Source organism: Coffea eugenioides, chromosome 6 (assembly GCF_003713205.1).
Source record: "Coffea eugenioides isolate CCC68of chromosome 6, Ceug_1.0, whole genome shotgun sequence".
Classification (NCBI taxonomy): Eukaryota; Viridiplantae; Streptophyta; class Magnoliopsida; order Gentianales; family Rubiaceae; genus Coffea; species Coffea eugenioides.
In genome coordinates, this window is record NC_040040.1 from 26,134,790 (window position 1) to 26,278,968 (window position 144,179).

At 34.9% G+C, this 144,179-nt stretch overlaps 9 protein-coding genes, 1 long non-coding RNA gene, 2 other non-coding genes and 1 pseudogene across 13 annotated transcripts; 11 read left to right on the plus strand and 2 right to left on the minus strand.

Moving 5' to 3' along the window:
* The first annotated feature begins 12,593 nt into the window (after nt 1–12,593).
* LOC113775982 (3-oxoacyl-[acyl-carrier-protein] reductase FabG-like) lies at nt 12,594–16,069 on the plus strand. Its single transcript, XM_027321048.1, has 3 exons — nt 12,594–12,951; nt 14,146–14,375; nt 15,724–16,069. The coding sequence occupies exons 1-3, from the start codon at nt 12,594–12,596 to the stop codon at nt 16,000–16,002; spliced, it is 867 nt and encodes a 288-aa protein (XP_027176849.1). The 3' UTR covers nt 16,003–16,069.
* A 12,959-nt stretch (nt 16,070–29,028) lies between these two features.
* LOC113775623 (3-oxoacyl-[acyl-carrier-protein] reductase FabG-like) lies at nt 29,029–31,171 on the plus strand. The gene is made up of 3 exons (XM_027320575.1): nt 29,029–29,386; nt 29,961–30,190; nt 30,716–31,171. The coding sequence occupies exons 1-3, from the start codon at nt 29,029–29,031 to the stop codon at nt 30,992–30,994; spliced, it is 867 nt and encodes a 288-aa protein (XP_027176376.1). The 3' UTR covers nt 30,995–31,171.
* A 5,360-nt stretch (nt 31,172–36,531) lies between these two features.
* On the plus strand, nt 36,532–39,209 carry LOC113775622 (3-oxoacyl-[acyl-carrier-protein] reductase FabG-like). Its single transcript, XM_027320574.1, has 3 exons — nt 36,532–36,889; nt 37,431–37,660; nt 38,881–39,209. Exons 1-3 carry the CDS (start codon nt 36,532–36,534, stop codon nt 39,157–39,159), a joined length of 867 nt encoding a protein of 288 aa, XP_027176375.1. The 3' UTR covers nt 39,160–39,209.
* A 3,620-nt stretch (nt 39,210–42,829) lies between these two features.
* LOC113775652 (3-oxoacyl-[acyl-carrier-protein] reductase FabG-like) lies at nt 42,830–46,520 on the plus strand. Its single transcript, XM_027320615.1, has 3 exons — nt 42,830–43,547; nt 45,192–45,421; nt 46,136–46,520. The coding sequence occupies exons 1-3, from the start codon at nt 43,193–43,195 to the stop codon at nt 46,412–46,414; spliced, it is 864 nt and encodes a 287-aa protein (XP_027176416.1). The 5' UTR covers nt 42,830–43,192; the 3' UTR covers nt 46,415–46,520.
* Nucleotides 46,521–59,621: 13,101 nt separating this feature from the next.
* On the minus strand, nt 59,622–60,914 carry LOC113773973. Its single transcript, XM_027318560.1, has one exon. It carries the CDS (start codon nt 60,912–60,914, stop codon nt 59,622–59,624), a length of 1,293 nt encoding a protein of 430 aa, XP_027174361.1.
* An 8,821-nt stretch (nt 60,915–69,735) lies between these two features.
* On the minus strand, nt 69,736–70,141 carry LOC113772956 (annotated as a pseudogene).
* A 7,557-nt stretch (nt 70,142–77,698) lies between these two features.
* Nucleotides 77,699–78,648, plus strand: LOC113773974 (putative nuclease HARBI1). Its single transcript, XM_027318561.1, has 3 exons — nt 77,699–77,713; nt 77,808–78,039; nt 78,200–78,648. Exons 1-3 carry the CDS (start codon nt 77,699–77,701, stop codon nt 78,646–78,648), a joined length of 696 nt encoding a protein of 231 aa, XP_027174362.1.
* Nucleotides 78,649–92,425: 13,777 nt separating this feature from the next.
* On the plus strand, nt 92,426–96,636 carry LOC113774814 (3-oxoacyl-[acyl-carrier-protein] reductase FabG-like). The gene is made up of 3 exons (XM_027319439.1): nt 92,426–92,862; nt 94,350–94,579; nt 96,194–96,636. The coding sequence occupies exons 1-3, from the start codon at nt 92,514–92,516 to the stop codon at nt 96,470–96,472; spliced, it is 858 nt and encodes a 285-aa protein (XP_027175240.1). The 5' UTR covers nt 92,426–92,513; the 3' UTR covers nt 96,473–96,636.
* A 3,779-nt stretch (nt 96,637–100,415) lies between these two features.
* LOC113774992 (hydroxymethylglutaryl-CoA lyase, mitochondrial-like) lies at nt 100,416–107,688 on the plus strand. 2 transcript variants are annotated; one of them, XM_027319674.1, is made up of 9 exons: nt 100,416–100,697; nt 101,077–101,336; nt 102,487–102,643; nt 102,798–102,977; nt 103,441–103,521; nt 103,618–103,781; nt 104,475–104,611; nt 105,869–105,984; nt 106,966–107,688. In XM_027319674.1, the coding sequence occupies exons 2-9, from the start codon at nt 101,092–101,094 to the stop codon at nt 107,212–107,214; spliced, it is 1,329 nt and encodes a 442-aa protein (XP_027175475.1). In that variant the 5' UTR covers nt 100,416–100,697; nt 101,077–101,091; the 3' UTR covers nt 107,215–107,688. The 2 variants fall into 2 exon arrangements, with proteins under 2 accessions (XP_027175475.1, XP_027175476.1); XM_027319675.1 differs by lacking the exon at nt 100,416–100,697 and adding an exon at nt 100,872–100,957.
* LOC113776556 lies at nt 100,469–100,571 on the plus strand. Its single transcript, XR_003469042.1, has one exon. It is a non-coding gene; the product is annotated as a U6 spliceosomal RNA (small nuclear RNA).
* Nucleotides 107,689–108,669: 981 nt separating the features above from the next.
* On the plus strand, nt 108,670–108,772 carry LOC113776567. Its single transcript, XR_003469053.1, has one exon. It is a non-coding gene; the product is annotated as a U6 spliceosomal RNA (small nuclear RNA).
* Nucleotides 108,670–111,061, plus strand: LOC113774993. Its single transcript, XR_003468851.1, has 2 exons — nt 108,670–108,816; nt 110,340–111,061. It is a non-coding gene; the product is annotated as an uncharacterized LOC113774993 (long non-coding RNA).
* Nucleotides 111,062–136,006: 24,945 nt separating this feature from the next.
* Nucleotides 136,007–140,933, plus strand: LOC113775313 (10 kDa chaperonin, mitochondrial-like). The gene is made up of 3 exons (XM_027320135.1): nt 136,007–136,204; nt 136,727–136,866; nt 140,590–140,933. Exons 1-3 carry the CDS (start codon nt 136,100–136,102, stop codon nt 140,636–140,638), a joined length of 294 nt encoding a protein of 97 aa, XP_027175936.1. The 5' UTR covers nt 136,007–136,099; the 3' UTR covers nt 140,639–140,933.
* The last annotated feature ends 3,246 nt before the right edge of the window (nt 140,934–144,179 follow it).

The following is a 144,179-nucleotide window of genomic DNA, read 5'->3' on the forward strand; positions in this document are numbered from 1 at the left end:
CGAACTGTATAGTTTGTTAGTTTTGAAGCAATGTTGTCATGTTGGTGCTGAAGATGTGGAAGGATGCGCTGTCCAATTTCGGTATTGTAAAATACAATATCGAAATATCGGATTCTATCCTCTCTACATTATTATTTGTAAGAATAATAATCTTTTGCTATAGGATTATTAACAAGGTTGCTAGGTATCCAATTGTTGACTGGTCTGGATGTTGAGCTTGTCATTTTCCTGCAAAATGGAATCTGTTAGTTTTAAGGGTTTAGAGAAGGGAATGAGGGCATTAGGATCAAGAAGTTGAGGTATTATGCCCTCGTTTGTTGTTAGGTAAGTAACAAATTTGTAGATAAAAGATATTCCAAGAATAACATTATTGGTTAGTTTCTTGGCTAGAAAAAAGATATCTGGAATAGATAAGGAGGAGAATTGGATTTTAACATTTGTCAGTTTGAAACTGACTTCAAGTTTAGATCCATTGGCTCCTCTCAACCATTCCTTGTTTTGTTCAAAGAATTGAGATGGGACAATGTCTTCAAGAATACAACTTTGATCTGTCCCAATATCAAATAGGGCTTCAATTTCGATTACATAATTATTGGTAATTAGTAATCGAATCTGGACCAAATGATCCTTGTCTTTCATGAGTTTTTTGGATAATTAGTTTAGGAACTCAGTATCCTCCTGGTTGATAGGTTCCTCAATTGGTGTTAAGTTTTGAAGAACAAGGCTATTAAGGTCTTGTTTGGCTTTAATTGTCCTAATTTCTTCTTTAAGAAGATCAATTTCTGTTTGGAGGTGTTGAAGAGTCAAAGATTTAATGGGTTTGGAGGGAAATCTATCAAGAATATCTGTAAGATTATAGGTTTTGAGAATTCTAGGGTCTTTGGCTAAAGGATTTGAAGAATTTGTGGCTTGGTTTAAGGACTCTTTTAATTTGTTTAAATAGAGTTGTCTTTTTTCTGTTTTAGGAGTGTCTTCAATGATATCAAGAAGAAGGTTTTGATTCTTTGTCAAAATATTGATTGTAGGACCTCCTTCTTCTTTATCACTAGTGGTTTGGGAGGAAGAAGAGGTAGAAATATCATCTTCTAGTTGATTGATATAATCTTCTTCTCTTTCAGAGTCATCAATCTCTGATTTGAGGAAAAGATTTGATATTTGGGCTTTAATTTGGTCTTCCAGCCCCAAGGTACTAATCCTTTGATTGAGTTTATAGTATCGGGCTATATGACCGGGTTTATGGCATTTGTGACAGATAATTGGTAATGGAGGCCCGATAATTTGAGGTGGTTGTGTGGGAGGTATTTGTTTATTAGGTTAGTATCTTCTTTTATAATATGAGGGTTTTTCAAGGTGTTTTGTGGATTTGGGTCTTTTATGGCGGTTTTTTGTAATGGTTTGGCAGCCTAAACTGTTCACAGAAGGATCCAAGATCTTTTCTCATTTGGGCTCGATCCTTTGCAAGTTGTCTGAATATTTTGTCTTGTCATCATAGTTTGAGTGTAACTTGTTAAATCTGGTTGGTTAACTGTCCATAAGTTATTGCTTCCCATGGTACAGTCTCATTGTATTGTGTCCTTAATTTTTCTCGAACTAAGTCTCGTAGTGATTTCGGAACACCGTCAAGGAATTTTTCCTTCTAATAGGCCTTGTTGCCGTCTAATCTTGAGTATATTCTGGTTAAAAATGTATCTTCGTACCATCGGAAGTCTGAGAGACTCTTGCACTTTAGATTGTTTAATAATTCTGATGATTTTTCTCTGAATATTCCTGGATCACTAACGAACGTCTTTGCAATAGTGAATATTAAGGTTGCCACCGCATCTGAGATAGTATCTCCATCTCGAAGAATTGGTTCACCATTAGTATCCACTTTGATAGCATTGAGAATGTTATCTTTGTCTTCTGAGGTGAGGTATTCATCCCACTATCCTTTTAGTTGCCCAATAAATCCAGTTATTAGGATATGAGCAGCTAATTGGTCAGTACAGTCATGTGATGTCCGATAGGCTGTTGCCACCATTGTCATTTGTTAAAGGATTGTGAGAATGTTGTATTCGAAAATTCCATCTATGCTCCATTCATATGTGTTGTTAGCATTATATGAATTTTGTAAGATATTGGATTTTTCTTCGAGAAGGATGTCTAGATATGTGGCTCTGGAATAGTATAGTTTCCGTGAATTTTTCCAATTGGTAATTTGGTTTTGCGAAGAAAAGGGTTGATGTATTTTGTTTAGGGTCAGAGGTTCTTGGGGTTCTTCTTTGGTTATTGTGCAAGCTGTTTGACTAAAACTTGCAGAACCTTGGTTATTTGACCCTTGTTTGGATATTGGGATAGAGAAAGATTGTTCTATTTTGGCTATTCGTTTTTCTAATTGGGCTAAGGGTTTGTTTTGAAGTTCTTTATTAAATTTGGTTGGTATTTCATGAGGTTTGAAAATTGGGTTTGATGAAGAGGTGGTTATGGAAGGAGTTTTTGGAATAGGTCGGGTTAAGAGATATTCTCCAAGTGTTTGGAGGTACTTGTTGGTATGGTTGTTTTACTCATAGATTCCCTGGATGTCCTTGCTATTGATTGCTCCTTCATCTTGGGCATTTTTGAACTTAAATGGTTTGGCATTAATCTCCGTTGATTTGTATGAGAAAGTGATTGACTTTGATGGTGGGAGTTCACTTTGAATTTCTCCTTCAGTTGTCTGCCACCTTTTTATTACATTTGCTGTCTGGGAGAAGGGAAAATCAATTCCTTTTTTCTGGGAATACACTTCAAATCAGTCGAAGAATTGAACATGCTGTTTGGTTCTTGTTAGAAACCCATAGAATTCTTCTTGTATTTTTTGTCGAGAATAACCCTTGTAATTCTCAAAGAACCATAATCTTTTTGAGTGATTATGTTTCGCATAAAATTCTGTTTTGAGATTCTATTTGTCAATTTGATAATTCATAAAAATCACCCTTAACTCATCAAGTTGAGGATGATTGTCTGTTATGGAAGAATATGTAGGAGATCTAGGAAGTCCTTCCTGCTCCACATCATTAGAGGATTCAGCTTGGACCTCTGAAGGGGTAGGTCTGCTGGCTACATACCTTGCCTGTGAAATTTTGGAAGAAAGATATAGATTTTGTAGTTTGGTGGAAATAGAAGAAGTCAGTGGCCTGTCTGAAACTGATCTTCTTCCTGTTGAGTATCTAGGCATATCCATACCAGTTGTTGATGAAGATGATGCCCTGAAACTCACAGATTTTTCAAATTTGATTTGGATAGCTCCAGAAGCAAATTGTTGGATGCTCGAAACTGTTGTATTTTGTATTGGGTCTGCTGAAGCTACTTCAGGAAGAACCCAGCTTTCTGGCAGTGAGATCTGGTTCCAAGTGATAGATGTTGGAACTGTAATCTGAGATCTAGCCAGATCTGTTTGGAATAGGATTGTCTTTCCCTTTTGTATTGTTTTTAGGGCTTCTGTCCTGAATGCTGAATTCATAACTTTGTATTGAATTCTATAAATAATAGCTACAGGAAGAGTCCCTGTTTTTGACCCTATAGTTAGCAATTTTTATGTTTAAAGCTAAAGCATCTAAAATATTTTTGTGTTTTAAAAAGGCTGTAAAGTTTGAAAAACAATCAAAATATACTGGTCCTCCACAAAGGCTAGTTTCTGCCATTCCTAGGTGGGAATCATTGAATTTTAAGAATTTGCTATCTCTAAGACAAAGGAGTTTGAATGTGTCTAATCCTTCTCTTGTCAAAGGTTTGGCTGCGATTTGTACTAAATCAAAATGAATATAATTGTATTTTTTTTATGTTTTTCTATTATTCTTTTGGATAATAGTTTGATTTCTTCATGATCGGCATTTAAGTCTATAGTTTGTTCTACTGTTTTAATTGTATAATCTGAAGTGGAAAACATCCACTTTCTTTCTCTTTCATATATATCAGTTTGAGTATATTTAGGAATTTCTCAATTGTTTATGTCTTGATTAATGTCTTGTATATTGATTTCTTCTTTTAGTTTGGTGTTTGAAGAGGAATTGGAAAAAATAGAATTAGTTCTAAAAAAGGAGGCCATGAGTAAGAAAAAGCAAATAATTAAGCTTAAATAAATAAACGAACTTTATATTCTTCTTCCCTTTGGAACAGAATCCTTCGAGATCCATGGAAGATAGCTATTTTTCTAAACAGATTATAAAGGATAGTAAGAAAACTACAAAAAAAGATCTAACCTTTTGAGAAAGATTAACTGTACATGACGACCATATTTCCATCATAATGAAGATAGTAATAAAGCTACAAGAATAGATCTAAATCCTTTGAAAAAGATTAACTATGCATGACGACCACATTTTCAAACAAAATTATAATATTGATAGTAAAAATCCATGAAATCAGATCTGATCCTTTGGCACTTCACCGTCCTGGAGCATACACCCTCAAGAACCTTAACATCCCTACAGTGCCAAATCCCATGGTCTTACCTGGACCGGATGCTAGCAATTACAGGCTCCATGCCCTCGGACAGATCGAAAGTCATAAAATCAATACTATCAAAACTAGAATAAGTTTGAATACATTAGATGGTAATCACGAAGTTAACAAGTCTCATCCGACAGATCTAAACTTGTAGATCTACACTAGCAACATCATAAATAAAGAAAGATGGTAATCACGAAATTAAGCCTTTGAATTAATTTTTTCTTCAAAAAAAGTTATTTATATTTTATTGGGTTAATTATTTAGCTTTCAAAAAATAAACATATAATTGGATGATCCATAGTAAATTGACACAATTTGGTATATTATAATAAAAGGCCAAATTTATCATTATCAATGAGTTAAACAAAAATAATTACTTTATTGGCCCATATTCAATTATACAACTGATTAGATTTATTCTTACTCTTCTTGTATCAATTGCAACTACAGAACGGGTATTTTCAATTATGAAGATAATCAAGACAAAGTTTTGAAACAAGATGGAAGATAATTTCTTGAATGATTATCTAACTATGTACATAAAAAAGGAAGTTGCTGAAAAATTAGCATTGCTTCAATCATAAATGAATTTAATTCTATAAAAAAACATAAACCTCATTTTACTTTTAAGAAAAGTGATTGAAATTTTAAGGTAAGTTAATATAACTTTTATTTTTTTAATTGAAAATAGTTATATTTATATTGCATAGTTATAAATCTATTTATTTTATATTTATATTTTGCACAAGTTACATATTAGAGCATCTTCTCATAATGCGCAACTTGAGTGGTTTGTGATATTTTAAGATATTTGATCACAAGTTATTTCTTTTCTTAATTTTCATTGTGATTATGCTGCATATTTATGAGATAGACATACCTTTATAATTAAAGTTAATACTTGATATTTTTAAATATCATATATTTAAATAGATGGAAATTATTTTGATTTTATTAGGAAAAATTTTGGCCCTTCAATAAAAAATCCTGACTCTATCACTGGGCTTAAATGGACCACGTATGTGATATAACAATTCTTAGTCCCCTCACAAATGAGTACATAGTAGATTTAAAAATAGGGTTCATCTACCCTAAAAAAGGGTTCATCTATTGTATGGATCACCATATTTGTGGTATAAGAACACAGTGTTGTTAGATCCAAATCGGACTAGCTAATCTACAACCATGAAGTAGCCCTCTTCCCTAGTTAATTCGTACCACCAAACCATTTTAATCAAAAACTAGTCAAAACCACAAAAAATTAGTAAAACCAGTGACCCAGTTCAACTATTTAACCTAGTTATCAAACTTTTCTTTCTTATTTTCCTAAAATATAATTTGAGTTACCTAAATTGGAAAACTTTCATTTATTAATAAAAATAAGAAAACGTCACCCACTTAGTATAAACATCAAAATCACTCGCTTTCCTAAATGATCTCTAAATCAAAAAGCTTTCATCTCTATCATCTTGTCAATTTATCATTAGTTATTCCAACTTACATTATAAAGCCATATTTCCAACAAAAAGATCTCAAATTGGGTATAATTTATTGCAAGCCTATTATTTTTGTAATATTTTGTATGGTTGGCTGAATATAACGAAGAACTTAATTTCAATGAATCTAAAATTTATAAAAATATAAAATAATTATGACATCATATTGATGTCAGCAAATTTTTTAAAACGATTCGATCGATCGGACCAAATGATTGTATAGATGGCAGAGTTTATGATCAATTAGCTATCAACAATACAAGGAAATGTAATGGATAGACAATCCTCAAATACTTATGTGAAATTTGCAAAAGGAATGAGCCAAAAGAAATCAAATACTTATGTGAAATATGCAAAGAAGAAGGCGAAGGCGAGAAAGTGGTGATTTTAACGAATAAAGAACCAAAAGGAAAAATAAATGAAGAAGAGAAGAATAGGGAGTGGGAAAAATGAACAAAATTTATTAGTGAGGCCAACTCATCTAGAGGCACTTAGAATTCAAAGTGATAGGCATTAAGTGCAAATGGATTAATCATACATACAAAGAGTCATGTGCGATTTTTTTTGTTTACCTCATGTATGTTTTTATCATAGTTTTATTACATGTGTTTGTGTTGTTCTTGTTTTGTGTTTGTTTTAGAAAGGTTATTTCACATTTACTTATATACTAGTTGATTTGGAACTCACGCCTCGGATTTTTTTGTTGAATTGAGTTTTGAGTGGTTTTCTAATAATTGTAGTTAGATAGATTATAAAGTTGCACATATTTAACATTCATGCACAAACATTATTTATATATGGCAATCACAAAGTATTCTAAGTAGGCCATCAAAAGCAAAATGAGCATGAAATAATTTTTATAAAAATGAATATTAAGTTTGTGAAGAAAGAATTAATTAAATAAATCAAATGTGAATATTTTTAGTGCTGAATACTGAATACTTAATACTCCATATATGCCCTTACCATTAACTTGGTAATATATACTTTGACATATTTTATCAACAAATATGTTGAGTGTGTCTTTGTATCCCACATCGAAATTTTACAAAGAAATTTCTCCTCATGATGGTTATAAATATAGTGAATTTAAGTGAGTTTAAATGTGCTAAGAGCACCAGTCCAAGTGCCATATGCACCAATTCAAGAGAGTTTTTAGAAGCCCACGCCCCAGTCGGAGAGAGGTTTTGGTTAGGGATCAAACCAAAAGAGCAAGTTATAGGCCTTTGGATCGTTAAATAATTTGTGCTATTTAGTCTCTTTCGTATTTTTAGTTTTAGGTGCCTTTTGGACCTTGAAATTATTTCCTAGTTTTTGTAGTCTCTTTCTATTATAGTAAATCTGCTACCTCTTCGCCTGTGAATATAGGTCAGTTTGACCGAATTACGTAAAATCTATGTTTCTCTGTTTGATTTATTTAATATGTTATTTTATTGATTGAGTTGTCAATAATTATATTATTCTCGTTGGTCAATTTTTTGGAACCGGACCTAACAAATTAGTATCAGAACTTCAAGGTTTGGGTCAGATTTTGAATTTTTAATGATAATAACAACCTATCAATATCAATTTTGGGCGCTATAGAGAGTGAAGAAAAAAAAATTCTGCTAAAGTTTACTTGGATTTTGAAGAAGAGTTATTTGGTCCGTTGGAACTCATTTAACCCGTTAGAATCTGTTGAACTTTTTGTGAGTTCTGGCTCATTGAGATCCGTTGAACCTTTTGCATCCTAGTTCATTGATGGTTCTGGGACTTTGGTGGTTCGTTGAGATCTGTTGGGACTTTTATGGAGAAAGTGAAGGTTGTTTGCTCTTTGTTTACCATGTATCAATATTGGATACACACCAAGGTAGGGATTTATTGAATGTATCTTTGTATCCCATATCGATATTTTATATAAAAAAAACTCTGCTCATGGTAGTTATAAATATAGTAGACTTAAGTGTGTTAAATACACCAATCCAAATATTGTATGCACCAACCCAAGAGAGGCCTACGTTCCAGTTTGAGAGAACTTTTAATTAGGCATAAAACCAAAAGAGCAAGTTATAGGACTTTGGGCCGTTAAGGAATTTATGCTATTTAGACTCTTTTACGTTTTCAGTTTTAGGTGCCTTTTGAATTTTGAAATTATTTCCTAGATTTTGTAGTCTCTCTTTTATACTCTCTTTCTGTTATAATAAATTTGCTACCCTTTCGTCCGTGGATATATGTTAGTTCGATTCAACCACCTAAAATCTGTGTATCTCTGTTTGGTTTATTTGATTTGTTATTGTCATTATTCGATTGTCAAGAACCATATTATTCTCATTGGTCGATTTCTTAGGATCGAACCTAACAAAATAAATAACTAATTGCATGACTAAAACTTAGTGCCAGTAAGACTAATCTTATCACCATATAAATAACCAACTCATATCAATTAGACAGTTATTCCATCCACCATATATAAGTAGTACGAGTTCATTTGAGAAAGAACAACAATAACGCCAGTAGCAAACAATTTGCCAAAAAATTAATATTGAGTTTAGGAGAAAACAACTAAGCAAGTAATATCAAATCCAAATCATATAATCACTCAATATTGGATGCTCAATATTTAATACTCACTATATGAACTAATATGTGACTTGGTATTAGCAACTCTGCACAACAGTAAGGGTCAACCCTAAGAACAAAAATTTGAGAAGAAATCGATCAACTACTAGATAATACACTACGCAAATTAATGCAAAAAGTATTAGCAAAAGAAAAATGATTTCATTAAACCAAGCAGGAACTACCATTTGGAAGGAAACAACAGGTAAAAATTGATTCTTATAGGAATATGTTAGGAAATTGACTTAATTTCTTTCAAGCAGGTTTTTTGTTTTGTATGAAGGTAACTAGTTTCTTTTTTTTATTTTAGTTACTTGAAGTAGTAGTCAAGAAATTTCCTATTTGTATGAATTTAGGAATTATGAATTATTGTCTATTCTATATAAGATTAAGAATTAGAAGTTATTTGCTGTTATTATTTGGGTGTTAACTAAGAAATAGAGTTTATAAATAGGTAGAGATTGGCATACTATAAAATAGCATAAAAAGGTGATATGTAACCTTATACATAGAGTAAGAGAGGGTGCTTGGCTGATGAGAGATAGCATATACAAGGGTTGGCATTGGTTTCAAATTATATTATTGTATATGATTTTCCTCTCAAAATAAAGAACATGTTTCTCTCCATGGACATAAACTCAATGGTAGAGTGGAATCATGTTAAATCTTATATGTCATTTTATCTATCATATTTGTGGCTTGTTTGTCATTAAATTATTGTGTACTTAATATCTCAATAGTCATTTGTTCCTCGCTTGGATCTCAATAATTGGTATTAGAGCGGGTTTCATAGTTGAATCTTGCTTGACTATTGAGATCAAATGAGTTGGTGGTTGTTACCAATTAAATAATTTAATGAATGATATTCTTGTTTCAAGAGTTTGACAAGAAGCATTAAAGGTAAAATATGAGAAACTGAAAAGTATAGAGATACTTGACGGTGAATCTAGACAAATGATTCAAGGGTCATGAAAATGGTAGAGCCCAATGTCAATTTTAGACATGAACCGACGGAGATATTCTCACAACTCCAACGGTTGATATTTCATCCCAAATGGTTGTTAGATTCAAATTATGTTTTTTAGGTAGTGTGGTAAGTGTTCCAAAGAAACAAAGGAATCTACTTTCAGAAGACTCTGATGGTTACGAGTATTTCATTACACGTGGAGTTTTAGAAATAATGATACATGGCAAGATAGTCACGAGGATGAGAAGAAATATGATAATTTTATCACTTGATTGTCTCAATAATTAGAAACAGATAGTATATTTGGGCTAATTGGGATTCTTTGTCAATTTATCATACAGTTGATAGTATGTATTAAGTCTGATTATTTTTATAATATTTTTCGTATGTTATTGTCTTATTATACATGTTACATCCCATTTGGATAGCAAATATTTTACAAAAATATTTTTAAATATTCTTTTGACACGTTTTAATTACTTTTTTATCACATATACATCACATCACAAATTCGCATCTAGATTGCCACTTGTCAGGCAAAAAAATTTTGAAGATATTTCTTTTACATATTTTTTAATTATATTTCTTATTTTACATACAACACATCACTATGGTATATTTTAATATAAAAATTCTAAAAAATTGCAAGAACCTGTTTGAATTGCAGCTTTTGAAAACTTTTTCTCCCAAAAACTCTAATGTAAAAGCACTATTTAGATCTGCGGTGATAGGCTGTCTACTTTTGGTAAGTTGATTATCATCACATGCGAATGTCTGTGGAGCAAAAATCCAAGTCCCAACTCCCAACCCCCAACCTTTAGGTCTAGGTCCACCTTCATGATCAAACGGTGTCGTCTTACCTTTTTGAGTATGTTATCAGTAGCTATCAAGACCTTGGTCCATATCAGCCTCTCAAATATAGTGACTAATTGACCAGCGTTCCATAAATTCCACTAAATTTCTCGTACTAGTACTATGTGTAAATTTCTCGTCTTACCTTTCCGTGTTTGGTTTTGGCTCCTCCTGGTTAAGGTTAAGAATCTTTATGATTCCGGTTCTGTTTTCCTTTTAGTTATATAGTTAAAAAATTTATGCTAAAGTGATATGGCAATGGATTTAGAATAACGAAAAAAATAAAATAAATATAGAAAATAAGATTTTTATTTTATTATTATCAACAAGGAAAACGAAAAGCTATACAAATTTTATGAAAGAAAGTCACATTGTTGAATGTTCCTAAACATATTAAATAAAAGAAAAGAAGCATGATTTTTTTTATTGAAATTGAAATGAAATAAGGAAAAATGTCTCAATTATTCGATCATCTTCATTGCTTGCAACAACTATTTTTGATAGAGCTATTTCTCCTATAGTTAGGGATAATTTCAGAAACCTCCCCTGAGGTTTCTAACAGTCTCACTCACTTCTCCTGAACTTTGCAAAATATCAGATACCTCCCTTGTCAGATTATTGGGCCCTATTTGTGATATCATTGATGATGAATTGACAGATATACCCTCATCACTTATGATATATTTTGAAGCTATTTTGACAGAATTAGTTAAATGAGTAATAGAGATATAACTTTTGATATAACTTATGATATACCTTCTATTCCACTTTATACTTTTTATTCGTAGTACAATCACCAATGAAGAGTTGAGCACTAGTGTTACCTTTTTCTGAAGTCATGGAGATCATGTTTTTTTTTTGTAAGACAATTATCTAGTGTAACTCATTACTTATATTTGGGTAAATTTGGTTTTCAAAAATTCAATGACGTAAATTATATATTACATCATCTCATAAAAGTGATGCGACACAATTTGGGTTATTGAATTTTTTGAAAATCAGATCTACCTAAGTTCTGGTATTCAAACGAAGCTTGTTGAATAAATTCGACTAACTACAGTGTGAATTAATTTTTTTTTAAAAAAATCTCAACTAAATTATCTAGCACTAAATGAAATGAAGTATCTTGCTACTTCATTTCATTTTCCATAGAGAAAATCACAAAAAGAGTTATTAAACTATTGAGAATTTGGTTATTTGATCGTTACACTATTTATTTAACTGCAATTGCCATTCACTCAATTAACCAAATAGTGAAATTTTTTTTGTGACTTAACTAGTAAAAATTTATACTTTTAATCACTCAAATAATATTTTTTTATGACTTAAATAATAAAAATGTATACTTTTAATCACTCAAATAATATTTTTTTATGGCTTAAATAATAAAAATTCATACTTTTAATCACTCAAATTATAAAACTATACATTTTTTTTATATCACCAGAAGTATGTTTCAATTAATTGAATGATCATATTAGCTAAATAAATGTCTTATAGCTAAAACAAAAAAATATAAATAGTATTGTAACATTGCTTGAAGAAGCCATTTGCATGTCTCTATTTGGTTCAACTTAGTACTTTTTTTTTTTACTTTTGCTTTAGCTCAAGTTGTGGATAAGCAAAAAGGGTATATGTGGAACACAAATATCATCTCACTCCTTAAAATATTTTTTTAATGCTCATTTTTCTGACATGGGCTGATCTTGTTACTCCAACAATAAGTTCAGGGAAGGTATCTGATATTTTGCAAAATTCAGGGGAGGTGAGTGAGACTGTCAGAAACCTCAGGGGAGGTTTTTGAAATTATCCCTTATAGTTATCCAGCAACAGCTCCAAAGTCACAGGTGATTTTTTTTTTTAAGCGTAAGTGAAAAGTTTTGAATATGGATCTCTCACCTACACTACTTGTGCCATCCAATCCATCGCTTCTACTCTCACAGGTGTGGTTTAAAACTTGTGGTGAGTGCATCTATTGTCATTGATGTCTAACTAAAGATACCAAGTCAAGTAGTGATTGAATTCCTGATCTTTACCCAATCCAGACACTTATTTCTAACGTGACTCAGAAACGAAAAAAACCCAAACATATGATGCATGTGCTGCAAGTATGAGAAACGTGTCGAAGTCTTGCTAGTACCAAGAAACTACGTTCACACATTCTATATAATGGACCCCCAGGAATTTAACAAGACAAGCATCAAGCAACAATGGGAGACCGCGTCCAGTTTGAACCATGGAGTCACTTGGATGGCAAAATTGTTTTTGTCACAGGTGCATCTTCTGGGCTTGGCAAAGAATTTTGCCTAGACCTCGCCAAGGCCGGTTGCAAGGTAGTGGCGGCTGCCCGTAGACTTGAGCGGCTTAAGTCTCTCTGTGACGAAATCAACCAGCTATTTCCCTCTCCAAGCACGTCATCTCCGGTTGAGTTGGATCCTAATTCTACTCGAGCTGTGGCGGTTGAACTTGATGTCACAGCTGATGCCTCCACCATTGAAACGTCGGTACAAAGGGCTTGGAATGCATTTGGACATATTGATGCTTTGGTTAACAATGCTGGTGTAAGAGGTATGCAAGTTATGTTATATACTATTTGAATTATGGCCATGCCATGCACGACAGTCACTAGGTAAAGGTGATGCCATCTCTAATGCAACAGAAAATTCCAAAATCACTAAAAAAGGACACACGACTATTAAGTCAAATTTATCCTAGTTATCATAGTTATTAAACCCGACCCAACCCAATAGTTGAATTGGTTAAACCGGTGGACTTGTAATGGAACCGAGCCGGTTTAGCAATTGGATCAAAATTGCAGATGATTACCGTTTGAATTTAACGGTCGAATCGGTGACTTGCTAAACTCGGCGGTTTTTGATGAATTCAACGGATTTTGGAGTTTTTTTTTTAAATTACCTTTTAACCCAATTTTTTAGTTTGACCGGTCATACCACTATGGGCATTGTCGTCTTCTCGACAATTAGATGAGAAAGATTGAAAAAGGATTTGGAAATTAGAGTTTCTTCTTTCTTTGACACTTAAATTTATCATTTATATTTGTGTATAATATTAATATTATTCATGAACTAAGAAACACACATAGGCATGGCTTGTGTGTATGAACTATGAAATCTGAATAGGTTATGGGTTGTTAACATTTAAAAATTTTTAAACTTATATTATAATTTATATATTTATTTAATTATAATATGTATTTTTTATTATATAGTGTGACCCAAAGGTTCAACCAGCGACCCACCGGTCAAGTCACTGACCTACCAACCCAGTCCTCCTGCTGAATTGATGTATGAGTTGGTTTTAATAACTATGCTAGTTATCAACTCTTTTTTTAAAAAAAAATTTTCTAGCGGGAAATGGGTGAAATTTAATAAACAGAGAGGAAAAAGTGGTTTAGAATCTAAGACCTTTATTCTTTCAAGAGTTCTACTTTTTAAAATTTTTCAGTCTAGAAAGAGGTCCATTCCATTTGCTGTAACTGATGCATTGGAAAGAGATCCATTCAATTTGGAACATCTAATACATGCATCTGCTGTTATTAGTGTAGATTTTTAAATCAATCAAATGACTGCATTTTTAATTATTAGAAAAAAACAAAAAACTAGTTTAACAGAATTGCAGAACACATCTTCTTCTACCTAAGTTGAATAAGAAACAGACAAGTTTTAATTAAGTAGCTGGTTCTCTAAATCCTCATATAGACTGGTAATCTTTCTAATTTTGATGCTTCCTTGTCTATAACAGGTTCCATAAGTTCATCTCTGGATCTTACTGAAAATGAATGGAATTCTACTGTGAGAACAAACCTGACTGGAGCTTGGCTAGTGTCCAAGTATGTTGGTAGGCATATGTGTGAGGCATGCAGAGGTGGCTGTATTGTTAATGTTTCATCAGTTTCTGGGCTGAACCGAGCGCAACTGCGCGGTGCTGTTGCCTATAGTTCTTCAAAAGCCGGCATGGACTCCATGACAAGGGTATGATTAATATGATTTAATTAATTGCATCAATGAGTTAAGCATGAAAAACTGATATTGTTGCCAAAAACTTTTGTCTTATTAAGACGTGCAGATTGAAGAGGTTTTGCTTCATGTATAATTGTAGTTGTTCTATACTATCATCATCTTTGCCATATGTTCCAATAGGTTCTTTAATTTTTTTTTTTTTATGTTTGATAAAGATAAAAAAGATGTGTACATGCTTATTTTTGGGTATATAGGGCATCAATTCACTCTTGTTTTCTAATCATAATCTAGTCGTTCTTTTTTTTTTTTAATAGTTTACGACTTAGGTACTATATGACACTTATATCATTATCAGTACATGTGATTGTATTATTGTCACTGAGTAGAGGTAAGATTTCAAGAACTACAAGTATTTTCAAGTTGATGCTAACTCTTAAATTTGTGTTGAACACGTTACACGTATCATTTTGCATTTGTAGCTAACAACCACTTTTTTGTTCAGCTCCAATATGGCTTTCGGATGTTTGCATCCCCGATACAGTTGGGGTTTGCAGCTTTAAGTCTATCATTTCACTTTGTCATAATTCGAACTCTTTCGACTAAAAGAATGCGCAACTGATCTTCTGTCCTACTTTTTATATCATTCTCTGTCATACTTTTTATTCTATTGTTATTTCTCCTTTATAAACATTATATTTTAATTCTTTTTTATTTCCTTAAATTCAGTAACTATTAACTAGGTAATACACAAAATTAAACAAACTCAAAAAATCAAATGAATAAAAAATGAGGATTTTTTATGAATTTTCTACTGTATTTTTTTAATTTTCTATTATATATTACTCTTTTGAAATTTTTGTATTTATTTTTTACTCAATTAATAGTTATTGGATCTTAAGGAAACAAAAAAGAACTAAAATATGATTTTTTATAAAAGAGAAATATCAATATAATAAAAAGTGGAACAGAGAGTAATGTAGAATATAGGATAGAAGATCCGTTGCCAAAAGAATGTCTTTCTTTATTTAAAAGTTTTTATTTTTCTTTCAGGGCCGGTTTGTTTTAGTTATTATTGGAATTCCCTATCTGTTGATGGAATTCCCCTTGGTATTTTTAATCATGTGAAAATACATAAATACACTTCCAACCGTCCTAAATACTCCTATAATTTGATTGGAACGAAATATAGGGGTATATCTATCTTTCATATGATTAAAAGATTCTAAGGATTTACCACTAATAAATTTGAGGATATATACCAATATCATGTCCATTTTCTATCTCTTCATTCTTCAAGTCGCCATTTTTTTCCCCGCTTCTTATCACTTATATATTTAATGGTGATACAACGAAATTACAGATAATGGCCTTGGAATTGGGAGAGTACAAAATCAGGGTGAACTCAATAAGCCCGGGACTTTTCAGTTCTGAATTGACCGAAGGGCTTGTAAAAAAGCCCTGGATTAATAATGTGGCAGAGACAACAGTTCCATTAAGAACCTTTGGCACATTAGACCCAGCTTTGACATCACTTGTTCGGTTCTTAATTCATGACTCCTCAAGCTATGTATCGGGCAATCATTTCATTGTGGATGCTGGATATTCTCTCCCAGGAGTTCCCATTTTCTCTTCACTTTGAATTTTAATGTATGGACTCTAGTTTGATGCTATTTAAAAGATTTTCCATGAAGAAATAATTATGAAAATCAATAATCACGTCATTCTTGCTGCTAGTTGTTTTTGCTGGTGATCTATGGTACAGGTTACTCTAGCTTCTAACTGTGTAGATCATAATACAAAAAGTACACAAATTGTTTTAAATACATATAGATATACATATGTTACTATATAATAAAATCGTGTATCTCTTTTTTCCTAATATATTCTCACTTATAATTGAGGTTCCTTTTTTTTTCTTTTTTATTTCTCTAGTTTCCTAAAACACCATTGATGCCAGAGTCCTGCTAAATAAAAGATGTCTTTCTCCAAGTAAGTCCTTTGTATTTAATTTTATTTTTTTGTAAGGCCTAAGATAATGTCTAGCTGTCTATTCTAAACTTATTGGTAAAGTTCTAAGTGATTTGCATAACCTACTCCTTAGAAATTTCAAAACCACAGAAAGGACATCAAATTTGCATTATATCAAGAAACAACCTGAAATTTCACACTTTTACAACAAGCAAACAAACAGCAAAATATGAAGACTATATCTAGTTATTTTCAAGTTCATTCCAAAATTTGATTTCCTATCATCATATGTATGATTTCCTATGATTATATGATTATTCTGGTTAAGCATTTGGGCAGGACAAAATATAATACCCTAATAAAAAAAAATACTACTACGCAAAGAAGAATTGGTTTAATTGGTTTTGAGTAAACTTGTTAATTGATTATTATCGGTTTGTTTGAGTTTGAGTTATCAAAAAATTAGAGACATGTGACAGCTGTACAAAGAAGAGACAGAGGGGATAGAGACTAATTTGGGGACAGAAGATTCAAAGCCCTTTCTTGTTTTCTTCTTTGCTTTTGTGCTTGTTAACTTTCTCCTATTTAAGCACAGTTCTAACAAGAATTGTCCGCTGCCAATACACTCACTATTTGCAGCCATCAAGATGTCTCATTTATTCCCATGCCAAATTCTTACGTGACAATTATCCGAAGGAACAAATTCTACCTCCTATTGAGAAAGCATGAAACAAAATTACAACAACCCTTCCCCTTAATTAGAGATTTTATATGTCCTGCGGGTGGTCAATCATAACCATTTAATTGGTTTTAAATCAATTTACTTATGTAATTTCTTATTAATTTAGGGTTTGTTTGTTAGGACTGAAAACATTTTCTGGAAAATGTTTTCCTAATTTTCAAGTGTTTGGTTTAATTATAACATAGGAAAATATTTTCTTTTGGAAAAGATTTTACGCTCGATGGCGTAAAATAACTTCCGCAAAAAAGAAACTGAAGTTATTTTCCCTATCTTAAAGAAATGGAAACAGCGAAGTCAAGCGATCACGTCGCCATGCTTCCTCCTCCTCCTCCTGCGCATGCACCCTCTTCATTGTCCTCTATTTGTCTCTGGCACACACAGATATATGCTAAGGCAAAAAATTTTGACAAACTCAAATCTCTGGAGATTAACTAATCTAGATCCAAAGGACTGTTCAAGTTGTCTATATTTGGGTGAAGGCTGGTGATGATAATTAGTATGTCTATGCGTGATTTTGGTTTCTTCAACAGATGTAAATGTGGGAAAATAGATGATGATGATGATAGAAGAAAAACCGACAAGGATGTTAAAAGAGGAATAAGTTAATCACAGTAACATGGGCTCAATCATTACGACGGGCTTGGGTGTTTTTGTAAATAAGTATCCAAACACTAGAAAACAATAGAGAAAAGAAACTATTTTCCTGTCAAAGATTTTAAGTGGAAGACTTTTTCCTAAGAAAATATTTTACTCCCTACCAAACGGACCCTTAGTCACAAACGACTTCTCTTCGATATATATATATATATACTAGGGAGGGACAGCCCGCGCGACGCGCGGGAATTTGGTGCTTGTGATTCAAGATAATTAATAATTATTGTTTAATATTTTGTAGTATAAGAACTGAAGTATGATGATTTTATCATGTGATTTTAATAGAAAAATCATAAGTTACATAGTGAGTCAATAAAAATAATGTGCAATGAGACATCCTTATCGTTATACTATATAAGAATCCGTTGTGATCAAAGGTTATGTTTGAATTTCAACTGCAAAGATAAGGATAGTTTGAAAATGTAAAAATGTTTGAAGTGCAATTGAAAAGTATCCAAAGGTCTCTTCTAAAACTTATCCAAGATGATAAAACATTTTAAAATATCAATTGGACCCTTCATCTCTCGAATCTATATATGTTCGTGAAAGATCCCTCAAGCAATGCTTCTGATTTCTCCCTCGACTTAAGCTCAACCTGAATTATCAAGTCAAGTTTATCCATCAATCACTTTGCATCCAATCTAATCTAAAATAATTTTTTTGACTAACTATTTATATAATTTGGTGGGCATAATACGACTTAATCACATGTTTCTTACAAAGATAATAATGCCCAAAAATGATAGATAGATAAGAAACTTAAGTGGTCTTTTTCAAAATTTTGTAGAAACTATTCAAATTTGGTGTTTTTTGCTAGGGGCATTTCTTTATAATCTCATAAATAAGTTCAAATTTGCATAATTGTTAAAGATCTGAATTGAAACTATCTTGATTATAAAAAATTGGTGCAAATAATATTTTCTAAATTTGAAATTATAGAAAATGGTAGCTAAAATCAGAAGAAATTCCTCATATGAATTCGAATTGCAAACTATAGGTAGAAGCTGCTTAATGATATTTCCAATGTTTACTTGTATAAGTATCCAATATAACATCTCTACTTAATTGACTCGTTTGAACTATGGATAATAGTTGCTTCAATCAAATCAAGAAACATTATTTATCATTGTACAACATACAATTATGAGTAAATGAATTAATACAATGCAATCAAAATGGTGCTGTAGCTAAAGCATTTAAACTCATCAAGATTCACTACAAATTCTTTTAGATAGCATAAAAAAACAAATTTTTTGTATTTGAAACTATATAAACAGTATAATACAAGAACGAGATCATAACATGGAAAGCAAATAGAGTGCAAATGACATCTTAGTACTATGTATCATGATTAATTTTCTTTTTTAGTTTCAATGAAGTACAAAATTCGAAGTTAATAAATTTTACAATCATAAAATTTCCAATTAAAATAAACACAAGTTGAATTCCAAATCATATTACATGAAAAAATAACTACTTGAACCATAACTGCTGGAATGTAGTCAACAGATCCCTAGAGTCAAGAACAATAGGAGAAAGTTCATGAGAAATAAGGTTATTTGACTTAAATAAAGAGATAATACCTTGGTCGAGAAAGAGAAGATGATAAAATTGCTTTTCTGATTATTTTAGAAAGTGACAACATTATCTCAAATTGTACTTTGACCAGAGACAGAATCTCTGAGATCTACTAAGGAAAACAATACAATTAGTCAGTTTTTGGAATTAGAAGTATCAAAAGGCAAACTATATGGAGTTCTTGAATAAACCAATCATCAGAAAAAAAAAAACTACAATCGAAGAAGACAAATCCAAAGAACTCACCTCAATTTAAAGGAAAAGCTATGCATTCCACCAAATATTTAATAGCCATAATAAAACCAAAGAGGTGAAATCGAAAAAGAAGAAAGGGTATCGGCTAAACATGGTGACATAAATATGATAATGATTGTTTAGATAATAATTAAGTTAATTAATTGTAATTAAAATCCAATTATGTAAACATCCAATTAATTTCTTAACGGATGAGAAAGGTTTCAGGAAATTGGAAGGCTTGGATGTTAGTATAATAAATGATTAAAAGGACTTTTATGTAATTCTATCAAAACACAAGCTTTATTCAGTTGTACTTGATACTTAATTTGCACCAAACATTGTAACATACCAAACCTGCCCCTAACCTTAAATGTCTGAAAGGTTATATAAGTAATTATAGTGAAATTAAAGCTATAATGACTTGTACTCAATGTTCCAATTACTCTTCAAACACTCTCACATTCCCAAAATAGCCTCGTCCCTGCGGTTGAAATCTAACCCTAAACTCGTTCTTATATAGTATAAGGATAATGATATATATATATATATTTTTCTCTTCCACCCCTTTCATATTTTTTTTATCCTCAACTATTAGGTTCAGAATTCAAATCTTGAATCTGATAGCGCAGAGAACTTTGAAAGGTCTTCCTTAACCGGTAGTTTTGATACCGGAAATGGAACAAAGGCAAAATATCTCAGGCGCAAAGGAATCCGAATGAAAAAAAGGTTGCAAACAAAGTGCATGGTTAACTGGGAATCTGATTACTTCAGAAACTCTCACTCCAAGAAGTGACCATCGGCTTTCGGCAGACTTGATCTGGAACACTGATGCGAAGGCATCGTCGCACTTTAGAAGCTTGTCATTTCCGAAAGAAAAGGATATGAATCAGCAATTAATCATATCATCTGTGCTTATTCTAACACGCCCTGTCCAATAAAGTGCAAACATAAAGATTGAGGTTGAATTTCTCTCTAGAGATCGATTTCCTTTTTTGTTTAAACAGAGAATTCAACATAAGATGTTCTGATAATTGTGAGAGGAAGTTGCATGAAGTTCATTCTACGAAAAAGGACTTGACCACTTTCCTTCTTGTCTTTCTCATTCAGAAGATTTTGTAATTTTGTCATTGTGTGAAACTTTTCTGTGAGGAAGACAAAAACCAGATCGCTTAACAAGAACTACCCAAGGCAAAACTGATGGATCCTGTTGGTTTGGGAATCTAGACACTGGGCCTTGTCTCGACCCCTTAAATATATTGGGCTGAAACATGACATGACGTTTGGACTGCTTGAGAATTGGGCAAGGCCCTGGAGTGGCTGTAACCAGACATGCCGTTAGTTTTATGATCACTAGCAGTTGCTCCAAATCCTACCCTGACAATTTAAATGTACGAGTGGGCTTAGTAACACTGAATCGCGGTCCCTGGTTGGCTCCTTTAGTGCGTGGGTTTTCTCGTAATCTGTCAGCGATTTTCAATTGTTTGATTGGTGCCGTTGGAGTATGGCCGAAATTAGAGATGTTAAAATTGGTGATTCAAACAATTTTGGGTGGATCATAAATCATAATTAAGTAATAGGTATAGATGAGTTAACCCACTTATACTTATTTAAATAAATGCGTATAAATGGGTTATATTCATTTAATAAATGGGTATGAGTATATCCAATTACCAATTTATGAGTCACTTAAAATTCTATTTATTTTTTTCCTATTTTTTTACATGTTGTTTGACAAGAAATAACAGTATTAATTGTTATTAGATTAGTAAGAAATTCAAATTTATTTGCTTAACACTCACTAAAAGCTGAGTTTAAATATATAATTATTTTTAAATAGATATAAATGAGTGTGTCGAGTCAACTTACTATCCACCAATTAAATTGGTTTAATTAGATACATTTTAGACTCATTCAAAATTAATGAGCGGTTTCGATGGGTTATTGGTGGGCGAACTTGAACGGATCAACATAATTGGATTGTGATTGACATCTCTAACTGGAATTTGTCATTGGATTCTGTTTTGGCCATTATGTCCTTCAATGCCAATTTTGCCCTTTGGTGAGTAATTAGTCAGGAATGGTTATCTTGGCTTTTTTGTCTTATGACATTGGTTGAATTTCATGTTCAAATTTCTAACGGTGCAGTGCGGTGCGGTGGCTGCTAAGCGGTAGTAGGGTTGTGCAAGGCTTCATCTGCTGCGTTTGATCAATTTTACTTCTTCAACAGATCATCAATTAAAGTGTTATTTTTAAATGGGTATGAAAGGATTCTTTGTGTGTTCAGCAATTTATATCCAACAAAGGGTACTCTTCTGTCCAGAATTATAGCGGTTCCCATCCTCGGCCCCATTTTCCCCGCCCCTTGAAGCCTCCTTATGTGTTTTTGCCATATGTCCCAATTTTTCATCTATTCTTTCCTACTTTTTTGCTTTCTGTTCAAATCTGTTCTCCTTATCAGTTTTACTCGTATACTTTGCTATTGAGGGAAACAAAAAAAGGAAAAGAAGCTTTTTAATGGGGATTGAATCAATAATGTATGCTTTGAGACCAAATTAATAACTTATTCATTTGGAAGACTTTTTAATGCGGATTGAATCAATGGTGTATGCTTTTTAATGGGGATTAAATCAACAAGAAAAAAGATGAAGCAAACCCATTATACGTAGATGCTGCGAATGAGTAGTATGGAAAAATACTTTCATGAAAAATTATTTTGATCTCTTATCATTTTAAATGGGTGAAGTGCATCGACACCAAAAGAAAATTAAAGAGTTATTGTTTTTAGTTCTCAGAATCATGGTCCCATGGAAAAAGCATATCTTTCAATACAGTACCTTGCAATTATTGCTTCAGTAAATGTGAGATTTACTTGATAAATGAGGACACATTGCAAAAACACGTAAAGAGGGCTCCATAGGGTCGGAGAAAATGAGGCCTAGGATTGGAACCGGATAGGAACTAAATCATCACTAGATCAGATGGGTGCACTATGCACCCGCCTGGATTTATTAAAGAAAGCCACATTTAATTGTGGCAAATTGGTTGTGACCACCATATATTGGTTGCCTCTCACCCCACCCCATCAAGCCTTAATGCATTGGTGGTGGCCACCATATATTGGTTAGTTGCTCCGTGTTATATTCTTCTTTTTGTTCTTATATTGGACAATTGTCAGCCTGTTATTTTGTTTCGTTCTGTTTCCTTCCAATTGTTTGCTCCTGCTTGGTATGGTGAGTATTAACTATTGAGCATCCAGTATTGAGTGATAACAAGATTTGGATTTTATATTACTTGCTTAGTTGTTTTCTCATAAACTCAATATTAATTTTTTGGCAAATTGTTTGCTACCGGTGTTATGTTACTTATATATGGTGGATGGAACAACCGTCCAATTGATATGAGTTGGTTATTTATTTGGTTATGTATGTGGTCATATAATTAGTTCTTTATTTGTTGATAAAATTTGTCAAAGTTGATATCACTGAGTTAATGATTAGGACATATATGGAGTATTCGGTATTCAGCACTAGATTAAACTCTGCTATCATAAAAGCAATTGATCTCACTTTTCAAGTTCAATTACAAGAAATATACCTTGAAAACAAAATTTAAGTTGATAAATTAATTTTTTTAATCTATGGCAATGAACTATTGGTAATTATGCCAACAGAAAGCAGTTGAACATGTTTGCTGATTTCTAGCCACAAACAACTATTTTATTTAATTTTTACTGTAGGAATTACAAGAAACACTTAAAAACCTTATGGTTTAAATTTTCTACATTATCATTAGAACCGAACAAAAGGAAGAAGAAAAGGAGAATAAAAGTTAAGTGATGTGGAGTGCTATGATTTAGCCAAAAAACAAACATTTATTATAGCCCGTTTGGGAGGATGGATTTGGTGAGAAAAGAAAGAACTAAGAAAGAAAGTGAAATCTTTTTTATATTTGGGAGTTTTAATAGGAAAGAAAGGAAAGAAAAGGAAGGATCCCACTTTTCTTTTCAATCACCACTCTCTTCTTTTCTTTCCTTTCCCACACTCCCAATCTAGCCGTTAGTAACTATTGAAAGTGGGAGCGGAAGGGGTTCACAGGGACATTTATGCAACATGTCAATGATTAGTAATTATATCTAGTGAAACTGCCTATAAGAACTACCATGCATACGTCCTTGAATCTGCCTATTTGGAGCAAAGTTCTCAATTGCTTATTTTTTATCTTCACTTTAACTTTGCTCCAATTGTGCTCCAATGCTTTGCTGAGAACTATTCCGATTGCCTGAGCTTCATCTTGGACTACTGAACTTAGCTTTCTCTCTACCAGAGCCCACTCTGCTTTAGCTTGGTTATGGCTAGTGACTTCCACTCCAATTCCAAGTTGGTTGGAGTTGTACTCCTGGGCTATAACAATCCTGATCTCTTGGTAGTTTCTGTCCTCAATCTCCTCTGCTGTTCTTGGCTCATCTTTGCTTGTTTCTGTTGTGCTACTCTGTTTCTTAGTCATCAGTACTTTATCATATTCCTCCCAATCTTGACTTGCCTTTTGTATCACTTTGAGCTCATCCGTCCTTTTCTCCTCAAACTCTCTGTTGTTGCTCGCTTTTCAAATTTGCCAGAGGACATTAATTGTGAGTGCAAGATGGTCCTGTCCTTTTTTGCTCTTTGCTTGTGAAATCTCTGCCCACTATCTTCTGAAGCATGAGGTTTGATTCACAGCTCCGTCCCATTGTATTGGGGCTAATTTCCAAATCAGTTGAGCTTTGCTGCATTGGAGAAGAATGTGTTCCACAATTTCTATCCCTTCTTGGAACCTTCTGAATATATTCTCCTTCGCTGGCAGTGTGTTGCTAATGCATCTCCACATGAACAGCTTCAATTTGTGCTTAATGTTGAGATTCCAGAGTGTCATATCTTCCATAAGTTGCTGTTGGATTCATCCACACTGGACCCCTCTGTCTGATGTCTTTGTTGGTGTGTTGCTTCTGCTTCCTTCATCAGATTTCTGTAGCTTGACTTAACTGAATATTGGCCATCGTTATTGTGGATCCAAATCGCCTTGTCTTCCTTGCCACTCACACTGATTTAACTGCAATTGGTGTTTCTCAAACAACAAAAAAGGGGGTTAAATGTACTAAATCCCCTTGAACTTTATTCTCCATTCGCTTTACCTCCTCAACTCAAAAAATCAAGAGATTAATTTTTTAGGTGATTTTCTTATCTCATGTCTGAACTTTAGAAGCAAATATTCTATAAGTTTGATGTGGTAAAGTGAAAGAAAGAAACAGGAGTGTGACGCGAGATATAACACTGAAACAAATGTTTATTGTGTTTGCCATATGACAGGAGAGAGTTCTGGTGATGGGGAAGCCACATAACAAGTAAACCAAGATGCCAAAAACTGGGATAGACTTGATTTTGTAGATTTAGTGGTCTAAATTTTATCACATTTTTTAATACTTGAATTGGTAAGATGGTGTGACAAAATTTTGAACCATTAAATCTACATGGACTAGATTCACCCAAGTGTTTGCCAACCAAGATATGAGTCCAACAAACAATGGTAGAAATAGGTCGATGGACCTGTTTACAGAAAAGGTAGTTAAAAAAAATTAAAAATTGCAGCTAAGGTTACATTCGGAGTCGATATCGCTGCAGTGCCAGCCAATGTATGTGAAAACAAAGAACATAACAAAGTTGCCAAGAGCAAAACATATAGTGAGATCCAAAACGTATCGTTCAACACTATTACATAGATAATTTATTCCTTTTAATTTAGTTAAGAAAAATTGTTGTTAGTAAAATTGGAAATCATATATTTACTCCCAAAGTTTAGCTAATTTGAAATCATGGAATCCAAAGTTAAAAGACATAAAAAAAAAATTTGGAAATGATTCACTAGTGGAGAATTTAGATGCTTTAACATAAATGAGACTGAAGGAAAGATAACTTTAGAGAGATTTTAGGAATAAGTATCAGTTTCAAATATAGTTACTCAGGGGAGGAAATGTAAATGAAAGATCTCGAGTTCGAAACATCTCACTTACAATAAAAAAATTAAAATATATATGTGTGTGTGCGCGCGTGTAAAATATATATGCATGTGTCTATATATATACACACTCAATAAATACAATTGTTATACCTAAAAATATGAAAATGAAAGAACAATGGGACCTTGTCCAAGTCAAGGTCGCATGGACCTCGTCCAATTTAATTTCTTCAATTGGTGAATAAATGAAATTAATTTGTAATTAACTAATTATACTAAAAAATATATATAAAGTTTCTTCGATCTTCTGGTTAGAGAAATTTTTTATTTGCTTAAAAATATAAATTTAAAAAAGAACACAATTTCTAAAAAAGAGAAGAGAGAGAGAGAAAAAAGAACAAAAAATAAAATAGTAAAAGGGTATTTTTATCTGTTAGAGATTAATTGAGACAAAATAAAGATTAGGAGTTAAAGTGAAAATCAAAGTATACCTTAGAGAAACGAATTATACTTACCCCTGTCAACTGAATCAAATCATTGTTGACGTTGTTTACCTTTCTCCATTTCTTTATCAATTTTCTTGTCTGATTGGAAACCTTTTGCTTCACAGGTTTTCTAGTTCTCATTACCCCATTTTTCCTTTTCCTTTTACTTTTTCCCATAACTACAAGCTCTATATATTGACTTCACACATCACCCGTCTGCTCCGTGTCATGTCAAGACAATTTTATGAGGTGCCGTCCTATCTTTTTGGATTTGGGGCAGGGACGGTCAGGTTGAGGGTCAAGATTGGCCCTCAAAATTTTGTGCGGCTGAAATTACACCATATAACTCGATTTTCGCGTCAAATGTGGGACCCACCACTATCTGTTGTGAAAATACATCATGTGAAAAAAAAGTTACACGATGTACAAAGAAAGTTACATGATGTTGATAATGACCAAAATTGACAGGGCCGTGCCCCGAGTCCTATGTTTTTATACCACAAATATTAGAACCCTATATTTAAGTCTACCACGTATGTGGTCCATTTGTGGGCCACTAAGAACTGTTCTATCACATATGTGGTCCATTTAAGCCACAAAGAATTATGACCGCAAAATAAAGAACATAACAAAAATATGATCGATTTCCGCCCGCATTTGGACAATGGTTCACGAGTTTTGGGCAACTCAGAAACGTTTTTCACGCTAGAAAACATTTTCATCATTTTTTTTTCCAAGATATGCGGACATGATCTTGAAATTTTTGTAGGTGGTTTACCCCAATTGGGATAATTGAGATATTTTGAAAGCTTTCAGTAAAATTGTGATGAGTTATTTGCCTAAATAACTCCCTTCACAAAAAATATTCCTAAAATGATTCAATTTCATACTTTGTTTCCATAACAATCTTTTCTGTTCTCCATCCGATCAAATTCAAATGGAAATGAGAAAAAGGGTAAAACCCTTCATTAGCCATTAATATAGTTCAAAAATCCTTTACATAACTATAATATTCTACTCTGAATCTATCTTCTCCTTCCTGACTATAATAATCTACTTTGTCTTTACTTATCATTCTACTGTCCAAAAAAATCTTGAATACTTAACATAAACCTGACGATATTTCCAAAGATGAGAGCAAAATCTAAAATTTGACTATTCATCTCCATTCTAGTTGCAATAATGTTCTGTTTGTGATGCTTTCCTTCTTATTAAGAAAAAAAAAAAAAAGAAAAACTCACTACAAATCCAGAGAAACTGGAATTATCACCAAACACGAAAGCAAAATCTAAAATTTTGATTGTTCATCTCTATTCCAGTTGCGGTAATTTTCTCTTTCTGATGCTCTCTTTCCTATTAAAAAAAGGAAAACTCACTACAAACCTAGCGAAATTGGAATTATTAGTATGTTGTACAAAACACTCCATCACTTGTTCATTAAATTAACTCTTTTTGGAGTTTTAGTTTTGATTTTGTCATATTGCATTGAACGGGAACTCATCGTGCGTGTGGCAATATGGGGGAATAGCATGTAGGGCTGAGGAAAGGAGTCTTATGCTTTTATTTTGGATGGATACCTGTGAGTTTGGAACCTCCTATGTTAATAATGGTGGTAACGAGAATTTGATTGAACTTGAAGAATTTGATTTAGAAAGCATGGAGGAGGTTGCTTCTTATTAGGAGATAAGGTCAGAAGAGTAGATTAGTAATAAAATTTGGAGTTGAATCATTGTAGGAATATTTTTTGGAAAAAATGATTATTTTGGCAAAAAAACTCAAATTGTGATACCATGGCTAATCAATTTCCGGAGAATGGTCTAAAGTTCATATGAAAATAACTAAAGAAAACCATAAGCATCCTCAAATATAATTCAAGATGCCAAAATCAAGGATCATGCCATTGACTATATTCAAACTTCCTAAGAAATCTGGTTGGATCGCATTATTTAGTAGTATATTTAGAAAAATGTATTTTTGAATATTACACATGTGAGATATATACATCATTGAAAATGTAGGAAAATAGTTGGCAAACTGTTGTGTTTAAAGAATATTTCAGAGCAGATGAATGCAATGGCAAATCCAAATCGAGCCTGCATTATTTCATGAAATTGAGTTACAAAGTTGTCCTTGAGAGATGTATAGGAGGATGATAAATCTCAAGACCTCAAATGTATAACTGGTACTGGGATGTTAAACCAATTAGGTTTAAGATTCCCCATTTTAACATAGTTAGAATGTTATATGCCGACGAGGCTTTAAGTATACTCACCACTTGAGCCATGTCACATCAGCAAAGTCCTACTTAACTTCTTCAAACTCACTCATACTACTTTAATTATCTCCACGCCCGCAATCCGCTCCTTGTTTTATCCCAATCTTTCGGTCTTTTTCATTTCTTTTTACAAACTATTAAAACGACAAAACGGCTAAAATCCAACATCACGTTAAAAGACTTTAATTTTAGTCTACTAATAGACTACTTTTCACACTTCTGACTTATGTTGATTTTTATCCTGATACTTTTATATTTATATATTTTTATGTATTTTCAATAATTACTCCAGATTTCCATTTTTATTCCCTTTTACTTTAGATTCTTTCTTTTTGTTTGGTTGCATGTCACCACAAATTATGTATGTGTGTGTAAATGACATATTAATATAAGTAGAAAGTATCGAACTTCTCACTTATGCACGCTCTCCTGTACCACTCAACCTCCCGCCTCGTAGGTGAGGTTTAAAACTTGTGGTGAGTGCATCTATTGTCATTGTCATTGATGCCTAACTAAAGATACCAAGTCAAGCAGTGATGGAATTCCGGACCTATACCCAACCCAGACATTTATTTTGAAGGTGACTCAAAAAACCCAAAAAAAAAAAGACCAAACACATGATGCATGTGCTGAAAGTACGAGAAACTTATTGGAGTCTTGCTAACATACTAAGAGACTCCGTTCACACATTCTATACAAGGGATCCCAGGAATTTAATAAGACAAACATCAAACAAAAATGGGGGACCGCGTCCAATTTGAACCATGGAGTCGCTTGGATGGCAAAATTGTTTTTGTCACAGGTGCATCTTCTGGGCTTGGCAGAGAGTTTTGCCTAGACCTCGCCAAGGCCGGTTGCAGGGTCGTGGCAGCCGCCCGGAGACTCGAGCCTCTCAAGTCTCTCTGTGACGAAATCAACCAACTATTTCCCTCTCCGAGCACGTCATCTCCGGTTGAGTTGGATCCTAATTCTACTCGAGCTGTGGCTGTTGAGCTTGATGTCACAGCTGATGCCTCCAACATTGAAATGTCAGTGAAAAGAGCTTGGAATGCATTTGGACATATTGATGCTTTGGTTAACAATGCTGGTGTAAGAGGTATGCAAGTTATGTTATATACTATTTGAATTATGGTCATGCCATGCATGACAGTCAGTAGGTAAAGGTGATGCCATCTCTGATCCAACAATAATTTCCAAAATCACTAAAAGAGGGCACACGACTATTAAGTCAAATTTCCTCTAGTTATTGGCTCTTTCTTTTTTAAAAAATTTTTCTAGCAGGAAAGAGAGGGGATTTAATAAACGGGGAGGAAAAAGGGGTTTAGAATCTAATATCTCTGTTCTTTCAAGAGTTCTACTTTTATTAAATTTTCAGTCCGGAAAGAGATCCATTCCACTTGCTGCGTCTAATGCATTGGAAAGAGATCCATTCAATTTGCCGCATCTGATGCATCTATCTTCTGTCATTAGTGTAGATTTTTAAATCAATCAAATGACGGCATTTTTATTTATTAGAGAAACAAAAAACTAGTTTCACAGAATTACAGAACGCATCTTCTTCTACCTAAGTTGAATTAGAAACAGACTGGTTTTAATTTAGTAGCTGGTTCTCGAAATCCTCATATAGACTGGTAATCTTGCTAATTTTGATGTTTCCTTGTCTGTAACAGGTTCGACAAGTTCATCTCTGGATCTTACTGAAAATGAATGGAATTCTACCGTGAGAACAAACCTGACTGGAGCTTGGCTAGTGTCCAAGTATGTTGGTAGGCATATGCGTGCGGCAGGCAGAGGTGGCTGTATTGTTAATGTTTCATCAATTGCTGGGCTGAACCGCACGCAAATGCGCGGTTCTGTTGCCTATAGTTCTTCAAAAGCGGGCATGGACTCCATGACAAGGGTATGATTAATATGATTTAATTAATTGTTCCAATGAGTTAAACATGAAAAAATGATTTTGTTGCCAAAAACTTTTGCGTTGCCAGTGAAGATTGGGACTATTTTGTTTATGACCAATGTTCCTTAACTTCCAGAAGGAAGGCTGCGTAACTTGCCAATAGGTAATTCATGAAATTGGATTAACGGTATAATAAATCGAATTTCACAAATTTTTTGACGAGTATTTTTACAACATTCTGTTTTATGTTTGATTTAAATAAAAAAGATGTGTGCAATGCTTATTTTTAGGTATACAAGACATCACGATTGAATGGATAACACATGAGTAAATTTTGTACATATGATATATATCTAATACTGATAATGTAACACTGACAGTTTATATAAAATTAATCTTATACATACTGATATCGTATCCATTTTCTATCTCTTCATTTCTCAACCTCAAGTCACCTTTTTTTTTTTCTTTCTTTATTTTTCTATTCATACCACTCGTATGTTTAATGGTGATACCGAGAAATTACAGATAATGGCCTTGGAATTGGGAGGGTACAAAATCAGGGTGAACTCAATAAGCCCTGGAATTTTCAGGTCTCAAATCACAGAAGAGCTTCTAACAAAGCGTTGGATTAATAATGTGACAGAGAGAACAGTTCCATTGAGAACCTTTGGCACATCAGACCCAGCTTTGACATCACTTGTCCGGTTCTTAATTCATGACTCGTCAAGCTATGTATCGGGCAATCATTTCATTGTGGATGCCGGATATTCTCTCCCAGGAGTTCCCATTTTCTCTTCACTTTGAATTTTTTTGTGTATATCATAATGTGGTTCTTAAAAAACTTTGATCCTAAAGTTCAAGAATTGCAAAGTAATCAAATTAGTGCTCACTGCAAGTTGAATAATTAAAAATAAAAATTTGTAGCTCATGGCTCTCTCTATACATTATAACCTTTTGTTGTCATTTAACGGTCTTTTCTTATTTCTTGGTTATTATTATTGTTTGAGAAGACGTGATTTCTCTTGATGAGCAAATACTTTTTAATTGAAAGCATAATTTGGGTACTACTTACACGTGCCTATAATGATTTAACTTACGGTCTTTGTTTTGGATTTTGTCCTCTTTTCTTTCAGGGACTAAGCTTATTGTGGATACTTTCCACTTTCATCAAATTCATCTCTCAACGAGAAACCTTGGAATGATCGAACTACATTTGCTAAGAAAATTGTTTAAAACTAAGTTCAGAAAAAAAAAAATTCTACAATATACGTTCATGTACCATAAATTCTTGACCAACCTCTTAGATGGGCTTTTTTCTTCTTTTTATTTTTTTGTTTTAGTGTAAATGATTTCGAACTCATGACCACTCACTTATAATTTCTCCTTCTGTACCATCCAATCCATCCTTTCCCCAACCTCTTATATGAAGTTAAATAGTTTTAAGTGTTGTAAACTAAATTATATCCATAATTGTTACTTTTGATTGACCTGGTCTTTACATACTTTTTAGATATAAAGGGATTTTTTTCCCAAATTATGAATGAGTAAATTTTATTCACCAAAAAACCTTTTATATATGGCGTAACATGTACCACACGACTTTAATATACTTACTTCTTGCAGACGACCACTCAAGGTTGGACATCATAAAAATTTTTGACCAACCGTTAAACAACCTGAAATAGCTTCAACCGCTATAGCTGGATGATACCAAAGATTGTCACAATTGTTTGGGCTGGCCTTCACTTTTCTCAACCGTCATTGGGCCTTAAAGAGATTTTTTTATTCCAAAAAGTTCCAAGATTTTCTATTGACCTTATTGTCTTTGTAACCTATATCCAAAATCACATCAAATTTTCTAATAACTCAGGCATTTTGAAGCGTCAGATTTTCCCAGTGTCCAATTGTTTTTACTGATGTATATGCACTTGCTATATTAAATGCCCATTAGTTTCGTCAACCTTCTCGTTAAAAGTTGTCATTACATTCGTCAACCTTTCAATTAAAAGTTGTTATTGCTTGATTTTTAATTTTTTTTTTCCTGAAGTTGGTTAATCATTAGCCCTAAAATTTACATATTCATGCTGTCATTTTCAAATTGATATTGAAGTTTGGAAAGGAATTATCTACAACTACTAGAAAGCCTATATTTTAAATTGAAGCCTCAAATGACAAAAAAAAAAATAAAAAAGAGATGATAAACAATTCGTCAAGCTTCTGCTTGAAAATTGTCATTACATGAATTTTATTTTATTTTTCCTCAAGTTGGTTAGTCATTAATTATCGACTTTACTTACTTGTGCTCTCATAGTCAGGTTATTATTGAGCTTTGGAAAGGAATCACCTACAACCACTAGAAAATCTATTTTCTAGATTGAAGCCTTGATAAAGGGGAAGAAAAAACAATCCATAAGGATTACAACCCAAAATTACAGATTGGTACATTTTACTTTACACACCAATGAAATTTTATACATGGTGTGATATGGACCACATTACTTTACTGCATATTTTCTAAGTGGAAAAAATTATCGATGCATAGGAATTGTAAATCTTTTAGCATTGCTATACTAGGAACATATTTTGTGGTATGTTAAATGTTGTCACACCATCAACTTTTACAGATATTTGAACTACCTAAAATTTTCCACCTTTGAGTTTGAATTGGATATGCTTGGGATACATACTGTGCAGCAACCTTAGGTCTTGTTTAATAACCCAATTTAACACTTAAATTTAATGGATTCATATCTTAACATATTCAGACCGTTTGATAATACAAAAATTGAACATCTGAATTAATTAAGTGGCACTAAATTTCTTAGGCAAAACTTGCTCCCAAATTTAAGTGATAAACTATTCACTTATCACTGAATGTGATATGCAATCAAATGTATTAGATTTAATATTTAATAATTCAATAACTTAATGTATTCAAACTTTTGATTTTAGATTTCGAACTTTAATTTTATCAAATGTACTCTTAGTCAATGTTTTGATTAACAAATTGTCCCTTCTTTAAGCTTGATTTCTTTCTAAATTCATTATCTATTATGGCGATATTAGTATATTGAGCTAATTTAACTTTCAAAGCAAACCATCTTGAAGGGCTAGAAAGTCTAATAGAAGAGCAATGAGATAGCGTTAATGCAATCTTTCAATAGAGTAGTCACTTATTGATTGCTGATGATGCAAAACAACTACTCTTGCAATGGAAGGGTTTGTTTGTGACTAGCAATCAAGATTTGAACATTTGACCAAATGAAGAGAAACACCAGTCTTGTATGGGGTTTCCAAACTAATGTGGTACCACGGATCCATTTGTATTATTTGCAAAATATTAAGAAGGAAGGGAGGATAAAGGCGAAAGGAAAAAGAAAAAGCAAGAAAAATAAAAGGAAAAGAAGAAAAAGGAAAAAGAATTTTTTTTTCCTCCAAACCTTCAAATGCATAAAAGTTTTTTTACAATTTTTACAGTAAATTATAGCAAAATTTTATACAAACACCCAAAAAAATTCACCATCCAAACCACCCATAGTCTCGTACAAGTGAAGTAGGGACTTTGAGATGCCAGCGTGTCCCAATGTTGCTTTGCCAAATTAGAGATTACCATAAGCAAAAACGATTAATGTGAAATTATAGGGCAGGCTCGACCAAACTTCACCCCTCTTAGCTTACCCCATGGACTTGCTCCTGGTAAAAAACATGAAATAGCTTCCGTACGAATAATAAATAATTATGGAGAAAGAGGAATAATAGAACCAAATTTAGCTCCATTCAGTAGGAATGAATATGAGACAGAGGTGATGGACATTAGCACGCATGCGAGAAAAGCACAATGAAAACCCAAAGCTAGAAGTGATCTATCAAAAAATTATACATATATATATATATATAGTGTCATACATCACTTATTATCACTTTTTAATACACCATTGTAAATCACTACAATGACATAGTTCTTAAGGCCCTTGGAACCACACAAGTTCCATTTTTTACAAGTTTGCCCTTGGATGTAATTGACTAAAAAAAATTATAACAAATATCTAGATTTGTTATAACTGAATTTCACCCAAAAATGGAGTAAAGTGGAACTCGTGCGGCCCTGGATCCTTTCTTAGGTATTCGCATAATCCTAAATATTTTTCTTGTGTACTAACCTGTTTAAATTGTTGTTGCTATGTGTGCACGCGCTTTTTTTCCCTAATCTTTCTTGAACAAATAAAAAGTACAACAATTTCTCAGTCTATTCGGGAGAGATACTTAATTATCTAAATGCTGTCGTTTGAATTGTTATTTTTTGGAGTTTTTGTATAAAAATATATCGTAATGATTTGATGTACGTGAGATAAAAATTAATTAAAAAATATATTTATGTAAAATATAAAATTATTTTTAAAAAAATGATTTTCCAAACAAAGATGTTAGACCAAAAAAAAAATTCTTTGTTTACTTATAAGTTTTCCAATAAGAACAAGTCTTGGGTTGTTCAATTTGAAAACGCACATGCCAACAACCCTTCTCTGTCTCTTATTATTCTTGAAATGTTGACTTCAAAGGGACCCGCCTAACCTTTTTGAAATCCTAATAAACAATTCCTTCTAAGCGTAGTTATTATCAAGGCCTTGGTCCAAGTCAGCTATTCAAAGCTTTAAGGCCGTTAATTCGGACCTTATTATTGCATGAGGCGGGTACCCGACCCAGAAGGCAAATGGTTGTCCTGGATCCATCTTATCCATCCAGGGATTTTGTGATCCAATCTTGAACATTTTTGTCATTTACCATCTTGAGAGCCCCGAGCACTCAAGTAGATCCGATATCTTCAACCGGTCACAATGTATTTGTTGAATTAATCTCTTTTACACTATCAAGATATTTGTCATATCATCCAAATTTAAATTTAAATACCAAATCTTATATATATGATATGTATCTAAACTCGCAAATATAAATACTGACAGTGCATAAAAGATTTATCCATATATATTTGCTAATTCTCTAACAATTAGGTTCTTAAGATCTCGCTTAACTGATAGAAATATTAATCAGATTGATCATTATATCATTATTTCCATTCTCAAATCTTCTTCTTTTTCTCTATCTTTTGTAAAGTTCAGAGTTTGGACTCTGTGTCACCTAATTTTGCACATCTCCCTGCTTGTGGCACACATCAACTCACATAGGCAGCAAGTATTGCAGGTTATAACCAGCGAGCATTACGGGTTACACACCACTTCTTACGCATCTCACCAAATAGATGATTTAGGAGTTAGACAATAGACATAAAAAGAAAAAAAAAGTCACTTCATGAAAAATTTACGTCATTTTGTGCACTGCAAAACATTGCCAGATAGACTAGTATATTTGGGCTAATTGGGATTCTCTGTCAATTTATCATACTGTTGATAGTATGCATTAAGTCTGATTATTTTTATAATATTTTTCATATGCTATTGTCATATTATATCTATTTGTTACATGTTACATACCATTTGGATAGCAAATATATTACAAAATTTTTTAAAATATTCTTTTGACGCATTTTTAATTACTCTTTTTAAAAACATATATATCACATCACTAATTCTCGTCTAGATTGTCACATTTTAGGCAAAAATATTTTGAAGATATTCCTTTTATATATTTTTTTAATTGGATTAATCTTTTTTATACTGACAATATATACACCATCACCATTGATTGTATGACAACTTATCTGAATTTAAATTTAAAATTCAAAATTTGCTCATATATCATGCATTCAACAGTGATAGTGTATACACTGTCAGTATATGTAAGAATTATTTTTTTAATTATATTTCTTATTTCAAATACAACACATCACTATGGTATATTTTTCTATAAAAATTCTAAAAAATTGCAAGACCCTGTTTGAATTGCAGCTTTTGAAAATTTTTTCTCCCAAAAACTCCAACGTAAAAGCACTATTTAGATCTGCGGTGATTGGTTGTCAACTTTTAGTAAGTTGATTATCATCACATGCGAAAAAAAAAATTATCATCACATGCGAAAGTCTCACCAGCCAATCCATCCCTTTCGCTCTCGCGGGTGAGGTTTAAAACTTGTGGTGAGTGCATCTATTGTCATTGATGTCCAACTAAAGAAACCAACAAGTCAAGTAGTGATTGAATTCCTTATCTTTACCCCAACCCAGACACTTATTTTTCAGGTCACTCAGAAAACGAAAAAAATCCCAAACATATGATGCATGTGCTGCAAGTACGAGAAACGCGTCGAAGTCTTGCTAGTACAAAGAAACTACGTTCACACATTCTATAAAAGGGACCCCAGGAATTTAACAAGACACGCATCAAACCACAATGGGAGACCGCGTACAGTTTGAACCATGGAGTCACTTGGATGGCAAAATTGTTTTTGTCACAGGTGCATCTTCTGGGCTTGGCAGAGAATTTTGCCTAGACCTCGCCAAGGCCGGTTGCAAGGTCGTGGCAGCCGCCCGTAGACTCGAGCGGCTCAAGTCTCTCTGTGACGAAATCAACCAACTATTTCCCTCTCCAAGCACGTCATCTCCGGTTGAGTTGGATCCTAATTCTACTCGAGCTGTGGCGGTTGAGCTTGATGTCACAGCTGATGCCTCCACCATTGAAACGTCCGTACAAAGGGCATGGAATGCATTTGGACATATTGATGCTTTGGTTAACAATGCTGGTGTAAGAGGTATGCAAGTTATGTTATATACTATTTGAATTATGGTTATGCCATGCACCACAGTCACTAGGTAAAGGTGATGCCATCTCTGATGCAACAGAAATTTCCAAAATCACTAAAAAATGACACACGACTATTAAGTCAAATTTATCCTGGTTATCGATTCATTTTTTTAAAAAAAAGTTCTAGCAGGAAAGGGGTGGAATTTAATAAACAGGGAGGGAAAAGTGGTTTAGAATCTAAGACCTCTGTTCTTTCAAGAGTTTTACTTTTTTAAAATTTTCAGTCTGGAAAGAGATCCATTTCACTTGCTGTATCTGATGCATTGGAAAGAGATCCATTCAATTTGCAACATCTGATGCATGTATCTGCTGTTATTAGTGTAGATTTTTAAATCAATCAAAAAACTAGTTTAACAGAATTACAGAACGCATCTTCATCTACCTAAGTTGAATAAGAAACAGACAGGTTTTAATTTAGTAGCTGGTTCTCGAAATCCTCATATAGACCGGTAATCTTGCTAATTTTGATGCTTCCTTGTCTGTAACAGGTTCAATAAGTTCATCACTGGATCTTACTGAAAATGAATGGAATTCTACCGTGAGAACAAACCTGACTGGAGCTTGGCTAGTGTCCAAGTATGTTGGTAGGCATATGCGTGAGGCATGCACAGGTGGCTGTATTGTTAATGTTTCATCAATTTCTGGGCTGAACCGAGCGCAAATGCGCGGTTCTGTTGCCTATAGTTCTTCAAAGGCCGGCATGGACTCCATGACAAGGGTATGATTAATATGATTTAATTAATTCCATCAATGAGTTATGCATGAAAAACTGATTTTGTTGCCAAAAACTTTTGTCTTAACAAGACGTGCAGATTGAAGAGGTTTTGCCTCATGTATCATCATCTTTGCCATACATTCTAGGGATAATTTCAGAAACCTCCCTTGAGGTTTCTAACAATTTCACTCGACTCCCCCAAGTTTAAAAAATTACACTTACCTCCCTCGACATAGTAAAATACCTATAATGCCCTCCACTTGGTAGACAAATTTAACATTAAGGCAATAAATTTACAAAATCCAAAAAATTCTATTTTTCTATCCCTTGTCTATTTTTTAATTAATATAATCTCTTGTTGTTATCTTTCAATTTTACGGGTATTAGCAAACTAAAATTTACAAAAGCAACAGAGAGAGCAGATTATGTGTCAAATTAGAATGAAATGAAAAGACTCGCAATGATAGAGAAATAAATAATGAAATTGATGATTGAAATAGGAAGAAGAACTAAAGATATAAAATTTGTCATATTTTGTTTGTTGCCAAGAAAAACTTTTATAAAATGTCAATAATTACATAAGGATTTCTTTCATTGTATTAGATATTTTTTATTACGATTTTATTATGGAGTAAGTAGAATTTATTCTCTAATTTTGAAATATTAATATTTTTAAGGCTATAAGGGAATTGTAATGACGGCTCTAGATCAGATTAGATTGTATTAAAAAATGTATTTGAGCATTGGTATTTAATTTTAGGTACAACTAGTTATCAATGGGCTTTGTGTGTGTGTGTGTTTTTTCTTCTTTTTTTTTTGCATGGCAAGTATTGATATTTTATATGCAATTTAGGATTTTTTGCACGGCTACTTGATTTTAGAACTTATGTTTGGATGGTTTTTAAAGATTGGACTTGTTGATTTATGCAAAGTGTAGAAGAAAATAATTGAATATACTATATTTATTTTTAGTTTTGTACAAAAGGATAATTTAGGATTTTTGTAAGAAAATCTATCTTTTTGGACCTATATTGTTACTAAACATTAAAAGTAGGGGAGGTATAAGTGATTTTTAAAACCCGAAGGGAGTTCTCTGTAATTGTTAAAATCTATATTCTATTATGTTCTTTATTTTTATTTTTTTAATGTTTGATTAAGATTTCAAAAAAAAAATATGTGTACAATGCTTGTTTTTCCTAATCATAATGGCCTTGGAATTACAGATAATGGCCTTGGAATTGGGAGAGAACAAAATCAGGGTGAACTCAATAAGCCCTGGACTTTTCAAGTCTGAATTCACCGAAGAGCTTGTAAAAAAGCGCTGGATTAATAATGTGGCAGAGAGAACAGTTCCATTAAGAACCTTTGGCACAACAGACCCAGCTTTGACATCACTTGTCCGGTTCTTAATTCATGACTCCTCAAGCTACGTATCGGGCAACCATTTCATTGTGGATGCTGGATATACTTTACCGGGAGTTCCCATTTTCTCTTCACTTTGAATTTTAATGTATGGACTCTAGTTTAATGCCAGTTAAAAGATTTCTATGAAGAAATAATTATGAAAATCGAAGGATTACTCGGATGACATCTTTTATTAAGTAGGACTCTGGGATCAACTGTATCTTAGGAAGCTCATGAATAAGTGAGAGTGTATTAGGATGCCAAAAAAAAAAAAAAGATACACAGCATATCCATATGTATTTTAAACAATTTGTGTGCTTTTTGTATCATGATCTACACAGCTTAGAGTCGAATATCGTCGATCACCGGTGAAAAACAACAAGCAACAAGAATGACCTGTCTAATCTAAGATAACTCCTAGCTGTCTAATCTAAACTAATTGGTGAAGTTCTAAGTGATTTGAATAACAAACAGGACATCAAATCCGTATTATATCAAGACGATATCCTTCAAGTTTATAGAGATACCAAGCAAATATATATATATATATATATACACCTGCAGATTTTTCCAACTTTTACAACAAGCAAACAAGCAACAAAATATGAAGACTAAATCCAGTTATTTTCAGGTTCATTCCAAAAGTTGATTTCCTATCATCATATGTATGATTATGTTCAAGTCTGTGCCAAATTTAGTTCTAGAAAGAAGGATGTGAAGCCAATTTTTTTTTTGTGTATATCATAATGTGATTCTTAAAAATACTTTGCTCCTAAAGTTCAAGAATTGCAAAGTGATCAAATTAGTATTCACTGCAAGTTGAATAATAAAAAATAAAAATTTGTAGCTCATGGCTCTCTCTATACCTTATAACCTTTTGTTGTCATTTAATGGTGTTTTCTTATTTCTTGGTTATTATTGTTTGAGAAGACATGATTTCTCTTGATGAGTAAATAATATTTACTTGAAACCATACTTTGGATACTACTTACATGTTTTGAATTTTGTCCTCTTTTAGTGCCAAAAAAAAAAAAAATTTGTCCTCTTTTCTTTCTGGGACTAAGCTTAGAAACCTTGGAATGATCCGATCCAACTACATTTGCTAATAAAATTATTTAAAACTAAAGTTGAGAAAAACTAAAATTCTACAGCATACCTTCATGTACCATAAATTCTTGACCAATTCTTAAATAAGCTTTTCATTTTTTTAAGTGTAAGTGATTTCGAGCCCAAATCTCTCACTTGCACTCCCTCTCTCAGTATCACCCAACCCATCCCCTCGCTGACCTCTTAGCTGAGCTTAAGTAGCTTCAAGTGCTATAGCTAGATTATATCCATAATTGTTACTTTTGTTTGATTTGTCCTTTACTTACTTTTTAGATATAAAGTGATTTTTCCCCCCAAATTATGAATGGGTAAATTTTATTCACTAGAAAATCTTTTATACATGGTGTAACATGGACCATAGAGCTACATACAAATTCAGCCGCTCGCAAGCAGCTCGAGTCCAAGCTAGACTCGAGTTCGGTTAACATCGAGTTCAAGCTAATCAAGTCGAACTTGAGTTCAAAAATTTCAATTCGTTAACTCGCGAGTCAACTCGATTATATATATATATATATTATTTTAATGATAAAATTACATATATATTCTTACTATTTTATTATTTGTTAAGAAAGATTATTATTTTATTTAATTTTTAAAAAAATAAAATAATTATTATTTTTTAATTTTTCTAAACTCAAGCTCAATTCAAATCTCAAGCTTTATATTTTGAATTTGTCGAGTTCGAGATTCATAAAACTAGAGGGTCGACTCAATTAAGTCAAAAACTCGATTCGGTTGCACCTCTAATGGACCACATGATTTTAATATACTTATTTTTTTTTTTTTTTTTTTTTTGTCAAACAGCATAATTGCATTTCATTTCATAACTTGATACTACAAGAGTTAGATACATCAGAATTACTTCCTTGGTATTCATTTTGTGCTCTTTCATAGAGCCACATGGGAAAATACACTTCCCATTCCACAGGTTTTGTAAGCTTAATTGCAAACTTCGCTAAGCTATGTGCACAAACGTTCCCCGTTCTATGCACAAAGGAGAAAGTACATTGTTCAAACAAACACCTCATATTTGCAATATCCTCAAGGATGATAGCTGCTCTGGACTGCTGCTTTTCTTCCTTGTTGATCATGTCCACCACCTCTTTACAGTCCGATTGGAATTCCACTGTCCTCCAGTTTGCCTCCCAGGCCATTTGCATTCCCATTCCCATCATGACATGATTTTAATATACTTATTTCATGCATATACCCACTCAAGGTTGGACAACATAAAATATTTGACCAACCCTCAAATGATCTGAAATAGCCTCAAAAGCTATAACTGGATCATACCAAAGATTGTTATTATTGTTTGAGCGGGCTTTCCCTATTCTCAACTGTCATTGGGCCTTAAAGAAATTTTTCCTTCCAAAAACTTCCAAGATAATCTATTGACCTTATTGTCTTGAAAGCATACACCCAAAATCACATCAAATTTTGTGTGGATAAACGCCAGCTGAAGAACGCCCCCTCCATTTCTTCGAGCTGCAGCCGGGGAAGCCATTTTAGAATTTATCGATCGAATTCTCCCCTTCTTTTTTTCCTTCAAATTTTTGATGGGTTTAGTTTTTCCTTTTTAGGCCCTTTTTTACACACACACACTTTATTCGATCAGAGGCTTTACTCATATATAATTCAATAGACATTAGACCTTCTTTACCAGATGTTTTACATTAAAGCAAATGGTTTCACCGTACACCATGTATAAAACATATTATTTTCTACAGCATCATACGTCACTTGTTATCATTTTTTTAATACACCACCGTAAATCACTACAATGACATGGTTCTTTAAGGCCCTTGAGACCTCACAAGTTCCATTTTCTACAAGTTTGCCCTTGGATGTAATTGACTGATAAATAGTACAAAAAAAAATTTAGGCTTAATATAACTGCTTTTAAAAATTGGGTAACAAAATTTATAATTATCAATTCACCCCAAAATGGAGTAAAATGGAACTTGTGAGACCATGGATCCCTTCTTAAGTAATCGCATAATCTGTAAGTGAGCCAGTACATAAGCTCTACCTAAATATTTGCCTTGTGTACAAACCTGTTTAAATTGTGTTGCTATGTGCGTGCGAGCGTTGTGTTCCTTTTTACTTTATTTTTCCCCTAATCTCTCTTCAACAAATCTCTTTGGTCTATTCGGGCGAGATAGTTAACTATGTTTAATCTATTATCTATGTGTTGCTGTTTGAATTGCTATTTTCTGAAATTTTTGTACAAAAATATACTGTCACAATTTGATGTATGTGAGCTAAAAGATGATTCAAAAATGTGTTTATGAAAAACATAAAAATTTTTTGGAAAAAATGATTTTTCAAACAAGGGTGTTAGAAAAAAAAATTCTTTGTTTTCTTATAGTTTTCTAATAAATTTAAGTAGGGATAATTTCAGAAACCTCCCTGAGATTTTTGAAAATTTCACTGAGCTCCCCTGAAATTTGAAAAATTATACATACCTACCTTGTCATTTAAAACGACCATTTAAGTATAGTAACCTTCTATTTTATTTATTTTTCCTTACATTTCCGTACAGTCTTCATGAATGACCCTAGCAGTACAGTATGGATATCGATTCCTGAATCTGAACCATTCCACATAATCATCGAGTACATTACATTACTGTACAGTCCGATTGATTTCACATTCCACTTATAAATTCTTTCTTCTTACCCGGTTCGCCCAGCCCAATTTCGTGCCGTGTGGTGTGTAATCAACCTTTTCTTCTTTCTCCCCATCAGAGGCCAAACTCATTTTCTCCACTGAAGAAGAAACGAAGTTGATTATCATCACATCACATGCGCAAAATCTGCGGAGCAAAATCCAGGTGCCAACACCTAACCACCCTTAGGTTCCACCTTCAAGATCAAATGGCGGCGTCTTACCTTTTTGGGACGAGCCCGCTGAATTCTTACCTTTTTGGGAATGTTCAGTAGCTATCAAGAACTTGGTGCGAACCCACTGAATTCTCTACTTAAGACTATTTAATCCCCCCACTCCGGCTCCTCTTTCGGCCATATGGAAATGACGAGCCAAGTCGCGAGCCGGCTGAAGCCATGGCAGGAACTGAGGGGCAAAGTGGTGATGGTAACCGGCGCGTCGTCCGGGCTTGGGAAAGAATTCTGTCTCGACTTGGCTAATGCCGGCTGCAAAATCATTGCCGCCGCTCGTAGAATCGACCGGCTTGAAACCCTCTGTGATGAGATCAACCGAATGAGTTTTAATTCGGACGAGTCTAAAACGAGTGAACTCAGGGCCGTGCCGATCAAGCTTGACGTCAGTGCCAATGGACCGGCCATTGAAGCCGATGTTCAGAAAGCTTGGGACGCGTTTGGACGCATCGATGCTCTTGTGAATAATGCCGGTGTTAGAGGTGATATTTCGTATTTCTTTTTTTTTTCCTATTTTTCCCGACAATTTGATTTTTCTTTTCTGTTTTTCATGTAGAATTGGCTTTCCAATGTTATCTCTTTTTTTTTTCTTGCTCATTTGAATTTGGATTAGTTGCTTAAAAAACGCTTAAATTTTGGTGTTAGCGCTTCGATCATATTTGTTTTTTTTTTTTTTAACAGAACGATAACATATCATTAACCCATACAAAGTACATACTTAGAGCAACTGCTCAACTGAATCTGCATGGACTAAGTCCAGCAGCCAAACTGGGAAGTCGCACTTCCATTTAGCTATATCAATCAAACTAGCAGGAAATTTTGCTACGTGATGGCTTCGATCATATTTGTTAATGGAACTTTTGTTCACTTTTTAAATCATGTGTGAAACTTAATTGGAATATAGAAAGGAAAATTTTGGTACCGGGGTATTCAAGAAAAAGTTGAATTTATTGGTTAGCTGGGCTTGGCAGCTGTTAGTTCTCAAAGTTTTAATTCCCAAAGTTCGAACTGAGATTTTGATTTTGCATGATGGTTAAAGATTTTTTTTTTTTTTTTTAAATTGTGCAAGTTTCAGCTATTGAGAATTAGAAGGAAAAGTTGTGGCCTTTTTCAGAAGGGGAGATTAGATTGATTTTGGTGGATACTTTTGGAACTCAATTGAAGTTAAATTGGAACAAATTCACATTGAGTATTGGATTTTTGTAGGCCTAAATTGAAGTAGAAGATGCAATCAACTCGTGTGTTAGCTTACACCAAAATTTTTTTACGGAATTTCTGAAAACAAAATTGTTAGATAAAGTTATCATTTATGCCCAAGTGGAAATATGGTCCGCTAAAAGGGTATCGTTCTTTTATCCTGAAAGGTACCCTTTCGCATGTAATCGATCGGCAATTTGGAGGTTCATTTCAAAGATGTTGACCTCCCACTAACTTTTGTTACATGTTCTTTTCATGTATAATTTTTTAAATGGTACGCTTTGACCTTGTATTTCGCTCTTGATGTTGTACAAAAATCTCTGCTTAGATAAAGTTCAACCTATTTAAGTTTGATTATGCTAGCAGTTGCAATTCATCGAGACACATGTGTGACCACAAGTTGGAAGCGAATTATGTTAAGAAATTCTGGCTACTTCAAGTCTTTTCTTGCTGTACCTGCATTGGATAGAGTACCAGTGATTTAAAGGAGAATCCAAGTTGTAGTTTTCATTTTCATTTGACTAGAATAGATAACACAGGGATCCTCGATTTCTTTTACTGCAATGCCCTGCTAAGAATTAAGATAGTCAAGTTATGCTTTGCTAGTTTTGATCCATCTAGCTTCATAGGGTTATTGAGCACTTCATTATATCAGTTGGAGTTCTATTATAAGAATGTATTCTATGCTTGTGAATGCTGGATGTCTAGAAACCATTCCAAGTGAGGAGTTTGTTGAGCACTGTGAATGAAAAGCTATAAATTTAGGCTTCCGCAAATTCTTGAAGCGTCACTTTTCCAGTTTCTTACATGCATTATCGTTTTTGCATTGAATTTACATTCTTTGTACAATAATTAGCCCTGAATATCACGGCTGAACATGCTGAGATCCACAACCTGCGTACTTCTTATTCCTGTTATGTGGATTGCAGGCCGTGTGCATACTCCATTGGATTTATCAGAGGAAGAATGGAATAATATCATTAAGACAAATTTGACTGGAACATGGTTGGTGTCAAAGTATGTCTGCATACACATGCGTGATGCTAAGCGAGGGGGATGTGTCATCAATATATCCTCCATTGTTGGTCTTGATCGTGGACAGTTGCCTGGAGCTTTAGCATATGCCTCAGCAAAGGTTGCCATTAACACAATGACAAAGGTTTCATCCTTGACCGTTCCTCAGTTTAAATTCTGATGGATAAAATACCAGTATTTGACTTGCCATGAGCTTGAATTTAGCTAGAAGTAGTTGATTGCTCTTGGATTGCCATCAAGAATCTCATAGATTCTATCAGATCTGTACAGCATGCTTTCTGTTTGTGTGCATATGAGGGATATTATAAAAAATATTAATGGGACTGCGTCAGCTTCATATACAAATGAAGCTCAGCTGGCTATTATCTTGGGCTGTATCTGGCGTGGGGCCTGTGATTAAATTAGTAAACATGATTGATTATGCTCTTAAATAGCCATATGCAAAAAGATCAAGTAAGTTCTCAGTCGTATGCCAAAGTGCTTCTGTTAACCAACGAAGCTTAAGTTTCTTGCTGTCTGGAGTTCAAATAAGTGTTAAATGTAAGGGTAGTAAAAGAGATATCTCGTGTTAAATTCTAATAAAAAGATCTGTGTACTAGAGTTACTTGATTTACCTGGAAAGGGCTGTTACATATTCTGTTTTAGATCCTCAAATTCTAGTTGAATTCTTTTCTTATTCCTGCAGTTAGTGAGTGATTTATGATGTGTTTGGTGTTGAAATGTTCACTCCCTTTAGATTTACTACTTCAGATTTCTGACTTTCACTCCCTTTATGAACCAAAGATTTTTCGTTTTTTATTTAGCCTTTTCTTCTGCTGCTTGTTCAAATCATAAATAGGTTATGGCATTGGAGCTGGGGAAGCACAAAATAAGAGTGAACTCAATCGCACCTGGAATTTTCAAATCTGAGATTACTGAGGGGCTCATGCAAAAAGACTGGTTGAAGAACGTTACTCTTAAAACTGTCCCTTTAGGAACATTTGGCACCATAGATCCAGCATTGACATCAGTTATTCGATATTTAATCCTTGACTCTTCTGAGTATATATCAGGCAATGTTTTTATTGTAGATGCTGGAGCAACCTTACCTGGTTTTCCAATTTTCTCCTCTCTGTGAATGTCTGTCTATACACTTGAAATCAATTATCTGTAGCACAGAACTCTATGTTGTTGAAGCAAGTGTTAAAAAAAAATAAAAAAGTTCTACTGGTTTTAGTTTTCCAGTTTTGCTTTTAAAGATTCTGAGTGCAGGGAAGCTGTGAATATCCTTTCATTAGAGGATTATTCTTTCTCCTTCGTCATTGGTTCTTGTTTCATGAGGCTGGCGTAGGCGTCCGGCATTCTAAACTGCCATCTTTGCCCCAAGCAGACCAGAAGATGCAGTCGACTAGTATGCATTTGATATAAAAAGTTACCGAATCTTCGAACCAAAATGTACCTAATGTTTCCTAGACATGCCTTCCAATGTAGTAGTAAACAAGATTTTATCAGTCCAGAGTCCAATTTCCTCTTAAGGTGGCTGCTACAGCTGGGATTTCAAAAAGCATGGAAGCCATTCAGTTAAAACTGGGTATCACCTTGCCTGGAGTTTTTGGTACTTGAGAGGAAGCTCAGGCTTCCTCACTGGATCAATCTCGTGAACACGAACAGCGGGTCTGGAAAGTAATGTGGCACCTGAAAAGTTCCTGTAGGGTTGCAACTATTTTATATGGAGACTACTTCAAAATGCTTGTCCAACCAGGGTTCGCCGTCGCGGATCTCGGTCGCGTCGCGGTCTCGGTTGTTCCACATCCGTCGCGGCATATCGGATGAATATCGGGTGATACATGCATTATAGCATATAAAAATTTTCAAAAAATCTGAAAAAATTACTAAAAATAGAAAATACCATAAAAAGCACAATTATCAACTTAAATTTACTAAATACCTACATTATCATATATAGTTACTAATTATTAAATAAAATAATGCTGTCATTACCATAAAGGCCTATAACATTAGCAATAAATGATTTTAGAATAAAGTGTACGTTCTGATTCTATTTTATATGAGATAAAAAAGTATACATAAAAATAAAATCATCATATGTTACATAATACAATACATAAAAATAAAATCATCATATGTTACATAATACAATACAAATCTCAGTACACAAAGGTAATTTTTTTATTATCTAAATATATTAAATTTTTTCTAATCAAGTTTAATTATGCCAGGTAATTTATACTTTGACAATTTGCCCAATTCAATTTTTTGTTTAACTAACTGCAACAAACTCTTTTTTTTAACTTTTTCTAATTAATTTACCTAAAATCATTTTAACCAACATAATTGAGATACATGAAAATAAATAAATTACATTTATGATCATTAAAATGTATCCAAATAATCACTACATATTTTCTAACTAAAATTTAGATAAGAGACTACTAATACAAATTAATCATATACTTAATAATATGTAAAAAATGTCAAAATGCATTACTTAAATTTACAAATACCTAAATATCATATCTGAATGTTAAATTAAAAAAATTAAAATTGATAAGTTATTTTGAAAGAAGATGCGGACCTTTTGATTGACGCTTGGGTTTAAGATGAGGAGCCTAATCTCTTAATTACTTGGACCAAAGCTGGACTTTACGTGCTTCTAATTTTTCCTTCAATTTTTTCCCCATGGCTGGCTTAGGTACAAAAGCCCATCTTCTGTTTAGTGCAGACGCACATCACTGGAGTCTTCCTTCAGTTTAGCCATTTCTTCCTTTGACTTTTCCCTTCATTTTTTTCCCCAATTTCCGTTTCTCACTTTTTCACCTCACGGCCAGATAATGTGGAAATTGAAGAGCAGCCGTCACCTTTACTCTTTCTTTTGCTTTTCCTTTCTATAATTGAAGAGCCGGCTCATTGAACTCTTATTTTGTTCTCCAATGGAAATTTCTGCCGGCCGTCAACAGATGTGAGCCGCAGCCAGGCGTCAACAGATGTGAGAAATTGAAGAACCGGCCGTCACTTTCTCTTTCTTTTGCTTTCCCTTTCTATAATTGAAGAGCCGGCTCATTGAACAATATTTTGTTCTCCAATGGAAATTTCAGCCGGCCGTCAACAGATGTGAGCTGCAGCCACACGTCAACAGATGTGAGCCGGACGATGACAGATATGAACCGCAGCCGGATGATGAAGAAATTGAAGAACCAATCGACTTGTTTCTCCAGCCGGCCGTCACTTTTATTCTGGAGTGAAGCTGATGGATTACGGAGGAATTGCTGGTATGGTTCTCTTTATCCCCACTTTTCCCTAAAGCTTGTCTTTGTGGCTGAAAAATGAAAAAATAAAGCAGGGGAAAAGACTGCAACAACCGTGTGGAGTTTGTGGACCACCTTTGGTAATTGTAGTTTTGTTTGGTTTTGTAAAAGCTCTGCAACAGCCATAGCTAGCTGATGCCTTTTGTGTCCTTTCGTGTCGGTTCCTTTTTTGTTTAGTTTTGGGTTCCCAGTTGCTATTTAACTTATTTACCGGTACATATCCGAGTTGAATCCGAGAATTTGGCCGTTATCTTGCTACACGGTGCTAATTCGGAGGATATCGGCTGATTCAGAGCGATTCAAATCGGATATGGTGTAATCGGTGTTTCGGGTATCGGTGTCGGAACGGCAGGTGCCGTTCCGGTTATGACTCGGCCGAGTCATAACGGACTCGGCCGAGTTGGCGAACCATGTGTCCAACGAACAGGGCATTATTTATTAGAGGATGCTCAGTTACAGCTCTATGTGTGAGATGTGCCAAGGCAGAGGAAACTATATAGAGTACGAATTTGTCAAGAAGGTGTGGCTTGTTTCGACTTGGATCAAAGACTGCCAAAAACATTTATGAAATGGTTCAGCAGTGGATTCAGTCAGTCCATCAACTAATCAAATTATGCAATCAATCTCTATGCTCCCGCAGATTTTGCTAACACGGAATGCGTTACTGTGGGAAAATAAAGATTCAGAGCATATTGCAGTAAACGAAGCAGCTCAGTTAATGCAATTCCTGCTCATTCTCGGAGGAGAACGAATAAAATTATGCAAGAGGATCATTCTCCAGTTGAAATTAAGATCCAAAACAAGTCAAGTAGAAACATAACTCTTCTGAATGAAATATGACTACGACTCTAGATCGAAGGGCAATGTGACGCCAATGTGTTATTGGATGGATCCATTGATAAAGCAACCAGGAAAGGGTGACCGAGATGTATATTACAGCAACCTGGAGGAATAGGTTGTTGCACGGTTGCTAAAAGAGTCTATGTGGAATCGTCTATGCAGAAGGTGGCAACAGCATGCTTGGAAGCCAATGAATTGTGCCAGGAGATTATGCTACTCTTTCCATAGTTGCTTAAAACAGAGTGTATTGGCCTTTTGAAGTATCTGCAGAACCTCAGGAAGACAGGAATTCTCCCCTGCAAGTTAAGACCAGTACTTGGTCATATTTTAGTATCGTCTCATGTTTTCACTCAGGTTATTATTGTTAATGTAGATAGGAGCCACATAGCTAGAGCTTATGATTTAGCCATTATAGCTACATGCAAGGATGATCAATGTAATGATGAAAGTCAGTTGTAATTTGGATTTTATGTTTTCAGAATCGGACCGGGTATCGACTTGGTCGAGCTCAATGGTCAGAGATTGACAGGTGCCGAACCTGTGCAATAATAATTACTAAAAAGTCCTAATTACCACCTCAATTAAATAATTATAGACCAAATCCAAGTACTGGAGCAGGGACCCTAAGTGCGCAATAGGTTGCTTGATTCACCCTGTTCCCGAAGAGTTTGCTTGATCCGATATATCGGATTTGTCTATAAAAATATTAATTTTGCGTACAATGGCAAGTAGGGTCGATTCCACAGGGAGCGGGTAGGAAATTATTTCTTTCCAAATTAGTAGAACAAAATTGGGGGATTTTCAATGGGAGATAAATAAATAAAATAAAAGTAAAATACAAATAAAGCGAACTAAATTCAAAACTGACTCATAAAGCACAATTCACTAAAAATAACAATTAATAAGATTCCACCCAAAGGATCAACTGCTCAGGCACGGTCCAATTAAATGATCATCGATGCAAAGATATTTCATCCATTCATCACTAGATTGGTTATAGTTACCAATAAGCTTTGACAACCAGTTCTTCCTTACCTTTTCGACAGTCAAGGTACGACCATTGACTGCTTCCCTAATCAGATAACAACCCTAGGTACGACCGTAGGAATTTAATTACCCCAATTGCATTAAAGCTAGAAGAGCCCAACCCTAACCAATAAACACGCTAAGAGGGTTTATTTAAACTAGATCTTGCGTTTCCCCATCATAAAACCAATTATGGTGGTTGCCACGAGGTGTTAACTAAATGAACAATTACGGATTCTATTTAATTAACGTGGCAGTAGGCTATTAAATTAAATCAAATACCCGGCCGTTGATATTCAATTAATAAAATACCCATGAACAATTAATTCAGGAAATGCACGAATAGCAATAAATTGGGAGAAATAATGAAGATTCGATTAGATCTCACAGATTTTATGGGCCGCGCCTTCGCGTTAACCTTTGGGTAGAGGAGAAAATTAGCCGCTCCTCATCGTGTCAATCCCGCGTGGTTTAATTGAGTTCATTCAATTAATTGTCGGAGAATTGGAAGGGTGAAACAGTGAAGGAACAGTTTTTCGTATATTGCGTCCACACTGGAGCCGCGCGCACAAGAGGAATCTCTTCCCTAATTGCGGCTAGATAGGAAATAAGAACAAAGGCGTCTGACAGAAAGAGAGACAAGACGAAAGCTAATGTCCTCCTAATTTCTAATGTAATTGCTGTCGAAGAAGAAAAACAAAAGAAAGCCCAAAAGACGGCGTCTCCCCAAAAAGTAGAAAAAGAAACTAAAGTTAAGGTCCTGATGATTCTGAATCTCCTTTTCTTTTTCTATATATAGCGCCGCCCAAGAGAAGCCAAGAAGAAACAGAACGTCAGGCCCCTTTTCTTTTCTTTTTTTTAATTGAAGCCCTTTTTCAGAGCCAAGTCACGTCTGACCCAATTCATTGCAAAAGCTAGCCTTTGGAGTTTTAATCCCGTGCTCCTCGCGGTTCACGTGGACCGGGGTCCGGCTTTCGGTAATGTCTACCTTTCAAGGCGTGGCCACGCTCTGAGATGAAGGGTCTTCTGTAAATTCGCCTCAAGAGATCATTTTTAATGCCGATCACCTATAATTCATACAAATGTGAAATATGAGTTAAACCTCAGTACTTAGCACAGTAAATAGCCAAAATTAGGATAAAATAACAGTGCAAATTATGCCAAGTAACCGCTCTATCAAATCCCCCCACACCTAGACAATGCTTGCCCTCAAGCATTTCGGAGCTCAGAAGCACCACAAAGAGAGCAGAGGTCATGGAATAGTCTATACTAACACAAGTATCTAAGGTCCCTGACAATATCACCAAAAGTAGAACACACCGGACATGTTGTACTTCAAAGAATATATATATGAATACTAGGAACGCTCAAATCAACATCACGGAATGCCATTACCATAGGCTTGCACATTTATCACATCTCCACCACTTAAAAGTGAACTAAACACATAAATCAAAGGAACTTTAATAGGGTTGTAATGGGGCTCAGGTGAAAGGCGGGTTAAGAAGGTATAGATAGGGGGTAAAGTGTCAACAGAATGTCCGAAACTCACCAATAACCACAGTGCCTTACCGGAGGAGTTTCACAAACAAGGTAGTTCTCATTTGCTGTACACACTGTGCAAGTGCCCCCAATTTTTTTCTCAATTTTTTTTTTTTAAGGGAGAAAGTCCCGCAAGGCGTGGGCACACCCTGTAAGCCAAAGTCCTCTGGTCAGTGGCCTTTTTTCAATTTCTCCCCCTTTATACGAGGATAACATCATATAGCTCCTAATCTAACAGCACTTGCAACCCTAAATTTGTTTGCTTTGCGCAAATGATGGATTTCAGACATCCCTTGACAACACAGGGATAAACAAGAAAGTTTAAAGAGGTCTCGGGTTAACCAACATGGATAACAACCAAAAGCGAAGGATAAAGCTCAAATTGGTTCACTATTGGAAACAAGATGAATGCATGATTTTCTTTCGAAAGCTCAAGGAGGTCAAATCCTAAATGCCCTTATCATTTCAAATGCATCTAGTTCAACAGAATGTAGTCTTGACATGTACAAAATAGCAAATTCTAGAATGTTCATACCATGTGCGATACCCACTCAATCAAACAAAATAGAGCAAACAAGGAAAATATGCTCAAGCAAGGCTCAAAAGCTCCCCAAAAGTTACAAGAATGGGTCAATTCCAGCATATTCAACATTCAACGACATTGCCAAGGGAAACAAAATGCATAGCTAGCATACTTGACCACATGACCACTCACTTTGATTGTGTCATTCATCACAGCAACATGCTCCAACACTAACAAGCATAGAAATAACCAAAAAGCCGACTAACTACAATATTTTTCATTTCTTTTTCATTCATCCCATGTTTTTTTTTTTTGAGTAACAAAGCAAAAAGAACTAATGAAAAAGAGAAAGAACTAATGAAAAAAAACTAATGGAAGCCACTCCCCCTACACTTAAGACCTACATTGTCCTCAATGTAGAAGAGACAAAATAAAGTATTAGGAGAAAAGAAGAGAAACTTCCCTGGCTCCGGAGAGGGAAAATGAGATACTAAGGCGGAGGGGGGTGAGGCTGGGTGAATCCAATGTGAGCGAAGAAGGCCGCCTGATTCTCTGCTTGAATGCGGGTGAAGACCTGTAGCGCCATAAGGCGGCCATCCAATCTCGACACTTGGGTGTTGAACTCATCAACAGAATCTTGGAGGTCCTGGTAGCGGGGGTCCCCAGCAGGAGGAGTATGAGAGGAGGATGGACCCGCCTGATTCGGATGAGGTGGAGAGTCAGTGGGGGGTGCAGTGGTAGGCACCCGAGGCTGCGGCCCGCCCTCACCAGGGGGCGTAAACTGATAGACATCGCCCACTTTGAAAATAACCCCTATCCGCTCCAAACTGCGCAAATCCAGTGGCTCAATCTCTCGAGCTAGGGCGAAATTGTGCTCCTTGTCGAGGTCTAGCAAGCCCAATCGAATGGCCAAGTGGGTAATGAGTGAGCTCAGAATGATCGGTTTATTGTGATTTTGAATGACTGATTGCATTTGAGTGGCTATCCAACATCCAAAATTAACCTTGACGTTGTTGCGCATGCACCAAAGGAAATATAATTCTGCTTTGGTAAGGGTGCCTGAGGAATCCTTCCGCCCCGAGAAATTGTGAGCCAAGAACCTGTGGATGACCTTCAAGACCGGATCCTTCAGTTGAGAGGCCTTGGACTGACTCGGATTATAAACTTGCCGATCTGTAGACCACTCCCTCCAGATGTCGATGTACTCAGTTTTAAACGGTCTGGTGTAATCACCAGCACTATTAATATATGCTCCGGATGCAATGGTATCTTCACTGACAAACCCCAAAGTCAGATTAAACTCATTGATGGCAAAACTATAATGTGTGCCTTTTAATCGAAACTGAATAATCTCCGGCTCATCCAGCGTGATATATTCATTCCTGATGAACTCGAAAGAGGAGTAGAATTCACAACAAAACTCCTCAAATGTGGAGTAGTTAATGATCAGATACTTTTCCCAATCTATTGCCGAGAACAACTGCTCAACCTCCCGTGCAATTCACAGATGGTCTGGGGTAGGGGCATGGAAGCACTTACAAGGGGCAAAAGGACGATGCACCAAGCTGTTAAATCGGTCCTGTTGGGCCCTTGTAAGATTAGTGACCGGTTCCTCCCACTCCCCAGGAGACATGGTGCCCTTATTCAGGCCCAAACGGGACCGAATGGTGGGTTGAACCGGGGCTCGTCTCTTACGAGGTTGGGAGCCAGACGGCCCAGCAGTGGTTGCCTTTTTAGGAGGCATTTAGGGACCACAGGGATAATAAATCAGCTCAGAGACAGCCAATCAACCACCAAGAAACAGATAGGGGACCACAGTCAACAAAAATTACTGAATATTCCGCAGCCCAACAATAAAGGGGGACACAATTACCCCACCAAACAACAACCAGACAACAAACACCAACCAATGCCAACAATAAAGAGGACCAATCCAACTCCCCTCAAATCAAGATATCAGTTAATAAAAGGCAACAATCAGCGAGCTACCGACCACGTGTAACAAATAATAAAGTCACCAGAGCTCACAGATGTCTCAAGTATATAATCAATCCCAGGCAGATATGCGAACTCACACTTGCAGGCAACAATTAAATGATCCCTCCAATTAACCGAATAATTTTTTTGTTAACCTAGCAGGAAGCGAAAATTTAGCAATTAAAATTCCCCATCAAAGTCACCAATTCAACAAGAGAGGCAAAAAAAAAAAAAAGGGGTACCACTTTTACTCTTTGTCCACGCTGGAGAGGAAAATGGCGGAGAGGGAGGACTGGTGTCTCGCAGCTGCGAAAAGGGCCGCGTGCTGCAGGCGAGCGCGCGCGGATGCTGGTCGTGGAGTCGCGCACCGTAAGGCTGCTCAGGGGGAAAAAGGCCGCGTGCTGCTGGCCGAGTGGGGGCGCGCGCTGGAGGTTTCTCGTTGGGGAGAAGCTCGCGCGCGCGGGCGGCCGGGCGCTGGAGTTGCGCAGAGCGTGCTGGGTCGCGAGCCTGGAGAGGCTGGCGCTCTGGGGTAGTCGCGCAGCATGCGCGAGCTGCTGGGTTGCGTTGCGCGCGGCTGGAGTGACGGATCTGGCGGTGGCGGACTGAGGATCTGAGGCGCGCGGTGCTGAAGGGAGCAGGGGCGCGCGAAGGCGGCGGTGGCGGGCTGCGCAGGCGGCAGCGGCGGCTTGACCAAAACAGGGAGGAGAAGTTGTTGCAGCGTAGTCGAAAGAAATTAGGAGGAAAAAGTAGGGTCTTGGTCAAAATATTATATATATTTTTTTTGACTTTCGCTATTGGAAGGGTCGGAAGGCGTGGGTATGCCTTGGAGGACATGGGCTTCTGACCACGGCATTTAAATGATGTCCATACGAATTTCCGTCAAGGCGTGGGCACGCCTTGGGACTACTAGTCTCCGCTTTGCTCAGGGCACCTGGCGCACCCCTTCCAGGACGTGGGCACGCCTTGGAATCTCTATTCTTCTGTCCAACACCACAAAAACAATCAAAACATGAAATAAAACTGAAAAATCGCAGAGTAAGGAAAAATGATCACAACTAATATTGTAATCCTTGGGTTGCCTCCCAAGCAGCGCCTTTCTTTAACGTCTTTGGCTAGACATGGCCTTCAATTGTTTAAACCTCTCCACTTGGATCATCAAGGAATAAAACCTCCATTTGCTCACTATTAAACCCTTCATAATAGGGTTTCAAACGATGACCATTTACCACGAACTTCTTTTCCGTCTTCAAACTTTGGATTTCCACTGCACCATGATGGGAAATATTAGTAACAACAAATGGACCAATCCAACGGGAACGCAACTTACCAGGAAAAAGCTTAAGTTTCGAGTGATAAAGTAGGACTTTTTGCCCTATGACAAATGACTTTCTCGAAACCTGTTGGTCATGAAAAATTTTGCTCTTCTCCTTATATATTGCAGCGTTCTCATAGGCTTCATTCCTTAGCTCCTCCAACTCTTGTAATTGGAGCTTTCTATTTCCTCCGACCCCCATAAGGTCCATATTACACTGCTTAAGCTCCCAGAATGCTCTGTGTTCAAATTCCACCGGGAGGTGGCAAGGCTTCCCAAAAACTAACCTGTATGGGGACATCCCAATCGGCGTCTTATATTCAGTGCGGTAGGCCCAGAGAGCATCTTCCAATTTCAGACTCCAGTCTTTCCTATCAGGCCGCACCACCTTCTCTAGAATTGACTTGACCTCCCTATTTGACACTTCGGCCTGACCATTCGTCTGTGGATGATATGGAATGGACACTTTATGGAGCACACCATACTTACGAAACAATGCGGTGATTGTCTTATTGCAGAAATAGGTGCCCCTGTCACTCACTATAGCTCTCGGCATCCCAAAACGAACAAAGATGTTAGATTTTATAAAATCTGCAACCACTCTTGAATCATTAGTCCGGGTGGCCTTCGCCTCCACCCATTTGGAAACATAGTCAACAGTAAGTATAATGTACAAGAAACCAAAAGACGAGGGGAAGGGACCCATGAAATCTATACCTCAAACATAAAAAATCTCAACAAATAATATGGGGGTTTGACTCATTTGATCTCTACGAGAGATATTTCCCACCCTTTGACACTTATCACAAGATTTGCAGAACAAATATGCATCCTTAAACAGAGTAGGCCAATAAAAACTACTTTCTAACACCTTACGAGCCGTCCGCTTTGGACCAAAATGCCCTCCACATGCAAACGAATGACAGAAAGTCAAAATAGAATGAAACTCACCTGCACTTACACACCTTCTTATCACCTGGTCCGAGCATTGCCTCCACAGGTAGGGGTCATCCCAAATATAGTGCTTGGCGTCATTTCTTAACTTATCTCTTTTAACCTTTGGCTAACCTGCAGGTAATTGGTTTGTCATCAAAAAATTGACAATATCAGCATATCATGGCGTCGACGAATTAATGGCTAGAAGTTGCTCCTCAGGGAATGATTCTCTCAACGGTAGATCTTCTTGATTTGTGAGCAACCGGCTCAAATGCTCAGCCACCAAATTTTCGGTTTCGCTCTTGTCCTTGATCTCTAGATCGAATTCCTGCAGGAGCAGGATCCACCTGATCAGTCTCGATTTTGCATCCTTCTTCGCCAGCAAGTACCTCAAGGCTGCATGATCAGAGAAAACAATTACTTTTGCACCTAATAAATATAACCTAAATTTTTCTAGTGCAAAAACAACAGCTAGTAATTCTTTCTCCGTCGTGGAGTAATTAAGTTGGGCTCCACTTAATACTCTCGACGCGTAGTAGATCGCATGTAGCACTTTTCCAATTCTTTGCTCCAAAACGGCCCCCACGGCATAGTCACTTGCGTCACACATGATTTCAAACGGAACGCTCCAATCTGGTGGTTGAATGACAGGTGGCGATGTCAACGACTCCTTCAATTTATCAAAAGCCACCTTACATTTATTCGTGAAATCAAATGGCACATCCTTTTGCAGTAACTTGAACAGGGGTGTTCCTATCTTTGAGAAGTCTTTGATAAACCTCCTGCATAACCCAAAAACGAACGCACTTTCCGTACACATACGGGGTAAGATAGAGCAGAAATAAGGTCTATTTTAGCTTTATCTACCTCTATTCCCTTAGTCGACACAACGTGCCCTAAGACAATGCCATGATCTACCATAAAGTGACATTTTTCCCAATTAAGCACGAAATTCGTCTCTATGCATCTTTTCAGAATTAGAGCCAGATTTTTAAGGCATTCATCAAAACTGTCCCCGTATACACTAAAATCATCCATGAACACCTCAATTATTTTTTTCACATATTCAGAGAAAATACTTACCATACACCGTTGAAAGGTTGCTGGAGCATTGCAGAGACCGAAAGGCATCCGGCGATAAGCGAATGTACCGAACGGGCATGTGAATGTAGTCTTTTCCTGGTCTTCTGGTGCTATCGCGATCTGAAAGTAACCTGAAAAGCCATCCAAGAAACAATAGTAAACACGACCCACCAATCGTTCTACCATCTGATCAATAAAAGGGAGGGGAAATGATCATTTTTAGTCACGGCATTTAGCCTCCGATAGTCGATGCCCTGACGCCAGCCAGTAGCTTTCCTGACCGGGACCATATCACCCTCCTGGTTCTCCTCTACGGTCACTCCCGCCTTCTTCGGGACCACATGGACAGGACTCACCCACGGGCTATCCGAAATAGCGAAAATGATCCCCACCTCCAGGAGTTTGAGTATCTCCTTTTTAATAACTTCCATCATCAGAGGGTTCAATCTTCGCTGTGCTTGCCTCACCGGCTTTGCATCATCCTCGAGTCTTATCCGGTGCATGCACAAGGACGGGTTGATCCCTTTAATATCGGCTATACTCCACGCAATTGCCTCCTTATGCTCCCTAAGGATTCGCACCAGTTTGTCTTCTTGACTTGGAGATAGGTGTGCAGAGATGATCACCGGCAGTGTCTCCCGGTCTCCTAGGAATGCGTACTTTAGATGCTTTGGGAGAGGCTTTAATTCTAACTCCGGTGCCTGCACAACTGAAGGGAGCAACTTTGTCTGAGCCTCTGGCGCAAAAAGAGAGGTAAGTTCATACCTTGGGGATACGGGTGGAAGTGAGTGTAAGGCTTCAACAGCATAGAGCAACTCTTCCCTCAAGTCCACATCAAGAGTTACACCCAACTCCAAATGCTTCATTAGAGCCACTTCCAATGCGTCTTCGCCATCTAATTCGAAGATTTCCTGCACAAAAGGCTCAACAACGCTCAAAGCAAAGACCGAGTTAGATTCTTCTGGATATTTCATCGCCTCAAAAATATTGAAATTCACAGTTTCACCATCAAATTCCATTGACAAAGTACCCTCATTCACATCTATCTTAGTCCTAGCAGTGCTAAGAAACGGTCAACCTAACAAGATAGGTGACGGGTTTAATGATTTTTCATCTCCCATGTCCAAGATATAAAAATCTGCAGGAAAGACTAATTCATTTACCTGAACCAAAACATCCTCAACTAGCCCCTCTGAATAAGCATTTGTGCGATCAGTTAGTTGGATTATGATGGCCGTTTCTTTAAGTGGCCCAAGATTTAGAGAAGTAAAAATGGTCTTTGGCATCACATTGATTGACACCCCTAAATCTAACATTGCTTTTCTAATTGGTGTATTTCCTATTTTGCACGGGATCGTGAACATATCTGGATCTCCACACTTGGGTGGGAGCTTTCTTTGGAGCATGGCTGACACGTTTTCTCCCACCGCTACTCTTTCATGCCCTCTCAATTTCCTTTTATGGGTGCATAGATCCTTGAGAAATTTCGCGTACTTCGACACCTGTTTAATTGCTTCCAACAAGGGGATGTTGATCTCCACCTTTTTAAACACGTCCAGGATCTCTTTTTCCTTCTCTGCCTTCTTCGTCTTTGCCAGCCTGCATGGAAAAGGAGGTAAATTAGATTTAACGGGTATTGATGGTGTAAGAGTTACCTCAGGACCTCCACGAATATGTCCTTCTTCCTCTATCTCCTTCTCTATCTCGTCTTCACTTTTACTCTTCAAGTCCGTGACCCTTGGCCCTTCCACTTCCTTGCCACTCCTTAATGTCATGACGCTTACATTTCTGGGGTTTGCCTCAGGTTGCGATGGCAATTTTCCATAGACGTGGGACTCCAGGGATTAATGGCAGTTGCCATTTGACTCATGCGAGTTTTCATGTCCTTCATGCCTGCCTTGGTATCATGTTGGAATTGAGTAGTGCTCGCGACCAAGGACCTAGTCTGTTGCTGGAGTTGAGCAGTGGTCGTGACCAAGGTCCTAGTCTCCTGCTGGAGTTGAGTGGTGGTCGTGGCCAAATTCTTGACAATTTCCTCCAAGGAACTTCCTGAGTTGGAGGGCGCGGGTTGGGACTTCTGTTGCCAAGGTTGCTGGAATCCTGGTGGACGATTGGAGAATGCATTTTGTGGCCTATTACCATAGCTGAGATTGGGATGATCTCTCCAACCAGGATTGTATGTGTTGGAGTATGGATCGTACTGCCTACGAGGCGCGGGCACGCCTCCAGCCATGTTCACTTGTTCAACCCCATCCTCTTGCAACATAGGGCATGAGTCAGTATGGTGGCCCATATTTGTGCAGATTCCACAGGCCTTTACTTGGGGCACATTTCCCACCACTAATTGTCGAACAACGGATGTTAACTCCGATATCTGCTGCTGAATGGACGACGTCTCCACCTCGTTGACCCTACGGGTTGGGTTAGTCTCACGGAAGCCAAACTGTTGAGAATTCTCCGCCATCGACTCAATGAGCAGCCATGCTTCCCTCGAGGTCTTATTTGCTAATGCTCCCCCGCTTGTAACATCTATGATACTCCTATCCGTTGATTGGCGTCCTTCATAGAAATATTGGATTAACAGTTGTTCACTAATTTGATGCTGCGGGCATCTAGTGCACAACTTGTTAAACCTTTCCCAATAGTCATACAAGGATTCCCCGGGATACTGTTTAATGCTGCAGATTTTCTTCCTCAAACTTGCAGCCCGGGATGCAGGGAAGAATTTTTCCAGAAACTTCTTTTTCAACTGTGCCCATGTGGTAATACTACCTGCTGGTAGGTAGTACAGCCAATCTTTAGCCTCATCCTTTAGAGAGAACGGAAAAGCTCTCAGTCTAATTTGCTTTTCAGTGACCCCAAGAGGTTTCATACTAGAGCAAACCACCTCGAACTCCTTAACGTGCTTGTGGGGTTCTTCGCCAGAGAGACCATGGAAAGAAGGTAAAAGATGAATCAGCCCCGACTTCAGTTCGAAAGCAGTATTCTCAGCCAAAGTGGGGAATGTGATGCATAAGGGCTGGTGAGTCAGTTCCGGAGCAGCCAGCTCCCTCAGTGTTTGGGTGTTGGCCATACTTATTTCGTCTTTCACTGACTCGTTTGCAGCAAGTAAGTGTCCTTTTTTTTGTCTCTTGGTCTCTTGCCTCCGCCTACGCGCTGCCTTCTCAACCTCAGGATCGTATACCAATTCACCTGTGCGAGAAGAACGGGGCATAAACTAGCAAAAATACCAAGAATAATAAAATAAAATAAAAACTGAATTTGAAAAGAAACAAGTAATCCAAATGCCAGCTCCCCGGCAGCGGCGCAAAAAATTGACAGGTGCCGAACCTGTGCAATAATAATTACTAAAAAGTCCTAATTACCACCTCAATTAAATAATTATAAACCAAATCCAAGTACTGGAGTAGGGACTCTAGGTGTGCAATGGGTTACTTGATTCACCCTGTTCCCGAAGAGTTTGCTTGATTCGATATACCGGATTTGTCTATAAAAATATTAATTTTGCATACAATGACAAGTAGGGTCGATTCCACAGGGAGCGGGTAGGAAATTATTTCTTTCCAAATTAGTAGAACAAAATTGGGGGATTTTCAATGGGAGATAAATAAATAAAATAAAAGTAAAATACAAATAAAGCGAACTAAATTTAAAACTGACTCACAAAGCACAATTCACTAAAAATAGCAATTAATAAGATTCCACCCAAAGGATCAACTGCTCAGGCACGGTCCAATTAAATGATCATCGATGCAAAGATATTTCATCCATTCATCACTAGGTTGGTTATAGTTACCAATAAGCTCTGACAGCCAGTTCTTCCTTACCTTTTCGACAGTCAAGGTATGACCATTGACTGCTTCCCTAATCAGATAACAACCCTAGGTACGATCGTAGGAATTTAATTACCCAATTGCATTAAAACTAGAAGAGCCCAACCCTAACCAATAAACACGCTAAGAGGGTTTATTTAAGCTAGATCTTGCGTTTCCCCATCATAAAACCAATTATGGTGGTTGCCACGATGTGTTAACTAAATGAACAATTACGGATTCTATTTAATTAACGTGGCAGTAGGCTATTAAATTAAATCAAATACCCGGCCGTTGATATTCAATTAATAAAATACCCATGAACAATTAATTCAGGAAACGCATGAATAGCAATAAATTGGGAGAAATAATGAAGATTCGATTAGATCTCACAGATTTTATGGACCGCGCCTTCGCGTCAACCTTTGGGTAGAGGAGAAAATTAGCCGCTCCTCATCATGTCAATCCCGCGTGGTTTAATTGAGTTCATTCAATTAATTGTCGGAGAATTGGAAGGGTGAAACAGTGAAGGAACAGTTTTTCGTATATTGCGTCCACACTGGAGTCGCGCGCACAAGAGGAATCTCTTCCCTAATTGCGGCTAGATAGGAAATAAGAACAAAGGTGTCTGACAGAAAGAGAGACAAGGCGAAAGCTAATGTCCTCCTAATTTCTAATGTAATTGCTGCCGAAGAAGAAAAACAAAAGAAAGCCCAAAAGACGGCGTCTCCCCAAAAAGTAGAAAAAGAAACTAAAGTTATGGTCCTGATGATTCTGAATCTCCTTTTCTTTTTCTATATGTAGCGCCGACCAAGAGAAGCCAAGAAGAAACAGAACGTCAGGCCCCTTTTCTTTTCTTTTTTTTAATTAAAGCCCTTTTTCAGAGCCAAGTCACGTCTGACCCAATTCATTGCAAAAGCTAGCCTTTGGAGTTTTAATCCCGTGCTCCTCGCGGTTCACGTGGACCGGGGTCCGACTTTCGGTAATGTCTACCTTTCAAGGCGTGGCCACGCTCTGAGACGAAGGGTCTTCTGTAAATTCGCCTCAAGAGATCATTTTTAATGCCGATCACCTATAATTCATACAAATGTGAAATATGAGTTAAACCTCAGTACTTAGCACAATAAATAGCCAAAATTAGGACAAAATAACAGTGCAAACTATGCCAAGTAACCGCTCTATCAGAGATCAATGGGTTTAACTGAGTTTGATCGGGGTTGAACCGGATTTTAATTCATAAATAAAAATTATTTAAAAATTAAAATATTATATGTATAATATCTAATAATATGTTAATATTAATAAAAGTATATTCATATATATTTGATGTTTCAAATATATTTAACAAAAAAATACAAAGAAATTAGAACAATCAAGTAGTAATTTATATTATTTAATGAGCATTAACAAGTTTAGAATTAAAATTATGGACTTAATTGAAAAATAACACCAAACTTTAAGACAATATTTATAAAGTATGAAATATTTGAGCTATATTAATAATTTTTAACAACATAGGGGACAAAACATAATATTAAAAATATTTTGACCTTTAAAAAAAAAAAAAAAAAAAAGAGACTCGATTCTTATTTTTCAAGTCAAACAGGGTCAAACCCAGTTTTTGACCTGATTTGATCGAGTTTTTTATTTTTCGGCTTTTAGGGTTAACTCAGACCAGACTATTGTCCGGTTCTCGGTTCGACCGATTGAACCAGTCGGTCCGGTCCGAGTTTAAAAACAGAGCTTGGATTTAAATGAAGTATAAAGGTTTTCGTTTGAAAAAGGGTTATTATCACTTTACCCCCTTAACGTTTGGTGCCACTGTCAATTTTCCTCTTAACATTATCTTTTAGTCACTTTACCCCTAAAACTAATGATCAAACTTAACGGAGTTTGTTAATTAAAGTGAAAAGACATGTTTAACCCTTAAAATTATTATCATCTTACCTCCATAAACTATAGTCTCATTATCAATTTACCCCCTAGAGTTATTTTTAGGCAATTTATCCTACAATTAAACCAATTTAGCAAGTTAAAAAACTTTAAAAGAAAATACCCTCCTCTTTGTATAATAAAAATAATAAAAAATTTAGAGTGGCTCTTCTCCTTTTTAGTATCAAGAAAAAAAGTCAAAATATTAATTTCTTTCTTCTTGACAATCTTATTAATATCAAAAAATAATAGAAAGATGGAGAGGGAGAGAGGGAGAGAGCTCAATTCTTTTTTTAAAAATTACAAATAAGAAAGAATTAAATACTTTTATTATTTTAAAATTATTTACTTTTCTGTTTACAGCTAAATTCCAATCATAATTCCGACAATCTTAATGTAATACGATAATGTTAGATTTTTCTTTATTTTCTTTCTTTGCAAAATCTAATTTTTTTTCTTCTTCTTTTCTATCTCTTTTTCTTTTCCTAGTATTAATAAGTGTGAAAAAAGAAATTTGAGAAAACCCTTTTATTTTTATGTTTTTCGATCTCTTAATGTGAAAAAAAGGAAAAATAACCATTCCAACTTTTTTATTTTTAATTATATATAAAAAAGGGTAAATATATTTAAAATTTTCTGACCATACTAGTTAGATTAACGATGAAGTAAAATGCCTAAAAAATAATGTTAGGAACTAAAGTGATTGTATCACTATAATCTAAATGAATAAAGTGATAATAACAATGTAGTAATGCTATAAAATAAAATTATATTTTTGTCCAAAATTTCTTAACATGTTGAATTGAATTACTTATAGAATTACTTATGAGGGTAAAGTAATTAAAAGATAACGTTAGGGGTAAACTGATAGTAGTGATATAGTTTAAGGGGGTAAAGTGATAATAACCCTTTGAAAAAACAATAGAAAGAAAAAGAATTAGAAGTTTTGCAAATGTGCCTTGTGTAATTGGAGAAAAAAGTTTTGCAACTGCCCACCTCGGATAAAAAGTCCAAACAAACAGTTTGAGAAGATAAACCTAATCACTGGAAAGGAAACAAATTTGATTTTCATTCTTTTATGGTACAAGATGCAACCATAGGACTAGAAATGATAGGGCTAGCCGTGGTAATTAAGAATATTCCATATTAATTTAAAAAACTTTCTATAAAAACCTAATGTTTTTTTTTTTTTGAAAAATATGAGCACATCTGGTTCGCATCGAGTTAAGTAGTCAATTTGAAAAGAGTTTGATAATTTGAATTTTGTAATTCGGTAATTCTATTGGGACTGAATGCACACTACATTTGTTAGATAGAAAGCAAGCTGACAAAGAATAAGGTGCGGTTTAGTAAAAGCGGATCGAAATCAAGAATTGAAATAATTCCAATCCTTGTTGTTTGGGTTATATGTATTTGGATTCACAATCTTGGAGAGAATTATTAAAATATGGGAGTTTTCAATCCCCAGCTAATTGGAGGGGTTTTAGTGGATTCTCAAATTTGACTCGAAAATTTTAAAAAAGAAAAGAAAGCATATCATCTTCATCACCGTATCACGTCGGCCCAACCTTCATGGCAACACCTTACCATCAGATTTCCCCTTTTATCTTTTCTCTCTCATCCCAAATTCCACAACAGGCTTTCATCATCATCATTTTCTCTCTTTTTCTATCTTCACACTCTTCTCCAATCCTCCACAGCAGCAATCCCACCTCATCTGATTCTCTCTTCTTTCTTGTCAATCTCTCTCACTTTCCTTTGTTTTCTCTCTTCACTCTCTTCCTCTCTCCTCTAATACTCCATGGCAGCTGTTCCTCTCCATTTGGTTCTCTCTCCTCTCTTTTTTTTTGCCTTTTTTGTGTAAGTTTTTCTCTCATCTCTTGTCAATGGCTTTCCCATGCTTCATAGATTGCAAGGTTGATCGATAATGGTCAAGCATTGGTTCAAGAGAATATAATGAAGCTTGAGTACTTAAAGAATGGGAAGAAGGAAGCAAGAAAAGGGAAAGAAGAAAAAATAAAGAAAAGAAAATGAAAAATAACTTGATTCCAAAACCTTATAAACATATATCATACTCTAGTCATTGTAATGATACTCTTGATCAAAACACAAACTGAATTTTTGGACGTGATTTCAATTGCAATTCCGATTCCTAAGTTTGAACCAAGCGCCCTATAAGTAAAATTTATCCCTCCCTTTCCTTTCTCTCCTGGAAAACCAATCCAAATATAGAAAACCTTACCCCTCCATTTCTTTTCCTTTTTTTTTTTCCTCCTATTCCCTCATAACAAACTATGCCTAAGGCTCCAATTGGAAGTAGTGTTGTTAGAACTGGACCGGGCCGGTCGGTCGGAACGGTCCGACTGTGGACCAATCTTCCTCTCGTTCTGGTTAGTAGCATAAAATCATTTTAGTCAAAATCGTAAAAAATCAGCCAAACCCATGACCTAGTTCGATTGCTTGATTCAGTTCTCAAACTTTTCTTTTTTGTTTTCCCCAAACATGGTTTGAGTTACCTAAGTTATAAAAACTTTTATTTATTTAAAGAAGTAAAAAAATACCACTCACTTAATGTAAACACTAAACTTACTCATATTTCTTAACAATTTCTAAATCAAGAAGTTTTCATCCCTATTATCTTATCAATTTATCATTGGTGATTCCAACATACATTAGAAAGTCAAATTCGAAACAGAACAATCTCGAATTTATATAACTTGTTTTAATTTAGTTTTTCAAGTAGTTTTGAAGAATGCATATAATTTAAACATGAATTTAGAATTTTACATATAATTTTTAGATGTATATTTGATTAAATGCCTAATTTTCTTGAAACACTGTGTATAGCTTGTCAAAATATAACAAAGAACCTAATTTCAATATTTTTTTGAAAACTTATGAAAGTATAAAATAATTATGACATCTACTGACATTAATAAATATTTTAAAACGATCTGACCGATCCGACTAGTTAAACCCTAATTCAGTGACTTAACCGAGTTGCAACTTGGTCCAAATTTAACAATACTGGTTGGAAGTGCTACAACGAGTGCATTCACTAACTTTGATTGTTAATACAGCTTGTGATGAGGCTATTGACGGCTAATTGCTTAGAATATTGCCGAAAAAAATCAGAAGAAAGGTGGTCTTACAATTGATTAGTGCAAAACTATTGCTGCCGGGCCCAGTAGCAAAATCCAAATTTTTTTTTAAAAAAAACAGTAGCTACCGGGCTGTGTCAGCCCGGCAGCAAATGTCACCAGTTGTGTGCCGGGTTGACACTGCAAAATTTTTTTTTAAAAAAAAAGGCTGGGCTTTTTTTAATGTTGTATAGAACTATCATGCAAGATTAAGATTGATGCTTGTTTCTCATTTTCTTCTCTTCTGAACAATGAATTAATGAACCCTTATAATGAGATCAAACCAACGCAACGCATAGCCGCTCAGGAACGAGTAGTGACTTGGTTTATACGTGTCATTCCTTTTTTAGTGTTTGTTTTAACTGATTTTTCACATTAGCCGTCTTTCGCATGCAGGTTCCATTATCTCTTCTTTTTAATGTGTTATACATTATCAAGTCTGTTTCATATCATCTTTTCTCCATCTCTTGGAGATTTACAAAAGAAAAATAAGAAAACGTACACTAAGTAATGGCCAGAAACATCCAATTTCCGATGATTAAAGTTGGATAATGTTTTTGCTAGGTGGAGCTTGCGGGTATGAAAACACATATCAGACAGGTTTTGGTGTGTACACAATAGCTTTAAGTGCTGCACTCTTACGAGGTGGCGAGGCATGTGGTGCTTGTTACCAAGTTATGTGCAACTCCAAGCTCGATCGGAGGTGGTGCCTTCCTGGTGCTTCCGTCACAGTCACCACCACAAACTTCTACCCTCCAAACCACCACGGTGGTTGGTGTGACCGTCCTCCCACCACTTTGACATGTCCATGCCTGCCTTCCTACGGATTGTGCAACAAGGGAACGAAGGCATTGTTCCAGTTCTTCATAGAAGGCTGTTCTAGTTACATTGTACCTTTTATTCCAAAAAGTCGACATCCGCACCTTTTTTTTTCAAACTTTTCTTGTCCCTGAAGGGCTGCCGGGCTGACAGAACACGGCAGGACTGAAACTTTTTCTTTTTTAAAAAAAAATTTCATTTGCTGCCAGGCTGACACAGCCGGTAGCCACTGTTCCTTTTTTAAAAAATCTTGGATTTTGTTACTGGACTTAGTCAGCTCGACAGCAATAGTTTTGCCCTAACCCATTATCAGACCACCATTTGTTCGAATTTTTTTTTCCGACAATATTCTAAGTAATTAGCCTTGAGTTTAAGAAGCCGTATGCTGGTATGCATGCAGATTGGGTCAAATCAAAAAGTTAAAACCACTTTCACAAGGCTTGTTACGTTCAAAATTATGATCCAATTGCCTAATCCCATCATGCACCATGGCAAGCCTATACCTGCAAGGCTGCAACTCTATCCCAATAGGCTGCAACTCTATCCCAATATTCAAAACTCTCCAAAAGTGCTCACAATATAAAATAGGGTTAATTACACTTTGCTCCCCGAGAACTTGGTCACTTTTTCCCCTAAAACTTCAAACATATACATTTTACCTCTCATGGTCAATTTTTTATCCGTCTAAGATGGATTATATTTTTCATGACCAAAATATCCCCAGCTAATTCTTAAACATACATAATATTTGTAACATAATAAACATCTATTTCTTTAATAGTTGTTAAATGTACTTAAACACAATTATACTATGCATTTCGAACTTTCAGCACAATTATACTATGCATTTCGATCTTTCAGCAATAAAATAAATTAGATAATCCACAATAAAGAAGTCTAGACAAATCAATGTGTTGATGTCAATGCTGATAGCAATATTTATTTTAAATGAAACAAAATTAGTTAGTGCATTTGGAATAAAAAATGTTTGCTTATATTATTTTATTGTAGCACTTTTTAATGTGCGTTATATGATATAAAAACATGATTAAAAAATAAAAATATATTTAGAGAATCTTTAATTTTTTTAAAAAAAATGTAGAATTCAAACAAAATACAAAGCAAGGTAAGAGTGCATTCTAAAAATACCAAATAACATCTTATTGATTTGTGAAAATCTTGTAAAAGCTGCAAGGTAAACAAAAATTATCAAAACCAATCCATTTACAATTTAAAAGAAGAAGGATAAGCAATGGCAAACTTATGCAGAAGTTTTGGGAATTTTTAAATTTTTTCTTCACAATATAATTTTGAATTCTTTGATATTATATGATCTTTTATTTTTAAAATTTTTTAAATGCCTTGACTTTGTGTTTTTTTCTAATAAGACGTTTTATATTTCAATTAAAAGTATAGCCTTATTCTAGAACCATTATATAGGGGCAATAATGTTATTTTGTTAAAATTTTGGATGGAAAATTCATCATTAAAATTTAACTAGTCAATGAAGGGAGTAAAATGTATATATTTAAAGTTCAAGGGGGAAAGTGTTACAAAGGGTCAAGTTCAAAGGAAAAACTATAATTAACCCTATAAAATAAGAACTTAGATCTTATTTGATAACTCAATTCAATATTTAAATTTAATGAATTTACATAATAAAAAATAAAACATTTGAATTAATTAAGTGACACTGAATTTTGTATGCAAAACTTTATTCAAAAAATAATTAATAACCTATTTATTTATTATTCAATGTGATACACACTGTGATTAAGTACTTAAAAACTCAGTAATTTAATAAATTTAGATCTCAATTTTCAAGATTCATATTTACTAATGCACCGTTAGCACCCCTTCCCTCCCAAAAATGCATCAACTAACCATACATGGCCCAAACAGCCACCAAACGCTGCTCACTTAACGTCCAGGGCCCAACGTTCTTGTATTTAATAAGCGTGCATATGTTTCCAGTAAGAAAAAATCTGGGGGGGGGGGTTTGAGATCAGCAAGCCCAGTCAACTCGGATGTAACACAAATCAAAGAAACTAAAACCAATACCAATGCATTCAATGGTTCAGATTACCGAGATGAAAAGGCTTTGATTACCAAGATGAAGATGAAGGGGGTTGTGGAATCCTCTCACTATAAGGATTTTATTGCAGATGATGTTCTAAGTCAACTTTAGCTTTCAAGCTGATGATTTGGTATAGCAACGGATGCCAAGACCCACACCCAATGTAATTAAAGGAACCAAGAACTGGAGGAGCTTGATGACCAACTCCGATGTCTTGTCCTGGTTGTAGTGAGGCTGCTTGGCCGGGGTGTACTTGGTTTTGGGAGGGAGGGTTGATGTATCAATCTCACCAACATACATCTCAGCCATCATTGCTCTTGAATTGGAGCAGTGGATCAGATCCTCAAACTCATCCGTTACATCCTTCCCTGTGGAAGACAACAAAACCTCGCCACCTCCAGGATGGCCTCCCAAGAAATTTCTCACATCATATACCTTGCCACCAATGACGACCCAACAGTCCTTGGAGTGGTTGTGCACAGAGACTTGAGACGGTGAAGACCTTAGTTTCGCTACCCATCTGATAATATTTTGTTGCCAGTGAAGACCTTTCTTATTTTTTTGTTTTTTTTTTTTTGGCTCTTGCTGGCCTCTAAGGGGGGCTTCAAGAATCAGAGAGGGGAGAGCGATTTGGGAGCAAAACAAGGAGGAGGAGGTTCAAAGAATGTGGTGTAGAGAAGAGAATTCAGAGAAGTAAGAAGATGAAGAGAGGTTGGCGAATGTGAATAGTTGAAGATTATTTATTTATGGGTTAATTACATTTACCTCCCCTGAGGTTTGACCATATTACCAATCAATCCCTGTAATTTATCCAAATAACGGTCTCACCCTTTAAATGATCAAATATTTAACAAAAACCCCCCTTAATGCCGAAAATGCCCTTTTTGAGGCCATATTACATTAAAAAAACATATTTTTATTTATTAACCTTCAAGTAATCCAAAAAAATAGAAAAATTTTTTGTTTATTATTTTATAAAAATCATATCTTTGCTTCCATAAATAGTTTTGAATCAATAATTATTTTAAATCTTAAAAATGAATATTAAAAATTAGATAAATTGAAAGAAAAATAAAAAAGAAGCAATTATTTTAAATCCTCAAGTATGGTTCAAATTTGTGGTTCAACGCATGTTGCGGAGAGCACAAGGCATGCTTTCCTCAATTTGAACCATACTTCAGGAATTAAAATAATTTCTTCTTTTTTATTTTTCTTTCAATTTATCTAATTTTTAATGTTCATTTTTAAGATTTAAAATAATTATTGATTCAAAACTATTTTTGGAAGCAAAGATATGGTTTTTATAAAATAATAAGCAAAAACTTTTTTCTATTTTTTTGGATTGCATCATAATTAATAAAATAAAAATATGTTCTTTTTTTAATGCAACATGGCCTCAATAAGGGCATTTTCGGCATTAAGGGGGTTTTTGTTAAATGTTTGATCATTCAAAGGGTGAGACCGTTATTTGGACAAATTATAGGGATTGGTTGGTAATATGGTCAAACCTCAGGGGAGGTAAATGTAATTAACCCTTTATTTATTTATTTGGTTGCGGCTGTTGTAGTGGCCAGCTGGCAGTATGTTATTGGTTTTTCCGTTTCAAGATTCACACTTAATTTTTTTTGGTTGACAATTAGCTGACACATAAGTTAAAGTAGATTCGATTTTTAAAAATACAATGATTTAAATTGTGTTATACTATACAATTTGAGTCATTAGACTTTTAAACACGGTCTATTCAAGTTTTGACCATGATTAAGAGAACTGATTCATGTGCTTGAATTTTTTTTTGCTCATTTGTCGTTTTAAATGACCTCCAAGTTTTTTTTTTTGGGGTAATCCGAAACATGTTCCGATTTGAGACCTTTGAACTTGACACGACGCATCAAACAAGAGTGCAATGCCGCAATCTCACGCAACGTTTATTCAAGCGAGTTGCAGGGTGCCCCAAAGAGCAATTTCGATCCCGAAATCTTTTATGTCCCGAAAGATAAGATTGTTGCTACCACTAAACCAATCCCATGGGAGTTAAATGACCTCCAAGTTGTCTGTGCTTACCACTAATGTGGAACGCGGGCCGTTGGATTAGGAGGTGGAGGTGGAGGTGGTTTGATCATCTAAAGGTTGATAGTGGCCTTTTAAATTATAACGGTTAGGACGTGTTGGGACATTTGAAATGGACAGAAGTTTAGTTTTGACGAATTGTCACCGGAGTCCGGTATTGTTTTCAGGGAAGTTTCTAAAGTGTGTAGTTCCATTTCGTGCTCATGGGCGTAAAAATCAACACAAACTGATAGAGTCACTAAAATCTGAAGTCCTGCAAATTGGAGAGCTAGTTAACAAGAGACAAGTCCATTGGTCAAGAAAGCCTCTTAAAATTCTCTTGTGCACTAAACCGGGAGTTACATATTCCGCCTAATGCATTATGAGAAAGCATTGTGCTTCTTTTTTTCAAAAGTGTCAGTGAGTACACCAATGTAGTTGTTTTATCTAAAGATACACACTCCAATCCATCATAAGTTCAGCTAGAATTCTCTTCTCTCGTAGTATAGAAACAGTAGATTATTTGTCCAAATATATTTACTGACATCATCATTATAATTTTCAATACAACTTTTTATCTTCCCAATTACCTTTCTATCTCACATACATCACATCGTAAAAAGTGCTACAATAAAAATATCTCAAATAATTTACAATTCAAACAAACCAAGAGTAAATTGAAACCATTAGATGGACCAAAAAAAAAAAAAAAGAAGGGACGAGGGACAAGTGGTCACACAAAAACGAGGAAACGCATGTGGGGAACCGGATAACTGAGGCAGCCCGTTTAAATATGACGTAAACACAAAAGGTATGGCAGTAGGAAACCTGAGACGAAAGTGATGGAATACCCGACAGAGGACGTCAGGCAGTACCACGGAAAAGGGTAATACATTGTACGAGGAAGCGTCAAGTTAATTATACAGCACAGCTACGAACAATTAATGGAATATTTAGCAGCATACAAACGTGAGAAAACAGTGAACCTTGAGGTCACAAGTTCGAGTCTCCGCTCCGCTGGACCCGGGCCGCAGGGGATTAGTCGGGTCCCGTAAGGATTGATCTGGACACCCCTGTGTGGACAAAAAAAAAAAATACAAACGTGAGAAAAGCAATGGATGCAGTCGGTACAAATATTTGTAGTTGATAATCCAACTGAAGCTAGTTGATATTTCATTAAATATTTTATTTATAGTTGTTGCTCCAATCAACATTATTATTTATGGTAATAACAATTCCGATCAACCATGGGAAGCAAGACCATGGCAATTCCTTCAAAAAAAAAAAAAACCATGGGAAGCAAGACCGGTTCCATCATTGGTTTCCTCAGCCGGAATTTTGATGCAAGTTGCACAAAATTCCTTTTGAATTGTTCTTTCTTGCTTGTAATTTGAAGCATGACAAGACACTTTGGTGGTTAGAAGAAAAGCTCAAGTAACATTAGAAAATAACTTTTATGTCATTTCAAATCTTCTTGATTCCATTAGAGTCACAAATCTTAACCTTTGGGAGCCATTTTCACATTGAAGAAGAAAGAAAGTAAAAGGATAGAAAACTTTTCTATAAGTACGGGATTATGCATTTTCATTAAGGCTAAGTTGGGGAGCTTGGAGAGTAGAAAAATACTAAAAATATAGGCTCTGTTTGGATAGGTAGTTTTTGTAAAAACTGTTTTTGTAGTCAAACTACAAAAAGTGGTCAACAGCTTTTCACCAAAAAACTACAGTGCCTACTGTAGCAAGACTACACCGTTTTAGCTCCTGAAGCGTAAAAACAGTTTTTCGGTCATGTGATGCCACAGTGTAAAGTTTCTTATCCTTTCTCTGTTGAGCTGAGCTAAGAACGAAGAAGCCTTTGGACATCAGCTCCTCCTTTCGAATTTTGAAGAGCGACCAACCGACGATTTCTGCAAGCGGGGCAGCCCATCGATTCCACACCTCCAGCCCGGCAGCTAAAGGAGTTAATTGGAACGAAGCTTGAGCTACACAAACAACTGTGTGCTTCACCTGAGCTTGCTGCGGGCAGATCTGCAATTGGAGTCACACGCTGTAGATTCTTTTCGTTGAGGTGCCCTTACGCGATTATCACTCGCTCGGCCCTGCTACAGTAGTTAATTCGTGAAGATATTGGCGGTACGCTGCTGCATCCCACAAGAAGTTCGGTGAAGCCTCCTCTTTTTCAAGGAACTTGCAGGTGAGTTCGTTGAGTTTTGGGTTTATTCGTACAGAGTAGGGCTACAGTTGAAATTTTTTATTTGGGCAACCATCTAAATTGATGTCTCTTTCTTCGCCTTCAATCTGTTTCCGACGATTGGAAAAAAAATAGTGACTCAACATCAAGTATTTAAACTTGTTCAGCGTCTTTAATTTCATGATGAAATTGGTCAGCCGATGTCATTTTTTCATATTGGTTCTTAATTGTAAATTATTGAAAACATTTCTTCACAACTTCGTCCTGAATGGGGATTGCTCATTGCCGACGATCGTCTTTGTTATGCACATTCAGTGTTATTGGAATAGGCGCTTGACTTGTTTGCCGCATATTTTTTCATATAATTGACCCTCTTCAGAGCTATAAATGTACTCCAACATTATTGCCTAAATTGCACCAATGTATAATTTGTTCCGAACCAAATGGTGGCTGTAGTAGATTTAAAGTGCTGGCTGTAGTATATTTGTGTGTTTTCACAGTCTTGCTGAGTAATTTGCATGAGTTTGGGGACCTAATTTCTTCCATTTTATGTAAGTACTGCGGCTGCAGCTACTTCATTGTCCTTTTATTGTCTCCTCCTTGGAGCTACATGCCCCCTGTGATGCGGCGTGCTTGGAAGGGTAAGTTAGACTTGTCAGTTGGTCTAATTCTGTTGAAGTTTAGTCAATTAAATGACCTCTAGGATTGTATTTTCTATATATACTTCACAGTCTTGCGAAGGAGTAGGGGATTTAGCAATTGTTGTTCGCTGTCAGCTCAGGGAGAAAACGATTTGCAACTTTGCATAACTAATTACTTCAAGGTTAGCCAATTGCATTTAGCCTTCTACTTACAACCTCAAGTGCGACTGCCTTCTCCATTTTTATATGACAACGAGGACACATTTGTCTGTTTTGTGACCCTTTTCGTCCAATTTTCTTGTTTATGTATTCTAAAGAGAAATAAGATGAAACCGTCAAAAGGGAAGTACTCAAAACGTAACAGTTTCACATCTGAACATGAATTTGCGTTTGCCGAACATCTGCTGCATATGCATAGGAATGGAGAGATATCGTCTCAAAACATCGGGAGCCATGTCATCCCCGAGGTTACTAACATGCTTCTTCAGAGGTTCGGAATTCCATTTCCCCACAATAGTATTCGGTCGAAGTACTATGCCCTTCAGAGCCTTACTAAGCTTTACATTTCATTCAAGAAACGGGGCACTGGTATGGGGTGGGACTCAACAAACTACACCTTCATGATGGATGATGAACGGTGGAGCCAACTGGTTCAGGTATAGCTTGCTGGTTTCTTACTTTTAAGCCATTTGAAATTATTAAAAACTGCCCCCTCTTTGGATTTTCTCTTCCCCCTTGGATATAACTATTTCCCTGCTGGATTTACTTGCTGGTTTCTGTATTTTAAGCCAATCTGAACTATTGAAAACTGTCCCCCCCTTGGATTTTCTTTTCCCCCTTTCACTAACTGTCCCCCCGTACTATGCCCTTCACTTGCTGGTTTCTCGTTAGACCAATTGAAATTATGCAAATCTGTCTCCCCTTTGGATTTTATCTTCACCCTCGCAGTTTAATTTTCTTTTCATTGGATTGACTTGCTGGTTTCTTACTTTTAAGCCATTCAGAATCGATAAAAACGGTCTCCCTGTTGGATTTTATCTTCCCCCTTGCATTAACTGTTCCCCCCTTGGATTTAATTGCTGGTTTCCTAACTCTAATGCAATCATATGTTTTTCAGAGTTGCATTCATTGTGCTTTTGCTGTCTTCTACTTTGTTGTAGGTGAACCAGGCATACGCTAGATTCTACAACTGCTCATGCCTACTTTATCACATGCTCGAAGAAGTTTTCATGAATCGAGGGGCGACTGGGGATTTCAGCGGTGGATATGGAGATTCACCGCCCAACTCGGCCGACGAGCAGCAAATGGAGAGAGCTGCTCGACGCTGTTCAGGAAAGGGGGTTGTGGACGTGGATTCCTCCGAGGAAAACGTTCCCTCACAGCCTGTGAGTCGGAAAGGGAAGCAAAAAGTTAAGAACAGCAAAGGGAAGCGCAGATCGGGTGACATGTCTTGCGATTCCTTCTTCTCACCATCGTCCCCCCAATTCCAGCAGTATGTCCGCGTTCTAGACAGCATTGACACACATTTGAGCTGTAAAAAGAGCAAGAGCGGGAGTGCAGAGGTCTCTTCACCTTCGAAGAGTGAAAAGGCTGTTGTAGATAACGATGCGCAGTTAGAAGCTGCAATGGTGCCTCTCTGCGCGCTTGGGCTAGACATTGAAGTTCACCTTAAGATGGCCGATCTCCTCCGGTCCAAAGCGGAGCGTATCATTTGGTTTTCCTGCACCACAGACGATGCCCGGCTTGCGTTTGTGAGACATCGAGGGCTCCTCCCACCCGCATAGATGCTCATACCATCCGAGTTTTAGTCGTGGCAGCCCACTTGGATTGTCTTTGTGTCCCTGAACATGCAATTCCACTGTTTCACTTTTTATTTTCGTTTGATGTAGTTTGGCCTTGGAAACTTTGACAGCGGATTTTTCTATTTGTTTACCCCGAATGAGTCTATTTTTTTTTCTAAATTTTAATAATTCCATTTAGTGACCTTTTAATTGCTGTGTGTGCTCGTTCGAATAGATTGCTGTAACTTTTGGCTGTGTGTGATAATAGGCTTTGTTACAGTGTCATAAGCAGGGATAAGATGACTTAATCGTTTGGTAACGTTTGGAATTGGCATAGTTATACTTGATTTCAAATGTTCATTAAACAGCTGGCCAATTCTTTGCCTTCGGTCGAACCTAGCTAAAGTAGTAGATTGCACCAGTTGTTCTGTATCATATTGTCTAGGTATTCACCATACCTAGAGATTGTATAGGATTTGTGGTACATTTGTAGCCAAGCTTCGCAACTTGTTAACTTGGAAACTTTTGCTAAGCTTCTTGGCCAGGTATAAATTATACCAGACGATTAGAATGTTTTGCGGATTTATTGTTCCATAGGTGTGCAACTTGTTAACTTGGAAACCAGCAAGTATGCTTCTGTTGGAAACTTGTATTTGTGAAACTGCAAACTTCTTATTTTGCTAGGCTTTACATTTATAAAAGTAGGTTCAAATAGCCGGAGCATTGTTATCATAATAGGAACAAGATGTGAACTTCATAAGTTGTTATCATGATTGTTCTATATCAAATATTTGTGCATATAGCCAGAGCATTGTTGGGTTCTATTTTTAATCCTTTTGATTCCTTTCTTTGCAGGGTATCCTGAATTTTTATTGCATACTTGATACTGATAGCAGTGCGATGGATAATCAGGGACATATTCAGGGTGGATACTTGAATGACGAGACGGACGATGTTGATTTCGATAACATCCTTTTGGGAGTTGTGCTCCTAGGCTTCATGTTCTTCGACCCACGCTTTAACCGAGTTCCCAGAAGAAGAAGAGTTAGAGATAGTGTGCTCTCGGGGAGGGACTATGTGCTTGAGCTGATAAACGGACATGAGGACAGAATTATTGAAAACATGCGCTTGGATGTTCCCCAATTCCTGATGTTGTGTGATTTGTTGGTTCAGCGTGGTTATTGGCATGCATATCCTTCACAGCAGGTGGGGGTTCATGAATCCGTTGCTTTAACTCTAATGTGCCTGAGCCATGATGAGCGGCACCGTGTTCTAGCCGAGCGGTTCCAGCTTTCAACGGAAACGATTGATCGACATGTTCGTCGTGTGTTATGAGCATTAGTTCGCCTCGGTCGTGATCTCGTTAGGCTAATTGACTTCGATGGGACTCACCCAAGAATTTTGAACAATGCATCACTCATGCCGTGGTTTCAGGTTTGTATTTTTAGCATATGGATTGCACTTTATGCTTTCAAATTTCAATTTACAATATTCTAAAAAAAATTAGTTTTGTTGTATACTTTTATAGGATTGTGTAGGGACACTAGACGGGACGCACGTCTCCGCTTGGTGCACAGAAGAAATACGAGAGAGGTATAGAAATCGGCATGGCGACTTATCTCAGAATGTCCTTGCTGCCTGCGATCATGACATGCGATTTGTATATGTTCGGGTTGGTTGGGAGGGTAGTGCTCATGATGCCCGAATTCTTCAAGATACCTTGCTAGATCCTGATTCGGGTTTTCCTATGCCACCGCAGGGTATGTGCTTTTCTTCCTATTGTACCAACTGAAATTAAGAAATTGCATAATAATAGTTTTAAATACTTTCAAGGCGGTCCATCATTCAGTATTTGGTGCCCCCGTTTCTCTTTGTTCTCTTCAATACCTTCAAAAACTATCAACATGACATCATTGACAGGGAAATATTATGCGGTAGATGCTGCTTATAGAAATATGCCGGGTTTTATGGCACCGTTTAGGGGAGCACAGGGTACGCATCATGAGCGGGCAGCTAAATGCTTGTTCAACAGGTGGCATGCATCGGTTAGAAATATTATTGAGCACACATTTGGGGTTCTTAAGAAGCGATTTCCAATACTCAAGGGTCCAATGCAGAACTACCTAATAGCAACTCATAATAATATTGTGCTTGCGTGTTGTACTTTGCACAATTTTATGCGCACATACTCCCCAGCGGATGAGTACTTCAACGAAGAAGCAGCCCTCGGAGCCCTAGCTGATGCACATATAGCAGGGGAGCAGCCGCATCCGGGTCAACCCATCGATATGTCGCAGCAGGGCATAGATAATTGGAACGAAGATCGGCGGGCGATGGCGGCTCACATGTATTTGAATGCGCATAACTAGGCTCATTGGACCGATAGGCCCTAAATAAAAGTTTAATAGTCTTATTCTATGAAACGTGTGATTTCCACTTGATTATGAATGTGTAACAAATGTTATTGTGTAATGTTGACCACGGATTAGAACCTTTATCTTATATATGCTAACTTGTGCATATCTCTACCCCCGTATATACACCTAAATGCTTATTAATTCATCAAATATGTGGATGATATTGTACAAAAAAATCAAAAACAAGTTAAGTAGTAGTAGTTGATGTTGGACAGAGGAAATTGGTAGTATATGCCACTTCGACCACAAATTATATTGCAAATTCTAACTCCTTTATAAAAAGGTCACATTTGCTTTGTTACTGAAGCTATTGGGCAGTTATCCAATAAGTAGTATTTTTGAAAAACTGGTCAATCCAAACGCTTGTATTTTTTAAAAACAAAGAGTTTTTCAAAAACTTCCATCCAAACATTTTTTGAAGTTTTTCAAAAAATGCTACAGTTAAGTATTTCAAAAACACCTCCAAAAACATGGAATCCAAACGCACCCATAGGTTTTATGCTACAAGCTCCTAGTAGTTTGTTTAGGATTAGACTTGGTTGTGTAGTTTAGTTCAACTGCCCTTGTATTTGTAGTTAGATTTGGATAAAAAATTGAGAAAAGATAGAGAGTTGGAACTCATATGATAAAGGTAATCTCTTTCCTATTACTTTCTCTTTTGTATTTAATTGTATGTTTGGCTACTATACGAGTGTAGTATTTTCCTTGATTTTCATTACGTTGTTCTAAAGTTTCATGCCTAGGTTGGTTTAATCTCTTCTTTATTGGATGAAATGAACTTGGTTGTTGTGTTTATCTTTTGAGCAAGTATTTTGCATTTTTGTTTTGTAAAAATCATGCTTAATTGCCCATTAATGAAGATTATCTAAAGGTGTTAGATTATCAATGAGAGTTAGGATTTGATACTAGTTTAAAGAAGTGCTAAACTTAAAGAATTCACTCATGAGAATAGATGAGCACTTTTATGATTTATAATCCATGTAATGTCATAGAAACTAATGTGCTTATAACTAATTTTATAACTACGAGAGTAGGAATGGATTAGTTATACGTACAATTGAGTTGCAACGCGAGTAGATTTTACATACGTTAGAAAATTACGCCATGCTTAGCCAAGGTAAAATTTTCAATAATCGGGTCATTTTTCTTGTGTTTGTATCTTTTATTTATTTATATTTTCTAGTGTAGATTTATTTTCTTGTCATTAATATTAGACTAAATAATAAAGGAATTTGAATAGCGTCAGTAGTTAATCATCTTTATTGGTGGGATCGACAATCGAATATCCCCTATACTCGTATATGACATATGTACTTTCAATACTGGAAGTTTGAGTTTAAATTAAAACTCCTCATCAGAAGAAACAAAAGAAGGATGCAAAATCAATCACAAGGGTTGGAAGCAAGGCACTCTTTAGCATTAGATTTTGCCCTCCTCTATTTTGCCTACACATTTATTGTCAACTTCTTTAACAAAAGATTAAAACAAGAGATAATTTTAGAAACCTTGTGGGAGGTTTTTTAATAGTTTCACTTGGCATCCTCGAATTTTGAAAATTTTCACTTGCCTTCTTTACTTCAAGCTTTTTGTATCATTTATAACCCATTTTAAAATATAATATTAAAAATATATTTTGCGAGAATAAATGTAATCTTATTCCAAAATTGCCATTTTATTGTCTTAATTTTTATTACCAAAAAGTGATTATATTAATAAAAATGAAAAATAAAAACCAAAAAGTATGAAGGTTTTTAACTGATGGAACAAAATATAGTGTGTTTTTTAGATATCAAGAATTAATGTTTGAAAATTTATTTAAAGTTTTTGCAAGTTACAAAGATATTATTTCTTTAATATAAGTGTTTTGAAATAAGTTTCATAAATCATTTACATATTTTTTGAATTTTCTAATTTTTTGTCCAAATCAATGGTTTGAAAATTAAAAATATATAATATGTTAAAAATTAGAATTAATCTTATATACACTTTCACCCTTGGATGCATGTCACTTAATCCCAATTTGAATTTGAATATTATTTTTTGTATATGTGGCATGTATTCAAGGATGATAGTATATACACTGTCAATGTATACAAAATAAACTCTCAAAATTATATATAAACAGTTTTGTATTATTTTTTTAAACTAGTGGAGAAAAGTATTATCATGGTTGAAAATTATTGCAAGTCATTTTTAAGAGTATTGTAAATCAATTATTATTTTAAGTAATTTAATATTTCATGTTTGAACCAATGACACAAAAACAATTAAAAAGTTATTCAAAATTGTTATCAACTTTTAAGTTTCCATTAAAGAACTAAGTCGATCAATTTACAAAATTAAGGGATAAATTTGATGTTTTATGCCAATTAAAAAATCAGAAGCGAAGGGCAAATTTAGAACCAAATTGTATTCTCTGTCCCAAAATGAGTTTTTTAATATTATATTTTCAAATAGATTTCGATTGTTATAAAAATTTTAAGGTAGGGGAATCAAGTGACATTTTTAAAATTTGAAAGTGCTAAGTGAAACTGTTAGAAACTTTAGGGGAAGTTTCTGAAATTTTCCCTTAAAACAAAGTAATACTCGCACTCTTTTCTTGATGACATTGTTTCGTCTACTATTATCCTTGTTTTTAGGCTTATCTTTCATTTTGTTTTACTTGTGGTTTACGAGTTTGTGATTTTGTGAATACTCGATTCCTTTTGTGCTTTTTTTTTGGGTGGGTTTTGGCTTGTTTCTATTGATTAATTTGGCAATATGTGGACATCTGCTTTTTATTTTTCTTTCTTTATATTTTTGCTATGTTATAATCTTGCTTATATCAATCAATTACTACTATAAAGCGAGAGTTTGCAGTTGGATTCGGATTGCAATTGATTTTGTCCCCTTTAATGCATGACGAAATGTGGTATTTTAGCTTGTGTCAGAGAGGGTGTTATGGTCATTTGGCCTTTTTGGACGCAATTAAGATTTTTCATTTTTTTTACAAGTCAAAACCAAATGTAGTAAATAGATCCTATTCCCAAAAAATATTTCAAATAATCAAATACAGAGTTGGGTTTGTGTTTGGGATTAATGCTTTGATCATTTTGCCTTCTTTAACTTTTTCTGCTGAATGTACACAAATTAGGATTTGAAGTTTTGTACAAAAATTGCAGTTTTGTGCCTTCAGGTTAGTTCTTGAATTTTGAGTTGCTTTACCTAGGCAATTTGGATCTTATATTTTCTCAATTGGACATCAATAGTTTATTTGGTTAACTAGAAAACTACCAATTTCATACATATTCACTTTGTGTCATGGATGGCTATTGGAAAGAGTAACCAGAATATTGAAAATTGCTAAGCAAGCTGCTCTACTACATAGAGTAGGATGTTAGCTCAACATGACCAATTGCGTACAATGGCCAAGGAATGGGCATTGACATTTTTTTGAGTTGAATTTGACTTTATCATTTGATGAAATATCACAAGTTGTGTGAGGTTCTACGGTGATTGTTGATTTTGTTTTTTGGATTTTGTTCTTACAACTGATTGTCAATATCATGTACAGAAGACCATACGCCTAATTGTTTATTGTAGCCAAGGTGTATGACAAATTGAGAGTTAATTCTGCTTCAAATAATCAAGAGAATGATATTGCTCTCCAATAGAGATGCTACAGAATTTTAAATTCTACCCCATTTAGTCCAATTGAGACATTGAATTCTACAATAGGTTACCATTCATATCTAGCGCTTTGATCAAAGTAAAAGATAGCATAACATTTGTTTTCTCTATCCCTTCATACCTTGAAAAAGCCTTACCCTGAAAAAGCAAGGCAACTTACATTCTTAAACCGATAACCATCTTTCTGCTAACATAACCTCCTCCGTCTCTTGGGACCGGCAAATGATAGTACAGAAATATTCACCTATTGTCCATCGACTACATTTTTCGACCTAATCTTAGGCCCTAACTCACCCTTCCTGGACGAACCTTGCGGAGGAACCCTTCAGTTTTTGGGGCATGTTTCTACCCGGGCTTAAGTGGTTAATATACCTGAGTTTTCTATCATTTGTGGCTTTTAATTGTTATATAATGTCTAGCTTTGGGAAAGCTTAACTTCTTGTGTTTTCCTGTTTCATTTTTTTTTTAATCTTGTCGAATTATTTGTATTTATGCTTCTTTTATGGTTGATCTTTCTAGTTTCTATAGGGGAATGTAGATTCCTGGTACAACAGTTTCTTGGCAAGGAACCGGGTACAACTTTCCACCGATTCATTGACTTTGCTACACCTGCAATTAACAAAAAATTTAAGACTGGGTGGTGATGGTAACCTGCGAACTGAAGATTTTGTGCTCCATCTATCATCCATGTGAAACACGTGATAAAAATACTCATCCATTTCCAAATTCTATATTTTGCCTTTTGTTATTCCGACTTTTATTAGATATAACCAATGAAAACATAACTGGGTAACCTCACGTAGCGCGCGAGGCCCCAATTAAGTAGTTTACCAATACCGTTGATAGTTTATACGAGTCCGATTAATTTTATTATTTTTCTCATATCTTATTGTCTTATTGTGTATATCTGTTACATGTTACGTCCCATTTGGATTGTGCGTATTTTATGAAAAATTTTTAAAAATATTTTTCTAACACATTTTTTTGTTGGGAAAATCGTTTAAAACATCTCTCACATTTTGCAGAATGACTTTTTTCATCACTCACTTTTAAAAGTGTAAGTTTACATCCCTTACAAATTCATATTGGTCAATTTTGATCCCTACCTAAGTTTTCGACTAGTTTTTTTATCGAAATCCACTATATGCCTTGGACGTGACCATTTTTTAGGAGTAAAATTGTTAAATTAAATTTCACATAATCCAATTTTTTCGTTCCTCATATTTTATAAAATGAATTTTTTCGTACTGCACATTTATAAAAATGAATTTTTTTTATCCTTCACATTTTACAAAATGAATTTTTTTCATTTCTCACTGATCATGTGTACGAATAGTTTTCTTTTTTAAACCCATACATATATCTATTTGATTTCACCTAAACAATACGAATAGCATGTAATATATTTGTATTTGATTTCACTTACAATTACAATTAGTTTATTCAAGTAAAATTAAATAGAGATATATTACATGCTATTTGTACTTCAGTTGAAATAAATTAGACATATACATAAGTTTTCAAAAATAAGAAAAGACTATTCATACACAAGATTAATGAAAGATGAAAATTTTCATTTTGCAAAATGTGAAGGACGAAAAAATTTATTTTGTGAAATGTGAAGGACAAAAATATTCGTTTTTGTGAAATGTGAGGGACAATGGGTTAGATTATGTGAAATATGTTTGGCAATTTTACCCCTCAAATTATCTGGATGATCACTAACCTTCTGAAATTATCGAGTTTTGATCATTGAACTATTAAAAGTTTGGTTTTGTCCACTAAACTATTTAAAGTTTAGATTTCGAGTCATTCCGTTAGATTTAATTGTAAACTATACCTCTTTCATTTGTCTCGTGATCGTGTGAACACTTAGATCTGACATAGTTAACGATCAAATCTAATAGAATGGTCCGAAATCTAAACTTTAAATAGTTCAGGGGCCAAAATCAGATTTTTAATAGTTCAATGAGCAAGACTCAACGATTCTAAAATTTTAGTGGCTATCCAGATAATTTGCACTTTTTAAAAAAGATAGATTCTAGAATTCTTTTGCTTTAGTCCGCGGCCGCTTCCAGCCCAATATGGTTGTGGAATTTCAGCAACACTAATACTATATTTGATTACAGGTTACAGGTATTATTCTATCAATTTCACTGTGTCAATATTCGAAATCTTTCCTCTAGAACTTTTTTTTTTCTTTCCATTTTTAATCATGTAAAAAGACATAAATACTCTACCTTAATTGCTATTCCGACCACCTCATTTACACCATATTTATCAATGGTTCATCTTTCACATGATTAAAGTGTCCTTGACAAAGTTAGGTTTGTTAAGAGCACCAATACCGACTCTGTTTGTAATCGCTTCATTTCACTATTTTTAATGCTGATAGTGTCCAATAACAGGTAATGGCATTGGAGTTGGGAGAGCACAAAATCAGAGTGAATTCAGTAAGCCATGGAATCTTCAAATCTGAAATCACTGAAGGGCTACTAAGAAAGCATTGGATTTTTGATGCGGGAAAGAAAATAATTCCATTAGGAAACTTTTGCCCATCAGACCCGGCTTTGACATCGCTTGTTCGGTTCTTGATTCATGACTCCTCAAGCTATGTATCTGGCAATCATTTCATTATGGATGCTGGATATTCTCAAGCAGGAGTTCCCATTTTCTCTTCACTTTGAATTTCAAATGCTTGAAGTTACATGACACTTAAGCAACATTTCTAAAACGAAATTATTGGGAAAAATCAATAATTATGTAATCTTTGAGGCTAGGTAGTTTTACAAGGGTTATATGGTTTTTAATCATTGTGTGTGTATATGCATGCACTGTTATCTGTTGGTGCAAAAAACTAAGAAGATGAACAATGAAAGAAAAGGTTTCAAATCGTGAATTATATTAACTTTTCTTCAAATTATATGTGTCTACTATTAGTTTGCAATATGTAGGACGAGTATCTTTTAAGATAAGATGAAGTTTGTTTGACTATAACGTGCATTTACATCACAAATAGATTAAAATAATGGAGTATAGTTGATAATTTGTCAATGTGAATTATGATTTTTTACAGCAAACCATTCTCCCACTTGAACTTATGTAGTTGGGATTGTTGTTATACATTCAAGAGTAGTATCTTAGAGACAATGATTCAACTACTCTTAAAAGCGTTGTTTCATCTAAACAGGATTTAACATAAGTGGCACAAGAGATCAGAAAGATTCTCTGAATTTAAGGCATCATTTGGTGGTAAAATAACCACTTTGAACATGAAAAGGTGCCAAAATATCTTTTGAACATGGACTCTGTACCGAATCCCAGGTGATTGACTGAACGTGAAAAGCTTTTGAATTGTCGAGAAAAATGGAAAGATAATAAATGTTACCAAACTCAAGGACGGCTTTAATGGAGACTCTATCAGTCCTAAATTGGATTTTTTTTTGGGTGCTTTTGAAGACTAAATTGTTACCTTTTCAGTTTAAAGGACCAAATTGAGATTTGAAACCACTTTGAGGGGGTTAAAATAAGATTAACCCTAAATGTCCACCCCACAGCCCCATCCATTAGGAATCTGGAAAAAAATGCACTTTTTCATCTTCAAAATTTGGTTTGATGACCAATTTTGTTGCTAAAGTTTCAACAAGAATACACTTCATTCTCAAATTTCCTGAATTTGGGCAAATTAAGAACAATTGACAGAATAACATTCAATTTGGACAGAAAGCTGCACGTGAGAAGCATGCTCCGTTAGAACCAACGAAAAAGGAGTAAAACCCATTCATTCTTCATTTTTCTCCTTTCCTCTTCTTGTTGTAGCTCTAAATTTCTAACCACCCTCACCCTCCTAAATCCAAGCATCTGCCGGCGAGAAGGCCCACATAAACAGACGTCATGAGAATCCAACCAAAGAAAATGACATTGCAAAAAAAAAAAAAACTCAATAATTGTCCACCCCGTAAATCAACATGAAAATACAAGTAGCTGGCTGTTTTTTCATACAAAGCCCATTTTAAGTTGGAACTGAAAATCATGCCTATAAACAGCTGATAGTTTTTTCATATAGTGTAGGAAGGTCATAAACAACTAGTAGTTTATGGAAAATAAAAGAAGCCCACAAAAAATTCCATATACAACTAGTATTTTATTTGTTTCTCGAGAAAATAAAAAAAAACTATAAAGAGGTGGTAGTTTTTGGACAAGATAAAAGAAAAACTATAAACAGCTAGTAGAATCTGTACAAGACAAAGGAATAAAAAACTACCTTTTGTTTATGTCTTCTATTTTATCAAAAACCAACCAACTGTTGGGATTGCTATTATAACTTGCAAATAGGGTTTCCTTTATTATATATTTTTATGATAGGTAAAAAATAAAAATCAAATGGGTGGGCTAATTTAATGGGTGTGGATAGGTCCCCAAATTCAAGCCATTTATAACCCATAAATAAGCGGATGTCCGCCGTTTATATTGACTTTCTAGCGCATAGATGACCGGATTTAGGGTTAATTTCACTTTGCCCCCCCAAACTTTGGACGATTATCCACTTAAGTCCCTAAACTTCAAAATGGGACACTTAAGTCCCTAAACTTATAAGTACCTCCCACTTAAGGAAAATTGTTAACAAATCCTGAATGTCGTGGGTGGTCAAAGTGTCCCATTTTATAAGGGTTTAGGGTTTTAAGTGTCCCATTTTATAAGTTCTGGGACTTAAGTGGGAGGTATTTATAAGTTTAGGGACTTAAGTGTCCCATTTTGAAGTTTAGGGACTTAAGTGGATAATCGTCCAAAGTTTGGGGGGACAAAGTGGAATTAACCCCCGGATTTAGGATGGTGAGTGTGGCTACAAATTGTTTTTTAGGGCTACAAGCAGCAGAGGAGCGGAGAGGACATAAATGAACCAAGAACGAATTTTACCTGTTTTTTGTTGGGTGCAAAGTTGGTTCTAACTGGCCATGCTTCTCACATTTTCTTTTCCATCTATTTGAGTAGTATTCTATTAATCGTTCTTAATTGGCTAAAAATCAAGAACGTTGAAGATGAAATGTATTCTTGATGAAATTTTGGGGTTGAAATTAATCATCAACCCAAATTTTAAAGATGAAAAGTGCATTTTTCCCTTAGAAGTCTCGTCATCGTTGCTATGCATTCTGCCCTGTCATCCACAGAAAAGCAGACAGTTGATGTCTTCGTTATGTGTCAATTTGTAATGGTACCCCCCATTCAGTTATCCTTTCAAAAGATTAGGTTCTACTCATTAAGTCTGATACAGGTTTTATACGATGTTTAATGGTGATGATGAATTACAACGGCTATAAAAGTTAGACTAATAACTAACAAAATGAGATTTTGCTTAACAATAAAAAATCACGTACATTAAAATCGACTGGCATTGAGCACAAAGTGATGATTTCGTCACACTACCTACAGCAACTTACTCTTGGCGTGCGGTTTTAGTGTAAGTCAGTTTTTTTAGACGCTTAAAATTTATTGTTTAACATTCATGAATTTTTGTGCAATTGCTGACTCTTGGGTTGCAGTATCATGATCCGATTTGAATGGGACAATACAAGTGGGTTTGAGCCTACAATATCAACATTGAGTTCTTGGTTTGAACCATCAAAAATCAAGCATAATTAAAACTAGTTTTAAGGCACATCCAACATACGTGCAGTTAAAAATAATTATTAATTTTTATGAATATATTAATTTTATTTTTTACAAAATTAAATTTCATATAAATTCTTCATAAAAAAATTGCAATTTTTGTCAGTAATTTTTTCTTTAACACAATTATAGTTAATTTGGTAGTTACAATATTTAAGAGAGTTACGGGAGATTATTTTAGCAAATGCAATTAGGTGGTTAAGATAAAAATTAATTTTTTTAAGGGCAAAATTTGAAGTTCAAAAAATGGCACAGAATGTTCGTCTCAATTGACACCTCTCTTCCTTTCTTATTGTGTAGATTTGAGCCTACAATAGTTCAATATTGAGTTCTTGGTTTGAACCATCAAAATCAAGCATAATTGAAATGTTTGTACGTAGTAAAATTATGAGGAATGGCAGGAAACTTGTGAAATAACAAACCTACGGGAAAATTCCACTTTTCGTCCCCAAACCTTGGGCTAGATATATATTTCATTCCCAAACTTTGTGATGCAACACATTTAGTACATGAATTATCAATTTCTAAATATATTTAGTCCAAAAACAGCAAATTGATCAATTTAGACAAAAAAAAGTCACATGACCTTGTTAATACAGTTCTTTATTGGTAGAAATGACGACAATTTGTCCAAATTAGCTTGTTAATACAATTCTTTATATTTACAATGCTTTTGGTGACTAATTGAGTCACCTTTTTATATGCACGGCACAAGTAAATTGACCAACTAAGGAATTTTCATTACTAGATTTTGCAGAATATACAGTGCACAGTAGGGTTAGTTTTTGATAAAATAGAGGAAAGGTATAAACAATTGATAGTTTTCTGTTTCTTTATCTTGTACAGAAACTATCAGCTGTATATAATTTTTCTTTTATCTTGTCCAAAAACTACCACCTCTTCATAGCTTCTTTTTTATGATCTCTAGAAGCGGAAAAGATACTGGCTGTTTACGGGATTCTTTGTGGGTTTCTTTTATTTTCCATAAATTACTGTTAGTTATTGGCTTTCCTCCATATATAGGTTCAAGATATTTTTGTAATATTTGTTAACATGCTCATGAAAGAGAATTTGTGCTATATTTTTAACATAAATTTATTTTAGGCAAACAATATTTTTCTAATAGTTTTCTAATGAAGCCAATAAAAGCTGCAGGTAGTATCTTTTTTGGAATTTTTTTTTTCCTTAATGGTCGCGTGCTTGTTACATGACCCTTTTTTTTTTGTCTAAATTGATCAACTTGCCATTTCTAGACTAAATGTGTCCTGAAATTGGTAATTCAAGTGTTAAATATTAAAATGTGTTGCACCACAAATTTTGATAACGAAATGTGTCCTTAACCCAAAGTCTGGGATGAAAAGTGGAATTTCCTCCAAATCTGCTGGTCCTGCTATGAGTAGTGGACATTGAGATTAACACTAGCATAGACAATGTAATTGGGACAAAATTTGTTGCTTTTGTATATATTTTTATGCTTTTTTTTTCTTTAATTTTTTAAGGTGGCTATATGTCCTCCATTACAAAATTGTAATGCCATAAAACTAGGCAAGATCAGGAATACAAATATTAATGGCATTCCACCATTCTTTTGTATATGGAGATGAATATGCGTGCACTTTTTATAGTTTCAACAAAATTATCTTACATATTTTAGTGTATCACTTTAAAGCGCTTATACATAAATTGATTTAGAAGTAATTCGCACTTAGAATATTTCCTTTTCAATTATTACACATTCGTTTGGCCTGTTTTTGTTCTCTACCAACTCAGTACGTTCTCCGTGACTAAAGCCTAAACCACATAATTCACTAATGTGCTTCAAAGTAAAGAATTAAGCATTATGGTTGTTGATATAGTGGTTTTTTTTTTTTTTTGTTGCATAATCTATACTCCATGTGTTACTGGTACATTAAATTACTCAAGAATACCAAAAAATATTCCCACCCCATATCTTTTTCCATCCTACCATGGCAAAATGACAGAGTTTAGAGAACACTCTTTTTCCCTTTTTTGTAGGGTAGCAAAAAACCTCGGCTTCAACTCTCATCACCTTACTCAATTCTACACACACACACACTCTCTCTCTCTCTCTCTCTCACACACATTTGAGGCAAAATGCAAGAAATCACCAAGGAGCAAAATCTAAAAGCTATTGAAATTTTGGGTTTTTGTACAAAACTATTTATGTAATTCATGCCCTTTATGGTCTCAAAGATCCAAGGGATTTGTTGTGTTTGATAAGTGTTGGTTTCTGTTTGTTCTTGATGCTTGTGTTTCAATTGAATATTATGCACCGTTCTCTAGGAGACAGATGAAACAAAATTTGATTGGAGTCGAACACTGTTGTTGATTGTGTTAGATAGTGATTTGCAAGTGACATGTTGTCAATTGTGTTGGTTAGTGATTTATACAGGTGCCTTATAATTTCATGAACGGACCTTGCCTTGTAAGAATAACTATGATTGAATCCATTCAAATTTTTTATTACAAAAAAAAAAGATACCATGTTCGAATACTGAAATACTTTCTATCTTTGGTTTCATTTGTAAATTATTTATAAAATATTTAATAAGTATATACTCTGACTTGTAAGAATAACTAGAATCGAACCCATCCAAATTTTTTATTAAGTAAAAAAGATGCCATGTTTGAATACCGAAACATCTTCGATCTTTGGTTTCATTTGTAAATCATTTATGGAATATTTAATAAGAATATTTCGACGTCCAGTGGATTTTGTGTGGACGTTTCTTAGAAGATTCTGATGGATGGAATGAAGTTTTTCGATAAGAACAACGCTCGGGTTGTTCGATTTGAAAACACGCATTCCCACAGATACGATAATTGACTTGTCAACTCTCTGGGTGACTCGATCCAAGTGCCAACAAACAACCCTTTTTCTGGATCTTATTCTTGAAAGTTGACTTCAAAGGGTAGCGTCGGACCTTTTTCAAATATTAAACAATTACTATGCGGTAGTTATAACGACCTTGGTCCAAGTCAGCCCCCCAAGCTTAAAGGCCGTTAATTCGGACCTCGTTATTGCATAAGTTGGAAACCCGACCCGTAAGGCAAATAGTTGTCCTGGATCCAATCTCATCTGTCCAAGGATTTTGTGATCCAATCTTGAACATTTTTGTCAGTTATGGCGTATTGAGACCCGCTGTGAATGTATGAAGATCCATTTCATGTAGATTGGATATCTTTCTTTTCTTTTCTTTTTTTTCTGACGCAAGGGGTATCCGCGCCTCTACGATTTGAGAGGAGAGGCCCCATCCTCTGGAATACATTAATCCTGGGACTCGAACCCTTGTAAAGATAATGGATAACATATCCTGAGGAGGAAACGTGATCAATCGACCTATCCAGGAGAGGCTGTAGATTGGATATTTTCAACCAGTCACAATATATTTGTTTGAAATTGGTGGTAAAGATCCCACTTAACTGGTAGAAATATTAATTAGATGATCGTTTTGTCACTGTTTCGATTCTCGAGCCCTTTTTTATCTTTTTTTTTTCTTTTCTTTGTAAAGTTCAGAATTTGCTTGAATCTAAAAGGAAAAAAGTCACAGTAAATTGGACTCTACCTTACCCAAATTTGCACGTCTCCCTGCTCGTGGCACAAATCAACTCACATAGGTAAAAAGAAGGAAATTTACGTGATTTTGTGCGTTACATAGCATTGCCAGATGGTATATGTGGACTAACAGGAATTCTCTATCAATTTACCATACAGTTGATAGTTTGTACAAGTCTGATTAATTTTATTATGTTTTTTCATAAGTTACTGTCTTATTTGTGTATATTTGTCACACGTTACATTCCATTTGAATTGCAAGTATTTTACTAGAAAATTTAAAATATTCTTGTAACGTATTTTTAATTACTTTTTTATTATACGTACATCACATTACTAAATCCGTTTGAATCGTCACTTTTTAGAAAAAATAAACAAAAATATTCTCTTTACATATTCTTCTATTGTCTTTCCTTATTTTGCATACAACACAAAACATACAATATATCTTTTACAAAAAAACTTTTGAAAAATTGCAAGATCCCGTTTGAATTGCAACTTTTCAAATTTTTTCTCCCGAAAACTCCAATGCAAACAGATATAGATCATCTATATTGGTAAATTGATTATCATCACATGCAAATGTTTGTGGGGGCAAAATCTGTGTCTCAACCCCCACTTATTTTTCGGTGATTTGGGAATAGAGCGTAAATGAGAGGTAACCTTCCTATTTATCCCAAAAAAAAAAAAAAAAAAATTTTGTCCCAACCCCCAACCACCCTTCGGTATAGGTCCACCTTCAAGTTCAAACGGGGACGTCTTGCCTTAAAGGCATTGGTTGGTCCAAGTCAGCCACTCAAATAGAGTAAGTAATAAACCATTGCTCCATAATTTCCATTAAATTTCTCATCCTAGTACTATTTAATCCCTCCTTTCCGGCTCTTCTCCTCGGGCCTGTACAGAAATGACGAGCGAAGTCGCGAGCCGGCTGGAGCCATGGCACGAGCTGAGGGGCAAAGTGGTGATGGTAACCGGCGCGTCGTCCGGACTTGGGAAAGATTTCTGTCTGGACTTGGCTAAAGCCGGTTGCAAAATCATTGCGGCCGCTCGCAGAATCGACCGGCTTGAGACCCTCTGTGATGAGATCAACCGAATGAGTTTCAATTCCGACGAGTCGGGAACGAGTGAACTCAGGGCCGTGCCCATTGAGCTCGACGTTAGTTCTAATGGGCCGGCCATTGAAGCCGTCGTTCAGAAAGCTTGGGACGCGTTTGGACGCATCGATGCTCTCGTGAACAATGCCGGTGTCAGAGGTAATAGTCGTTATCACTTTTTTTTCTCCGAGAATTTGAATTGTTCTTTTCTGTTGTTCTATGAGAATTGAATTTCCAATGCTTGCTTATTTGAATTTGGATTAATTGCTTTTAAAGAGGCTTAAAATTTGGTGTTAGCACTTTTTTTAATCTTTTTCTAGCAGTGGAGGGTTGAGATTTAAAAAGCGGGAGGGGCTGGAAATTAGAAACCATAACCTCTAACCCTCAATAGTGTTAGCACTTCTATTATCTATATGTTTGTTAATGGAACTGTAGTGAAAAGACAAAAATACCCCTGTATGGATTGCTTACCGCTACAGCTTAATTGCAAAATAGAAAGGAGAATTTCGGTATCTTGATTTTTAAGAAAAAGTTGAATTTATATTAAAATCGTGTTTTTGGTTTGTGGGGTTTGGCTGCTTTTACTTGTCAAAGTTGGAAATGAGATTTTGATTTTGCATAATGGTTAAAGATAAAATAAAAAAATTTTAAAAAAATGCAAGTTTCAGCTATTGAGGATTAGAAGGAAAAATTGTGGCCTTTTTAAGTAGGGGAGATTAGAGTGATTTTGGTGGATATTTTTGGACCTCAATTGAAGTTAGATTGGAATGAGTTCATGATAGCCTAAATAGAAGTAGAAGACGCAGTCAACTCATGCATTAGCTTACACCTGTGCTTGCTAATGACGTTAAAATTTTATTTTAGAATTTCTAAAAAAAAATGTTATAAAGTTGCCATGTAAGTCCAAGTGAGATATGGTCTGATAAAACGTATCGTTTTTTTATTCTTAAAGGTACCCTTTAACATGTAATTGGTAATTTGGAGGTTCATTTCAAAGAAGTTGACCTCCTCCTAACTTTGGTAACATGTTCTTTTGGGGCTCATATTTAATCTTGGTAATTCACTCTGGCTGTTGTACAAAAATCTCTACACTGATAAGTTCAACCCATTTAAGTTTGATTATGCTAGCAATTGCAATTCATTGAGACACATGTATGACTACAAGTTGGAAGGGAATTATGTCAAGCATTCTGGCTACTTGTAAGTCTTATTTTGCTGTACCTTCATTGGATAGAGTACCAGTGATTTAGAGGAGAATCCAAGTTGTAATTTTGATTTTCGTTTGACTAGAATAGATAACATGGGGATCCTCAATTTCTTTCAGTGCAATTCCCTGCTAAGCAGTAAGCTAGTCAATTTCTACTTTTCTAGTGTTGATCCATCTAGTTTCATAGGGTTATTGAGCACTTCACTCCATCAGTTGTAGTTTTGCTATGAAAATGTCTTATGTACTTGTGAATTCTAGATGTTTAGAAAGAATTCCTGGTGAGGTACTAGTTGAGCACTCCAAATGAAAAGCTGTGGGTTTAGGCTTCAGCAATTCTCGAAGCATCAGTTCTCCAGTTTCATACATGCATTATGTGTATTTCGACTGAGCATGCTGAGATCCACAACCTGTGTACTTATTCCCATTATGTGTATTGCAGGCCGTCTGCATACTCCATTGGACTTGTCAGAGGAAGAATGGAATAATATCATTAAAACAAATCTGACTGGAACATGGTTGGTGTCAAAGTATGTCTGCATACGCATGCGTGATGCTAAGCAAGGGGGATGCGTCATCAATATATCCTCCATTTCTGGTCTCAATCGTGGACAGTTGCCTGGAGGTCTAGCATATGCTTCAGCAAAGGTTGCCATTAACACAATGACAAAGGTTTCATCCTTGACTGTTCCTAAGTTTAAATTCTGATGGATAAAATACAAGTATTTGACTTGCCATGAACTTGAATTAAGATAGAAATAGTTTATTGCTCTTGGATTGCCAATAAGAATCTCATTGATTCTATCATATCTGTACAACATGCTTCCTATTTGTGTGCATGTAAGGGATAATAATAGAAAATATTGATGGGACTGTTTCAGCTTTATACAGTAGCGGAGCCAGAAAAGATTTTCAGTGGGGGCAAAAGCAACACTAAAATTTTTGACCTACTCTTTTTCTAGTTTTTTAAGCAAAAAAAAATATATTCACTAACAAGTTGAAATGAAAAGCCTTTTTTTAGCTTGCTTCAAATGGAATTTTGTGGTCCACATATCCTTTTAGAATATTAGTTCATGAACCAACTTAGAGGACCATGTAATTCTTTCACTTTCTTCGTAAAAAAACTCTGGGGGCACACTTAAAATTATATCAAAATTTTACAGGTATTATAGGAATTTAAGGGGGATAGTGGGGCCCGTGCCCCCACCTTAAATCTGCCATTGGCTTCATGTACAAGTGAAGCTCAGGTGGTTATTATTTTTGGGTTGTTTCTGGCATAATTAAATTAGGAAACATGATAGAGTATGCTCTTAAATAGCCATATGCAATAAGATCAAGTAAGTTCTCAGTCCTATACTGAACTGCTTCTGTTAACCAATGAAAGTTTAAGTTTCTTGCTGTCTGGAGTTCAAATAAATGTTAAATGGAAGGGTAGTAAAAAAGATGGCTCATGTTAACTAATAAAATGATTTGTGTAGTAGAGTTGCTTGATTTACCTGCATCCTAATCCTTTAAGTGTTGCACTTGTCTGGCTGTGTGTATGGAACCTTCTTGTTTTTTAAAATAAAGATCTTGTACATCGTAATGGTAGACATTGTAACATCTAAAATTGAGCATAAGCTGAAGATCGATGCAACAGAATTGTAGCTTTACATTCAATGAATATGTGCCTTCTTGCTGAATTAGTGCTTTGAGGAAATTCCTGTATACTCCTGATATCATATTGCATTGAGTTGTACAGAGTTTTTTTATGTCAAGTTATTTGATAGTGAAGTTAAAGTGGTTTCTGAGCACTGAGTATGGATCGAAAAAGCCATAAGTTCAACGATGTAAATGGTTTCCCCCAGATTAGAAGAAACTAATAGCATTATCTTAAGCTCTACACTAGGCAGTAAGATTTCCAACTTGGCCTTTTGTACAAGACATTTGTAGATGGCCATTGTATGTGGCACTCGTGCAATTGTTGGTATTAAGTTAGACAGGCAGACAAATTGGAACTCTCAATCTTGCAGCTTAGTTATTGAACACGCTTGGAAAGTGCTATTACATGCTGTTTTGAAGCCTCATGTTCTACTTGAAGTTCTTTTTTCATTCTGCAGTTATTGCATGATTTATAATTTGTTTGGCGTTGAAATGTTCAAGGCTTTTATCATCTTATCTGAGTTTTGCCCTATATCTTTGCTGGATTATCATTTGGATTTCTAACTCTCACTCCCTTCATGAACCAAAAATCTTTTGGATTCTCACTTTGCCCTTTCTTTTGCTGCTTCTTCAAATCATAAATAGGTTATGGCAATGGAGTTGGGGGAGCACAAAATAAGAGTGAACTCAATCTCACCTGGACTTTTCAAATCTGAGATAACTGAGGGGCTCATGCAAAAAGACTGGTTGAAGAACGTTGCTCTTAAAACTGTCCCTTTAAGAACATATGGCACCGCAGATCCAGCATTGACATCAGTTATTCGATATTTAATCCATGACTCTTCTGAGTACGTATCAGGCAATAATTTTATTGTAGATGCTGGAACAACCTTACCTGGTCTTCCAATTTTCTCCTCTCTGTGAATGTCTCTCTATCTACTTGAAATCAGTTACCTGTAGCATGGAACTTTATTTTGTTGAAGAAATTGGTTTTCAAAAAAAAAAAGGGTTTGATTGGTTTTAGTTTCCCAGTTTTTACTTTTAAAAGATTCTGAGGGCAGGAAACTCTGCATATCTTTTCCCTAGAATTATTCGTTCTCCATTTTGTTTGGTTCTTGTTTCATCAGTAAGTCATCAACCACTTCGTTTGTCATCAACATAGGCTTTCAGGTTCTTTTTCTGTATGTGATTTCTTCTCCTACCAAAATGAACATGAGGACTGACAAGGGGAAAGAACATTTGTTTGTTATTCAAGATTTATACAAGAAATTTTTAAGCCTGTAGTGATGTAGATGGCTCTCAAATCTTGTACAAGAACGTCCGACAAATTGTAGTTGGACTTGGGAGTTGAAACGAGGCTGGCTAGGAGTCCAATCTTCTGATATGCTGTCGTTCGTTGCCCCAGGCAGGCTAGAAGATGCAGTCGACTAGTATGCATTTGATCTCAGAAATTTCCAATCCTTCAATTGCAATTGCTACTTCGAACAAAAAGTCCAAATAAACAATTTGTGAAGAGTATAAACTTAATTACTTTAAGGAAACAAAATTACAATTAATTTTTTTTTATGGTACAAGGGGCAATTGGAGGACTAGGGATAATGGGGCTAGCCGTAGTAATGAAGAAATTCCTTAAGAACAACAATTTTTTCAATAAAAACCTTGGATTAATCTTATACACACTTTCAGTGTATACACTATTATGATTAGATATATGTCATACGTGCAAAATTTGAATTTAAAATTCAAAATTTGTTCATGCGTCATCCATCCAATCGTAATAGTGTATACATTGACAATATGTATAAAATTTACTCAAAAACCTAATGTTAAAGTAGAGACGAGCATATTTGGGGCAGACATATCCAGATTGAATTCATATCGAAATTGAAATGAGTTTGGTAATTTGAATCCCGCAATTTGGCAATTTAGTTGATGCAGAGTAAGCACCGTGTTTGTTGAATTTAAAACGGACACCTAATTGGTGGGAAATTTTACCAATATGGCGCACACCAATATCGAATACAAATGCAAATTTCAAGACATAAATTGTAGCATATATTACTGATTACTATCATTTCATTATTTCTACACAATTAATATCATAAATTTTAACTTGTAAGTAGTAACCAATAAAGCATATATACATAGGTATAATCGTATAATAAATACTGATTCGTACCATAATAAATTGAGCCTGCCCGTATCTTATTTAAGGATTAAAAGGACTATCAATGTATGAATTAAGGAGAAAGAAGGACTAATGTGAAAATTTTTAGTAAATCAAAATTTTAATATTAAGAAAAACAAGTGATATTAAGAATCTAGGGTCCTATAAAAATGAACTTGATAGGAGATCTTTTAAGTCTTTTTTCTTTTTTGGGTGAACAACAATACGTGTTGTTTTTGTATTAGTTTCTAATTGAATTTGAAATTGAATTCGATGCTCTTGAATTTAAGAGCGAAATAGATACAATATTTGGGAGCTATATTAAAGGATGAATTGTACTAATGCACAACCTATATTAAAGGATGAATTGTATATTAAAGGATCAATTTTTTTGCACCGAGAGTACAGATTTTGTACTAATGCGCAACCTATATTAAAGGATGAATTGTATATTAAAGGATCAATTTTTTTGCACCGAGAGTACAGATTTTGTACTAATGCACAACCTATATTAAAGGATGAATTGTATATTTTAACTTCTATATTTTAAGGATTAATTATATGTACATTGATAGTTTATATACTTTCATTATTGATGCATAACAACTAATTTCAATTTAAATTTGAAATCTAAATTTTATATATGTATCATGCATTCAATGATGAAAGTAAGTAAATTTCACTCGTATTTGGATAGTAAATTATTTGAGATAATTTTGTGAAAAAATACTGTAGCACTTTTTTTTGATGTGATATATGTAAGATAAAAAAGTGATTGAAAAATGTATTGATGATGCAAGCAAGTCAATGTATGTAAATAAGGTGTAAATAATATGCATTTCAAACATGTACACACTACTAGTGTATATAATATCAACTCATATTTTAATCTCTAAGTCATGAGAAATGTAAAATAACAACATAGTAAGATCATCATATTTCAGAATTGTATATTTTAACCCCTATATTTTAAGCCTTAAGTCATGAGGAATGTAAAATAACAACATGGTCAAACCATCATATCTCAAATGTTCTCAAAACAAGACCAAAAAATAAAAAAATAAAAAAAGAAATCCCCAGAATGCAATTGGTTTAGAAAATACATTGCTATTAATCTTTTAAATGCTTCAAAAAACAAACACGCTTCCAAAATAGATTTTCTTTCGGGTCATGACTGCAATTGCCTAGTGGCTAAGGGTAGGGATAGCAACGGGGGTGGGCACCTGCGAGCACCCGCTCCGCGGGGGGACATTGGGGCGGGAGTAGAGCTGTAAACGAACCGAAACGAACCGAGTATCTCATGTTTGAGCTCTGTTCGTTAAGCGATTCGAACTCCGTTCGTGTTCGTTCGTTAACTTTCGAACTCTAAATCTGTGTTCGTATTCGGCTCGTTAAGTAAAGTTCGTGTTCGTGTTCGTGTTCGGCTCGTTTAACATAAACGAGCCGTTCGCGAACACACTCGAAAAGTTCGAATGCAGATTATTCTAGGCCTTAAATATGCCACACAAATCATTAATCATCCTAAAAAATAATTAAAATGCTAAATGACTAAATTCCATTATTCAATAACTGCATAACCAGCATTAACATAAAAACAACAAATAAAACAAAGTAATTTGTCCTTCAAATATAAAAATTCAGCCATAAGACAAGTACAAATTTTCAGCAGCGGCCAATGGGGAAGGAAAACAAAAGTAAGGTTGGAAAGGGAAGGGGAAAGTTTTAGAATTTCTTATGAGTAACCCTAAAATTTGTCAAATGACAATTATGTCCTTGTTCACGAACGCTTGTTAAAATTCGCGAACATATTCGTGTTCGCTACACAAAAATTCGTTCGTGTTCGTTCGTTTAAGGCTTTCGAACGAGCCTTTAACGAACACGAACGAGTCGAAACGAACCGAGCTAACGAACAGCTCGGTTCGTTTAACAGCTCTAGGTGGGAGGGAATTTTTTCCCCCCGTTTAGAAACGGGGCGGGGGAAGGGGGTATACTCCCCCGCCCCGCCATCCGTTTGAAAGAATAAATAAATAAATATATATACATAATTATATATATAATGATATTATCAATTATACTATTAATTATACATGTCTATTAATAAAAATTATTAATTATTTATACTAAATTTATTAATATATTTATGTTAAATTCCTAACTACACTTAATACAATAACACTTTTTTCTAAAAAAATACAATAATAATTTAGTGATTGTATTTATATCAAAAGTTAAAACTTGATTATTTTAATTATATTGTTTTATCATATTAGATTGTATTCAAATAACCTTTGTTTAATTATTTTTATGAGTTTCAATTGTGAAGTTATAATAAATAATAATTTGGTGATGTGTTGATATTTTAATACTTGATTATTTGCTCAAATTTAATTATAATAAAAAAATTTTAACCTCACGAAAGCCTCACGAGAGAAGCGGGACGGGGACGGGGACGGGACGGGGGGGCGGGGGGGGGGAAGGGGAATTAAAATGCAACGGGGTGGGGATTGGGGGAGGTGTCCCCCACCCCATTGCCACCCCTAGCTAGGGGGACCAAAATTGAAAAGATTCAGTGAGAAGCATGGGCTCTAAGAAGATTACGACTTACTAACTTGTTAAAAGCCCATTAACCGGTTGTCTTAAAAATCTTATTACTCTTTAAGCCTATAGTTAATCCGCCTCGACTTCTAATCCCACATCGCTTTTCCAGAAACTAATCAGGCATTTTATATGAGAACATCTTCTTCACCTTGAGCGTCCCTTCGGGGACATCCGATAAAATTGGAACGATACAGAGAAGATTAGCATGGCCCCTGCGCAAGGATGACACGCACAAATCGAGAAATGGTCCAAATTTTTTTTCCCTGCTTCCTATCCTTCTTCTCCACTTCGACCCTGAAATTACCAAATCATCCCTCTGATTTATCCAATTCTTCGTCTTCGGCAAGAACAGTCCACTGCTAGTCTTTATCAATTCACTTTCAGGTTTGTCTTAAACAGTTTTGTTATTAATTAATCAGGATTTTATCTTTTTTTCTTTATCTTTATGTGGGTTTTATTTTATATAAATAATTGGAGGAGGGTTTTTCTTAGAGGGGATTGTTTATTCATGTAATTCACTATTGATTGAACTCTCTTATTTTTTTTCCACTTTTTCCTCTTTTGGATGAGGTGCCACAAAATTGTTTGTGGGTTTTCAATCAACAAAATAGGAAAGCTGTAAACTTTCTTATTTTGTTGTTTTTGTAAGTACTCTGTAAATTTGTCATAAATTTTCAAAATTTATGCTTGATTTATCGGAATCTTCCGTTGCAAACGGTTGATAGATTTTTATTTTATTTTATTTTATTTTTCTTGGGTGCAGTTAGTTTGATATCAAATGTTAGCTGCAAAAGCCATTGATGGTAAACTTTCAAGGTGGAGGTCCTTTGTGCCCATTAAATATTTTGCTTCATTGCCTGCTTTTGAGAGGCCAATTTCAGCTCATGAAGATTTGACCAGTGGTGCCAATGCCCTTATGGGTTCCTTTTCCGATACTGTCTGCGGCAGAAATGATGCTATGGAAGCTGAAAATTTCAAAAATCAAGGAGTAAATGATTTCACTAGCCTAGTGAAGTATAGAAAGTAAGTGTATGCTCCCTAGTATGCTTTCTTCAAGATTTTGTTATTGTTTTCATGTTTTTTGCTGATCTTATTGCACTTGGGATATGATTAATGGTTATTTTTGAAGTTTTTGACGGTCTTGAGAGATTATTATCGTTAGTGATGATATCAGATGGTATTCTATTGTTTATAATTTTTTAATCTTTTCAACAATTCCAGGGGTGTTTTAATTGCTAGGATCGAATTCTTCAGAGATTGGAGCACACTAAAGAATTGAGAGTTGCCAGGGCAAGATTAGCAGAGATGTATACTTGAGTGACAACTGTATACTTTTGCTCGAAGCTTATCCGAGTGAAATCAAATGTTAAAAGGATATAACTTAAGTTTTAATTGGTTAAGAGGATATTGGACTTGTGTTTTGTTCTTTTGGGGGTAAGCCCCCTAAGTGGCTTCCTTAGAGAAAAGAGTTCACGGATTTATTTCATGAAAGACTGCTATTAGAGTAGACAATAGAGAGGTGCTATTGGGTTGACTAGTCTAAAATTATATAATGAGAGGAGTGCAACTTGGACTGTGTCAAGAACAGTGTATCAATTTTAAAAAGTTATTTGCAATTACTTTTACTACGTCCAAATGTGTCAGATATAGAGATGCTGGTTCAGAATTTTACGTTTCTCATTTTTTGGAAACCTGTGGTTTTGAGTCTAGCATTTGAAGTTTGTTTGGTTTTAGGAAAGATGTATAGCAGATAGTGCAACATGATTGAAATAGGTGATCATTAAAAGTGAACTGTTTGGAGAATCTATTCAAACTTTTCCATGACAATTTGAGCCGTTTATGTGCTAGGATTTGTTCGGTATGCCACAAAATAGCAATTCATGTTTTTATCTATAATTGAACTGCTGGACAACTTAAACTATCACTATTAGCTTTACTAGTTTGTAGCATCATTTTGATTGGCTTGTTTCCCAACCCATACAAGTTAGAGTACAACATATCCTTGTTTTGAGGGTAAGCTTATCAAGTGGTTGTATTTATAATTTTCAACAATTACAGTATCTTGTTGCATCTTAATATTAATGGGCAAAATTATTTTTCCAACTTTAAATTTTAAGGTTTTTTTTTTGGGTGTATTACACAAGTGAAAGTGATAGTGGAAAGTTTTATGCAGTGATGAGGATATAAGAAGACCATCTCCATGGAATGGACAAAAGGCAGTTGCATCATCATATTGTTTCCCCAATCGAGTACATGACATGTTATACATGCCATTACGTAATTTTAGTTCTCAGAGCAGTGCTACGTCCTTTACGGATGTGAAAACCAGGGTCAGCGATTATTTAGAATCTGTTTACTGCATGCCACAGTTTGAATATACTCTGCAAAATCCTTTACATTCCTCAATATTGCAGCAATCTCAGTATTGCTTTTGTGCATTTTGTTGCTGGGGCTATGTCACTTAGTTACACCACAATCTTGCAGTTCTTGGGATCAATTCCTAAATTTGTGAAGATTGTGGAAGTTGGGCCTCGGGATGGACTGCAAAACGAGAAGGCAATCGTGCCTACTGCTGTGAAGGTTGATCTAATAAAAATGCTAGTTTCTTCAGGATTATCTGTCATTGAGGCTACTAGCTTTGTCTCACCAAAATGGGTGCCACAGGTAACTTATAATTTTTGATTGCATATCTCTGTTTAACAGTTGATCTAGTTATATATATTTTTGTTCTCTCATACCTGCCTCTGGTAAGAGCATTATTTCTGTTTAACAACTTTGAACTCTGGTTGACTTTGTCTAGACACCCTAAAAAATTGTTCAATGGAAGTGTTCCACCTGAATGAGGTGACAAACTCTTGCAATGATCAACTGGTCATATTTTTTCAGAAGTGTGGATGCTAACTCTGTTATCAGCTTTTGTTGATAACTGTAGTATTAGCGGTTCTGATTGCAGACGTAGTTGGAATCTTATAATGTATTTTAAGCATGTGAATCCCTATTGTTTGTTTATTCTTCATTGTATGAGTTAGTTTTAGTAGTCTTTGAGAATTCCACTTTGGACTTTGGTTCTTTCATAGAATATTGTAGTTTGTTACCTGATGTTTAGATATACTGAACCAAATTGTAGCTTGCAGATGCGAAGGATGTACTTGAGGCAATTCAAAGTGTTCAAGGCGCAAAGTTTCCTGTTTTGACACCAAATCTCAAAGTGGGTTCTCTTTCTTTTGATTTGTTAAAATTACCAAGTACAATTTTATACTTGATGGAAGTCCTGCTTGCAAATCTTAACTGAACCTTATTCTAGGGGTTTGCAGCAGCTGTTGCTGCTGGAGCCAAGGAAGTGGCTATCTTTGCTGCAGCTTCTGAATCTTTTTCCAGGTCAAACATAAATTGTAGCATCAAAGATAGTCTGTATCGATACCGTGAGGTTGCCCATGCAGCCAGAAATAGCTCTATACCTGTCCGTGGGTATGCCATCTGATCCTCTATCCTCTCCTAATTCAGAAGAATTCAACTGCATAACATATGCTTGAAGTATGTTAGTCTTGTTTCAAAATGGTATTTGGAATTTTATTTCAATAGGAAAGAGAGTAATGTACCTGGAAGCTGGTTGTTATTGAGCGGCATGAGGGTATATACAGTTATACAAAAATGTACTGTACTACGTATTTTTTACTGCAAATTGGTTGCAGCATATTGATGGGCATCTATAATATCTCTGAAAATACCTGAAACTTTCTTCGTGTTGTCCTCCAATGACATCAATTCAACAAGTTTTGGATAAAAAATAATGCTGTACTAAAAATCTGGTGAATGAGTACAGCATTTACAACTAGGCGTAGTTGACATGTTACGTCTAAAAACACTTTTTCTAGTTCTGTTTCTTTCAAAGTCTTATGTTTAGATACCTGCATTATATATGCAACAATATGTGCATATGAAAATTTGCTTGTAAAAATATGCCTGTGGATGTATATTTTGATACATTCTTTGCAAGCTCCTGTTGCAAACTGATCATTACTCAACTCTTTTCAATTGCCAACGTTGTTCCTTGGTTGTCCTTGTTAATTACTCCATTAGTTTTTTTTGACATTTCAATACCTTGAAAAAGCAACATTCTTCTCTGATTTTTTATACTGATTTATTCACTAAATTCCTTAGGTACATATCATGTGTTGTTGGCTGTCCAGTGGAAGGAGCAGTATCTCCCTTGCAAGTCGTTTATGTGGCAAAAGCACTTCTTGACATGGGGTGCACTGAAATCTCCCTTGGCGACACGATTGGTGTTGGGACTCCTGGTAATGCTTACACTCATGTTCGCTCTCTCTCAAACATACACACTCCACATCTATATATGTATGTGTGTGTGCACGCATGTGAATTTCTCTCTCAAATACTTGTGCAACTACCTTTCTGTAGAAGTTACATGAATACATAATCTTTGTCTAGTGATAGAAGAAATGAAGATTATCTTCAATATTTGCCCATTAGGGAGATTTTCTTGTTGGGCATGTTGGATAGTCTCCCTTTTCTCTGTCGTTCTAAGATTTCTTGTCATATGAAACTTGGTCAATCAATTTCACCACCAAAATATATATATATATATATATATATATATATATATATATATATAAGAGAGACTGACAAAAGGACTTTGGCAGTTTTTTGTACCTTGATAATTGGGGAAAAGGCATGTGTGGGTGTAGAAGATAGATTTTTCTTATTTTTGGAAACTAGAATTCTAGGAGTTAGAATGTACTGCCATCAGCTCTTCCATGGTTTGCCTGATAAGCACGTCTCTTGGCTTACAGAGCTTGGCATTGCTAACCATTTAAAAACCGCAAATATTGTTTTTACATGTTCTCATCCTTTTACACTTTTCATCATGGCGCCAGCATTGAAATTGTAGTACCTTTTAGCAGTGTAAATTCGTATTACCTCGGACATTCAGCAGTAGCTATACCTACCCTGAATCTTCTAATGCCTCGACTGAAACTCTAGGTGCATTTTGACACTCTTCCTGTCTTGTTAATATAATGGAAGATAGTCTTTGTAGCAGGAAGGGCATTCTTTAAGAAGAAAGACTTGAGTACTTGTTAATATAATGGAAGAAAGACTTTGTAGAGCAGGGGAGGACACTAGATATTAGTACCATAACATTGGGTGGATGCCTAAGACTGATCTTTATAGTTATAATATAAGAAGGAAACTGAGGGTGGAAGATATGTTCTTTCTTCTTCATTTTTTATTCTTTCTATTTTCTTATTTTTGATGAGTTGGATTTCTGGGTGGAATTAAAATATATAAGCTGTTCTTCAACTGCACTTGCCAATCATATATTTTGTGTGAGAAATTTTCCTGGTTTCAATTGAACATGATTTTATGCACTGGACAAGTCATTGCTCACGCGATTTTCATATCCTGAGGAGAAGAATCCCTTGGTCAAACAAACCTGAGGATATAACTTTTTGTCTGTTCAGTGTTAAATTTTTGTGGTTATGACAACTTGTAGTCTTATTTTGGTATGTTCCATTCCTCGATCTCCTCAATGTCAGGTACCGTTGTTCCGATGCTTGAAGCTGTTCTTGAAGTTGTACCTGTAGAGAAGCTTGCTGTCCATTTTCATGACACCTATGGACAAGCCCTTTCAAACATTCTCGTATCACTGCAAGTATGCTGTTATCTTTTATTTTGATCTCTGCATTGGAAAATCATATTTTTATTCCAGTTTTCTACAAGAGTTACACCGTTTACCTGAAAATGAATATTTTGTTTATTTTGAGTATTTGAATATGTGTCCACTTGTTGGATGGGCATTTTGGACTATAAACTAATTATTTCCAATTAATATTTTACTCTTGAAAAATTGTTCTAACATATTTTCACGATATTCTTAAATTTCAGCAAACCACTAAAGCATTCTCTTTAAGCTGTTATCTATCACTTTATCTCCCTGGTAATACTGATGCCCCAATCATACTGTTCAAGGTGGAGTACTATTTTGCATGTTCATTTATTTTTTATTCTAGGCCATGAACTATGTGAGCGACTGGATCAGCTAAGAGTTTCCAGTTAGTTGATTAATCATACTGGTACAACTAAATTTAGTTTAACACAAGTTATTTCAGTAAGGATCATTATACTTTTTGTTTAATCATTTTGCTACTCCCCTGGTTGATATATTTTTTCCTTTACCATTCTGTTTTAATCACTTGGTTCTGGTGAAATTTTGTCGATGAATAGTCTTACATTGATGATATTCATTGGACAGATGAGATGATTTTTTTTTAAAAAAATTTAACTTGATTCCCTGTAATTTATTATTATTTGCCTGCTGCACAAGTGCTTCCAAATGTCATTGTATCATGATTTAGCTAATGAGCTTTCTCAAACTTGAAGTTAGTCCTGAGAAAGAACCAGTTATCTGTCCTTTTTGTTTCTAGGCAAAAATAATGGTACTGAAATACTGACGCAGCTTGCCACAAGATAGATGACTAAATAAATTATCAGTCCTTCTTGTTGGTTATTTGTGTGAACTTCCAATTTACCTCAAACTTGGCAGTAGTTGTAATATCTCCTTTGCATATTTGCCAGAGAATAAAAATATTTCTGCAAAGCAGCATGTTCTTGTTTAACAGTAGTTTCTTTACAGATGGGGATCCGTACAGTTGATTCTGCTGTATCTGGTCTTGGTGGTTGTCCATATGCTAAAGGTGCTTCTGGAAATGTTGCTACTGAGGATGTCGTCTATATGCTCAATGGACTAGGAGTGAAGACAAATGTTGATCTTGAGAAGGTCATTTTAGCTGGGGATTTTATCTGCAAGCATTTGGGTCGATCTCCTGGTTCTAAGGTTGCTAAAGCACTGAGCAGAATTCCAGAAAATGCCTCAAAGCTGTAAGGTGCTTCTGACACCTCAAAAGTGTAGTTTTAACTTGTGCATCCAAGCTGAAAGAGGATATCTGGAGCAACTTATATCCTGCAGATGCTACAATCCAAATTCAGCAGAATGTTCTTCGTTCTCATCCGACTTGTGCAGTCCTCACTAGCAATGATCTGCATGCCATACATGAAAATCTCAGGGTATATATTCACCATTATTTGTGGAAACTAATTTCGAAGAAACATTTTAAAATCTGTCTACCTTCTGTTTTCTTGGTATACAACGGCGGATTCGCTCTTGCAAATTGATTCTATGTGCAAAAGTCCTGTGATATTGACATTGAAGTTTTTCTTGGCAATTTATGTCACTCATATCAGGTACATCTGCAAGTTCTGGATATGTTCTTTAGAGTTAAAAACTACTATTGATTATCAGTTCTAGTAAGGGAGTCAGCTATGTTCTCCATGCAATAAAATTGAACTCAATTGATTACATTATTAGCACTGCAAGATGATCAATTACTCCCGTATATCCGCATGTTTTCCTTTGGCCTTTGTTTACTCTTTCTGCATTAATGCTTGGTCATATGGACATAAACTAGCCGTCCAGACTCTGCTTTCATTTCATGGTATTTGCCTTTCATAGCTATAAGATTCTGGAGATTGATTGTTTGCTTGTGGATCTTTTGAAAAAGCTTCTGTAAGTTGGGAAACACATTTTTCAGAATCTCAAATTTTTCCACCATATCAAATATATTTCTCTACAACGCTGGTAGCGGGGAGGATGGCCATTGATGATTTGATGGCTCGTACTAAAAATTGTACTTTCGCGCGTAATGATAGAAAAATTAGCAAGCTTCCAAAAAAAAAAAAAACCATTTTGAGCAAATTTACTATTTTGATGCATTGATCACTTTTACCATTGCTGTCAAACTCCACACAAATCTCGCATCAAGCATTTGCCAATTATAAAAAGACAGTAAGAGTTTTTACAAGGATTTTTTTTTCCGTGTGGACAGTACATTATTTAAAATTTTATTAGAATATTACTGTAACATTTATTGTAATTTGATGTATATGAGATCAAAATGTTATTAAAAATTGAAAGAATTATTGAAAAGCATATTTATAATGCACGAAATTTTTTTGAAATAGATCAATCCAAACAGAAAAATGTATAGAATTGATATTTTTTCTCGAGATACATTTTGTCTGGTTGTAGTGTATTCTTCAAGATGTGATTTTACGCTTCTAACATCATGAATAAATTAGGAAATTAAAGAAAAATACTATAGGTTCACCCTACTAAGAAAATATTTTGCAATTCCTATTGTGCCAGGTAAAATAAATAAATAAAAAGAATAAGAGTCAGCAAGTAACATGGGCTATTCTAAAGCCACAACTACTCGTCCCACATCGACTAAACACGAACTAGACAGCACAGTTATATATATTTGCCTTGGCTGTGCTGAGCGTCCCTTCGGGGACATCCGATAAAATTGGAACGATACAGAGAAGATTAGCATGGCCCCTGCGCAAGGATGACACGCACAAATCGAGAAATGGTCCAAATTTTTTTGGCATCTTTACCCAGCCCCACTGATTCCACTTCCCGATTCAGGTTTTTGTGCTTTGAGTTTCTGCATCGATTTTTTTACGTGGGTGTTTGAAATAATTGGTTTTGTCCTGTTATCAGCTTCATCTTCTTAACCTGGGTTTTCCCTTTATTTAATCCAATAGCTTACTGATTTTTCTGATATGGGATTGCTATGAAAGATGCTTTTTTTAAAAGTTGTTTTGTTGGATTAGTTATAGGTTGATAAATAGATTAATTCTGGTTTAATTAATTTGGACATTACAGAGGAAGTAACCATGCTAGCTCCGTAAATCCTCAGAGGTGGTGTTTTTATTTTATTTTTTTGGTATTTTGTTCATGTTTTTGTTGGCTGTTTGTTATTGATGATTTTATTGGAAGTGAACTTTGATCGATGGTTCTTGTTTGTCTTTACTGATCAGGAGAGACTATTGTCTTTACTGATGATTTAGATGATTATTTAGACTGCCTCCAATGGTGTATTTATTTGAATATTTTCTTTCCTGTTTGTTATTTTGAAGATTCAGTGTTTGAAAATATGGTATCGATTTGCGTAGCTAACGGAGCCTTCAAAATAATTGATCCATTCAACTCCTCAAGAGTTGATTTCATGAAATAGCAGGATAAATTGCAGTTCTCTGCATCAGCCGTCCTTTCTGTATACTTGCTATCAAAGTGGATAACATTAATTAACATTCTTGCTTCAGAACTTAAAGATTAGAAAATCATTGTATCTGTTCTGAAGGTTGGCTTATTAAGCAGCTCTTCTACATGATGTTCAGAAATGACAGTCTCTTGTGGCTGTTTGGTCTGATGATTTAGCAATTTATGGCTTTTCTTCCTTGCTGTTACTTTTTGATATGAGAGGAAGTGATATTGTATGTTTTCTGCAGTGGGGAGAGCATAAGAAGACCGTCTTATGTAAATATGAACTTGCTTCTGCTTGTTTGAATTCCTTTCTTGCTTAGTTTTTGTCAAAGCTCTTCGTCACTGGTTTATATTAATTGCCTTCACTGAATTCAAGCAAACAGTTAGATTGTCACAACTTGATTTCTTTTAACTGCTTATCTTATATCTGGTGCATTGATGGAACAACAAGTTTTGGAAACATCAATAAGCTATGACATTTCTCCTTGGAAATGAACAGTTGAAATTAATCGAAAGAAGTCTAGAGATCGGTCGTTGTTCTTGGTCTGAAGCCCTTTTCTGAGTTCAACATTTACAGTTAATGTTCAATGGACATTTAAAATAAGACTACCAACATGGTGGAAAATGGCTCATGTTGTTCTCTGTATCTAGGTTTTAGCTATTTTTAAAGATGCAAGACATGTAGGTGTTCTGTATTAGAATGAAGGTAGACTAAATTTTTTTAATGAATCCCCGTATTTGAGTAATTCATGTAAACTTTCGACTAACCTCAACTTGGCACTAGATGTAGTATATCTTTGCATATTTGCTTTATATTGAAGCTGTTGCAAAGCAGAATGTCCTTGTTTAAGGGCAGCTTTGTTTATTGATTGGATTTTATGGAGTTGATTCTGCTGTATCAGGTCTTGGGGATTTTCGATACGCTAAAGGTGCTTTTTTATCCTCCCTTGCAGGGGAGGGATGCGATTTAAGAAGTGCGGAGGGGAAAGGGGGGTTTGAGCCCACGACCTCTAATCATTAGGGCCTCAACCTCAGCCACTAGAACAGGGCCTCCTCTAATTCTAAAGGTGCTTCTGGAATGTTGCCTCTGATGATGTTGTTTATATTCTCAGTGGACTAGGTTTGAAGACAAATGTCAATCTTGTGGTGGTTATATTAGTTGGGAATTCATCTGCAAGCATTTATGTTGGCCTAAGCAATATACCTGCAAATGCCTTGAAGCTGTAAGGTTTTTCGGATGCCTTGAGTGGAGTGGTAACTCGTGCGTCCAAGCTGAAAGAGAATATCTTGGTTTTGGGAGGTTGGCTTTATTATCAGTTCCATGCAATTTAGTGGCAAAGGATTTATTGGTCCATGAAAATCTCAATGTATATATTTGTCATCATTGCAGTAAAATAGCAATAGTGAAGAAAACCTTTTATTTTTTTCTACCGTCTATGGCAGATATATAATTGGGTGGACTTGCTTTTGCAAACTATTTTCTGCAGAAAAGTTCGTTCAGTAATGCTCATGTAAAAAGCCTTTTCTTTTCAACATTTCTGAATGAGTACATTATTTTTGGAGCACCAATTTGTAAATTAACCAACATTCATGGTCAGAATGATTAATGCTATTAATTGAACTTAATGGAGTACATAATCTGCATTTCTGACTCTTCAGAAACACTGCAGTATGTTCAATAAATTGTTGTTTAAGAATTCCTTAGTTAGAACAGAATGATTTGATCTATGTCAATACTTTTGTTTGCTATGTTGCATTGGGAAGTGTAGATTTGTCTGATTGTGCTGTAGATATTACAGTGCTGTAGACACTCCAGTATGTCTTTAAATACTCTTGGATATAATTTGTCTGTTAGCTTTCTGTTTTTATATCATAACATAACATACAATGAGATGTTAAAATTCAAATGTTTGATCTTGAATCTTGTGAAAGAGCTTGCTCAAGTGGTGTAGCACACTTTTTAAAACTTTAGCATCCTTCACCAGATCAAAGATATGTTTCTATCTAGTTGTTGGAGGATGGCCATTGACGGCTCTTATCCAAGTAGGAGAGTGCTTTAAACCTGTGTAGGCATTGAGTAGCTCATTCGGCTTAAGAATGTACAAATGATATATCAAGCTTCCTTGCCTGTACTTTGATTACGCCAGGTTGTTTTCTTATATCAAGATAGGCTCTGTCCTTTGATTTCTTTGAGTTTTTCTCTAAGCAGTTGTCTTGTCTTCAAGTGGTTTTATGGGTACTAAACTGGAGCTTGCTAAAGTTGCGTTTACTCTTTCTTGATTTTATCATAGATGCCCATACATGTGATTCTTTTCAATAAAAAGGAGAAAAAGGTTGGAAAAACTTTTCTAAACAAAGAAATGGACAAATCTAAGTTAGCATTTCTGGGTTCAAAGGATCCTCTTTTTGGCCTACATATTTGTTTGGTAACCAAACTTCCCCTTGTAATGGGTAAGAGCTAAAAGGTGCAATTATCAAGTGATTCTTGGCATTGAAAATGTACCCACATAAATGACAAGTGGTGTTCAGTTGTCTTCAATGTTATTATCCTTTTGTCCAAGTAGCAAAATGTACATCCATGCTCCAGCAGATGTCCACCTTGAAAGCAAAATCAGATAAAATCCATTCCATTTTTGTAGGATGTAAAAGCCAATTCCAAAGGCCATGCATTCTTTTCCCCCAAAATTTTGTTTCTATAAGTGGAATAAATACTGTTGGCTGGACTACTTTATGTTCTATATCCTCAAAATATCTTTTCCTTTTTTTTTTATCCTCAAAATTTTTCATTCAATAAAATTTTTACTACTCTATTTTCCCTTCTTCAAGTTGGAATATTTACATGAAAAGAATTTATTCAAGTAGATACTGTTCATTGTTACCTCACTTCATCTAGAACTTGACTTGGATAAATATCTATTGTCGTATCGATGAATATTCTTCACTTCTTTATAAGGTGTAAAAGTATCCTCAAAACTGGATGACTTTGCAATCTTTTGGTGATGAGGTTTCGGATTAGTTCGTAGGGCGGCTTAGAGTTATATAACTGCATTTACTTCCCATCTATTTTTATGAACTAAAATTATCATTGTAATAACACAGAAATCCACTATAGAATGGACTAAAACAATATAGGTAATTGATATGCTAAAACAAACATTGAAGATGAAGTATGTATAACGGTTGGAATAACTTCTTTAAATAATCATTGGGTTGGTTCAATAGTCAGGAGAGGGCTCTTAGAATCTTCTCTGCTGTCGAATTCAGAGTTTGAATTCTATACTTAACACAATGGGACGAGAAGGGCATAAGAAGGGGTGAGAGTGTAGGAAAAAAAAAAACTTCTTTTAAGTGCGCCGCCGCCTGATATTTTTCAGAGTAAATTGCCTATTATTTGCTTCTTTGATTAATTCAGTTGACTTTAATACTTGAACATACTTTTGGAAGACTGTCCAATTCTTTCTGTTAAAAAGCTCCATTTACTGTATTAAAATCTTCTAGTGTTGTTAAATCTTGGGATCCAGTGTGTGCTGTATGTGATTAACAACCCTCACTGTTCAATCATTACCTTTAATTAAATTATGCCCAGATAGTGACAATTGATGTTAGCTAACCTTGTTTTGCTTTTCTGATGGATTGTGTTTTACCATTTTTGGTGAAAGCTGGAAGAACAAGATCAATGAAATGTTTGTTTGGTTAAAATTATCAAGTAGCACATTACTTAGATCCTCTGCTGTTTTGCACCAATACGAATATTATATATCCTAGGCTTAAGAGTGTCTGAATCTGATAAAAAATCTTGTCCGGTATAGTATAAAAAAAAAAAAACACTTGAGTTACTCAAGCCAATAAATTAATTCATAAAACTCAATATTATGTTGATTATGAATGAACTTTTTAGGAATAACAAAGAAACAAATAAAAAAATAGAATATAATTACTTGAAAACTAAAAGATGACGATTACCGTAATATTATTTCGATGATACTTCAAGGATTTTTTTTTTTAATATATTTGGTTAGACCAAAAATCCTTAAGTTGATGTGCCATGTCACATTTAAATTTGATTTGGGGGTGGGGGAAAAGAGAATTAATTATTACTACATGGTTATTTACATTCAACTGTAAAATGTGATTGCTTATATTTCTTGAGGATGCATTTCATTTATTTTATTTTAATTTATTTTATTTGTTTGGGCGTGGAGTATCGACTAATAGTTTTTCGACAGCTATCACAGTAGTGTGATGTCAGCATGATTAGAGATGGCTTAAAAGTTCATTCTTTTTAACTAATCATGCTTTTTAACAACTTTTTCCATCAGTAATCAACCGGTAAGATGCTAATAATGACGATCCTTGGTCACCTACTTGTCCCCCATGAGAACAGCCACCAAATGGAACAGTTGAATGCTTTTTGTGCGTGGAAAATTAATACAGGATTTTTTTGTAGTTCGTCTAGCTTTAATTCCTGGATTTATAAATTTATTGGGCTATTATTATTTTTTAATATAAGACCATGGTTTAGTATATTTTCCCTGACTCAATATAGGTGATTGACATCCTAAGATATTGACCAGGAATATCAAAGCAGAACATGTATCTTTTTTTAAATTTTTTTTGGGAATAATTGCATCCAGATTTTTTTTTTTTAAAAAAGAAAGAAGTAAATACAGGTTGCATTAGGAAAAATGACTACAAATCCAGCTTGCATTTTTGTTTTTTACTTTTAGTGTAGACTATCAAATTTGTATGTCTCCCTTCTAAAATATTTTGTTGACACATTTTTTTAATAACCTTTATATTTCACATACATCACGCAACTATAAAATATCCGTTTTCAGCAAAAAGCTTTCAAAAATTCCAATTTAAACGGGCTTGAGATTGAATGGAAAGAGCTTAGACTTGTTCAAAAGGGCCAATGGCCAACATACTGCTCTCTTACATTTCATAATTGTCGTTGCATCCTAAGATTGAATGTCTAATATATTGCTTTACTTTTTCTTCTTCTTCTTCTTTTCTGGTGTTCTTTTTTTATTTTTTTGGGGTCAATTTCATGAGAGGGGATGAAGGAGGAAGAATCCCAAAGGAAATTTGGGAGCAGCGAAAAATGAGTCCCTTTTCAAGGATGTGGTAGAAAGACATTTGATCATCAAGATATAGATCTCCAATTTACTATGGTCACCCCTCTTTAGATATAGGTCTTTTGTTTTTGTTGACATAAACTTTGGGAGCCAAGAATTCCTTTATATTTTGCTATAGAAGCTCCCACATATTTCTAGTTTTCTTTTTTTTATATATATATGTGATTCAGTTCTTCGTCAAAATCCAGTTTTTTTTTTTTTTTGGAGTAGCCATATTTACTCTTTCAAAATGTTACCAAAAGTTGTACATTGCAAAAAAGTCCAAATATTATCAATTATATCTTTTACCATATAAATACCCTAGTTCTGCCTTTTTTTTTTTGTGATTTTTCTTGGTCTCAAAGATCTCAAACACTAACATCATTTTTAAAACTCGCAAAGCCAGATATTAGAAATAGTTCTATTTCCACAATTGCCAAAAAAATAAAAAGACTTAGAGATTCTAGGTTCAAATCCCCCTTCCTTCTCCGTGCTTCTTAAATTCTACCCCTCCCCTATCAGAAAAAAATTTTAAAAAAAATTAAAGTCCAACAATCAACTTAATGAATGTAGAATTGTTGGTGATGATTCTTAAGGGCAAAATTAATCTGTAATCCCTAAATCTCCATGAATAAAAGAAGCAAATCCACTAGTAAAACTCTTCATTTTTTTTTCCTTTTGTTTTCTTCCTTTGAGGCCGTTGTGTACATTGTACCATAACGCCTTTGAAGTTTGAATGGGATTCATCAATAATTTTGTACTGTACTATATAGTATGGAGCTTAGAACCAAACAAAAACCAAAGGCGTCTTTCAATCATTTAATGCGCCCTATTGAGACAGACAATGTCACGTTTGAAGAAAATAGTGCAGTGGCCGGGCATCAGGGAATGGGACTTCAATTGCTTTTTTACTATGTAGGGTATGGTGAAATCTTCAACAAATATTTTTTTTGGTACGGTTTATTAATCAAGTCATGTACACCATTTCAAGCAGGACGTGAATATAATTTCCACTTTTCTTTTTTTGTTTTTAAGAAAACTGATGATGCATAGACCTTAGAAATCTTTACTAGCTAGTACTTATATGATATAAGAAAACACATCTGAGATTGGATATTATTTAGTACATCTCCATCTAATATCACCCTTCAAAGAAATCCAACTAAAAGGTTAAGGATTTTATGTTCCTTATTTTAGAACCAGAAAGAATAATGGAATGCCAAATTGGTTCTCATAAGTACCTCTCTTCCTGATTTTTCTACTGAAAATATGCAACATGCAAATTTATCATATGGGGAAGGCTTGGTGTTGGTGTGAAAATATTTACCAATTGCATGTATTGCAGTTAAAACGTTTAAGAATCAGACCCTAAAGAAAGTATGTGAGATTTTGTGGAAAATTTTAAGGCCGATTTGGATTGAAGATTTTATGAATTTTTTTTTCAAAAAAATAATATAACTATAGCACTTTTCAGAACGTGACGTTTGTCAAAAGATACAATTAGTTTGCATTTATCTGAGAATTTTAACTTCTAAACACTAATCTTGCATGTATAATTTACCAAAAAAAAGGGGGAAAATTAGCAGCAGCTAAAAGGGTGTGCAAAATTTTTGAGGAAAATAACAAAGTAACAAGCATGATGATTCTGAAATTTGCGAACTATCAACTGTTGAACTTTAAAGTACACTATAACCAAACTATGTGAATAACATCTGAAATCTGACAATACTTTTCTCCCCTATCTCCAGCTACAGCCTAAAACATAAATATTTTCAACTTATGTGTCTAGATGTTAACTTTTGAAATCACAACGAATCCTACTAGAGTCCTTTTTTCTGACCGAAGTAGGCAAAAATACCAAAGCTAAAGCAAACTAGCTAGTAGCAATTTGTAGCCGAAAGGGCAGTATAGAATTAGAACCCCACCAGGTGAAGAAGAAAAGCAGGATCTGGCTGGGGGTGGGTCCAAAACCATTGTAAAATGCCACAGAAATTCACGTTCGTTATAAGTGCTTTTGTTTTCATCTTGGCATGCACAAGAAGCAATCTATGATACATCTACATGCATGTACATTTCATCATTTGTCCATATTGTACATTTCATTTATGTAAATGTCCGTGCGCCCGTGTACCTGTTTCTGTATTCTCTACGTGGTCTTGTTTGTGTGTGTATGTGTGCGAGAAAAAAGGCCCATACTCTACTACAACTAAGCAACTATAACCTTTTTCCATTATCTTCTACTTATAAAAAAAAAAAAAAAAACACACCACACACACATTATATGTATATATGTATCTTTGTATGTGTATATGTTTATATACATATATATATGCATATGTATACTTATTATCTTCTCATGGAAGTGTATGTTTTCTCTTAAATTTTTCTATTATACCTCGTTTGGATTGCTATTTTAGTGGCTTTTGTAGAAAAATATAATGTAGCGATTTAAATGTATGTGACATAAAAAGATGATTAGAAAAATATGTTTACAGAAACATAGAAATTTTCTATGAAAAATCACAATCCAAACAATTGGTTGAGAGAGCCCATCTTCTAAACATTCAATTTTGAAAAATGGTGGTCTTTTGTATCAACCACGGGAAATTGGTGATTAGTTATAAGTTTTGTGTCGAATATCACAACTGAGGTTGCATGTAATATTATCGGACAAGTAGTTAGACGTGAATGATCTTCAAGTGTAAATTTCAGAATGATTGGTGAAATAACCTAAAAAATAACATTTTAAAGTTCAAAGTGCTTAAACCTACTATTCATATAATCATGTCTAGGAAAAATCTACAAAAGTGGGAAAACAAACTAAAATTTCCTGTTCAACTCCCTGGGTTTTTTGTACTAGAACGACTCCATTTTCTCTCTATAACTTTTTGCCTGTACTTTTCTCTTTTCCTCCAGAATAGTGGAACATATCCCAAGGAGTCGTGCTATTTTGTCTTCTTTGCTTGATTGTTTTATGTAAGAATGAATTAATTTTTCTCCGCCCTGTGATGCTATTAAATGAAGAACTGCAAGGAATAAGCACCAGAAAAATGAAAGGAAGCAGAGCAACGAGTAATATTAATTACATCAACAACCACATTAATGCATTAATAGCCACAGAATAATCAGCTAAAAGTATTTCCTGAACAAATATTTTGGTTATACAGATTTTCCTTCAAACAATTTAAGTATTTGCTCACCAAAAGAAAAAGAAAAAAGAAAATGTCAAACTAACTTCCATATACAACCTTACTGGTTATTCTTCTTTTTTTTAAGGCAAATGAAAATTTCAAAAAAGAGAGAGGAAAAAAAAAAAGAAATAGTAGGATATTATGCTATGAAAGAACAAAGAAAATGAGAAAAATCAAAAAGGAAAAATGTCAAAGCTTGAATGAGTGAATCAAGCTTTTTTTTTTCTGCTACTTATCTGTTGTGAAGAGGATTTGGACCTGTATACACTTTTCTCTTGTCACCACCAAAAATCTCATCATCGGCACTATCCTTATCTGCATTTCCTCTGAAATTTTTATGGGCTCTTGCAGCTTCTGTTGAAGGCACAGAACCAACTTTGAAGCTGCTAAATTTACCATGGTGATCTTCTGCAGAACTCTTTGTTGCTTCCAACTGAAAAAGAATCAGCAGAAGAAGAGATAGACAGGCCAAATTTCTCCATAATCCCATTTGTTTCTTGATAAAAAAGCAAGTCATGGCATGTGGGATTTCAATAGAAAAGTTGTTCACCCTTCCCTAGATGGTGGAGGCTGTAAATGTTTTTGTGCAGGCCAAACAGGTCACAAAAACTAATGGTGGAGAAACTTTTTGTTTTGGCTTTGCTTAGATGCCTTGAAGTTTGAAGAAGCTGCAAAGTCAATGGTGGGAAAAAGAGGCAATATGCATAGGTTTTGCTGCGCAGGCTAATTTAAATTTGGTAAATTGTGTATTCTTGGGAACTTTTCATTTCTGATTTCAGAGCCAAAAAAACTTGCTGTCTAAAGCTCTACTTTCAGGGACACCTTACTGGGATTTCTTTGTGCTTCTCTTTAGTCCTCCCTATTTTTCCTTTTTCTTTTTGTTTGTGGGGGAAGTTGTTATGGGGGTGGGGTTGGGGGAGGGTGGTGCTGAGGGAAAATGGTCTTCTTGGTTTTCTTGGTTAGAGAGGAGGGAGAACTTTTTGGGTGCAGATGCTGACTGACTTGTTTGAAAGTCCACCAAGTCTCACCTCTGAATCTTTAGTGATCTTGGGTCATGTGAGATCAATCATTTTCTTGGCTTTACCTTTGGGTTTGTTGGAGAAGGCCTAGTGTTTTGTAAGGAAGGTTGTTGCCTAGTTTGTGAGTAGAATGTCTGTCATGCTCTTAAAGTATATGGAATACCATTATATATATTTCAGATAAAGTCAATAAAAAGTGCCACCCCTTTCAGTTTTCAACCAAAAAATAAAAAAACTAAACATTATTTGTCTTAAAAATCAAGCCTCACTGACTTGGCAATAAGGGCTTGTTTGGATCTGTACTTTTTTATCAATATTATTTGTATTTTGACACCATTTTCTAGCTAGTGTACTAATTTACCTTTTTTGACCATTTTGCCTCATTGCATACGAAGGGATATCTGGTTATAGACATCAAACTAAAAGAAGCTTATAGTAAATATGTTTCAGTGATAATTCTCAAAACAAATCAAATAAGCAATTAATTGTTTCAGGCTTTTGGGAACACATACTTTCTACAACAAACAGTGCCATGGACACCCTCAAGTCTTGATATAAGGCTCTGAAATTGTGACAGTAAGACCCCAAGTGTCAAGAGATGCCCTTCTTTCTTAAAATTGTCATAGTGTATCCAGGGTGGTGAAATGCTCTCAAGGCCAATTTATGTATGTTGATAATAAGTAAATTTTTATTTTTAAAGAAGTTATTTGTCCAAATCATTGGCAGGCTAAATTTGCAAAAGTTTTTTTTACCATAAATCATGAGAATGTTAGGGGTAATTTTTTTGTACAATTGAAACATATATCCCCAACAATTCCAACTTAGCAAAGGTAATAAAATTTTCTGAACTTCTTTCTTTTTCCTGTACAGTCAAAATTTGCTTCATCAATTCTGATATGGTTTTAACACATAAATAAAATGCCTAGTAATGAAGAGCAAGTGGTCAAAACACACTGTGGATAGCAATAATCCTAAATTTGTCTTGAGATTTTATCACAGCGGTGCATTGCACCAAGATGTTTCCATTATAAGACTAAAACTGAGCTAAAACATGGGACCTTACTACATAATAATTGGCCAGCTGAAGAGCACTCTAGTGCTAACCCTCCAGTGATGGTTTAGATATGATACAGCACAACTCCATAAAATATATTTCACATGATGTGAAGTCACATAGAAAAAGAGATGTCATATCTAACAGCTGCTTAGAAAAGGAAATTAGAACAGAAAATATTCTTTTCAGGTTAATTTAGCAGTAATTAACATTCTTCCAATCTAGAAGATTGATGTGAAATGCCAAAAAAAAAAAAAAAACATGGACAAATAGTGAGAGTAAGGGAATGTTTTTTTCTTGTAGTTTGGAGTATAACCTATACCCCAACCAAACTTGTCACTTATAGGCTCTGAAATTTGATATTGAGTCCTTTTTTTTTTATTGGAAATTCAGTTGATCTTTTCCTGTCCTCTCACATAGAGACTCCCTTTTAGATTAGTCTGAAAAGAAATGTAATGCCAATATGCTTAATTGCATGCTTATTAGTACGTGTTTTCATGTGATAAGGCATGAAAAACTTTTAAATTTTCCCAAGAAAAGAGTAAATATAGCCCTTCACACAATATCATGATTAACAAAAGCATAAAGCTCACGCACCTCGAATTATAAATCCGACCTATTAATTTATGATTAATTCTAATATCTAATTGAAATTGAACAAATGAAAATGAGAGTAATTATAGAATCTGAAGCTGTCGAGTAATGAGACAACATCATTTGTGAAATGACTAAAACAATTAAGATTACTAGTGGGGCATGGAGATATGGAATGTGAGTATCAGAGAGTTTATGCAGCGGTCACTTTCTTAGAAGAAATGATGTTGTCCCTTGTTACCTTTCTTATTCTAAGAAAAAACCAACAGTAGATGGAAAAGTTATGAAGACCAAAGAAAAATTATGCAACCCCCCAAAAAAAAAGTGGCAGCAAAAAATCTTGCATTTCATTATTAGGTAGAGAATATTTCTAGCAAAATCTTCTTCTAACAACCACCCCTTTCTCCTCCTTTCTCCTTGAAAGGAAAAAAAAAAGTGAAAAGCCCTTTTAATTTTTCGTAGCCTAATCTGCACAAACAACTTTATGTGAATTTTATGGCTCCTTTGGAGATTTAACCGTATCAATATGAAAGTGCTTGTATCACTACGAAAGGATAGGCAGTCACTGAGTTAAACCCAGTTTGCTGATTCCTTTGATCTTACATTCTTTGGTGGAAGAGAATGATGAACTTGGACTGATTTTCATGGTGACCTTATAATATATGATGAATTTTCCTATGGTATAGATCGTTCATAATAGGCCTAATTTACAGTATGGTATTGCAAAAGGGTTAAGCTGCACCTTTAATATTCTCCAAATTTGTACTTTGTACCACATACATTATCCAGCTCAGGTTTCTTCAATTTTATTTCATAGTTTCATGAAGATTGAGCCAAGGGCGTTTTTATCTGGCATTTAGATATAAATTTTCCGTGGGATTGGCAATCCTTTGACAATGACCATACATGACCCTATTGACACAACTTTGCCCTCTGCAGTGAAGAAGAATTTCTGAACCAGCTTGGCGGAGTCATGGGACCAAATTGCAAAAAGGAAAGATTGGGGATGTCTTAATGATGCACTTGAAACGTCAAAGGGGCAATATGATAATAAAACATTGTGGCAAGGAGTAATTCAGAATTAACTATGACTAGTTCTTTTGTTAAAGTAGATAATGAGACAAAATACCGGAGAGATTTGACTTTCTAGTTTTTTAATGTGAATAAAGAAACAAAATGCAGACGAGGTAAAAGCATGTAGTTGTAAATTATGGTGCCAAATTGATCAATGACACTGCCCTAGAATAAAGCATTCACATTGAGCACCTCATGGAACCTAGCTATTTGACCAATATGCAGGCAAACTCCATCAGGATTGCATTTTTTTCAAAAGAGATTTTAAAAATAATACTGTAACAGTTTACGTGATGCACTAGCTAGCGACACGTGAGATAAAAAGATGGCCAAGAAATGTACAATTGGAATAACATCGTAAAATCCAAGAAATTTTCCAACATTCCGAACGACCTCTAATGCCCTCCCTGTAACATCTTCAGCAGCTCTATACTTTTTCTTTGAACTTTCAACTTATAATTTATTGAAGGAAAGATAACACAATAGTGCTTAGCTTCTTTAGTTGACGGGTTAAAGTTTTCCTGTTTAGATGACTCATATATATCCAGGATGCTCCATCCTGACCTTATAGTCCCTCTCGTATTCATCATCCTTCCTTCTGCAAGTGTTGCAGATTTTGCCAATTTCAAACTTTAACTTGGATCGAACCTGGGACTGACTCCTTCTGTTGAATTGGATATTTTGGTCTAGTCGCAGTGACAGTAACAAGCGGCAAGCAGCTAATGTGATGATTTTGGTGGATTTTATTGTGAGATATTTTGCACTACCATAACATTGATTATAATGCTATACAAGAAAAACAGGAAAAGTATAAACACTGTAAATTTGAGGGTTACAGTTATAAAATATGCATGCTCGTGCAATTTATCAGTGATCTTGAAAATCACAACGTTTGTGATGATATTATTATTGTTTGTTATACAAATATATGCCTCCAATGTGCATACCTAATTGTTTTCCATATCTTCAAAATATATATATATATATATATACAAAAGATTACCACTTGAAGCAATCGAATCGCAATAATACCTCATTCGGTAAGTTTCAATATTCTAGCACACATGGTATATCACGTGCAGCAGTATTCTTCAGCATTTGCTCTAATTCAGGAAGCTTCATTCACAATTTTACCAATTCGTGTGCTCTCAATTTTCACATTTAGATCAATTGGATAGACCCACCAAATTCTCAACATTGAGCTTGTGATCTGCAAAGTGTTGTAAAATGGGCAACAGCCATAGATGGACACCAGCAAATGGTCAGGTGCTTCTTTAATCAAAAAGTGTCTTTTTAGCAGACAATTCATCATCACTTCAAAGAATAAGAAAGGCACAAACAAGCATTTCCCATTACATTTCTGCCTCTGACTATAAAATTTTCTTTTCATGTTGCCTTTCATGTTGCCCCTCTCCCTTTCTTGCAGAGATCCCAAGGTGGAGGGGTTGAAATTTCAGGTACAATGCAACAATTTATGCTCATTGCATAACCACATGACCAGTAACTTGTAAAACAATATTCATCCATAGTAATAAATTGTGAGGGCCCTTGTACCTTTTCTCTTTTTTTTTTTGGTAAAAGAATTATGTAAAATGGACCCATAACTTGCTTGATTGTTTTTTAAGCTCAAATCCTAATTTCTTTAAAGTTTTCATTTTTCATTTTTTTTTGTTCTGTGTTTTTGGGGGTGGGGGAGGGGAGGTGTAAGTTTGGGGTCAGGTGTTGTGGACATTTGGTCAAAGCCATGGCATGGACATTATTGGAACATCAACTGCTACATGAAATTTATCATTATTAGGCCTACTACTTTCAAGTTTCAAATGGCCACCCTCATTTATGAGTAATAATAATCATTTCTAAAGAGCTCTTTGACTGCTTTTACCTTAGTCTTACTCAATCATACCATATCAAAGCTCTAATCCATGATTTCTCAACCAAAAGTTTAAAATAAGAAAAAAAATGAATAAGCTTTACTCCATGAGAATGGTTTTTGATTTCCAACAAAGCAAGGAGCTTACATATATTACTGTTCCATACTTTAGCTGCTGGTACTGCAATTATAAAGGGGCTTCTAGCTAGTTTCATTGCTGGAAAACCCTTGAGATATTAGTACTGGATATACAGTTGCTGAAATGAATGAGACTTCATTTGAAAGCCTTCTAAGTGTACTCATTTGCTTGAAATTCAACTCCTCGTTTTTACTTTAATAAAAGGTGTTTTTCCATGTCTTTGCCTTTGATTTTCACTCCTTTTTCTTCTTTCTTTTGTTTTTATTTTATCTTAGCTTCTTTTTTTTCTCGTTTCTAGCTTGCTTGAGAGAAGAATTAACGGTGTCGAGCAATCTTTGCAAAATAGCATTTGCTATTTTTGAAGACGAATATGCTATCTCAAGTTTTAGAGTCAAATTCTTATATATAAGGAGTCCTGCAATATAATTTGTAGCCCCGTCTTAAGAAACAAAAGGAAATGATAAAAAGAGTTATTACATCACATTTTAGCATATTTGATTAATATGGTTATGATGATATTGATGGTAATTGGAGCATGTGTAGAAATTAGGACCTAGGGTGGCACAATTTTGTGAATGTATATATTGCGGGGACAAACTTACACTTTTAATTGAACTTTAGGGAGGTAAATTCAAAATTTTATAAAAGTTAATATAACTGCAAGTATTAAATTTATTTATGAGAAATACTATAATTTCTAGGTTTGTTTTAAACAAGATTTGACTAAATATGGGACGTATAATGAAAAGGAAGGAGGGCAAAAATTTTTTTTTAAAAAAATCTGTCTCAAGTACAAGTGAATTGCAATTTCTGAAGAGCTATTTCTTTTGATGGCTAATGGAAGAGAGCTAGACCATAAATGGCACTAAAGAAAAATTTTGAAAAAAGAAGATAAAAAGGATGTAGATAAGTCTACAGGTTTGAAAGGGCTGGATTGCAGGAATGATGGTTCTACCAGATTCTGATGAAACATACAGATCATAACAGTATAATCAACAGTTTCATGCAAATATGTTTTCCACTTCATTGGTCAATTGTTATGTGACCTTGGTGAGTTTTAGTATTTAAAAGAACACTTGTTTTTGTTCTCTTATTACTTGTTAAAAATAATAATCGAGCTCCTGTATACCATGGCAACTAATTAAGCAAAGGGAGAAACGCAGTTCTAAACTGCTTCTTGATGTTTTGACCAAAATAAATGCGATTTCCAAAGTTTGAGATTTTAGTCAGATTGATGACAACTTATAGAAATTATAATATATCTAAGGGCAAATTATCCATTTGGCCCTTGAATTTTTAGTTTAAGTAAAATTAAGCCCTCTAACTATTTATAGTCAACTTTTAGCCCTCGAACTTATAAAATTGAAAACCCGTGACCCTTTTGGCTAGTTTATTCAGTCTTGCAACCGGAAAGCCAAATCACATGAATGGCAATATGCTTTAAAGAAGGGCATTTTTGTCCGCATATTATGAGCAAAAAAGTGAACAACTCCATCTTCTTCTCTTTCCCTAACCCAAATCACTAACTTATTCAACAGATGAATTGCAGAGTGTAGGGTGAGAGCTGGGTAGAGAAACAAGCAAAAATGCGCAAATATTGCAGCCCTCCGCTTCCTATTTGTCCTTGCGGTAAAGTCACAAAGATAATTACTTTATGGATTGATAGAAACTCAGGGAGAAGGTACGCCGTTTGCTCAGAGAAAGCTGGTGGCTATGGGTAATGAGATTGGATTGACGAGGAGATGTGCCGCAGTTATATTGAGTTGATACCAGGCCTTCTAAGGAGGATCAATGCAACAGAAAAGCAAAAAGAGGAATTTGAAACTGCAGCATCAAGATCCGAGGCAAAAGCTGCTAAGTTGAAGGCAAAATTAAGAGAAACAGAGGAGCAGCTACGATGGCAGAAATGGTTGAATAAGTTTCTTGTAAGAGTACTTGTGGTGAGTTGGTTGGTTGCTGTAATAATAATGCTTATAGAGAAAAAAAAGAGGTGAAGTCTCTGCTGGGATACTACAAATTGGGAATAAATGTAATGGGATGATGCGAATTGAAGGTAATACATGAGGGGTAGTGTGTAACTGTGATGTACATGAAGGGCAGTGGTATAAATGAATGGGATAAATGTAATGCGATCGGTACTGCTAGTTTTGAGGAAAATGGATGGAGCAAGGTTGCCGTATGGTGTATGATGTAGAGGGTTAGGGAGAAGTGTATTGTATTTTTTAGTTTTACTAGTCTTTGTAACATGTTGGATTAGTGTAAAAGTGCGGTAGAACCCAGTCAATGATAACTATAATTTTCGCCAAGTAATGTGATGAGAATTATTTATCCCAATTACCATGTCATGGACTTTGTTGGATGTATTTGATTTTAGTAGTTAACAAAAACTGCGATACCAAACCATATAAATGTAAGATAGCAACTGCATAACATTAGAATATAATTAGCAAAAGAAAATTAAAATGATCTTTGTCTGTAAATACATAGAATAATCACTTTATAGAAAACAGACAAATGCCCAAAAAGCAGTAACCTTTGTCCGTATTGTTAGATACCAAGCATAGGCACATGCTTTGATTCTCCACAAAAGACTAATAAAAAAACCTTCTAATCTAGCAATGTTTCTATTCACATCCGTTTACAGTCGACAAAATCATCACAAAATTAGCAAGTCTTCCCTTTTGTCAGGCCTGGTGACAAAACATGATGCAATCTATCAAGAACTTGTTCCAGATCCAACAAATCTTACCCTTCCTCTTCCCCTTCCCCTGTCTCTTCCTCCACCTTTTCCTTGCCAGTTTCCAACATTGAAAGGTGGATCTTTACCCAAGTAAGCATAGTTGAGATTAATAAAACTTTTGTCTGCATCTGTCAATGGCCTTTTTGATGTACTTCTTTTTTACCTATGAACTGGTGGCCTTGTGGTGGATTGCTGGGACTGAGGTTGATGTGTTGGCTACTGAAGAGTTTTTTGTTGTTTTCTTTGTCCCTGTTTGTTGCTTATCTACACAGTAAAGAAACCATTTCAGATCACAAAAAATTTCAAAAAAAAAAAAAGAAAGTTACCGTGAAATCCAAATTCACACGTTGTCTTTTTGTTGGAGTTTGCTACTGCTGCTGCTGATTACTTGGTTGTTTAGGAGGTGCTGGTTGTTGAGAAGGTTGTTGTACACTAGATGATTTATGAGGATTCTTGCAAGTCTCAACATTATGTCCAATCCCTCCACACATTCTACAATGGATTACAACCCTACTTCGCAACCTTTTGCCATGATCTTTTCCTTCTGTAACATCTCTCTTCCTAGCTTTCTTTGGCTTGTCAGGTTGAGTGACACTTGCTGGTAGGTCCAACTCCAGCATATTCGACTGTGGCCATTGAATGTCTCCATTAATAGGCTGTAACACGTTATCATAAATGGTAAAGAATAGCTCCCTGTGATAGCAATCAGCCAACATCTTGTGTGGATCCTTATTAGCTCTATGTAGAGCAGCAATTGCATGGCAACATGAAATGCCACTCAAGGCCCGCAAATTACATGTGCACTCATTTTTCTCAAGGTCAACAGCAAATTGGGCTCCCCGTAACCCTTTTGCTTGATAACCTGTTTTTGAATTCCATGTTATTTCCCATAGTGCTGCACGTTTGACCATTTCTTCCACAATTTCTCTAATGAGTGGTCCACCATCTAACTTGTACTTTTTCATTGCTGCCATTCTCTTTTGGATCCTTTCCATCAGGTATTCTTTAATGGCTTCCATCATAGAAATAATAGACTGGTCCCTAACCTCTAAAATATGTTAATTAAATGATTCACACATGTTATTAACCAGCATATCACACTGTGTATGTCTGGAAAAAAAAGCACCATACGCTAATCATTGGTGTAACTTGCTATATTCCACAATCTATCTTTTAAGCCTAATCCTGGATGTTTCTTTTTGAAATTTCTATACATGTGTTGAACACAGTATCTGTGCTCAGAATTTGAGAGAACCTCTATAAGTGTCCTATCCAGTCCCTATACAAAATATCAAAGCAGGTACAAGTTAGATATCCAAGAAATTTCATAACATTTTAGTTATTTTGTACTTTTACCTTCTATTGGTTAGACATAAAAGTATAATGTCCCTGATTTTGTATCTGCAGGTTGCCACTCAAGAGGGTTAAGAACCACCTCCATTGACCTGTAGCCTCCCTCTCAACAACTGCCCATGCAACTGGCCAATAGCCATTGTTAGGGTCCACTGCAATAGCAGTTAATAGCTGGTTTGGATATCTACCTTTAATATGACACCCATCCAAACACAAAATAGGTCTACATCCATCTTTAAAGCCTTTCTTTAGTGGGTCAAGACTGCAGTACACCCTCATGAACCTTGGATTACATCCAAGTTCTCTAAATGGAGTGAACATAACTTCCATTGTACTTTCAGGAGGAGTCCTCTTAATCTCTTCACAATATTGCTATATTTTCTTATACTGTGACTCAGCTGACCCCTTAATCTTCTCAATAGCTAGTGTCTTCGCCTTAGCTGCAACATGCTTAGAGATTTCTGCCTGGTAGTCTTCATGGACTGTTTGCCTTAACTCTCTGGTTGGCAGATTGTGGTTTGATCTTATCCTTACTACATACCTGTTAGACAGCTACTTGGTAGTAATATTCTTATTTTTTCATGCATGGCTGCATGTTTCATGGATATCATGCATAGTTTTTACTACCAAGTCTTTTGTGCCGAGAGCCTTCTCTATTGAAGCAAATACAAATCATTTACATGGCTCCCTACACTTGGCCCTCACTTTGGTGAGTTCATTTTTATAGGTCCAAACAGGTTTACCCAACCCAATCCCATACACAGTAACAGTAGATTTGAATTGTGCTCTTGAGTCAAATTTCATCCTAATCTTGAACTTGAAATCTTTGAGGAATTTCTCTAGGATAAAGTCCTTGTATCTCCCTTTGAATTCATCATCTGATGAGCCATTGTCACTACTTAGGTGATCAAGGATGTAATCTTATTGGAGTAAATCTGTATCCTCTAGTCCCTGGCTAGATTGGTTTGCTAGTCTAGTTCTCCTTCTCCTAACTTGTTTCTTTCTCGTAACTTGCTGCTGTGATTCCATGTCAATTTCTATTTGCATGTGTAAAACCTCACCCTATTGTGAACACTGCGTCTGGTCAGTTGTGGTATCATCTCCGTGGTGTTGCTGTGAGGTTTTATCACTGCCATCAGCATTAGAAAACAAAATATCTATCATTTCCTCTTCATCACCATAGTCATTGGCACCACTAAATCTATCGTTTTCTTCATCTGATTCTGATTCAAATTCAGTGGTGTTTTTCTATACCTATTGATTCATCAGCCCCACAATTAGTTGCTACATTACTACAGTATGCTCCATTTTGACCCTCTGTTGTCCTAAAATTAGTAGTTGCATGACTGCGTTTTGCTCTCTTTTCATCCTCTACTGCCCCAACTATAGAATACCTTCTAGTATTTCTCAGTGCCATCAGCATTGGAAAACAAAATATCCAACATTTCCTCTTCACCACTATAGTCATTGGCACCACTAAATCTATCATTTTCTTCATCTGATTCTGATTCAAATTCATTTTCAATGTTTTTTATACCTATTGATTCATCAGCCCCACAATTAGTTGCTGCATTACTACAGTCTGCTCCATTTTGATCCTTTGTTGTCCCAACATTAGTAGTTGCATGACTGCATTTTGCTCTCTTTTCACCCTCTACTGCCCCAACTATAGAATCCCTTCTAGTATTCCTCTTTTGAGTCTCTACATGTCTAGTTATGCATTCTTGCTCATCTAATTTCTCTATGACAACTCTAGATTTTTTCCCCCTCATTTGGTGACTCTTTTATTAGATTATTATTCAGTTCTTCAATTTCTATTACTGTTAGAAGATGACAATACACTTCCATTACCTTGAAATTATATGCCCAATCACAGAAGGTCCTAACATGAGTATCAGTGGACAATTCTCTTAAACCAGTCCTCATCTCTGCAATTGGTTCAAGGTAATAGTACAAAATGGCTGCATCAGGATGACCAACTTTTTCAACTCATGGATTGACATACGCTCAGCATCACACATATCTACGTAGTACACTTCTCCGTTCTCATAGCTTATGTAATTTTCCCAATTTATTCTTCCCCCATGATGTAACCTTATGCTAAATATTTCAGATTCCGGAACTGCATACCAATATGAATTTTTCGTTTCAATATAAGTTGGGCTTACAAGAAGTGCAGATAAATATGCTATTCAAAATTAATAATTAATTAATTTTCAATTTCTGATTCACATGTTTTTTGAAAAAGTAACCCTAACCTAATAGCTAAATCCAACTTAAACAATAAACAAGTTCCAACTTTTAATAAACACTTAAAGATTATTCGTAAACCCCTACATTTTTTGAATAACCAAACAACAAAGTTAGGTCCCCACCACCATACCCCACATCTAGGACCACTACCACGTCACTTTCAGTAACCCCCATCATCAAAATATTGCTACCCATCCAACCACTGAATATGCTAGCTATTTCACATTTAAAAGTTCCAACAAAGTTGCATACCATAAGCGAGGACTGGATCAAAGTATTCATTTTGCGGCTTGATTTGCCACTCCATTGTTGTTTCAATGTCGATGATATTCAATTATTGTTGAACCCGACAGTGCTAATTGTCTCTTGCTCTTCTCCCTCCACAAAGATCCTCAAGGGAAGATGAAGAGGGGTAAGGAAAAGAGGTGTGATTCGACTTGTTTGGTTGGGTTATGAAAATGGAAGAATATGGAGTTGTTCATTTTTTGCTCAGAAAATGTGGGCAAAAATGCCCTTCTTTAAAGCATATTGTCATTCGTGTGATTTGACTTTTTGTTTGCAAAACCGGATAAGGTAGCCAAAAGGGCCACGGGTTCCCAATTTTACAAGTTCGAGGGCTAAAAGTTGACTATAAATAGTTAGAGGGCTTAATTTTACTTAAACTAAAAGTTCAAGGGCCAAATGGATAATTTGCCCTATATCTAATGGTCAAAAACAATTTGAGTTAGTCAAAAGTTTTGACTTTATATTTGTGGTCCCTAATGTTTGAAACTTTAACAATATGGTCCCTTATTTTTCAAATAATTATATTTAAGTTTTTGAAATGAAAAAAAAATATGAATTAAATTAAATACATGAAAGATGTGTTCTCAAATTCTTATAAAAATCCTAAAAGCAATAGTTCACATTGGCGTAACACTATTCTTTAGCCTAAAAATCATCTCTTTGTTAAATTGATTGTAGTCAAATAAAAATATAGGATAATATATATAGAAATATTAGTAGGAAGAAGAGAATCTTGATTATCGTATATAACCATACTCGAAATGCTATTGCACAAATTGTTGCATTACTTGTTGGATGTAGGTTTCAATCAGTTATGGTCATGATTACATTAACAAGTAAAGGTACTTATCACTATAAAGTACTCGTCTGGATATTTGAAAAACTTGCTTTTTTTTCTTGTCTTTCCTTCATATTAAATTAAATATTTCAATAATAATGTTTAAATGTATTTATATTTATGCACATCTATACTAATAGTTTTATTAAAGAATTTAAACACGTATATAAAGTGCCATTTGAAGCTTAATGGATAACCAATTGCAATGCCAAAAAAGGAAAAAGAAAAATTATTGTTATATCAACTTAATTTACATATAGTAGTTTACATTTTAATAGGATATTTAATTAAGTGTTTAATTATCAATATATGTTAAAAATAATAAAATTCATTATCAATTAATCATTGGTATGATTAGTTGTATCATGCCAAATTTCAGACCAATTATGCAAAAGAGAATAAACATATCAGAAATTAGTAGTATGAATAGATGAAATAAAAAAAAGTGAAGAAAAGTTCATTTATCTTTTTCATGTTTTTTAATACTAAAATTTCTAGTAAATATAACACAATTTTAATCCAATTCACATCTAATTTCATCCTAAAACCCTCAACATTACTATTTAAAACTTAAGGGATTAAAATGATTTGAACCCTAAATTTTTGAAACTAAAAATGCAAAGTCAAAATAATTGACTAACAAATTTTTGTTTTTGACAGTTAAGAATGGTTGAATTTCCATCAATTGTCCTAAGTTCACTCAAACTTAGAAACTTTGGGAACATTTTTTTGTGTCAAAATATTAGAGACTAATTTAATATATAGGCCAAATATTAGGGGACCAAAACATCAGAGACTAATTTTTCTCTCTTAAGCAAATTAACTTCATAATGTAAACTCTTTGGTTTGAGAAAAAAAGGGAAATGATTTATCTACTAGATAGAATATGATATTGCCGAAAGGAGAAATATCAATTCTAGAAGCTTATACTGCATGACCGCATGGAATTAAATTAGGGATAATTTTACATACCTCCGCTGAGGTATATGACAATTGCAGCTAGATCCCTTGTGGTTTGATTAATTACCCATACCTCCCTCAATTACACTATTTGGATAACAATACAAACCCGAAAAGCTGTCATCATCCAAAAGTCCTGAATACCCTGAAATAACCTTTTGTTATTATTCAAAGAAATATTTTCTCTAACTACCATGTCTCTCTTGCCACAATTTTTGGCCTTTCCCAAATCAATTGAATATTGTGCACTGGCATCTCTATAAAACTCCTCACGGCACAAGAATGTTTATATTGGCCTATAACCATTAGCATCTACAGAACCACCCTCAAAGTCCTAAAGCACTTTAAACCTTATCTTATGATGTTCTGCTTTTGCTTTGTCCTCATTACAATTTACAACCCATGACTTGGATATCTATCTCTACCATCTTATTCATTGTCACGTCAATCGTGAGAGTCTCTACCAGTAGGCATTAAAAACCATTTGACTTGAAGATTGGATATTCAAATCATGAGCCTTGTAGTTAGAAAAAATTGAAAGGATTTGCCTCTAATGCACCATTTTGGTTTAGACGAGTCTTCTCTCTAACCCTTTTATACAATCTAATTGAATTTCCTCCCCTTCCTATAATATAGGATAATATAGATATTGTTAGGGTATCAGGCCAATTATTTGAAAGAGGAAAGACCAACAATTTAATAGAAAACAATATCTAACACGAATGATGAACAACACACAAGAATTAACGTGGTTCGGCTTAATCACCAAGCCTACGTCCACGGGGAGAAAAACTTATTCTTATTATGAGAGGAAAAACACCACAAGATTACAACTTGATTCCCAAGCCCCAACTCTTGTATAACCCTCTCACCCAGTAAGAATTCTCTCACTCCTTTCTTGTGTGTTTGTAGTATGCCAATCTACCTATTTATAGAGAACATTACTTGGCCAAAAAACCAAATAACAATTAGAAACCAATACTAATTTCTAAACTCATATAGAGTAGGAAATAACATCTAATTCTAAACCAAATAGGACTTTACTTGACTACTACTTCAAGTAACTAAAATCTAAGTAGGAAACTAGTTACTTTCCACACCAAATAAGAATTCTACTTAAAAGAAATTAAGCCAATTTCCTAACAGATATTACCAGGAAAAGAAAAGAAAAAATGAGAGACTCCAACAACTCCAAAACTGTTGCAAAATTAGCCAACAACAACTCTTAACGATGATATGTCAAAAGAACTCAAAAACAAACATTATCATGTTGTTCATACATATATCAAAATTGGAGACTTCTCATCAATACATATCTAGACGTACACATATGGACATACTCATAGTACCATGACAAATTTTTGAAAAGGTTTAGCATTGCTAGATTTAAATAACTTGATGGATCGAGCGGCCAAGAATCTCATAAAGAGACGTAGGCAAAGGATATTAGTAACTCCAATGTATATGGGTTGTGGAACAAAAAATAAGAATGGAGGATCAAGAAAACGAAGTTCGGTGGAATATTAGTAAGTAAAATTTGTGGTCCAAAGTGGTTGTGGCAAAAAAAGTGAAAAACTTATTGTTTGTCTCTTTTTATTTTGGTTAGTTCTTTTTGTTAACATTATTCATTTGAAAGTTTTGCCAATTAGTTAAGAAGGTTACTATAGTCATTTTATAAGCTCGAGGACTTATGTGTAATTACTTAAATCACAAGGGTTTACCTATAATTATCATATATCTCAGGGGAGGTATGTGAAATGATCCCATTAAATTACCCAATCTCCTTCCTCCCCAAAAAAAGGTACAATTTCAGAAACTCCGTTTAGGTTTTTTGACAATTTCACTTAGACCCTCCAATTTGAAAAAATCTCAGCTGCCTCCCCTCTTTCAAACTTTTTGTATCATTTACAACGCATTTTAAAAAATAATATTAAAAAATTCATTTTGAGAAAGTAAATATAATTTGATTTCAAATTTGCCCTTTTATTGTCTTACTTTTTACTACAAAAGTGTGAGTTTATTAATTATAATTTAAAAACAAAAATAAGAATACAAAGGTTTATTCTGATTAGACAAATTATAGTATACTTTTACAAGGAGTTAACACTTGAAAGTTTATTTGAAATTTTTTCAAGTTATAAAATTAATATTTTCTTTACCATAAAGTGTTTTGAATTAACTTAAGGAGCTTTATAAATCCTTTATATTTTTTAAAATTTTTTATCTTTTGTCCAAATTGATGGCTTGAAAACTAAAATAATACAACATGCTAAAAGTTACATATGAACTTGTTTGTGTTGTTTTTAAACTGGTGCAAAAAAGGTACTTTCATTATTGTAGATTATTTCAAGTTGTTTTTAGGAGTATTGTAAATCATTCGTAATTTTAAATAATTTAGCATTTCTTGTCCGAAGCAATGACACAAAAACTATTAATGAGTTTTTCGATCTTTTATGAATTTTTAAATTTCAGTTAAAGAACTATATCAACCAATTTACAACTATTAACAGATAAATTTGGAATGAAATTATATTATCTCTCCCATTATGAGTTTTTTTAATACTATATTTTGAAATGGGTTTCAAATGTTACAAAAAGTTCAAAGTACGGGGTGCGGGTGAGATTTTTTAAAATTCAGGAATGTTAAGTGAAACTGTAGGAAACCTCAGGGGAGGTCTTTGAAACCATCCCAAAGAAAAAAAAAATCTTGTCCTTTTTGCCTAAGGGTATATGAACCCAGTTTTTGGCTATTGGTTCTCTTAGTTCAACTTGTATGATTTAATTTCATACAAATTCAGTAAAAGAGGTAGAAACAATTCATTCAACAATTTGGTAAAAAACTCATTAGAGGAAAGAAACCAGCAACTTATATTCAGCAAGTCTTGAAGTTCTCAAACCATTTTTTTTTTGTCATAGCCTTTTTTTCGTTTTGAAAATTGAGCCAAATAATTTGCATATTTATTCTTTTAGTTCAACTTGTCTTAGTGTGAAGAAAATTCAGTAAAAGAGCAGACAAACAAATTTTTTATTTTGCTAAGTGACAAATTTAAAACAAACCAAATTCACGAGGTAAAACTCCACTAGTTCTTCTTTTTTTTTTTTTTTTTTTTTTTTCCAAGAGAAAAAAGGGAAAGCTTACGAGTCGAATCAATATATTCTTCATTTAGATGGGCTAACTAGGTGACATCTGTTAGCGCTAACCCAGTTGTGGCCTTGGTTGAGCAGAGATGAATTTGGCTTTGGGCCCATCTAATCCCAGCCCTTTCTTTGATGTCCATTACCGTGGTACACATGTTACCCTAAAAATAGGTAATTTGTTTCATAGATACTGAATTTGACCGATTTTAATTAAACCTATAACTGTATAACAAGTGCCCTACAAGACAACTAAACTTTCTTTCCAAACTCACATTACAAACTTTGCCTTTGCCAAAACGGAAAAAAGTTTTTTAAAAAAAAGCCTTGCCTTTATGTACACAATGAAGACAGGAAAATTTTTTTTTTTTTTTTGAGGAGGAATGATTTTTCAAGATTCCTAGTTATGGAACCTTTTTTTAAATAAAAAGTAAATTTTATTAACAGAAGGTTGGAAATCGTTCAGCGTGATTTGATATACAACAAGGGACAATCTTTAATTTTCAAAAGCAATTTATTAAAAAATTTCAAATTCATAAAGACAACAATATACTTTTGTTGATCATTCGAGAGAGGGGGAATCGAAAGTGGTTCTCTTCAACTTTTTTGAGACCAATTTCATGTCATATCATTTTAGATTTTAGAAAAAAAAAACCCATAATGTGTAGCTTGTAATTGGATTCCTATGGGAGTACAAAATATGAAATCCTCGTACTAATTGATTTTGATCCAAAGATGTTTTATTTCTCCATATTAAGACCACAAAATTTATTATTAGAATTGAGCGGCCGAAACATGGCCTCATGGGATTTGACCCAACCCAAAACCCTTATGCTTGTGAGCAATTGTCAAAAAGGATTGCAGAGAGGGCATTTTAGTCATTTAAATCAATAAGAAGCGAACCCGTGAAGCCCCGTGCCTTCTTAAACCCTTCTGTAAGGCTCTAACCCTTTAGCCGGTAAAACCCTCGTTGTCTTTCTCCTCCTTTATCGTCTGCTGCTTCTGCCCAAAAAGTCAGACGAAACCAAAAGGAAATTCAAATGGCAAAGCGTTTAATTCCTCTCCTTAACCGAGTTTTGGTGGAGAAAGTGATCCCTCCTGCTAAGACAAATGCTGGGATTTTGCTTCCGGAAAAAACCGCCAAGGTACTTTTGAATTTTCTCTCACCTGCACACTTTTATTTGTTTATTCTTGCTTGAAAAAAGTGTCTTTTTCTATGTGGGCATTGTCTGTTTCTGCATAATTTGGAGTCGTGGTTTCCCTAATTGTGTTCAATAGTGCACAGGAAATGATTAAGGCTTGTGGGTCTGCACCATATGCACATGGTTTGCAGAAGATGTGTTAATATCTAAATCTACAAAAATATGCTACTAAGTTGGGGTGGATGATGTTAATTTGTTTCTATGCATTTTTTCTATTTCTTGAGATTTTTTTCTTGGGGATATTTGGTTTTCGGATGATGCAGTTTACCATGTATGAATGGTGGATAATAGTTCAAATGTGTATGCTTTGAGTGATAGTGTTGTTATGCAGATTTAGAGGGAAACAAGCTGGGAGAGATGATGAGGCTGTATTAGATTCGATTAAGGCTTTTTGCTTGTAAAATGTGTATTTTGTGAAAGATTTTATTTTTTTATCTAATATACTAATTACTGTTGATAATACAGTTGAACATGGGGAAAGTTGTTGCTGTCGGTCCAGGGTATCATGATAGCCAGGGAAAGCTGATTCCTGTTACCGTGAAGGAGGGGGATAATGTGCTGCTGCCTGAATATGGAGGAACTCAAGTGAAGCTCGGCGAGAAAGAGTGAGTAACACATGTTTATCTTTTAGATGTTTATCCTCAATGTTTGTCTCCATTCACATAAATAACTTGAACCAAGTAATTTTGGTTGATGAATAAATTAATGACTGAATCAGCTTTCTTGGCACGTTGAATGTCCTTTTTGATCCAAAAAACCTTAACTGGTCATAATGTTTAACACTTCTGAGAATGCTAGCAGTTTTTCAGTTTTAACATTTTGTTATACCATTGCACTTCTGTGTTGAGGATCCCAAATTTTGGAGGACCTTGAAAGTTAAATCTAGCTAAGTTTCAAGGCTAATTATAGGTTTCCTTTTATTAGTAATTAGGCATTTTATCACATATGAAGTGTGCTTTTTTGATGCAAGAACCATCTTCCCTTTCGTATGTGTAGCTCATGCTGATCAGAGATTAGTTACTTAGTAATGTCTACCTACTCTTGAACCAATGGCAGTTTTGTTATTATACTTACTTTTGTCTGTTAGTTGTTCCATTGGCCAGGTCTGTTAATTTGTGATACAGCATGGTCTATATAATAAGTCAATCTCAAAACAGTCTTTATTTAATCCTCTACGTATGGCTTGCTCTCAAGCCACTTGTTCTTCCCTCATTAATCTGTTCTAGAACATAATGCAGTGCCATTCTTTTGGAGAAATGATATCATCTCTGACAATTGTCTGATGTTAGTCTAGGAATATAGTTCGTGGAAAGCATGTCAGCCAATCTCACCAGAATTTGCATCATGTAAATTGTGGGGGATGGTGGATCACACTACGTACCTATTCTAACCTTGAGTTTATTACATAACAAGTCTAAAGAATAGCACCCCTTATTCCTTCATAGCTAGATCAAAGTGTCAAAATGAATGTAAAGGCTATGATGGACCATGAATGAATTGGTTTTATCTCATTTGAGCGATAAATATTAACAGGAAATGGCTACTAATGGGTCTGGAGTTACCGGAAATGATGTCTCTACTATAATAAGTGACTTATCCACATTATTACAACTTCTCAATATTTTGGATTGACTTGGGGAATCTTACAAACACAAGCAAACCTTGTGCTGTACCTAGTGCAATTGCAGTCCGGTTTTTACAGATGAAAATCTCACTTGTGCATTTGATCAATGCAAAGTACTGAATTTATCACATATTGCTGATCCTGGATGTATTTTACTTCTACATGGTTGTCAATGTTTCAAGTGAATCATGTGATTCATTCTATGATCTACCTAACACTCCTTTTTGGTCAGATTGAACTTCTTTACTTTGTTTTTGAGTTATACAAGTCTGATTGACTGAATCTATGGTCGCAGAATAGTCTTATCCCTTTGATATAGTTTTCCAGCGGTGGAACTGTCTCCACTAGTGTATTTTATTTCTTTTTAAAGTCAAAATAGAAAACCGTAACTGTTTCATTGGGTAAAAGAATAGCCAGGGAACTGCATTCCTCACTTCTCTTTCGAGCTCGAAGTACTATGAGAGTCCAATTAAGGCATTCAATTATTAATTGAATTAGTACAATGTTGAAGATGCTTGGGATCCATTGTTGTGATCTGATATTTCAGACGATTAGGATATAGATATGTTTCTTTCACATAATTAATGAGCTTCAGATAGATGTATTGTCCAACATTTTGCAAATCTACGTGATTTGCCCATCCAGGAGTTATGGTCCTAGATGCAGTCCAACTTTTTGGGAATTTTTTAAAATCATCTTCAGTATATCTGGGAGTATTCTCAAGGACTTGTACGCTTGTTCCTCCAAGGCCTATATTATGCCTGTATGTAATCTTATAACAATTTCTTATTAAGCAATTTGAGATTAGGAATTTCCTGAGTTTGTATTTTCACCTTGAAGGCGTAAGCAAATAATTTTTTTTGGTGATGGGTCATGATCCTTGACTCAGTAGTTTTACCTCATAGGGGTAGCATTTCTTCAGCAGCTGGTACGTAATATATTGTTAAAGATTGCTCAACAGGACATGAGTATGCATTGCTAACTCAAGTTTCATAGAATTTCCTATATGAGAAAATGAAGCATTCAGAAGAGACGTGCTATAGAGCTAAAAAGAAGTCTACCAATTAGATAATTAGGTGTGACCAATAACGATGAGTATGATTCCTTTAATAGAATGAGAATGTTTTTGAAAACGTTTGCCAACTCCAACCTTGATCTTTTCTTCTTTTATTATCATGAAAACCGTGATTACGGCAATAACTTTGAGCTACAGCAAGTGTTGTGTATATAGAACATGAACAGCTGAGACTTGCATGATGAAAAGTACCACATGTGAATAGTGGCATGTGATGAACAAATTCCGGTCAATGTTACTGTGAATTGTGCATTGATGTCATCACCTTTTTTTACACATCATTATCATCTCCAAACCCTTGGTTTTGATTTTTCATCCAATCTGATGCTCAATGATGATCATCATGAAAACCCCTTGCTTGTTCGTGACAATACTTCCTGTCTGTCCTTGAATAAATTGATTAAGAGCAATAATGTCAAAAACCAGAATTTTAGATTGACCAAGTGAAGTGCCAGTTGTATCATTTTGGCTGTTCATTTCATTAGCATCTTCAGCTTTAAAATTTCAAACTTGGCTTTTATTTTGAACTGCTCTACCTTTGTTGAATTGACTGGGAATTCGGAATGTTGATTGCTTTTCACTTTGGATTGGATTGTAGGATTAAGTTCTTTTTTGGCGAGAATGCTAGGAGCCAACTCTGTGTTTTTTGTGGCTGGGTGTGTGTAGATGGGTGGGGGTAGGTGTGGGCTTGAGAGTGGGGTGTGTTTTGTTCTGTTTTGTGTTTGTCTATGTGTTTATGTATGTTGCACACACTTGACGGATCTCCATTAATTCTGTGTAAATCTGTGGCTATATATAGGCATGATTTACTTTGTTGTATTCATATTCTCCTGTGTATGAGACATGTCATGAGTTGGATTGCCAGATGCCCAAATAGCTGTATGTTTATGTCAATTGCAGTGAATATGTCATTATCTCTTCCTGGTTTTTGTGGAGCTGGTGTTGTCATGTAAAAATGATACGTGCAGAACTAAGTTCATTTATTGCCATTTGCAGTTAGCTTTGTGTGGTCTTCATCACCTTTACTGGCGCTGTTTTAGCAGGCATTTATTATGGAATCCTTGTCTACTCATTCTGCACTTAGTATAATCCTGAACAAGTAAATATTCATTTTCTGAATGCCTAATAACAGAATTGACGCTTAATCTGCGTACATAGAGGGGATGATTCATGTTGGATAATAGTCCATCCATTGATATTGGTTGATCATTGAGCTAGGTTTTTTCAAGGAAAACTGTCATTCACAATGAAGAAAATCTTTGAAGCATGCGTGCCATGTGGTGTTGTTTATCATTGCTTGTGTACATATTTAAATACTGAAGTCTTACTGCATGAAAAATATGTGAAGTATGTAACTTTAGCTGTTTTGGGCGGATATCCATTTTTTTAACCAATAAGCTTCAAAGTATGCTAGCCTTGATTTTGTGGACCCTTATCTGCTTTTGTCATCAAGAAAGCGTGTTTCTTCCTTGAAAGAGGCTAACTTACGATTCATTTATTCAGATAATTGTGCCATCTTAAACTATTGGAAACCTTCTTTCTTCTCCTCTGTGTTGAGTTCCTGAGGTCTTCGCTGTATTTCAGCAATTATGCTCTACTAATGTGGAAATCACTTTGCATTGTTTTCAGGTACCATTTGTACCGAGATGATGACATCCTTGGAACATTGCATGATTAGAAAGCTGCTACTTCCACCATGTTAAAGATATTACATTGGTGGTATGCTAGGACTATGTATCAGCGGGTCGGAGAATTGGATTCTCTTAGGATGGAAAATGCCATTTCTTAGTTTTAAAATGTTGATTAACTTAGAAGGCTGTCTTGACATTTTAATGAAGTATTGCGTCTTTCTGACCCTTGAGCCTTAACTCGTGAATTGGCCAATTGTGTCGCAGAAACTGTTTAATGCTTGCATTCTTGTAGGTAATTGATATAGGCAATGGAGTCGTTGATCCCATTGCACATTTGAACAATTCTTGGGCAACTGCATTTTGCATTTTCTTATTCTGTTCTTTTTTTGAACGAGTGAATTTTAGATTGAAGTCTTTAACTGCTATAAAATTGGGATCTTGGAGACAAACTATTTAAGCCCATCCAAGTGTAAGCAGAGAATGGTTATAGGATGGATGAGCTCCACCTCCATTTCCTGATACCAAGGATGAGAACTTTTGTCAGTTTCTATTTGGGTTAATAACAGCGCCCCCCCCCCCCCCCTCTCCCCCCCTCTCTCCTCTCCTTCTTTCCCCCAAGTTTTAAATATATACATTTTTCCCCTTAATTCTCCTCTCTCGCACATCCAGAGGGGAGGAGCAGGTTGGGGGGAGGAGCAGGTTGGTGGGGGAAGGAGAGGGAGGGAGGGAGGGAGGGAGAAAGGGAAATAAAGAAAAAAGAAAAAGCGGAAGGGAATAAGGAAAAATTTTTTTTTGTGTGTTTTTGAATATTTTGAGATGTGTATTTAAAAAATTTTGAGGAGTTCTTTGAAGTTCCTATAGCTAAAGTTATTAAAAAAATATGGTCAAAATAATTCGCATAATCCTACACTTAGAAAGCTATAAGAGTCATTTAGCGCAAGCAATAAACTTGTAGAAGAAATATTTGGCCAGAGTAATTCACATAATCTTACACTTGAAAAGTATAAAAGCCTTTTAGCGCAAGCAATACAAGATGAGATTTTAAGAATTAAAAATTTTGGATTTAAATTTCTCTTTCTTTTTCTCCATTTCTTAAACCTACACCTATCCTGTGAGATAAAAATTTGAAAAAAAAAATGTTCAGTTTAGTCAATGGAACAGTTATATAGAAATAAAAAAAATATAAAAGAAATGGTCTGAATGGTAAATAACTTGAATGATCGTGTCTGGACCCTCAATCAATCCTTCTAATCACTTCCAAACCATAGGCAAAAGTGATTGTAGCCTATTCACATATTTGCCAAGGACACCACATTCGAATCGTCCAAAATCAAATGGTCCTTAGCATATTTCTGAGTTAGAGACATTGGGATTAAATTTTGAAAAGTCATGTCAAATTTAAGATTTTAAAGGAATAATCATTAGGTTTATTGACTAATGTATACGATTCCTCTGGATTGAAGAAATTACTCGACTAATCTGCTTGCAAGTGTTGCTGATGATAATGCCAGAAAAAAGTATACAGGCAGAGTAATTCAGAAAATCCTACATATGGAAAGCTATAAAAGCCTTTTAGTGTGTTTTTTTTTCTGTCGACACGATAAATTCTATGTTACAACTACTCTTACTCTATATTAGGAAAAAGGGAATCTAAATAGATCAAGAAGAATCCGATAAATCACTATCGATTCAAACGGATGTTTATGCACTCGCTGGTAAAATAGTTTTAAGAAAATCTGAATATTAAAATGCAAGTCGAGGAAATTGATCCTTGACTTACGCCAGATTTAAAACTTTTTGTGGTTCTTTTAGTGGATTTTTCTATAATGGAGACAGTACGAATGTCCCCAGCAAGGGAAAAGCTGGCCCGTTGAAGCATCGATTAGCACGTGTCCAGCCACGGAAATCAAGGCTACATGGAAACCGAAAGGAGAATTGCTGAGCCGGCGTGGAATAGTGGAGCACATGTTCCAGTTCCACCTCCACGTCAAACCAGTTGGCAAGAAATATGTGATGTTCCAGTTGGACGTCCACATCATTGCAAACGTGGAAAGATGATTAATTTAAGACCGGAGACCAACGAAACACTAAATTACAAGTGGCCCCGGAAAAAGGCTGGGCAGTAAAATGGGTACTTTCAGAAATATCCCCCGAGATTTCACTGAACTCCCTGAACTCCCTCTCACATAAAAATTAAACAATTACACATACCTTCCTTGGGATTTAAAAAGACAATTTAAATCTTAAATATTTTAAGAAAATTCTGTTATTTGGTATACGTATATTTACAATGAGTTTGTTAAAATTTTTTCCTTCTTATTTCTTTTTGTTATTTGTTCGTCAATGAAACTGTAGAACTGTCACTATTGTCTCTAGGTTCTATTATAACTAAATGTCGAATTAGTGAAATTTGTTACGAGTTAATTTTATATGTAATTCAATGTTTTTGTTTATTTTGTTTTCTAATTTTTATTTTTAATTGACAAAATGAACCTTTTTATGGGCCAAAACCAGTATTAAATTATGATAATTGCATTACTTGAAAAATTAATAAACTCGAAATGAGTTTATCAACATATTTTTTCTATCTTATAAATCTAAATCCATAATAAAATACCAGGAAAAAGTTTCCAATCATAATAATAAAATTATTATAGTTGTTTATAAAATAGCAGATATGTACATAAAAAAATTTGGCACCTATTCCATATAATTATACTAGATAATAGTCTAATTTTATAGAAAAAAATAAAACACGTTGTACAATGGCATTTATGGGTATTCATTTAAATTTGCCGAAATAAATATTATTTTAATATATTGTTACTTAAACTATTGAATTAATGGAGGTAAGCGTAATTATTCAAATCTCATGAGAATTCAATGAAATAGTCAGAAACCTTAGGAAAGGTTTCTGAAATCATCCCCAAATAAAAAGCATGGTATAGATGCATGTAATTTGTAGCAGGTTTAGTATGTCCATGAATAACAACTTTTATTTTGCTAGTGCAATCTTTTTTTTTTGCTTAATGATTAATTATGAATTGATCCAAGGTGTAAATAATTGTATAATAATGTTTGGTTAAAGTATTCATAGTTGTATGAAGAAATAATTGCACTTGAGGTATTTATGTACCATAGTAGTCTTAAAAAAGTTATGTATACAAAAATAGTGTGGTGCAATCATATCTGCTAAATAATACAATTCATACAATAGATGAAATATATTATGTGGGATGGTAATTAAATTTATGATGTGTGTGATTATATTGACATCGGTATTCATTTTAAGTAGAAATAAAATGAAAGATAGCATAGTGCATTTGTGCATTAGTGATGTATTACTATGTAACAAAATTAATAAGTTAAGCAATATAAAAAGTGAATTAATAAATGTACACGCAAATTACTATGTACGATAATGCAAGTGTATTGAAAAAGGATAAATAAAATTAGAAGGCAAGGATAAAAAGAATAACTGAAATGCATTAGGCACGATCGAGCTGATTAGAAGAGACAAATTATGAATGAAATTTGTTGGAAGAGAGTTAGATGAAAAATAAATACAACTCAATTAGAACAAATTAG

What these genes read in the sequence shown, in the direction of transcription:
- LOC113775982 (XM_027321048.1), top strand. Translation starts at nt 12,594, where the DNA reads ATGGGAGACCGCGTCCAGTTTGAACCATGGAGTCACTTGGATGGCAAA. An exon ending in TAACAATGCTGGTGTAAGAG is followed by an intron (nt 12,952 to 14,145) that starts GTATGCAAGTTA and finishes TGTCTATAACAG; the next exon opens with GTTCCATAAGTTCATCTCTG. An exon ending in GCATGGACTCCATGACAAGG is followed by an intron (nt 14,376 to 15,723) that starts GTATGATTAATA and finishes ACGAAATTACAG; the next exon opens with ATAATGGCCTTGGAATTGGG.
- LOC113775623 (XM_027320575.1), top strand. Translation starts at nt 29,029, where the DNA reads ATGGGGGACCGCGTCCAATTTGAACCATGGAGTCGCTTGGATGGCAAA. An exon ending in TAACAATGCTGGTGTAAGAG is followed by an intron (nt 29,387 to 29,960) that starts GTATGCAAGTTA and finishes TGTCTGTAACAG; the next exon opens with GTTCGACAAGTTCATCTCTG. An exon ending in GCATGGACTCCATGACAAGG is followed by an intron (nt 30,191 to 30,715) that starts GTATGATTAATA and finishes GAGAAATTACAG; the next exon opens with ATAATGGCCTTGGAATTGGG.
- LOC113775622 (XM_027320574.1), top strand. Translation starts at nt 36,532, where the DNA reads ATGGGAGACCGCGTACAGTTTGAACCATGGAGTCACTTGGATGGCAAA. An exon ending in TAACAATGCTGGTGTAAGAG is followed by an intron (nt 36,890 to 37,430) that starts GTATGCAAGTTA and finishes TGTCTGTAACAG; the next exon opens with GTTCAATAAGTTCATCACTG. An exon ending in GCATGGACTCCATGACAAGG is followed by an intron (nt 37,661 to 38,880) that starts GTATGATTAATA and finishes TTGGAATTACAG; the next exon opens with ATAATGGCCTTGGAATTGGG.
- LOC113775652 (XM_027320615.1), top strand. Translation starts at nt 43,193, where the DNA reads ATGGAAATGACGAGCCAAGTCGCGAGCCGGCTGAAGCCATGGCAGGAA. An exon ending in GAATAATGCCGGTGTTAGAG is followed by an intron (nt 43,548 to 45,191) that starts GTGATATTTCGT and finishes TGTGGATTGCAG; the next exon opens with GCCGTGTGCATACTCCATTG. An exon ending in CCATTAACACAATGACAAAG is followed by an intron (nt 45,422 to 46,135) that starts GTTTCATCCTTG and finishes AATCATAAATAG; the next exon opens with GTTATGGCATTGGAGCTGGG.
- LOC113773973 (XM_027318560.1), bottom strand. Translation starts at nt 60,914, where the DNA reads ATGGCCAACACCCAAACACTGAGGGAGCTGGCTGCTCCGGAACTGACT.
- LOC113773974 (XM_027318561.1), top strand. An exon ending in TTTTCCTATGCCACCGCAGG is followed by an intron (nt 78,040 to 78,199) that starts GTATGTGCTTTT and finishes CATCATTGACAG; the next exon opens with GGAAATATTATGCGGTAGAT.
- LOC113774814 (XM_027319439.1), top strand. Translation starts at nt 92,514, where the DNA reads ATGACGAGCGAAGTCGCGAGCCGGCTGGAGCCATGGCACGAGCTGAGG. An exon ending in GAACAATGCCGGTGTCAGAG is followed by an intron (nt 92,863 to 94,349) that starts GTAATAGTCGTT and finishes TGTGTATTGCAG; the next exon opens with GCCGTCTGCATACTCCATTG. An exon ending in CCATTAACACAATGACAAAG is followed by an intron (nt 94,580 to 96,193) that starts GTTTCATCCTTG and finishes AATCATAAATAG; the next exon opens with GTTATGGCAATGGAGTTGGG.
- LOC113774992 (XM_027319674.1), top strand. Translation starts at nt 101,092, where the DNA reads ATGTTAGCTGCAAAAGCCATTGATGGTAAACTTTCAAGGTGGAGGTCC. An exon ending in AGCTCTATACCTGTCCGTGG is followed by an intron (nt 103,782 to 104,474) that starts GTATGCCATCTG and finishes TAAATTCCTTAG; the next exon opens with GTACATATCATGTGTTGTTG. An exon ending in ACATTCTCGTATCACTGCAA is followed by an intron (nt 105,985 to 106,965) that starts GTATGCTGTTAT and finishes GTTTCTTTACAG; the next exon opens with ATGGGGATCCGTACAGTTGA.
- LOC113775313 (XM_027320135.1), top strand. Translation starts at nt 136,100, where the DNA reads ATGGCAAAGCGTTTAATTCCTCTCCTTAACCGAGTTTTGGTGGAGAAA. An exon ending in TTCCGGAAAAAACCGCCAAG is followed by an intron (nt 136,205 to 136,726) that starts GTACTTTTGAAT and finishes TTGATAATACAG; the next exon opens with TTGAACATGGGGAAAGTTGT. An exon ending in GTGAAGCTCGGCGAGAAAGA is followed by an intron (nt 136,867 to 140,589) that starts GTGAGTAACACA and finishes CATTGTTTTCAG; the next exon opens with GTACCATTTGTACCGAGATG.